Source organism: Phascolarctos cinereus, unplaced genomic scaffold, assembly GCF_003287225.1.
Source record: "Phascolarctos cinereus isolate Bilbo 61053 unplaced genomic scaffold, phaCin_HiC Scaffold_2;HRSCAF=192, whole genome shotgun sequence".
Lineage (NCBI taxonomy): Eukaryota > Metazoa > Chordata > Mammalia > Diprotodontia > Phascolarctidae > Phascolarctos > Phascolarctos cinereus.
Genome location: NW_027555625.1, coordinates 275300144 through 275422039, shown reverse-complemented (window position 1 = coordinate 275422039; position 121896 = coordinate 275300144). Strand labels below are relative to the sequence as shown.

The window sequence follows — 121896 nt, the reverse complement described above, 5'->3', positions numbered from 1 at the left end:
GAAATATTAGCTTGTTCACACTTCTCCCACCCTTGTCCCTTTTTGAACCTGAGATCAAATTTTACATTAATTTTATTGAATTTCACTGTGTTCTATTTAGCACATTATTCTAGCCTGAAGAGATCTTTCAAATCTTTATTCTTCTAACTAAAGGATTAGTTATCTTTCTAAGCGTCACGCTATCTGCAAATTTGAAAATGATGCTCTTTCAACTTCTTGCAAAGTAGCTGATTAAAATATATTGAGCAGAACAGGGCCAAAGACAGATCTTTTGGGGCTACTGTGCTGGGAACCTCTTCCTATATTAATATGAATCCGTTAATTACTACTCTGTGCCCATTTAATCAGTTCTCAATTTCTGTAATGCTACTAGCCCACATCACTCCAAAGGGCAGCTAGATGTCACAGATGATAGAGGGCTATAGACCTGAGCTAGAGAGACCTGAGATCTAATCCTGCCTTAGCCACTGGCTGTGAGACTCTAGCTCTTAACCTCTCTCAACCTTAATGTTTCCGTCTTTAAAAGGGAGATATAACAACATTGACTTCACAGAGCTTTGTGAAGATCAAATAAAATAATAAGTAAAACTCTTTGTTGACTTATAGTACTATATAAATGTTATTATAATTGTGTACAAAGAGAGACTTCATTGAATTCCTTACTGAAATCTTTTCCTCTTACACCAAATGAGATACAGATTGCCTTAAGAATGTTACCTCAACCTATAAGGGAAAAGGTCCCATATCCTTTCTTTACTCTTCTTCCTCTCTACTCAAGACAAACCATACTCCCATTTTCCTCTTGAGTCATTTATACAAAGATGTTGTGATTAAGCTCACTTCTTCTCTCCATTTCCCCTTATCTCCCAATTTCTTTTTTCCCAAGGAGAAGCCTGGTGAAGATAATGTTTAATTTAAAAGGGAGAAATTACCAGTGCTGAAAATGCAAGTATCAATGGGAGAAACATTTCTGAGTGCTGTCTTTACAGGCACTCTCATGCTATAACACAGAGTCAATCACCTTTCCTATCTATTAATAAAGCCAAGCTTTACATGCTGTACTAAAAATACAGAAACTAAGTGGCTGCTACCAAGCCTACCATTTCTGCTCTTAAAGGTGAGGTGTCCTATCCAGAGAATGGAGTTTGAGGGGAGGAAGAGGGAGAAGAGGAGAAAGAGTTAACCTTCTTAAAGAGTCATTTTTGTCAATACTTTGTCATCACCAACTACTGCTGTAGTTCAGTAATGATTAGAAGTGAAAATTCACTTGTCAGATAAATCTTACCTTGCTCTAGTCACTTCAATAGCAGAAATTTCACAATTATTAATTCTGTTTATCTTTCCCATAGAAATGTACAATTTAGAGTTAACTATCACTTAAAAAAAAGATTGCTGTTCAAAATTGAGTTTGCATTCCAGCTTTGCTACTTACTAGTTGTGTGATATTGAGCAGACTGCTCCATTATTTCCCTTCTCTAAGCCTCAGTTTCCTCATCTATAAAACTGGAATAATCTTTACTTTACTATATAATTTCAAAAAGTTTTCTGAGTATCAAAATGGTACAGTGATTGTAAAGGCTTTGTAAACTTTAAAGTAATATGTGAACATCAACTATTACCTTCAGTTAAATTCAACAAATATTTATGAAACAATTAAACAAATAGCAAACATTTATTAAGTGCCTACTGGTTGCTGTACTTTGTTCCTGAAGAGCACCAAAATGGCATCATTATGTTAGAATCAATTTACAATATGTCCAAATGTGGCTGATCAAACTAATAAGAGCTTGGAATGTTCTACCACAGGTCAGGCACAAATAGTCCATATAAACATTTGTGGTGGATTCTCTAAATCCATGCATCTCACTCTTCTTTTGAGCTAATTCAATTCTGCTTTGTTCATAGAGCACAGCACCTTCTCTGATGAGGGAATGCCATACTGGGCTGTCCTGTGCCATTGTCTTCCATGTCATGCAACCAATTCCAAAGTTCTTAAGAGAGACCTTGACAGTGTCTTTGTATCTTTTTTTTTTCTGACCACCACAATAGCGATTGCTCTCTGTGAGTTCTCCCTAACACAGTCTTTTAGGTAAGCTATGTTTGGCATTTGAACAACATGGCCAGCCCATCGGAGTTGTGCTCTATGAAGTAGAGTTTGCATGCTTGGCAGTTTAGTTTGAGAAAGGACCTGAGTGTCTAGTAACTTATCCTGCCAGGTGATATTCAGAATCTAGGGAAATTAAGACCCCCAAAATCCTTCTCTCAAAGTGTTTACATTATTTTTTTTTTAGGGGGAGAAGAAAACATGTATATTAGCAAATACAGAATAAGTATAAAATGAATACAAGGCAGTCAGGGAGGAGAGCATTAGCAGCTGGGAGATTAAGAAGAATACCAGGTAGAGAAGTGGTTTGTGAGCCATGTTGAGGGAAGTGAGAGATTCTCTTAGCTGGAGTTCAGAAAAGTGGGTATTCCAGACATGGGTGACATATGTAGTACATAGACACAGTAATGGGAAATGGAAAGCCATGTATAAGGAACAGAGATAAGATCAGTTTGGCTGCACCATAGAGTATAGGAAGGGGAGTAACATATAATGAGGTTGAAAAATCAAGGTTGGATTCAAGTTGTAAAGTTGTAATGGTCTTTAAAATCCAACAAGTTGTCTACATTTTGTCCTGGCAGTCATGGAGAGCCACTGGAATTTACTGAGTAGGGGAATGACATGCTTAGATCTGCACTTAAAGAATTGTTGGGAGGCTATTGCAATAGTCTAGTTAAGAGGTGATTAGAGCCTGAACTAAAGTGATAGCTATAGAGAGAAAGGGCCAGATGCAAGTAACTTTGTAGAGGTAGAAATGGCAAGATTTGGCAACTGATTTGGATATGTGAGGTGAGGTGAGGGATGATGTTCAACAAGTCCTTAGAAGAAAATGAGTATATTTTGAGAACCATGTGTTTTTCTATTTCACCTTTGTTACATCTCTCAAATATATCCCCTTCTTTCCTCTGACACTGCCACCACTCTGATACAGGCTCTCATCACCTCAGGCCTGGAGTATTTCGTTTGTTTGTTTTTTGGTTGGGCAATGGGGGTTAAATGACTTGCCCAGGGTCACACAGCTAGTAAGTGTTATGTGTCTGAGGCCAAATTTGAACTCAGGTCCTCCTGACTCCAGGGCCAGTGCTCTATTCACTGTACCACCTAGCTGCCCCAAGCATGGGGTATTTCAATAGTCTATTGGTGGGTCTGCCTATCTCAAATCTATTCCCACTCCAATACATCATCCATTCAGGCACTAAGGTGATTTTCCTAAAGTTCATATCAGACCACTTCATTCCTCCTGATACACTCCTCCTCCCCCCATAAACTCCAGTAACTCTTTTTTTTGTTCTAGGATCAAGTATTAAATGCTCTGTTTGACATTCAAAGCCCTTCATAACTTAGTCCCCTCCTACCTTTCCAGTCTTCTTACACCTGCCTTGACAAACACCCACAGTGACCCTTGACCTCCTGGCTCTTCCCCAAACAAGGCATTCCATCTTTTGGCACTGGGCATTTTCACTGGCTGGCTCTCATAGCTGGAATGATCTCCCTTCTCAGATCCACCTACTGACCTACCTGGCTTCCTTTAAGTTTCAGATAAAATCCTGTCTTTTACTGGAAGCTTTCCTCTAATTCTAATGCCTTCTGTCATATTCTATTTATCCTGTGCCTGGTTTGCTTTACATACATTTATTTATACATCATCTCTTTCATTAGATTGTAAGCTTCTTGAGGTCAGGGACTGGTCTTTTTTTTTTTTTTGCCTGTTTTTGTATTTCTGTCACAGAAGCAATGGCAGGACCAGGCTAGGAAACCAGATTCCCTGACTCCAAATCTAGTAAGCTGAGAGAAGTGAATGACCAGAGCAGCTCAGACCCTTAGAACTACAGTCTCCGAGGGAAGATAAAGGAGGCCAGGTACTCTTTGCATTAACAGGGACAGCCTTATCTTCCTACTGCCTCTGTCACCAAGTCCCACTATAACTGAAAGTGACATAGCCCTCCCTATCTCATTAGCTCTAGATAGTTCTTCAGATTTGAGTCCCCTCCATCCTTCAGTCCTGAGGGAATTGGGATGAAGAAGCTCTAGAGAAGCCAGATGGCTCCAAATGCCCTGGGGGCAGATACAGACCTGGGGACCTGGATCAAAGTCCAGCTGGAAATGACCACCCCTTCATTCCCAAGTAGCTGTCAATTCTGCCCTCAGGAAATCACTACATATATAAAATCTTAGGCTGAAATTATGGCAGTTCAGGGATTCCCTGCTAAGCTTCTGAAGGCTTAGCATGTATAGCAAAAAGATCATTTAACCAAGAACCAAGATGTAACCCTCAAAGCACCATTAACTAGCCATGCAACCTTGATCAATGGGCTTTATATCTGAATCAATCTTCTCATCTGTAAATTTGGATAATAACAGGAGCTTTATCTACCTCACAGGGTTGTTGGAGAGGGTGCTGAGATAACATCCCAGGATAAATCCAAAGGTTTATAGAAAGATAACACTTGAAATTTGGTGTATTTTGGGCCTCCACAATGAGCAGAGTTCCAGTCCCCAGTAAGAACCTGAGTAGAGAGATGGAAGAGATCCAAAGGATTCTGGTGTGTAGATTCATAAGGATCAAACATCTGAGTCCTCTGGCAAAATTGTATTCTAGGCTTGTTCTGTCTCCCCCCTTTCCCAAAATTTTTGGATCACTTTTTCTTTCTCATTTGCCCTTCCCCATAATAGTTAATGGACAATGTTATTCTCTGTGGTCTGACTGAAGAAACAATAATAGCATGCTGTAACAAAATTTTAATCTTTGTTGTGTCATGGATGTCTTTGGCAGCCTGTGCTTATGGACCCTTCCTCAGAGGGAAAAAAAGATTTAAATAATTGAAATGTAAATTTCCAGTTAGAGGTTAGTGAAAATAAGGTTGTAATTTGTCCCCAGTCTAAGTTCACGTACCTACAAATCAGCAGTGGGCCCCTGCTCTAGAGGTTTAGCAAAGCTCTTTCCTCTAACATCTTTAGTGAGGCAGGTGGCAGAAGAACTATCACTCCCATCTGACAGATGAAGAAACTGAGATTATGAAAGGTTAAGTGATTTTTCCATAGTCACGTGCAATAGTAAGTACTTTAAGAAAGGGTTGAAGAAAGATATGTTTGGGTCTCTTACAAATCCAGCACTCTACACACTAAATCACAGTCTCTCTTTCCTTTGTCCCTTGCCTGTAGCCTCCTGCCCTGCTGTACCCCCACATCATTTCCATCTAAGACCGCTTTCCTTTGCACTTCAGTGCCTGTTTCCCAAGGAGGGGTTTCCCCTATCTTGTCTCTAATGTATGAGATTAGTGTCTGGTTGTCTTGGGCCTCAAGTTCCAGCGACCCCAGCCAAGTATCCAATCTCCGCTCCCCCCACCCCAGCTCATTGTGCATTTCACTTTTCCAGATGTCAAGGCGAGGGCCAGTGTCCTGTAGCCACTGGGGCGAGACACTGGCACCCTGAAATGCGGAGGCACCAGTGGCTACCACTTTTCTTGGCGTGTGATCTGAGATGTGGGACTCCCTGGGTCCGGTGAAGTCCATTCCGTGTCCCCATCTCTCCGCAGCGCTGTCAGTCCCCATTAGCTCTAACAGGCTCCAGACCGAGCCAGGACTGGGAACTTTCTAATGCAATCGATGCGTTACCTGAGGGCGCAGGCTACATTACCAGCCCGCCCTCCGCCCTTCGCGGCCAGAGCTAACCAGGCAGAGCCCGCGACTCCACCTGACTCTTGCTGACCTCGAGGGGAGCTGGATACGGGGGGCTGGGAACACAGGAGAAGGGAGCACAAGCCGGACAAGTCATCGTTCCAGGAGTAAGCAGCTTTGAATTTCAGATTCTCGGACACTAGACCAGATACTGAACACCAGACACTGGAGACTTAGGGCAGTGAAGGTGGTTCAGACTTGCACTGTTTGCACGATGTGTGTGAGCAGGCTAGGCATGTGAGAGACAGATTGTGACAAACACAGAGATAAAGAGACAGAGACAGTGAGACATAGACGCAAAGTGAGACAGACAGAGAGACAATGAGTTTGGGCGGATTCAGGGGGCATATGATGGTGAGAATGTAAGGAGGAAGGTTGACAGAGAATCAGGGTCTTGGGGGCCTTGAAATTGAGGGGTAGAGTAGGTGCATGTGACGCAGCTTGTAGCGGAGGGTGCGAGAGGCTGTGCGTGCCCAGGCAGTGGCGGCGCGGATAAGAGGGAGCTGTGTGGTCCTCTGGCTTGGTCGGGTCGCGGGGACAGGGCTGGAGCAGGAGGGAGTCTGTGGGTGTCTTGGTGAATGGGCTGAAGACTGGGTATCTCTGAATGTTCCATTTACGAACCTCACTTAGTCATGGCTGGGTCCCGAGGTGTGTCTCTGTCCCTGTAACCCTCAACACAGGCTTCCCAGAGACTACCAGGAACACCCTACAAGCCCTCCTACCGAAGAGGTTTAGCAAGTCTTCTCCCTGAGTCTCTTCCCCTGCTGGAGAGGGACAGGGAAGTTGTTCGGACACGGACCTTAGGTTACTCTCTCCAGCTTTTTACCTGTAGGGTTCAGTTTAACCCGGAGTTGGCAGAGATATTTGTTTCCAAACTTCCTCAATAGAAGTGGTCCCCTATCCCTTTTCCTGGTTTCCCTCACCTCTCGCCTTCAGTACCCCGTCTCCGGGACCCGGTTCTGTCCTAGGGACGGTCCCCGTACAAGGCGGAACGGCTCCGGTGACCGCCCGTCTCTCCTCCCTCCCTTCCTTCCCTTTTGTCTAAGCAGAGCCACCGCCCGCCCCGGCTCCGGCTGGAACTCGAACCCTGCTCGTCCAGTTTGATCCCGCTCGCGTCCATGCTCCCTGCCCGGATGAATCCGCAGGTGCAGCCAGAGTGCGGTGGAGCTGGCCAGGGCCCTGGGCAGCCTCCGCCACCTCTGCAACCCACTCGGAAAGCTGTGGAGCTGGTGTTGGTGAAGGAGCAGAACGGGGTTCAGTGCGTCCTTGCGCCCCGAGGCGGGGACTCTCAGCCCCGGGAGACTTGGGGCAAGAAGATCGACTTCCTCCTATCTGTCATCGGTTTTGCTGTAGATCTGGCCAACGTTTGGCGCTTTCCCTACCTCTGCTACAAGAATGGTGGCGGTGAGAGGCCCGGCTCATGTTGGGGGCTTTTGCTGTGGGAGCACGAACGGGTGGAAGTTGAGGGGATATGGGACACTAGATGCATGGGTAATTGCTGCCACATGGGCGCACTGGGAGTCGGTGAGAGCCCTGGGGAACGGAACTCAGCATGGTGCTATGGATAGATAGACTGGGACAGGCGCGCACGGAAAGAAAGATTGGAACCAGGGTTATGGAAAGTCCGAGTAGGACGCAAGGGCATTGAAAACAGAGTCCATAAAGGAAAAGAAACAAAGCAAAACAAACAAACAAACAAACAAACAAACAAACAAAAAAGCAAGGAGCTCAGCCAGGCAGGACAAAGAACCCTACCTGGCACCTGTCAGAGCTAGTGGAAACCAGGGAAGTGCGGAGTGCTGAGTGAGAACTCATTAGGCTACCTCAAAGTGCATCTCTAGGAACCTGAGCGCTTTTTTTTTTCCCGTACCTGGGTTCTGATCCGTAGCATTAAAGGTTATGCTACCACCCTCCCCGTGGTTCGGAACTATGAATTCTAGGTTTGTGAGCGGGCCGTAACCTGCAGCCAGCAAACTGTGAAGGGAGGGAAGCGAGGATAGCGAAGTCTCTGGGAGGAGGAGGTTAGAGAAAATTGCACTTCCACTAGAGATCTATCTTGGGAGAAGGATGTGCAATAAACTTGCTCCTAAACTCAGCCAATCCCGAGGTCCTGGCAGTAAAAACGGTGAGGTCTGAGGTACAGTACAGGTTACGGCTGTGGCCTTGAGAGTCGAACGTCCTGGAGTACAGGGAAACTTTCTTCACTCAAGTTCCTTCTCTCCACACTAAGAAAAGCTGTGAAGGGCAAAGGGAAAAGTCACATAAAGGCAAGTGTCGGAAACAGAGCACTTAGGGACAGGGGGTGGCAGCCGGCGGTGGAATTCAGATCTAGCTTCTTTTGGGATAAGATGGAAGGGAAATCTAACTCTTGATTCCAAGAGTCTTATTGGTGAACTGCAGTCTGAGGCTAGGAATGTCTGGCTGTGATGTCTACTGAACCACAGTTGAGGTGAATTCAGACTTCTGCTTAGGAGTATGGGACTTTGGGAAACAAACAAAATTCTTTGGAGAGTAGAGGGGTAGACCGACAGGGGCAGGAGGGGTGCAGAAAGAATCTTGGTTTTGATCTGTTTCTGAGAGACCCCACTCTCCCATTACCCTTTGAACAGTGTAGGAGGGTGTAGTGGAAAACACACTGGATTTCGGGTCAGAAGATCTGGGTTCTGCTCCAAACTCTACCCCTTCTTATCCATATGGACTTCTGGGACTCAGTTTCCTCATTTGCAAAATGAATCATGTGATGATAAAATCTGAAAATGAAAGTCAACAAACTGCAAATTACATCAATTCTTCCTATACCAGCAAAGAGATATGTGAAGTCAGTATTTGGTGCAAATATGAATGGAATGGTACTGTCCTCAGATCCAGACTTTTTTCCCACTATCTTTCCTGTCCCCATGACTTCACTCAACAACCACAGCTGAGAGGTCACATGGATACTTAAGGTTCCTTTCAGCTCAAAATGCCATGACTTGGGAATGCTGTCATCATGGCTGTAAGGGCTAATGTCATTTTTGGGGACTGGTTCAGGACAGCTGTGGACATAGAGTGGGAAGGAAGATTTGGGTATAATGGTTATTGTCAAGGGTTTTGTTTTGCCTCCTTACACTCAATGTCCACGCAGTATAGTGTTGGCTCCTGTAATGGACTTCTGCTTTTACTAGAAGGCAACAAATAGATGTTATTATTTAAGGGATCTGGTCTCAATGGCTCACTGAGTGGGAATTCTGGGGAACTCAACTGCTGAGTTAGGGAGATGCAAGCAAAGTTAGACAGATAATAGTTTCATAGGGTAGTGTAGTGGAAAGAATACTATCTCTGAAGTCAGAAGACTTGGGTTCCTAGCCAGCTCTTTTTTTTATTCCCCAAGTGGAGTCTGGAGAAGTCACTTCTGTCCAGGTCTTGGTTTCCTTCTCAGGAAAATGAGGGATGGGGTGGACTTAATGCTCTCAAAGGCTCCCTATATCCCTGACTCCTCTACTCTCATGTAGATATGAGATGATCTCTGTCTACTTTGCCTCACAGAAATGTTAGACTCCAGGTTTCTTATAGGTATTCTTTTGAAATGGTGGCACTGAGTGGGCAGAGCAGTGATCTTCAGTGACAACCAACCTAGCCCCCTGGTGCTTTTCTTGGGCTTCCAAGCCTCAAGTGCCTCCTGAAGCATTTCTGTGGGCCAGAAAGCTCAGGAGACTGAGACAGAGGTGAGCAGCTGCACAGGATGCTGGTGGCTGAAATTACTATTTACGGTAAGCTGCAGCATCTGATCCAGGTAGATACATGAACGGAGAGAGAAAATATTCTCTTTAGCTGACATGATTTCTCATAACATAGGGCCCAATGATACCATCATGAGGGAGTCAGTTCATTCAGATCTCCAGGATAAGGACTTTCTATTCTGTGTATACAATTATTTTAATGGCTACACAGAGGTACTGCAATGTGATTATTTCAAACTCTCAAGTGCTACCTATCAAAGAACAAGTATTTATTATCTCCTTTGTGGCAGGTACTGTGCTCGGCTCTGGGGATAAAAAGACAAAAAAACAAATTCCTGATCTTAAAGATACACACACACACACACACACACACACACACACACACACACACACACACTTTTTTTTATCTATGTGATTTGGTGTTCATGTCCTAATGACAAAGGACTTTCTTCTAGAATATAAGCTCCTGTAGGGCAAGCCCTGTCTCATTTTTGTATTTTTATCCTCAGTGCCTATAACATGAATGCACTGGTAGGCTTTTTTTTTTTTTTAGCTGGGCTTGTGATTACATTAGTGGAGGGAGCTCCTTGTGAAGACCTGCTCCTGCCAATAGAGATGGACACCTTCTGTACTGTTAATGCCTGGGAGTTTTCTGGGAGCACTGAAGCTAAGTTCATTGCCAAGGGTAACACAGCTAGGTTGTGTCAGAGGTGAGACTTAAACTCTATCTCTGAAACCAACAAGGTTGTCTCATCTCTGGCACATACTAGATAATTAAAAGCTTGTTGATTTGATTCATCTTTAAACAATAAGCAATGGATTCTTAAAGACTGAAGAGGAATGAAGATTCTTGAAGGGGAGTCCAAGACTATTACAGAAAGTCAGAGCTGGAAGGGAACCCAAGAGATCATTTAGCCAATAGCTATCATTACAGAGGACAATGAATTGCCCAAAGTCATACAGCTCAGTATGTGTTAGAACTGGGACTCAAACCCAGGTATTCAGAATTCTTTCCACTTCATCACTAGTTAAACTAGTCTTCTACAGTATACATCTTAAGTCTGTAAGGACTCATCTCTCCATTTCCATACAAAATAGCTGGTTCACATGATGAATACCCTTGGCAGATCCCACAATCTATACTTTCTTGATTTCATAGGATCCTAGATCTAGAACAGTAAGGGAACTTAGAAGTCATTTAATGTGATTCCCTCATTTTATAGCTGAGGAAACTGAGGCCCAGAGAATGGAAGAGACTTGCCCAATTACAACTTTTATGAAGCACAGAGATGGAAATTGAACCCAGATCTTTTCACTATAAAACCAATGCTCTATCCAGTGCACTATAATTTCAGATACATTAAGCAAGATTTTCTAATGTTCTTACTCATATCAACACCTTTGGTCATTACAGATCACATCTTGACAAACACTTTATTAATTTGGCAGGTGTGAGACCCTTATCTTCTATTAGTTAAAAGGTCTTCATTGCTCTGTTTTTGAAAAATATTTAATTTTTCTTTTTCTTTTTCCTTTTTTTTTTTTTGGTCTTGGCAGTGGGGTTAAGTGACTTGCCCAGGGTCACACAGCTAGTAAGTGTTATGTGTCTGAGGCCGGATTTGAACTCAGATCCTCCTGAATCCAGGGCCAGTGCTCTATGCACCGTGCCACTTAGCTGCCCCAATTTTTCATTTTTGATACCTGTGACACTGCTGGCATTTGGTCACCTATATTTACTCCTTGACACTGTGGCCTATGAGCTTTTCAATAGGATTTGAGTGAGACTTCAACTTCAACTTGAACTTCATCAGCTCAGTCCTCAGCAGACATTTATTATTGCCTGCTATGTACAGGGCACATGGCTTAGTGCAGAGAATAATCAAGGAGACAGAGAGGAATAGAGAACTCTGGTGTGGTATGCTGGAAAGCTCTGGCTTTGGAGTCAAAGAGATTGGGTACAAATCCTGACTTTTCCACTTAACCTTTTTTGGGGGTGGGGGAGTGGAGAGACAGCACTTGACCTCTCTGGACTTTAGTTTCTTCATCTCTAAAATGTGGGGATTGGACTTAATATCTTTGAAGGTCACTTTCAGGTCTGAACCTAGGATCTTACGAGACAAAGTGCAAAGTACATTATGCACCAAAGGCATACTGTACTTGAGGGACAGTGAAGTAGACAAATTTGGCTGGAAGGGAAGATTTGGAGAGGAGAAATAGTAGCTGAAAGGCATAGAGAGATAGATGGAACTAGGAATATTTCTGTAGTTATGAAGGGGCTGGTGCACAGAGGACCCTCTAGGTAGAAGGACAGGTAACCTATCCCTTCCTTCTTCTCCCCTGACCTTTCTCAATTCATGATCCCATTCCCTTGCCCTCTCCCAGACCAGTTCTTCCCCTGCCTCTCCATGACTCCTTTGAGGCATGCATAGTATAGGGACAACAATCTCTAGACCACTGTGAGAATATGCTTGGGGTTAAGGCTTTGCCCTCTGCCTTAGTTATGACTCAGGTTGTCTTGAATAACATGCTAATGATTCAAAAGTTTATTCAAACGAATTCCATATCAGACCTTTCTAAAAGGTCTGGAGACAAGATAGTACAATGAGAAAAAACCCAAAAAACTCTGGACTGAAAGTCTGAGGATGTGGGTTCTAGTCCCACTCTCTCACTGTATTTGGTTAATCTTGGGTAAGGTCCTTCCTCTCAAACTGAGGGAAGGGGGGGGGTGTCTGTTTGCTTATCTGTAAAATGAAGAGAGTTGTGCTAGAACATCTGCAAGATCCTTTGAGACTCTAACAGTGTGAGTCTAGACACTTTTCTGGGCAGCATTGGAAGGCACTGTTACCTCATATGTAAACCTGCCTCAGCCCATGCCGACAGGCTCTCTCTTCAATGTTCCACACCAATAGTAACATGGTAACCTCTCCAAGACCAGTTGTTCTTTCTAGCATTGACTGCAGGATATTTTGAAATGACAGGGTGCTAATAGCTGGAGCTCCCAGCTAAATATTTTCTGAATGAATTATTGAGCACCTACTGCCTAAACATCTTCCCAAAGGGCATAGTGTTCATACAGGTTTAAAGGGGACTTTTATTGGGTTTGTAGTTTTTCTGTGGAACTGTGTTCCAAGCTCTTCCAAAGAAAACTCACTCAGACAAGGTTGAAAGGTAACAAAAGTGTGTTTGCTTCTAATGGGACAGCCTCCCTCCTCATTAGTTAAATTTTGTCAACACCAGGCCCTTTTGCTGCCTGGGAGGCACCGGTCTGCCAGGGAGAGGGAAACATGACTGGGTCACTGTGTCCTTCTGCCAGGATGGGACCACTCTTCCTAGGCTAGGAGGATTTTTATGAACCTACTTTCCTGTCTAGAAGACATCTTGAAAAGAGACCTCTACATTTGATGTTGCAGAGGGTGTAGTAAGTTGGTCTTGTGAACAGGTTTAGTTCTGGGGACATAGTGTTAGCTTGCCTAGTGCAGCACCTAGTACATAGTAGGTAAAATGAATTGAATGAATAAGCAAGATAACTACCATCTCAGTAGGAAGCAGAATAAAGACCAACAATCACTTGAAGTGGGGGCAACATGGCAGAGTGGAGAGACTACTGGATTGAGAGTTAAAGGATCTGAATTCAAATCTGGATCCACCTATTTACTACTACTGTGTGACTTTGGACAAGCCTTTGGGCATGGGCATCATTTTCTTCATCTTTAAAATGAAAGGGCTGTACTAGATGATCTATTTGGTCTCTTTCCACTTGAAGTCTATGATACTACATAAGGAATAAAATACATGGAGGAAGGAAAAAAGGGATCAGACAGTGGCTGAGGAGATGAAGCCCTGGACTAAGAATGAAGAGCCCCAACTCTTACCACATTGCGATCTTGGGCAAGCACTATGGACCCCAGCTTTTGGATTTGTAGGAATCTATCCTTGACTATATCACAGTCCATGATATGGAAGGGCTCTGGCAAATTCAGGGCATCCTAGCTCCTACTACAGGGGTGGGGAACCTGCAGCCTCAAGGCCATATGTGGCCCTCTAGGTCCTCAAGTGAGGTCCTTTGACCAAATCCAAACTTCAAGGAATAAACCTTAATAAAGGATTTGTTCTGTAAAACTTGAACTCAGTCAAAAGGTTTTTCCCAAGGATCTAGAAGGTCACATGTGGCCTTGAGGCCACAGGGTCCCCACCTCTGTCCTAGTGGGAGACTTTTTAGTTCCCCCAGGCTAGTTGAAAGGATGTAAAGCTGCAGACCCTGAACTTTTCAATTAGAGGGTCATAGCTTTGGAAGTAGAATGTGAGCTAGAAAGGACTCCTAAGTTATCTAGCCCATCTCTGTCATTTTCCAATGAGAAATTGAGACCCAGAGAATATAAGTGAATTGTCCAAAGCCACATTGGTAATAAATGACAGAGGCAGAGTTTAAACCCAGATTCTTTGACTCTCTAGGGCTCTTCCCTCTGAGGCCAGATGTGAGTGGCTGGCTGTTAACAATTATCAGGGTGTAGTGATTGAGCTCATTCCAACTCTGTGTTCCAGACCTGAATGAAAAAATGCAAAAATAGGAAATTTTCAAGATGAAGTGTGCCAGGTCTTTTAATCTCAAGAAACAGGAGTTTCTACTCCAGATCAGGGCTGATAGCAGCCATCTTGTCATATGTTATCCAGCCAGGTGGCTCACTGTTTCAGTGGGCAGGTTCACACACCACTTAGGAGGAATGTGTCAAATAAACACGGTCATGGTCCAGTTCCCCTGAGATTCCCTCCCAGCACAAAGAAAGGCTTTTATTTTTCCTTGGGAGAAGGACATTTGAGAGAATGAAATGTGACATATAGAATGGCCAGATAGGCAAATCTGTCCTGGAAAGAGGGAGCCCAAGGCAGCTGTCCTGTGGCCTGAGATTTTGTAGCCTGTTGGGGATGATTCTTGGGGGTGACTACTTACTTGCTGTGGGTATGTGTGTGTCTCTCTTACAAACTATTATCTCTCTTTGCTAAGGGTCTAGAATAGCAAAGCTGGAAGAAACCTTAGAGATCACTGAATATGCTAATCCTCATTTTAAAGAGGAGGAAATGAATTGAGGGCCAAAGAGAAAGTATAACTTAGCCAAGTACAGATTGGGACTTAGAGTCAGACTGTGGATTTGACCCCACATCTCCTGAGGTTTTCCCATCACACCTCTAGTGCTGGGATATTTCATTTGCAATGAGGACATGTCTCTGGAGTACCTGAATAAGGTTAGGTTCTTTGGCTAATGTTTTGTTTCTCTGTACTTTCACTAAGTGCTTTGAGAGGCACTTCATGGGTCCCTCATTGTCTTAAACTCCCAAGGACTTTAGAAGCATGTTACCTGGTGATTGGTTTTACCTTAAGAAGGGTCTGCATTGCCAGCAGTGCTATTGGGAATCCAGGGAGGATCTTCCTTCTTTTTACTCCCAGATTGTTATTACCTCCTCCCTTCATTATTCCTATCCTTTTTCCATTATTTAAAATTCCTTTCCCCACTGTCCTCACCTCTTAGACTTCCTAGAGGAAAGCGACTGATAAATTAATTCATACTAATCATCATAGAACCTTAGAGATGATCTTGTCCAATCCCCTCATTTTATAGCTGAGGAAGCTGAAGTCCAGGAAGATGAAATTAGTTTCAAGGAGTATTTGTCATTTTAAGAGGGGCCTTAGAAACCAGTGGTCTGCTAAACCAGAGAATAAATCTTCAGTGTGTTATCAGACAATAGTTAAATAGTGGGGCAGATATTTTATGGAAGTGAGACCCTAGACAACATATTTCAAAGCAGACTAGGTGTTATTGTTCTTCCAAGTCTTTTTAGGTGTGCTTAGGTATCATGATACAGTGGAAAGAGCATTGAATTTATTGCCAAAGACCTTGGCTCAAATCTTGGTTTTGCCACTATTAACGTTATAACTTTGGGAAAGGAAATGAAACTTTTTGTTTTAAATGTCCACCTCTATAAAATGAGGTGTACCCTTTGACTAGATGGCCTTTGAAAACCCTTCTAACTTGAAATTTATGGTGCATATGATTGCATATGTGCTTATGTCTGCATGAATAGGTCTGTTTGTGAATGTCTTCGTGTCCAGTATGTGCATACAAGTATGTAGTACTTGAGCTCATCAATCCCTGTATCAGATAATAAGTCAGATGTTGTCTCAATTTCCTTCTGTAGCTTCTTGGCTTTGATGGGTTGGACCTCTTCCTAGTCTTTTTTATACTTGTTCCACATTCCAGAACAGTCTTGGTGTTTCTAGTCTTCTTATGGAAGTCTCTTCCCTCTGAGCTGACTTGCTTTTCTGGCACATTGCTGTTGGATGGTGAGGATTGAGGAAGAAGAATGTAGTGATGGAGCTAGTGCCTTCTGCATCACCTGGTAAATGAAGCTAGGGACTGTTGCAAGCACCCTATGGTGGCTGGAAGGACAGAGTAGTTAATCAAAATACCTGGATATGGTGGAGACTTAGGACCACTGAACTTGAAGATCTAGAGCTGAAAGGCACTCTAGAAGTCAGCCTTCTAATTTTACAGATGAGGAAACTGAAGCTCAGAGAGGTGAATTGTGTGGCTCAAGCTCTAGGAAGATCAGATTTCTGAGCAGCTGAAGTAGGAAGCCCAAGAAAAGAACAGTCCAACAAGGTGTGACTTTATGGTACCTTTGTACTTGGCTTCTCAAGTCTATTATCCCCTTTCTTCAGTCCTGCCTGGATTCCTGCCATTTTATTGCTTCTCTAGAATCTTTCTGTGAAATAACTTCTGTTAATGGATTTTCTTCTTTTCAGTCCAATCCTACTCCACCCTGATTCCCCACCACCCCGTTCCTATGGACAATCTCAGACTTTGGGATTTTGTCAAAATATCTCATCACTTTAAACCTGTTACTTGAGTTTTCCTTGATCCTTATTACAGCAAAGGATAGTGTTGAAATATTTTAAGGTTGATAACTCCTTTTTCTTTTTTAAAATTTATTTATTTTTAGTTTTCAACATTCACTTCCACAAGATTTTGAGTTTCAAATTTTAACCCTATCTGATAACTCCTTTTTCAAGGCAAGGCTCTCAGACCACCTGTCAAGTGTGTCACAGCAAACATTCTTGGTTGAGAGTAGATTCTATGGTTTGGTGGTTGCGCCCAGGCATGAGGAATTCATTCTTTTATGAGGCTATGCCTTCCATTTTTGAGCAACTCTAATCATTAAATAAATAAAAACAACCCTTTCTGCTTGTGTAGAACATTGCAGTTTTCAAGGTAATAATATATTATTTATCTCATTTGAGCTTCCAACTTGTTAATGCAGCACTTTGTGGGATGAGGTGGCATTGTAAGATTTTGTGGAGGCATAAGATTGAAACCATAGGCTAAACCAAGGTTTAGGACTTACCTGTGGGTTTTTTTTTTAATCTCTGCACTCTTTTCCTCTTCTATCTTTGCATTATTGACAGAATACTGAGAGCTTCATTACTGTGTCCCTAACACCTTCATTCTCATTCCTCTAAGGTGCCCGGCTCTGGGGTGCCTCTTTCAGCTTGTGTGGTTCTCTCAGGAGAAGCTGAAGCAGGCTGTCTGCCAGGCTGGAAAAAGATACAGACGTGGTGTGGGAAGACCAGCCATTTACTAGTTGTGTGAATTTAGGCAAATCCCTTCCTTCCTATGGGTTCCAATTACTCCACAAGCATTTATTTGTGCAAAGGATTTTTTGTTTATTTGTTTGTTTTAGCACCAGACCTGTGATTTCATGGGCATAAGGACCTCCTACTGAGGAAACATCTTCTACCAATGCAAATGAGTCCCTTCTCTGGCACTCAGAGTCAGAGAGCTGACCGGAGCACTGAGCGGTTAAGTCACTCACCCAGGGTCACACAGCCAGTATGTGGCACAGGTCTTCCTGACTCTGACACCTGCTCTCAATCAAACCTGAGAGCCAGGATATAAAGATAAAAGTAAAGCAGTTCTGCCCTCTTCTTATATCTATATAGATGCCTACATAGGTATATGCCAAAGAGACATAAGTTGATTTTTCAGGGGAGGATTTAAAATATCAACCAAGTGAGGGAGATCAAGAAAGACTTTATGTGGAAGGTAGTGCTAGAGCTGAATCTTGAAGGCAATGAAGAAAGCCAAAAGGCAGAGGGGAGGAAGGGGCTGCATCTCAGGCATGTGTGAGGAACAGCAAGAAGACCAGTGTCACTGGATCAGAAAATGTTGAAGGGGCATGATTTGAAATGAGGCTGGAAAGGTAGGAAAGAGGTGAAGTTGTGAAGAGTATATTTAAATAAGTTTAAATGGATATTTTCTGTTTCTTATAGCACTATGGTTAACCCCAGGATACTTTCTTCTTGCCCTCCCAGAGAACCATCCCATATGACAAATAGTATATTATTTTAGAAAGGGGAAAAAATAGCACAACTGATCAATATATTGAAAAATTCTGAAAAAAACAAAACACATGCACAATGTGTAGACCTTCCGGCTCCATGAAGGGGTGGGTGGAGGTTTCTTCTTACATCCCTTCATTTGAGTCATTCTTGATCTCTATAGTTTTGTGACATTCACTTTTGAATTTTTGGTGTGTGGTTGTTCTTTCCATTTCTATTGTTGTAGTTACTGTGGATATTGTTTTCTTGGCTCTGTTTACTTCACGCTGCATCAGTTCATGTAGATTGTTCCATGATTTTCTGTATTCATCACACACATAATTTCCTACAGCACAGAAATATTCCATTACATTCATATGGCTGTGAAGAATTTTAAATGCCAAACAGAGGAGTTTATGTTTGCTTCCAGAGGGAATCACTGGAATTTCTTGAGTAGAGGGATGACAAAGTCAGATCTCTGTTTCAGGAAAATCATCTTCGCAGCTCAGTGGCAAACAGACTAGAGTAGGGGAAAATGTAAGCAGGGAGACAAATCAGGAGGTCATTTCAATAATCCATGTAAAATGTGATCAGTTTCCTACTCTGTCAAATAAAGAGCTTAGTCTATCTAGATGGTCCCTTCTAATTCTAACATGTCAATTCTTTAAAAGAAGGTGGAGTAGTTGATTGAGTCAGGCAGAGCATGGAAGAGGAGCTCAAATCCTGCCTCGGCCACTTACTGGCTGTATTTCCCTGGGCAAATCAATTATCATCTGTTCTTCTGTTTCCTTCTCCCTAAAATGAAAAGTTTGGATTTACATTCTCTACCAGCTCTAAATCTATGATCCTATGAGTGGTAAAGAAACATTCCAGTTCTAGGCTAACTCCCTCAGTGCTGGGTGTCAGAGTCTTATAATGGGAACAAAAAATAACTGGCATTTTTATAGTACAAAGAACTTTCCTTATAATACCTCTTTGAAGTAGGTCATGAAACTGTCATTATATCATTTTTCAGATGAAGAAACCAGAGTTCAGAAAGATAAAGTGACTTGCTTCCAGGTCAATCAATCAATAAATATTTATTAAAAGCCAACTCTGTACTAGGCACTAAGTGCTAAGTGCTAACTAATGTGATACAAAAAGAGGGAAAAGACAGCCCCTGTCCTCAAGGAGCTTATAATCTAATGGGGGAGACAACATGCTAACAAATATATAGAAAGTAAATTACACACAGGATAAATAGGAAATAATCAACATAGGGAAGGCATTGGAATTAAGAGGGGTTGGAGAAGGCTTCCTGTAGAAGGTAGGGTTTTAGGTTAGATGTAAAGGATGCCAGGGAGATCAGTAGTTTGAACAGAGGACAGAGAATGCTCAAGGCATGAGGGACAGCCAGAGAAAATTCACAGAGCCAATATATGGAGAACCTTCTTTATGGAACAGCCAGGAGGCAAGTGTTACTCAATCAAAGTGTGTGTAGGGGAGCAAGGAATAAGAAGATTGGAAAGGTAGGAGTGGCCTAGGTTACAAATGTCTTCTACAGCTAAACAGAGCATTTTGCATTTGATCCTGGAGGTGACTGGGAGCCACTATAATTTATTGAATGGGGGTGGGGATGGCATGGTTGGATCTGTATTTTAAGAAAATTATTTTAGTGGCTGAATGGAGGATGGATCGTAGTGGGGAGAGACTTGAGGCAGGCAGGCTCCCCAGCAGGCTATTACAGAAGTCCAGTAGTGAGGTGATGAGGGCTTGCATTAGAATAGTGGCCATGTCAGAGGAGAGAAAGGGGCATATAAGAAAGATACAACACAGGTCAAATTGAGAAGCCGTGGCAACAGATTAGATATGGGGATGAGAGATAGTGAAGAGTCCAGGATGACTCCCAGGCTGTGAGCCTGAGGGACTAAGAAGATGGTACTGATCTCTACAGTAACAGGTCACACTACTAATATGTGGTAGACTCAAGTTTTGAACCTGAGTTGCCTGCCTCTAAGCTTTTTGCACTATACCAGACTAATTTTGCTCCTGAAGCTAAGAAAGGTGAACAGGTTTGGGGTTAGGGCAGAGGGATCCCTGTCCCCCGTTTATCACTAAATGGAAGAAGAGGGGATCTCTCAGAGCTGGAGCACATCAGGATAAGGAGGGGTTTTACTCTAGGTCATACAACCTGAAGAAGAAGTGAAACGTTTTTGATATGGTGGAAAGAATCCTGGATCTGGAGGCAGCAGCCCTAAGCTGAAATCCTGTGTGATCTTGGGAAAGTCATTTAATCTCTCTCTAATTCTCAGGTGCCTGTTCTGTAAAATGAGGAGGTTGGACTTAATGACCTTTAAGGTCCTTTCTTAGATTTAAATCTATGATGGATTTTAGTCCTTTGTTTGGTAAATATTGTCTGGCTCTGTGTTTTCTCCATGGGTGTGGTGCTGAAAATCTTTAGTTCTGGAAGTAAAATACATCCAAAAATGGAAAAAAAAATAATAAAAAAACACTGGAATGAAAGTCAGGTGATCTGGGATTTAGTCTGTCTTTTGCATTAGATTAGTCTGTGACCTTGGGCAAGGCAATTACACTTTCTAGGAGTCAGTTTCCTTATTTGTAAAATGAGGAGCTGGAAGGAGGGATAGTTAAGGCTCTTTTTAACAGCAACACTCAGTAAGTCTGTGTTTCTATTTCTCAGCCAAATCTTGATTCTGTCCAGGTCTACCTTGAGCTTTGGAACTAGATATGAATACCAAACTTGTGGCTGCCTAACTGGGGGGAAAGGGAGTGAAGCTCTTTGTTTTGGTCATCTGCTAGTGACCTGGGAAAGACTAGCATTTATGATAGCTGTTCATCAACTTACATCAAATCAATGTCATATTTGATATTACATGCTGCTTATTGTTTGCTGCGACTAAAGTCTCTCTCTGTCTCCAGATGAATTCTCCTGAGAATTGGATCTGGAGTCAGGAAGACCTGAGTTCAAATCCAGCCTCAACCACTTAGCTATGTGACTCTGGGCAAGCCACTTGACTTCTGCTTACCTTAGTTTCTTCAACTGTAAAGTGGGGATAATAACAGCATCTACCTTGCAGGGTTGTTCTGAGTATCAAATGTGATATTTGTAATGTACTTGGCACTGTATGTGACACATGGTAGGCTCTATATAAATGCTTATCCCCTCCATTCCTCCCTGAGGACTACCAGGGAGTCACCTGGAGTCAGAGTGATGATTTTGTAAATCTCTGGTCTTCCCTTTGCGTCTGTCAAAAGCTTCAACCGAGGGAATCCGAAATCCTTTTTTCCTTTTAGTGGCTTGTGACAGGCTAGCCCATAAGTAATACCCCTGTGCCATTGAAATCAAACCTAAGGCTTGGCCTCATGGGTTAATCAATTTTACTCTCTTCTGAGGCTGTGAACTGACTCTATGCCCTGGTCAGTGGTGGGTCTCACAAAAGCTGGAACTAGAGAGATGTGTATGGATGACCCAGGGTAGCCTAATCTAGGATTAAAAGAAAATTCCATTCCAAATTCATGTTTGACTGAAAGTGAGTTGGTAGCTTCATCTTTTCATCAGCAAGATTTTTATTACTATTTGGCTTCTGATTAGGTGTGCAGCAAATCAAAAAATTTTTTTTCTCATTTCACCCTCTGCTACTTTTCCTCTCTACTCTCGATTCCCAAGACGGACAGAATCCTTCATATGATAGTATAAGCTTAAATTCTGATTTTCAAGGAAAATTGTACAGAGGATCCCACCTCTAGGAGGGTCCCTACTCCTGGGAATCCTAAACCCTTTTAGGTCCTAGGTGGGAGATGATGCATTAATTCTAATATGTTGCAGCCTTATTCAGAGCCATAGCAGGCCTGATGGAAATACCTACTCTTCATTTTGTGAGAGGGCATTGGTGAGTGGGGCACAAATTATGTTTTCATTTGGGCCAAAGAAGAACATTCCCTTCTCCCTTGAATGAACCAGGTGAGAGTTAGTAGGAGGGCAGGATAGCCTTTCTAGAGTAAGACAGGCTGGTCTTTAGGGTGCCAGAATAATGAGCATCCATGGTGTTCAGGGGTTCAGGCAAAAGTCACTCTCCCCTTTCTTAGGTCTTTCTCCTGATTCCATTACCTTCTGGGAGCATGTGACACTGTGGATGAAAAGGTCTCGAGAAATACAAGAAGCAGGTTATATTTGCCGCAGTGGGCTCACTATCCTTACCACCCCCCTACAAATTGGCACACATGGCCATCCTTAGGGATGATATTCTATGTACTCAGATGGTCTAATGGATCATATATTTAGAGCTTGAGTACCTTTAGGGCTCTAGTCCAATTCCCTCATCTTCTAGATGAGGAATTGAGACTCAGAAGTGACTTGTCCATGGTCACACAGATAGTGAATGGCAGAGCTAGAATTTGAACCCAGGTCCTCTGATTCCAAATTCAGAGTTCTTTCTCCTTGGCAGAGGTCTTGTCTTAACTATAATCAAATTTTGAATTATTTTAATGTGACTAGGAAAAAAGCCCTGGTAATCAGATGGGAAAGATGATAAATGTTCAGGGTACAAATGAGTTGAAATCTCATGTAGTAAATTCTCTCCCTTTGTATGTCCTACAGGCGCTTTCCTGATCCCATATACCCTGTTTCTCATCATTGCTGGGATGCCTTTGTTCTACATGGAATTGGCTTTGGGCCAGTACAACCGAGAAGGGGCTGCTACTGTATGGAAAATCTGTCCGTTTTTCAAAGGTAAGAGGAGAGGGGTGTTGGTCTTTGAGAAAGAAAGGAAAAGGGCAGTCAAAGGCGCTTTCTCAGGGAGCAATGAAAACAAGGGAATGGGGAAGACAAGGGAAAGCAAGGCAATGGGGAGAAAAGGCATCTTGGACAAAAAGGAACCTGAGCTTAGGGTGTGGCTGTTGGTGATATCTGCCTCCAGGGATCATAAAACACAACTATAGAGTTTGACTTAGGTGTATCAGCGTATCAATAGGGAACTGATGAGGGTCAAGCATAGCAGACATTCAAAGCTACTTGAAGCTAGTGACTTGACTTGATGTAATGAAATCTGGAAGAAATACTTGGCTTCTTTCTATCATTAATAGCACTTGGTGCATCTCCAGAGGCAAAAGCATCAGTATCTGCTTTTTCTTGTCTGTATTAACAATCCTAGAAAGGCAGTACCTGGGTTATAAAACTGGGTTTTTCTCATCATTGCTACAAAGTGGAGAGACAAATTCAACAAATTCAAATTCAAGAACCTTGTAAGGGTCTACAATGTTCAAAATGTTATATTAAGGCCTAACGAATATAAAGTTTCAATAGGACCCTATCCCTGCCCTTAGGGTGGTTAGGTGGTACAATGGATAGAGTGATGGGCCTGGAGTCAGGTAGACCTGAATTGAAATCCTGCCTGAGACACTTACTAGCCAAATGACCCTGGGCAAGTTGTTTAACCCTGTTTGCTCAGTTTCCTCACCTGTAAAATGAGCTGGAGAAAGAAATGGCAAACCATTCCAGTATCTTTCCCAAGAAAACTCCAAATGGGATCACAAAGAATGGGACATAACTGAAAATGACTGAATAACAACAATAACATTCCTGCCCTCATGGATATTATGTTCTAGTTGTAGATATGGAATATGAAAAGAAAACTAGAATATGTAATAATTATAATAGAAAAAATATATTCAACATGTGGAAAACAAAATGTTATATGAGGCCTGAGGGGAAAAAGGTCATTAATGATTAGAAAAAATCAGGGGAGACTGCACAGAAGAGATCGCATTTATATAATCACAACATGTTAGAAATCCTTAGAAATCATCTAGTTGTTAAACTGAGACCTATAGAAAGGAAAGGATCCTACCAAAGTCACACAGTGAGTAAGCAGCAGCCCAGAGTCAAACCCATGCCTTCTATGGCAAGCCCACATGCTCTTTTCCTTATGCCCCAGCTTTTCCCCTAGTGTGGGTAGCATCTCAATAGGCAAAGACATTCTAGAAGGGAATAAAGGATATACAAAGTCAGAGAGAAAGAAAGTGACAAGGAAGTTTGGGGGACAGCAATGGGTTTAACTTTGTTTGGAATTGTAGAGTATATGATAGGGAACCATAAGAGTTGGAGCTAGAACAATCTTGGTGTCAAATTTCCAGGAAAAGAAGTTTGAACTTTACCCAGTAGACAATAAAGATCTTTGGATGTTTTGAGCAGAGGAATGAAAGGATTATATCTATGCATAAAAAAGATTAATTTAGGAGTGACATGAAGGATGATTAAGGGCAACATGGTGTAGTGGAGAGATAATTGCCCTTGAAGCAAGGAAGAGCTGAGTTTAAGACCTGCCTCTGACACAAAATGGCTACATGACTCTGGAGAAGTCACTTAACCTCTTGATGCCCTTGACATCTCTAAGATCACATCTTGCAGAAGAAGTATTGACTCATTGGTAGAGGGAGTTGCCTTGCTTGGGAATTCTCTACACCAGTGATGTCAAACTCAGAAACATGGGATTCCTGCAGGCATATTGACTTAGAAAATCACAAATTAATATTATGTATGTTGTGTTGTATTCTTCTTTATTTTTCAAACATTTTCCAGTTACATTTTAATTTAGTTAGAACTATATGGAGGGCTAGCAATCTCATACCTCTGTCCTATATATACAAAGTAATAGGCCCAGTTCTTATCCCAGTGCCTACATGAAGAATGAATTAAGGAGGGGATTGAGAGTGAGAATGGAAAAACTTTAAAGGAGGCTATTGAAATTTTATTCCAATAAATAAAACAGAAGCTTTGTACTAAGGTGGTGGCAATGGGGAGAATATTGAGGGAAGAGATACTGTGGAAGTAGAATTGACAGGTCTTGACAATTAATTGACTATGAGAGGACAAGGAAGGAAGGAAGAAAAGAAGATAGGAAACAAATATTTATTAAGTGCTTACTATGTGCCAAGCACTCTGTTAAGAGCTTTATAAATATTAATTTATCTTTGCAAGATCCTTGAGAAATGGGTGTTATTATTATCCCCACTTTACAGTTGAAGAAAGTGAGGCAGAAGATGTAAAGTGACTTGCCCAGGGTCACATAACTAATACGTGTCTGAGGCTGGATTTGAACTCAGGTCTTCTAGACTCAAGGCTCAGTGCTCCACTCCATGTTATCAATGATAACATAGCTTTTTAAACAAGGGAGATTCAACATTACAGCTGGCATGATGGTGCTCTCCTTTGCCTCCACTCTCTCCCCCGCTAGTTCTTTTTCATTAATCAACAAGTATTTTTGAGTAGGTGTTAGAGTGGGAAGAGTACTAGATTTTGAGTCAGACGACCTGTGTTTGAATCCAAACTCTACCATTTACTACCTTTGTGATGTGTGATAACTTCAATTCTCTAGATCTTAGTTTATTCACTGGTAAAATAAGGGAGCTGGAATAAATGACTAAGGGTTCTTTTGGCCCTAATGTTTCATGAATCTGCAAATGGGGATTAGTTCCAGCCGGATGGGAATGTGCAATGTGAATTCAAAAATGTGACCATTTCATGGGATTTAGTGTTTACATTGACTGAGACCTAGATATAGATGACTATACAACATTTATTCGTTGTTGTCTAGTCATTAATTCACGTCTGACTCTTCGTGATCCTCTATGAGGTTTTCTTGGCAAAAATACTGGAGTGAGTTGCCATTTCCTTCTCAAGTAGATTAAGGCAAATAGGCTCACACAGCTGGTGAGTGTTTGAGGCCAGATTTGAACTCAAGTCTTCCTGACTTAAGGTCTAGTGCTCTATACACTGAGCCATCTAGTTGAAAAAGGTATATGTATGTATGTGTGTGTGTGTGTGTATGTGTGTGTGTGTATATACATATACATATTTTTATATGTGTATATATATCTTTATGTGTATATATTCATATATACATACATATACATATATACACATGTGTGTGTATATATGTATATGTATATGTGTGTTTATACACACACACATACACACACACACACATATATATATATAATAGATTGAATGTAACTATAAGAGAGAAATGCACTAGCCCTGGAAGGACTGAGGTTTGGAAAGGGTTATAGAGAATTCAGTTTCGGTGAAATTTGACAAGTATTTATTAAAAGCTTACTGTGTACAAGACACTGTGAAGTATAAATTCATGAAGTCTGTAGCCTAGTTGAGACAACATGGTTCAGTGACACAATTGTGAGGAAACTAAACAACAAGATGAAAACATTTACAGGGCTTCCTAAGTGTCTTAGTATAATTTTAAGTTATTAAAGCCCCAAACTGCACTAGGACTTTAGGCAGAACGTACATACAACTAAGTACTATGTAAAGACTGTAAGGAGCTCAGAGAAGGGAGCTGTTCAGAGTGGATAGGGCAGTCAGAGAAGATTCTGCAAAGGAAATGGCTGTCAACCTTAGCTTTGGAGTCCCTTCTCTGATCATTCCACAACCTCTTTCCAGGTGTTGGCTATGCTGTTATCCTCATCGCGCTATATGTGGGCTTCTATTACAACGTCATCATTGCGTGGTCTCTCTACTACCTGTTCTCTTCATTCACCCTTAATCTCCCCTGGACCAACTGTGGCCACCCCTGGAACAGCCCAAACTGCACAGATTCCAAGCTCCTCAATGGGTCTGTTTTAGGCAATGGAACCAAATACTCCAAGTACAAGCATACGCCGGCAGCTGAATTCTATGAGTAAGTCTTGCTCCATTCTCTGTTTTCCCTTTGTGTTCTCCAGGCCCGGAGGTTTAGTGTTGACAGGTCAACAAAGTCCTTTTGTTCCTGCTATAGGCCAACATAAGGATGGCTGAATTGAAATGAAGCCAAGTCAAAACTAGGTTTGCTTTAATGTTGTGTAATGTTGGATCTCCTCCACATCTGTGGGAAGATGAGAAAATTAAAAACAAACAAATGAAAGTGTCCAAGAAAAAAATAAAGGATATTCTACCCAGCATCATAATTTTATGTATCTGTCCTATTAGAACACAGATGGGTCAGTATTACATTAGGGTGCAGTGGAAAGAGCATTGGTTTTTTAGCAAAAAAAAAAACAAACCTGAATTTATATCCTGGCTCTGCTACTTGCCACCTGTGTGACCTCAGGCGAGCCCACTCTCTGGACCTCTCTTTCCTTGTCTGTAAATGAGGAAGTTAGACTGATTGATCTTTAAGGTAGCATTACATGGAGAAAAGAAGACTAGACTCTAATTCAATATCTTAATTTGAATACTGACTCAACCAATGAGCTCCTATGTGACTACGGACAAGTCTCTTAGCCTCTATAATCCTCAATTTCCCCATCTGTAATAAGACTTACCTCACAAGGTGATTGAGAGCATCGATTATTTGCATGAGATAGTTTATATAAGACATTTTGCAATTGGAACAGCTAGACGATGCAGTGGATAGACTGCCAGGCCTGGAGTCAGGAAGACCTGAGTTCAAATCCAACCTCAGACACTTAATAGCTATGTGATCCTGAGCAGGTCACTAATCCTATTTGCCTCAGTTTCCTCATCTGTAAAATGAGCTGGAAAAGGAAATGGAAAACCACTCCAATATCTTTGCCAAGAAAACCCCAAATGGAATTACGAAGAATTGGACATGACTGAACAATGAACAATATTTTGCAAAACTCAAAGCACTATATAACTGTTAGTTAATGTTATAATCATCACCATCATCATCATTTAAGGTCCCTTCTAGTGTTAAAGCCAATGATTAGTAATTGATCTAATTAGCAAGTAGCAGTTTCTTTGACTTAAAAACAAATCTTTAGAATATTTTCATATAGCATAATTTTTCACTGGGCTTTCAATATAATTTTGTTATATGCTAAATTCTAAATATCTTAAATGGACACTAGTAAGTAAAGTTATTTAAAAGTACCAGTCACAATAGTTCCGCATTACATAGCAACATATTATGAACTTGAAGGTCAGAAAGTACTAGTCCCACAAGTTGAAAGTACACTGAAGAAATCAGTAATTTCTTGAATCCAAGTTGTTGTTTTAACTTGTCAGTTTTAGATCTTGGTGTGATGGGATAGAGCTCAGTTTGGAATCTAAGAACCTGGATTTTAATCTCATCTCTATCCTTCCTACCTTTATGACTCTGAGCACAGGACTTCCCCTCTCTAGGCCTCAGTTTCTCAATCTGTGAAAAGTAGTTTGGCTAGATGACCTTAAAGCTTCTTTCCCATTCTAAGTCTGTGATTTAATCTCTTTCCATCCTACCGTATCAAAATCATATAGTAGAAAAACAGCAGAACTGAGATTTGAACCTAAGTCTTTTGATTTAAGATGTATTTCATTTTTGTTATACCACCTGCTCACCAGATACTTATTGACGCACTACAAACAGTTTAAGGTGGGTCTGGGAAGGCTGGGTCTATTCACACTTATTTCAATGCCCAGTCTCCTATAAAATTTTGGTCGATTTTCTTCATGTGTATGAGCCTCATCTCCTTGCTAGACTACGAGCTCCCACACAGTGCTATCCTAATTCTCTTTCTTGAGCTCCCTAGCATCCTCCGATGCTCTTATATTCTAAGATGCTTTCATCTATTACAATTAAGACCCTGAGAACCCCCCAAGGAAGAACTTTTCTGGAATTTTTTACTCAACAAGAATGATTCGTGCCATTTCTGAATGGATCCAAATGGCTTTAGAGGTTATGTTGTTATTCATGACGTTCATGTTTGCCTTATTCCTAAGTGTCCTAGGATCTGGAATTACTGACAAATCTATCCGTTAGATCCAGACTGCCATATAACCCTTTGCAGGAGAGTCACTGCCTGGGTTATGACAAGCTCCCCTGGCCTCCAAGACAGGAGGCCTTCTCTTACTGTAGAAATAGCACTAGATTTGAAATCAGAGGACGTGGCTCAAATCTTATCTCTGCTATGTATGATCCTTGACAAGTCACTTAACCCCTCTGTTCTACAGAGGAGTTTCCTCCTATGTAAAATAAAGGTGTTGGGCTTAAGGATCCCCAAGGCCCTTCTAGCTCTAATTCTGTGATCCTGCGATCCTGGTCTCCTCTTCCTTTCTGTTCCCTGTGTACCTTACTGCTGCTGAGCCATGCACTCCTCAATCCCTTGCTGGAAAAATCCTGCCTTTGATTTGTCATTGGTCCCCTCCATTCCTGACCTCTGCAACTAACACCCATAGCTCACACCAACATGGGCCTTTTTCCTAGATAATCCAGAAGTAAGAGAAAAGGAAGTCTCATCTGTCTCCCTCTCCTAAGTCATTCTTTCCCTGCCAATAAACAGTATTCCAACTTTGGGGGCATTTGGAACCACGCTTTCCCTAGAGCTTCAGGTGGTTCTTTTCCTCCTCTTACGGTTGCTTGCTTCTCAATTCTTACACAGTCTCTCCATTATATCCCATTTGATTACTTCATTGGACCATCTATGTAGGTTTGAATGAGCATGAGCGCTAGCCCTCCTGTACTTATCTAGCCCCTTTAGATCACCTCTAGAATTCTTCAGACTCTACTAGCCCCTAGTGCTCCCAGAGCCCTTCTTTGACACACTTTACACCTGAGCCCCCGCCTTGACATGGAGGGGAGGGACAGCTAGGTGGTGCAGAAGTTAAGAGTACCTGAATTCAAATCTGGCCTCAGACACGTAACACTCACTAGTTGTGTTACTCTGGGCAAATCACTTAACCCCAATTGCCTCACTAAAAAACCAAAACAAAACAAAACAAAAAACAGAATGAAGGACATGGAGGGGAGTCTGGGCTCTTGAAGGTTGTTATTAGAACCCAAGCTTTTGTGGGCCCTGCCAAGTTAGAAAGGCTTCAATACGGCCCCTGTGATAGACTCCGTATCTGTCATTCATGCATTAGGAAGGCTGTGGGAAAGGGTACTGCCTTTGGTGTCTGTTCACATCCTACCTTTCTCTCTTACTATCTATCTGACCTTAGACAACTTACTCAACCTTTCTAGGCTCTAGTTTCTTCATATGTAAAAGAAAGGAAGGGCAGCTAGGAGGTGCAATGGATAGAATGCTAGACCTGGAGTCAGGAAAACTCATGTCCCTGAGTTCATATCCAACCTTAATACTTACTTAGCTGTATGACCCTAAGCAAGTCACTTAATTCTATTTGCCTTAGCTTCCTCATCTGTAAAATGAGCTGGAGAAGGAAATGTCAAACCACTCCAATATCCTTTGTAAGAAAACCCCAAATGGGGCCGTGAACAGTCAGAAAGAACTAAATAATAACAAAAAATGAAGGAATTGGACTAGATGATTTTTAAGTTCCCTTCTACATCTGAATCTGATCTTCTGATCAGAGTACTTGACTTCAGAGGCACCAAATATTGTTGATGAGATGATGAATTATTTTTTGGCCATGTCAATTCATAAAATAGTTTCCTAAAGCATATAGAGAGGGGCTTTAATTGGCAACAGTGGAAGGGATTGCCATTTTAACCAGAGATCCTTGAAGTATCAAGGAAGAAATTAAAGATTCATTCTATATGAGAACTCTAATTCATATTTTGTTCTGTTGGCCAATGGGATGAGGCCTTTCTCTGCCCCATTAATTGTTCTTCTGTGGGCTGTTATCCTGAAACAGGAGTTCTTAGAGGTTTTATAGGGAAGCGGTTCCATCTGTTATTTGAATTAAATGAGCAATCATACACATTTAGACTTTTGGAGTTAGAAGAAAGAGTTTGATTAACTAGACAAACCTCTGAACATCACAGATTCCTACCTGCCACCCGTGTTCCCCACATTCTCCCCTCCATACACTCACACTGTCTCACATCCTCTTTTTTGAATCCTTAGCTTCCTTTAAGATTCAACTTAAATGCTATTTCCTACATTAATCAATCCACCAAGAAGCATATGCTAAGTAAGTAATATGTGCCGGCACTAAGCTTAGTACTAAGAATAAAAAGCCAATGAATTAAATAATTCCTGCTTGATTTTTAGAAAATAAATCTCCTTAGTTATCATTGGTGCTTTCTTTGTCTTCAAATTACCTTATTTACTTATCTTTTTTACATATTATAATCTCCAGGCTCAGGAAGGTGAAGTGCCCCAGGACGTACCCAAACCCAGGACTAGGATCCAGGGATCCTCTTTTCTAGTCCTGTGCTCTTTCCATAACATCATTTATGAAAGCATGACTGTAGCCAAGTCACTTAACATGGCTCAGCCTTATTTTCCTCATATATAAAATGAGGAAGTCTGGCTAGAGGATTGCCACTGTCTCTTCTTGCTTAAAATCTACGAAATTAGCTTGCTTCTCTAATGTGTTCTACCTGGTGTCCTTAGCCTGATTGGTCAAGGCTAGCATTAGGAAGTTATGACAATGGGAACAAAGTGGAAAGGTGGTCAGGGAGGAGAAGAGATAATAGGATGACATGGGACAAGGAGTATGGGGCAATAGAACGTGTGCTGGACTTGGAATTAAAGGACCTGAGTTTAAATGCTAGCTATTTTTCCTGTGTGATCTCGGACAAGTTACTCAATCTTTCTGAGCCTCATTTTCTTCATCTGTGATACAAAGGGTGGGACTATAGATGGCCTCTAAAGCTCCTTACAGTTCTATACCTATAATCCTATGATCCATTTGTAAACACCTATTCCACTGTGCTGGAAACCAGATACACAAAGGCAGAAACTTTGTAGCTTCTTTCTGCATCACAAGGGAGATAGAGACCTTGACAATAAGGTGAATTTCAAGGGGTAGAAAGTAGGACAGTCAAGTGCCTAGCTCTAGGAAATTGTTTGGGCATCAGTGAGTTCCTCCAACACAGAGATGAGACATGAAACTCCTTTTCATATTAAGAAGACAGGCTTAGATTCTCTGGAGGGCAGCCTCAGGCAGGAATCTCTAAGATCCTTCATTGCATCTATTATTCCCAAGCCATTTTAAAGAACAATGGAGAAGAAAGCTCTGAGGATGGCCTCAGACCCCAAGGTGACACAAAAGGGTAGCTCAGAAAGGCAAGTGGGATTCTTTTTAGTATCTGGCTTTTCCAGTTAGCAAAAGAGCATAGTTTTCTATAATTCTGCATTTCTACTGGGGACAAGGTTCATTGAAATGCAAACTCAGAGAATACGGATTTAGGCTTTCAAAAGCTGCTTTCTCCAGGGCAGCAGCTATGGGATGAACTTTGATAGAAGGGCAAGAGCCTTGGATTTGGAATCTGAAGTTCTCCTTTTCAAACCTACCTCTGCTACTTACTACCTAAGTGATCTTGGAGAGATACTGGGCTGGAGAGGTCCTTCCTGGATTCAGTAATTCCAGGCTGAATCAATGGTCTTAAAAAGAGAAACCATGGATTTCTAACTCACTCCACCCAATTCCACCCTGCCTGCCAAGGCCTTTGTGCTCACATCTCTTTAGAAGAATCCACTGTATACTCTTGGGTAGAGGGAGGATGCAGCATTATCTATGACAGACAATAACTCACATCACTACAGCAATTTACAAAACATTCTAGGATAAGCTATAAACACATCAGCCTGATACTTACTCCCTTTCTCATATTCCATGATCTAGCCAAACTAGACAGTCTGTCTAGTTCTACCTGGTGTTCTTAGCCTGGTTGGTTAAGGCTAGAATTAGGAAGTTATAATGACATGTAACATAATATGGTTATAACATTATAACATTAGTCATTATAACATTCAGGCAGTCCATCTTCTACCTCACACATTAGAACTAACTGGTCTTCAACCCCCATTCTTGAAATGGAGTCTGTCACCTCTTTGAAGAGCCCTTAGTCTCCTTCAAGACTCAGTTGAGAAGCCAGCTCCTCCAAAGGCCTTTCTTTGATCTTCTTAATGATGAATTCTCTGTCTCTCTCTGTGTGTCTCTTTCTCTGTCTCTGTTTCTTTCTCCTCAAATTACCGTGAATTGTACCTACTTATCTGTATATTTTGTGCTGTTCCCCTCTCAAAAGTAAAGGAAAAAAGTAAAGCCAGGAAAGTTTTTTCCCCTTTTTTTTATCTTCTTATTCCTAATACACCATGCCTTGTAATAAGACAATTAATTTGTCAATTAGCTAATTGACTAATTAATTTGTTGGGTCAGATTCAAGTGACTGCATCTCCAAGAGGAGAGGTGATTTAATTGTGGCACACAGCAAGTATGTGCCATCTGGAACTGCCACATCTTCTGACTCCAAGGCTAGTACTCTGCCCACTGCACCATGCTAACAAATGAGGAAAGTGAGGTACAAGATTAAAGAAATAATTTATTTATGGTCACTACATCAAGATAGTAGCTAAATTAGAACTAGAACAATGGTTTGTGCGTGTTGAGTATAACTATTATTATCCCCATTTTACAAATAATGAACCTGGGGCTCAAAAGATTTGTATAAGGCAGCTGGTGGCATAGTGGATAGAGTACTGGGCCTGGAGCCAGGAAGAACTGAATTCAAATCTAGCCTCAGATTGTGTACTAGCTGTGTGACCCTGAGCAAGTCACTCAATCTCTGTTTGTCTCACTTTCCTTAACTGTAAAATAGAGATAATCATAGCACTTACCTCCCAAGGTTGCTGTGAGGATCAAATGATACAGTATAAAAACACCTAGCATAGTGCCATTAAAGCTTATTTTCTTGCTTTTCCTTCTTTTGTAAGATCACTCGACTAACAAATCGCAGATTTGTATCTGAAAGGGACTTCTTAAGATACTCTGTCAAAATCCCTCCTTTTAGACATGAGGAAACTGAATCACAAAGAGGTTAAGTGACTTGCCCAGAGTAACATAGGTAATAAAGTAGCTGAAGCAGGAATTGACCCATGTCTTCTGACCTAACTCCATCACCCTATCCTGTACATCACAGCACTCTTTGGTCATACTCCCCCCCCCCATTCTTATCCCTTTATGGTCACCCAGTCTCTAACAATTCAAAGCCAAGAGGTGGGCTTTTCTGGGTGTGTGGTCAGGGTAGATAAAGGGGAACCATTCTTCTTCCATTTAGCCTCTCCCACCAGTCCTCCTGATATGTCTACAATTTAGCCTAAAAAAGCCACACATTTACTCTGTTTTTGAAGCTGGAAAGTGTGTGCTGCTCAGAAATTCTCTGGCATTAAAATAATTATATGATATCCAATCTGGGGATTCAACATTCAGACATGCTAACTCACGCTGGCAAGATTAGATCTTTCTTCTTCTTGCCTCCTGGCTAGGTTTTTTGCCATCTTGTACTCATTTAAGCCAAGAAATTGAAAGTATTGAGAACAAAAACCACTAGTCTTTTCCCAGGCACTGGGTCTGAGGCCAAACCAGACCTGCTGCTGAAAAGAGATCTTGGCCCTTTCAGTAAGTGCATCTCTAAATGGGCACTTTGGCTCCTTATTTTTCTGGTGATAATTTTTACTCTTCACCAGCCTCTGGTAAAGATTGAGAATTGCGTTTTTCCTAGCTAATCCTTTTTACCAAATGCTGAGCAGAAACTGATGTTGTTTTGGCTTGTAAGTCTAGGAAACTTTAGACATGATGAAGTATGATTATTTTCCAAGGCATTTATTGGAGGATTCAAATAAGCCTGGGTTACTTGTGTTAAAGCTCTGTGCCCTGGACTTTGTATACATAGAAGAACACATTCAGATTTCTAGTTATTGCAATCAGTTAAAAAACCTTGGCTCTTTGTAGTGGTGGTGGAGTTTCTGGCCATCTGGTCAACCTGGGCAGACACACACACACACACACACACACACACACACACACACACACACACACACACATGCTGCCCTACAAATGCATGTCAGTCTAATATATTGTGCCTAAAGACAGTTATTTCCATAATCTTAATGATTAAATTACACCAACCTTTGCTGACTTAATTCAGTGCTCACAAATGAAAAAAAAAAAAAGGTCAGCAATCAATTCTCACAAAACCCATTCACCCTCACACCCATTCACTCCCACTCAGTCAGGCTCCTATTCACACAAAATAACATTCAGTCATACATACTCGTGACTCTACATACCATAAGGCATAGAACAACGAAACAAAAAAACCCCCTTTTATTCAGCCTCTATTTCATAAGACTACATACAGTAGAGAGAAATGGCTCCTGGAATGTGCTGAACACTGTGCAAAGATCTGAGGGAGATATATAACCAGGAGTGTGTCAAAGCCAGCTTGGACCACCTCTTGATAGCTGATAGTTAAATTTTCAGTGGGATCATTTACACATAGGAAACTGGCAAGACAAGCTTTGACCCCTGCTCTAGACTGAAGAAAGTGATGGAGAAAATAATTAATAATGCAGATTAACTTAAAAGTATGACATCAATGTTCAGAGAGCCTGTTATTAAGCATTTGCCAGCAGACCCCTGGAAACAACATAGTGTCTGTCCTAAAAGAGATCTTATCCATAACTTAGTTCAATCTTGGAGGAAAAGACACCAATAGAGATAGTTATAAAATGCTATATACATGATAAGTGTATCAAAGAAATGTAAAACAAAGAGCCACATGAGGCCCAATGGGAAAGTTCATCGCCAGATGGGTTTCAGTGAAAGTTTTACAGAGAAGGTATTTATTCCACTTAAAACACAAACAGGATTCCTTCTTAGGATCATAGACCTAGAGTGGGAGGGGACTTCAGTAATCATTTTACAGATGAGGAAACTGGGGCCCGGAGATGTTATTTGTTTAAAGTCACACAGATAGTAAGTGACAAAGGTAAGATTTGAACCTAGGTCCTCTGTTTCCAAAGCTAGTGTTGGGTCTTAAAGAGCGGGTAGCAATTTGATAGGCAAAAGCAGGGGTGGTTTGGGGGGTGATGTTCTCAACACAAGGAATAGAATGAACCAATTTCCTATTCTCTAGTGCTTTTGGATTTATAAAAATGTTTGTTTCACAATCAACTTGTGAGATAGGAATTATATGAATTATTCTCCCCATTTTGCAGATGAGGAAATTGAGGCTTAAAAGATGGCACAACTTTTCCAAGACCATGCAACTAATAAAAATAGAGCCAGCACTTCAGTGTAGGTCTTCTGACTCTTATTCTACCACTTTTTCCACTAGACCACATTTGTCTCTACTCTTTTCCCTGCAATTCCCAATCCTCATTCCCATCCTTGGTCCCACAGTGGTCACCCAGCCCTCTAGCTGATCAAAGCCCTAAATTAGGGGGTTATCATGTATCCTGGCTATAAGGTCAGGAAAGAACAGGGTGTGTTCAGAGGATAGAGAAGAGGCATTTGACTGGAACTTCAAGTACATGGAGAGAAGTAATCTGAGACAAGTCTGGGGAGGGCACTGGACACCCTCACAATCTTTTTGGATGGACTAGCTATGGGCAGCACAGAGTCCACAGCTGCCATTAAGCCCCAGAAACAGCAGCAACAGCAGTAACAAAACCATTCCATTTGGCCAAGCAGCAAGCTCTGACTCTTAAGTGACTAACTTAGTAAAACAAGTCTCCAAACTTGGAGTGCTTTTTTCCCCATAAGTATAACATAAATTCCAAATCTTGCCATGTTGTTTCTATCAAGCAATTCATCTGGCTTTGGTTTTGTGGTCTTGTAGGACAGATCAGACATCCAAGAATTTTTTAATAGGCCTGATTTTCTTTTTTAATGGATCTCTTTTAGATTTTTCCCTCAGAAGCAGGAAGTTAACTCTCCTTTGGCAGGAAAGTGAAGACAAATACTGAAACAGTGGAATTCCCTATAAAACATACAGCTTACTGAAGGGCAAAGGGATGTGTGTGATATCATCTAAGCTATAACTCAGAGAGAGGACCCGGGGTTGTAAAGAAGGTGGCTCGGGATGGACTATGGGGTTCTGGCTCTTCTTCTCACAGGATAGGGAGACCTGAGTTTAAATACTGTCTGGTTCTGCTACTTACTACATGTGACTACATACATGACCTCAGGTACTTAATCACTCACCCTTCTTGGTCCATAGTTTCTTCATTTATAACATGAAGGAGCTAGAGTAGATGATTTCTAAGCTCCCGTCCAACTATAAATCTAATGATCTAAACCAGAGGTGTTAAACATCTGTCCCATGGGCCTCATGTGGCCCATAACACTCCTAAGAGCAGCTAAAACATATTAGAATGTAATTGGGAAATATTTGAAATAATAGATAAAATATAATAAAAATAGGCAACAGTATATTGGTACCACCTCACACCTATCAGGTTGGCTAATATGACAGAAAAGGAAAAATGATAAATGGTGGAGGAGATGTGGGAAAATCAGGATGCTAATGCATGGTTGGAGTTGTGAAATGATCCAACCATTTTGGAGAACAGTTTGGAACTATTCTCAAAGGGATGTAAAACTGTGCATACCCTTTGATACTGCAATACCACTACTAGGTCTGTATCTGAAAGATATCAAAAAAAAAAGGGAAAGGATGCATATATACAAAAATATTTATAATGGCTCTTTTTGTGGATACCATCAATTGGAGAATGGCTAAACAAGCTGTGGTATATGATTGTAATGGAGCACTACTGTGTGATAAGAAATGATGACCAGGCTGATTTCAGAAAAATTGGAAAGACTTATATGAACTGATGAAAAGTGAAATGAAAAGAACCAGGAAAATATTGTACACAGTAACAGTAATATTGTATGATGATCAACTGTGAATGACTTAGCTATTCTCAGCAATGCAGTGATCCAAGACAATTCCAAAGGACTCATGATAAAAAATGCTATCCATCTCCAGAGAAAGAACTGATGCAGATCAAAGAATACTTTTTTTAAGTTTTCATCATTTTTCTTATTTTTTTTTCTGTCTGTGCCTTCTTTCACAACACGACTAATTTGTAAATATGTTTTGCATGACTGCACATGTATAACCTATATCAAATTGCTTGCCTTCTCAAGAAGAGAGAAGGTAGGGAGAGAGGGAGAGAATTTGGAACTCAAAATTTTAAAAAATCAAAAAATGGGTTTTTTACATGTAATTGGGAAAAATAAAATATTTAATAAAAAAAAAACGAAGTCATTGTGCAACCTTGCAGGTATGCTTATGTATGGAATAGTAGCCTCTATTTCTATTTAAGTTTGACACCACTTATCTAGAGCGTTGCCTCTTAACTGAGTTAATAATACAACAAGATAATAAATCCAAATTCTTTACTGAGATAGAGCTCCATCTCACTTAGTTCAAAGTACAGACAGAAGAGAACAGAAGAGATTGATGGGTCCTAGACTGTGAAAAGGGAGATGGGCAAAAACACATTGTCAATTTAAAAACATTTATAGGTATTAGAGTAAAACCAAGTTTCATGTCTGCAAACATTTGCCATGAACTGGAAATAAGACCATAAATATTTAGCTGGAAAGGTTATCTAGTCTCACCTCCAAGCCTCCATTTTAAAGATGAAAAAAGTGAAGCCCAGGAAAGTGAAGATTTGAACCCAGGTCTTATGACTCCAGAGTCAGCACCACCTTCACAGTACCATTCTGCCTTTCCCTGGCCATGCCATGCTCTGTGAACTAATGATTGTGAAAAAAATGATAAAAAAGACTCTCCTCCTTTCCCAAGTGCAGATGCAGAGCACTAAGGTGTTGCTCACTTTAGTAGAGAGAGGGGAAATCCTTTGAAATCATTGCTTCAATCACTCACCCTAAGTCTTATAATGCAAAACACTGATTGTATCCTCTACTATTCTTCTCTCTTCCCCAACCAGGCGTGGTGTGCTCCACCTTCATGAAAGCAATGGAATCCATGACATTGGCATGCCCCAGTGGCAGCTCTCTCTGTGCCTGATGGTGGTAGTCATCATCCTCTTTTTCAGCTTGTGGAAAGGAGTGAAGACATCGGGAAAGGTAATCTCTTCTGCTTAGCACCAGGAAAAACTAGAGTTGGAAACAGCTTTTGAGATTATCTAGTCCTGTATGCTGTGTTTCTCCCTCAGTCAATAGTGGCTTATCTTATTCCAAAGAATATTTTAGAATGGAATGAATCCATGCCCCACTCACAATTCTCAGCCTCTGGAATAAGCCTTGGGAGTGGCAACATGGTAAGGCAGCAACTGTTGCCAGTTACCCTAAGAAGGGCATTGGTCTCTCTCCTCTCTGAGGATTCTCATGGAGAGTGCCTGCATCTCTGTGATGGCATTTAGGCCCTACTGTTATATTATGGTAATTGAAATGTATGCTTTGGAAGGAGAGAGAGCAAGGAAACCAGGAACCGGCTGAAACCCTTTGTAGCAAATCAATGTAGCTCTAGTGCAAGGTTGGGGAAGCTGCAGCCTTGAGGCCACATGTGGCCCTCTAGGTTCTCAAGTGTGGCCCTTTGACTGAATCCAAACTTCACAGAACAAATCCTCTTAATAAAAGGATTTGTTCTGTAAAACTTGGACTCAGTCAAAAAGCTGCACCCAAGGACCTTCTAGGCCACATGTGGCCTTGGAGCTGCAGGTTCCCCACCCCTACTCTAGGGTGTTGCCTGGGTGGAAGGGTATTTGTTTTCTTCTGTTTTGTGTCTCCTAGGGGAAAATGTTTTCCATTGGACTATGCCACAAGTTGCTTGCACCTTAAATACAGTATATACCAATGGGATGTGGCACAGAGTCACACATTATAGGCAGCTATATCCTGGATATCACCTTCTCAGTCTTTCCTTACTTATATAATAATAATAATAATAATAATAATAATAATAATAATAACAATAATAATAACAATAATAATGAATAATAATGCTAGCATTTTACAGATGATGGTATTGGGGATAATGGAGGCTAAACTACGTGATCAGAATGACACAGCCAATAAGTATATGAAGCAGGACTTGGGCTCAAATCCTTTGACTCCAGGTCCTTAGACATGTTTGTGTCAGAGGTTGCAGAACCCCAACAGTCAGTAGAAGTGGAATTCTGATGTAAAACACAAGCATATGGCATGGGACCATGTCTCCAAGTTCTCATGTGTAAGGGCACTTTAACTTTATTAGGAAAGGATAGACCAGGAGCTTGTGCAGGAGAAACTCTAAGGTGTCTGGTTCTAGTCTTGGAAGATTGCTGCATGTCCTTCTTGAGATTTTGTTGTTGTTGTTGTTGTTTTGTTTGTTTTGTTTCTTTGTTTTTGGCACAAATAAACTTACCCTACTATTAAGAAAGTAATTCTGGGGTCAGGGCAGGGAAAAGAATTATAAAAAAAAATTCTTCTTCAAATAGCATTTCCCACTAAAGAATCTTTTAATCCTGCTGATTTTTTTTCCCCTTCAGGTGGACATTGGACAAAGGCTCTTTGGAAAATGGTCTCTTAGCTAAGTTTCCTTATGAAAGAAATGGAACTCTATTAATGATTATGCCATCACCAACAGAATTCCTGGGAAGTGTGAGCACAATTCTCTCTTTAAAATGGCCTCAGGTCTCAAAAGAGAGTCCCCAAAAAGAGTGCTCTCTGACACCATTAAACATAGGAGCTGTAATAGATTCAAGAAGATGACTTGTGCCAGCACTAGCTACTTAGCACTTGTGCTAACTCATGAGGAGCACAGTGTTTAGGAGCTGGGCCTTTTGCCCTGTCTGCACCAACTATGCTATTCAGATGAGGAATACTGTTGACATCACATGGCTAATCTCCACCAGCTGACAGGGCAGGGGTCCCAGCCTGGCCCAAAGGTAATGAGAGAGGGGTTTTGTACAACTGGAGCCACCACAACTTTCCTCTATCTCAGTCTCTAATTATCATTGCAGGCTATTGCAGACAAAGTGGGTATTTTGTTCATTTATTATGGAGAGGCATCCTGGGTGGAATACAGTGCTTTCATTAACAGATTGCCCTGGCCTCAATGCCAAGGCTATGAAATGGATTGCAAGTGGTTACACTTCTAGCTTTGGCAAGGACCCAAGATTTGGGAATATTCTTTAAGCCCATAGTTGTTTAGAGAGTAGTATGTCTTCACTCATCTAGGACCCTGATTGTGACTTGAACAAGCAAGAACAAAAGCAAAGAGAGAAATCCGGTAAACATTTATTTATTTGCACTTAATAGTACTTTTTTTTTATCAATTATGTGTAAAGATAGTTTTCAACATTCATTTTTGTAAGATTTTGAGTTCTAATTTTTTCTCCTTCCCTCCATTACTTTCTCACTCCCCAAGACAGTATGCAATCTGATATAAGTTATACATGTAGAATCATGTTGAACACATTTCCACTTTAGTCATAGTGTGAAAGAAGAATAAGAACAAAGGGGAAAAACCATGAGAAAGAAAAAAAAAACAAAACAAAAACCCCAAAAAAGTAAAAATAGTATGCTTCAATCTACAGTTAGACTTCATAGTTCTCTCTCTTGATGTGGATAGCATTTTCCATCACAAGTCTTTTGGTATTGCCTTGGATCATTGTATTGCTGAGAAGAGCTAAATCTATCAAAGTTGATCATCACACAATGTTGCTGTTACTGTGTACAATGTTATCCTGGTTCTGCTCACTTCACTCAGCATCAGTTCATATAAGTCTTTCTGAAATCTGCTTACTCATCATCTCTTATAGAACAATAGTATTCCATTATATTCATATATCACAACTTGTTTATCCATCCTCCAACTCATGGGCATCCCCCAAATTTCCAATTCTTTGCCATCACAAAAAGAGCTGCTATAAATATTTTTGTACATGTGAGTCCTTTTCCCTTTTTTGTGATGTCTTTGGGATACAAACATAGTAGTGGTATTGCTGGATCAAAGGCATGGGCAGTTTTATACCCCTTTGGGCATAGTTTCAATTGCTCTCAAGAATGGTTGCGTCAGTCCAAAACTCCACCAACAGTGCATTAGTGTTCCAATTTTCCAACATCTTCTCCAACATTTGTCATTTTCCTTTTCTACCAATTTAGCCAGTCTGATGTGAGGTGGTACCTCAGGGTTGTTTAATTTGAATTTTTCTAATCAATAGTAATTTAGAGCATTTTTTCATATGATGATGGATAGCTTTGATTTCTTGATCTGAAAACTGCTTGTTAGTATTCTTTGACCATTTATCAGTTGGAGAAAGACTTGTATTCTTATAATTTTGACTCACTTTCCTATATATTTTAGAAATGAGGCCTTTATCAGAAACACTGGCTGTAAAAATTGTTTCCCAGCTTTCTTCTTTCTTTCTAATCTTGGTTGCATTGGTTTTGTTTGTGCAAAACCTTTTTAATTTAATGTAATCAAAATTATTCATTTTGCATTTCATAATGTTCTCTATCTCTTGTTTGGTCATAAATTCTTCCCTTCTCCATATATCTGAAAGGTAAACTATTCCTTGCCCTCCTAATGTGCTTATGGTATCATCCCTTATGTCAAAACCATGTATCTGAAATGTTGGTTTATGCCTAGTTTCTGCCATATTATTTTCCAGTTTTCCCAGCAGCTTTTTCAAATACTGAGTTCTTATCCCAGAAACTTGAGTCTTTGGTTTTAGCAGACAGTAGATACTATAGTCATCTACTATTGTGTTTTATGTACCTAATCTATTCTACTAATCCACCACTCTATTTCTTAGCCAGTATCACATAGTTTTGATGATTGTTGCTTTATTATATAGTTTTAAATCTCGTACAGCTAGGCCACCTTCCCTTGAATTTCATTTCATTAATTTCCTTGATATTCTGGACTTTTTATTCTTCCAGATGAATTTTGTTATTGTTTTTCCTAGCTCTATAAAATAATTTTGGGTAGCTTAATTGGAATGACATTGAATAATTAAATTAATTTAGGTAGAATTGTCATTTGATTATATTAGCTCTGCCTATCCATGAGCAATTGATACTTTTCCAATGTTAAGATCAGACTTTATTTGTATGAAAAGTGTTTTGTAATTGTGTTCACATAGGTCCTGGCTTTGTGTTGGCAAATAGACTCCAAAATATTTTATATTGTCTAAGTTATTTTAAATGGAATTTCTTTTTCTATCTCTTGTTGCTAGACTTTGTTGGTAATATATAGAAATCCTGATGATTTATGTGGGTTTGTTTTATATCCTGCAACTTTGCTAAGGTTGTTTATTATTTCAAGTAGTTTTTTTTTTAGTTGATTCTCTAGGATTCTCTAGGTAGACTATCTGATACGATAGTAAAGAGTGATAGTTTTGCAAAGAGTGATAGTTTTGTTTCTCATAACCTATTCTAATTGCTTCAATTTTTTTCTTCTCTTGTTGCTAAAGCTGACATTTCTAGTACAAAATTGAATAATAGTGGTGATAATGGGCAACCTTGATTCACCCTGATCTAACTGGGAATGATTCTAGCTTGTGCCCATTACATATAATGTTTACTGGAGGTTTTGGATAGATACCACTTATCATTTTTAGGAAATTTTCATTCATTCATAAACTATGTAGTGTTTTTAATAGCAATGGGTGCTGTATTTTGTCAAAAGCTTTTTCTGAATCTATCAAGATACTTATATGTTTTGTGTTATTTTTGTTATTGATATGGTCAATTATGCTGATAGTTTCCGTAATATTGAACTAGCCCTGCATATCTGGTATAAATCCCACCTAGTCATAGTGTATTTTCCTCACAATAAACTGCTGCAATCTCTTTGATAATATTTTATTTAAAACTTTTGCATCAATATTCATTAAGGAAATTGGTGTATAATTTACTTATCTCTTTGGCTCATTGGTTCATTGATGACTTATTCAATTTCTTTTTCTAAAATGGGGTTATGTAAGCACTTTATTTCATTTTCTGTTAATGTGAGCAATTTATATTTTTGTAAATATTCATCTATTTCCCTTAGATGGTGAGATTTATTGGCATATGGTTGGTCAAAATATTTCCTAATTATTGCTTTTATTTCCTCTTCATTGGTAGTGGATTTGCCCTTTTCATTTTTGATACTGGCAATTTGTTTTTCTTCTTTTAAATCAAATTAACCAAAGTTATCTATTTTACTGTTTGTTTTTTCCCATAAAAGTATCTCTTAGTTTTATTTAGTAGTTCAATAGTTTTCTTACTTTCAATTTTATTTATCTCACCTTTGATTTTCAGAATTTCCACTTTGGTATTTAATTGGGGATTATTAGTTTTCTTTTTCTACTTTTTTTTTAGTTGCACACCAATTCATTGGTCTCCCTTCTCTCTATGTTATTCATATAAGCACTAAGAGATATAAAATTTCACCTAAGAACTACTTTGGCTGCAATCCATAAATTTCATTATGTGGTGTCATTATTGTCATTCTTTTTGAAGAAATTATTGATTGTTTCTATGATTTGTTGTTTGACCCACTCATTCTTTAGGATTAGATTTTTTATCTTCCAATTAATTTTAGGCTATCTTTCCATGGCTCTTTGTTACACATATTTTTATTGCATAATGATATGAAAAGGATGCATTTAATATTCCTGCCTTCTGCATTGGATTGTGAGTTTTTTATTCCCAAATACATGGTCAATTTTTGTGTAGGAATCATGAGCCACTGAGAAACAGGTATATTCTTTTCCGTTCCAATTCAATTTGCTTCAGAGGTCTATCATATCTAACTTTTCTGAAATTCTATTCACCTTCTTAATTTCTTTGTTGTTTGTTTTGTAGTTAGATTTATCCAGTTCTGAGAGGGGAAAGTTGAGGTCTCCCACTGGTATAGTTTTGTTGTATATTTCTTCCTGTAACTCCCTTAACTTCTCCTCTAAGAATTTGCATGCTATATCACTTGGTGCATATATGTTTAGTATTGATATTACTTCATTGTCTATGGTACATTTTAGCAAGCTGTAGTTTCCTTCCTTATTCTTTTAGTAAGACCTATTCTTACTTTTGCTTTGTCTGACATCAGGATTTCTATCTCTGCTTTTTTTTTTAACTTTAGCTAGAGCATAATATGTTCTGCTCCAGCCTTTTATCTTTACTCTGTGTGTATCTTTCTGTTTCAAATGTGTTTCTTGTAAACAACGTATTATAGGATTCTGGTTTTTAATCCATTCTACTCTCAGCTTCCATTTTATGGGAGAGTTCACACCATTCACATTCATAGTTATGATTACTAAATGTGTATTTCCCTTCATTCTATTCCTCTCCCTTTTATACTTTTCTCTCTCTTTCACCATTTTCATCCTGACCAGTGTTTTGCTTCTGATCACCACCTCTCTTAATCTGCCCTCCCCTCTATGAACCCCTCCTTTCCTTTTCATTCCGCTTTCCCCTCCTACTTCCCTATAGGGCAAGATAAATTTCTATTGCCCAACTGAGTGTGTATGTTATGTGATAAGAGTAAATTTCCCTTCTTTCCCTCTACTGTAATAGGTCTTTGCAACTCTTCATGTGATGTGATTTACCCTATTCTGCCTTCCCCTTTCCTCTTCTCCCAGTACAATTCTTTATTTCCCCCTTAATTTTTTCATATCATTACATCAAAGTCAACTTATACTCATACCCTTTGTCTATATATACTCCTTCTAACTGCTCTAATCAGAGATACAATTCTCAAGAGTTACAATTATCATCTTCCTGTGTAGGGATGTAAGCAATTTAATCTTATTGTAACATGTTTTTTTTTTCTTTCCCATTTACCTTTTTTATGTTTCTCTTGAGTCTTGTATGTATTTTGTATTTAGCTCTGGTCTTTTTGTCAGGAAACTTTGAAAGTCCCCTATTTCATTGGCTGTTCATCTTTTCCCCTGAAAGACTATGCTCAGTTTTTCTGTGTAGTTAATTCTTGCTTGTAATCCAAGCTCCTTGGCCTTCTAAAATGTCATATTCCAAGCCCTCTGATCCTTTAATGTAGAAGCTCCTAAATCCTGTGTAATCCTGACTGTGGCTCCTTGATATCTGAGTTGTTTCTTTCTGGCTGCTTGCGTTATTTTCTCTTTGATCTGATAATTCTGGAATTTGGCTACAATATTCCTTGGAGTTTTCATTTTGGGATCTCTTTTAGGAGATGATTTGTGGATTCTTTCAATGACTATTTTACCCTCTAGTTCTAGGATGTTAGTGCGATTTTCATTAATAATTTCTTGAAAGATGCTGTCCAGGATATTTTTTTATTCATAGCTTTCAGTAGCCCAATATCTCTCCTGGATCTGTTTTCCAGATCTTTTCTTTTCTTTTCTTTTCTTTTCTTTTCTTTTCTTTTCTTTTCTTCTTTCTTTCTTTTCTTTTTTTTCTTTCTTTTCTTTCTTTTCTTTTCTTCTTTCTTTCTTTCTTTCTTTTCTTTCCTTCTTTCTTTCTTTCTTTTCTTTTCTTTCCTTCTTTCTTTCTTTCTTTCTTTCTTTCTTTCTTTCTTTCTTTCTTTCTTTCTTTCTTTCTTTCTTTCTTTCTTTCTTTCTTTCTTTCTTTCTTGGCAATAGGGTTAAGTGACTTGCCCAGGGTCACACAGCTAGTAAGTGTTACGTGTCTGAGGCCAGATTTCAACTCAGGTCCTCCTGAATCCAGGGCCAGTGCTCTATCCACTGCGCCACCTAGCTGCCCCCAACAGTTGTTTTTCAAATGAAGTGTTTTACATTTTCTTCTATTTTTCATTCTTTTCATTTTGTTGGACTGATTCTTGATGTCTTTTTTTTTCCGGCTAGGCAATGGGGTTAAGTGACTTGCCCAGGGTCACACAGCTAGTAAGTGTTATGTGTCTGAGGCCAGATTCAAACTCAGGTCCTCCTGAATCCAGAGCCAGTGCTCTATGCACTGTGCCACCTAGCTGCCCCTCTTGATGTCTTATAGAGTCATTAACTTCCACTTGCCTAATTCTAATTTTTAATAAATAATTTTCTTCAGTTACCTTTTGTACCTCCTTTTCTATTCAACCAATTCTACTTTTAAAGGAGTTGTTCTCTTCAGTCGATTTTTGTGCTTCCTTTTCCAGGCTGTGGACTCTTTTCCCCCCCATAATGCTCTCTCATTTCTTTTCCCAATTTTTCTTCTACCTCTTTTATTTGATTTTTAAAATCCTTATTGAATTCTTCCAAGAGGACTTTTTGGGCTTAAGACCAATTCATATTCCCCTTTGAGACTTCACATGTAGGCGTTTTGATATTGTTGTCCTCTTCTCTGCCATCATATTAGCTTTCTATGGTCAAGACTCTTTTTGTTTTTTGCTCATTTAAAAAATTGAACTCTGCTCCTGGAGCAAGAAGACACTGCCTCAAGTTTCTTGTGTGGGGGCCAGGGGCCTGGTCTTTGGCTTTCTGTCTGGGTCCTCAGGTGTTTGTGGCTTGCCCATGGTACTGAGGAGGCCCAGCCTAGTCACACATGTTGTACCAGGGTACTGGGGCTGGCAGTTTTCCTTCTGAGCTGGGACTGGAGGCCTCACAGCTGGCCTGTTGTGCCATTAGCCTACTGAACCAGGGCCTCGGTTACTGATCTGTTCTGTGGCTAAGAGCTGGCTTACCTGGACACCATCTGCACTGCGCTGAACTCCCCTTTTACCGAAGTGAGACAGACCTTTCCTGAAGTCCTTCTAAGTTATCTTAAGCTGGAAATTGTTTCACTCCATTTTTTGGTGGCTTCTTTCACTGCAGAATCCATTTAGAGTCTTGGTTTAATGTTTCCAAGGGAAACTGGGGAGATCTCAGGCAACTTCCTAGCTTCTCTCCATCATTTTGGCTCTACCCCCAAACACTGCAGATGCTGTGCTCAAAGGAATATAAATTTTGATCACTGAAACCTCATAAGATATCTGGGGGTTTACAGGCTCAGTAAACATTTAGAGGCAAAAAGAACCCTTTCAGAATGCAGGAAGGACTTGAGATGGAAACCGTTTGTCCCACCCTCAATCTCTTTTGCCATTTGTTAGAACCCATTCCATCAGGACCAGGGATGTATTGGAAATTTTTCATTGGACTGGATCTCAGGGCAAAGGCTAGCCTGAAAAGAGGACCTGTAAAGAAGCAGGCAAATATTGAGAGAACAAATAGAAGCTGCTTTAGAAACCTTTCAAGTCTTTTTCATCAGTGGGCAGCCAGGCCAAACACCTCTGGTATAGTCAGAGTCAATGGGGTGCTAATGGCCCTTGGAAATCAAGATTTGCTGATATAGAGTGGCTATCATTTCCTAGGGTAGGTTAATGTCCAGTTGTCCCTATCCAACAAACTCAGTTATTGCTAAGGGAAGAGAAGACAATCAGACCTCACATACTCAGTCAAATTGTTTGGCACTTAAAACATCCCATAATCTGGTTGAAATTCAGCCTGTCTTTCCTCTCACACTAGACTGCTTGATATTCCCCTTACAGGAGATACCATCTCTTGCCTTTGTTTATTTGCACAGGCTGTCCTATTATTCTTGGAATGCTTTCCCACCTCTCTGTCTCTTGGGCCTCCTAATACCCTTAAGACCCAGCCTTCAAGAGGTCTTTCCTAATTCTCTCAGTTGTTAGCTTCACGCAGTCACTTTCTACAAAATCTCCCACTGCATCCTGGGACATTGCCAGTTGTTTTGACTTATGTCTTGCCATCAGACTCTGATGACTCTGGAAGAGTGAGGCTGATGACTTTGCACAGCCCTCCTTTACTTAAATCCAATTCACTCTCAAGTCAAGACATTAACCCCATGATGTCATTGATCCTCTTCAAGAGCAAACAACAAACAACAATAACAACAACAACAATTTCTATTGATTCCATTTCTATCTTGTCTATATTGTGAACAAATTGTATCCCACTGTGACCTGCTTCAAGAGAAAATTAACTTTAGGACAAAGACTCTCAATTTTGTGTTTCCAGAGTCTTGCACAGCTCCTGGAAGATGAGACGTACTAAATAAATGCTTACAGAAAGTTTGAATAATAAAACCATCAAAAATGACACTTGAGATACAATAGTAATTCTAGCCAACTTCTAACATAAATTATTAATCTAAGGAGTACTTACTTGTTTTTAAGAAATTTCTAGTACTACCAAATGGAAGTTCTGGAAGACTTACTAATAATACCTAGCATTTATATGGTGCTTCAAGGTTTGCAAAGCATTTTATAAAGGTTATTCCCCTTGATTTTTGCAGCAACCTTATGAGGCAGGTGCTATGTTACTCTCATTTTACAGATGAGGAAACTGGGGCCAAGAAAATTAAGTGAGTTGCTCAAGTTAATACAGTTAACAAGTGTCTGAGACAGAATTAAATCCGATCTTCCCTAATTTTAAGATCACCTCTCTATAATATGGCACCTAGTTGCCTTGATTAAAAAAAAAAAGTAGACTTGTACTTAGGAGCATTGATTTGGAGACCATAAATTTGTTGAAGTCTTCTGTTCTAAGTGAAATGAACACCCCTTCCCTTCTATACCCTGCTAAGAATTCAAAACAGGCTACATTAAATGACTATAAATTACAAATGTATGGAGTCTGAATTAATGACTTTGTAATATTGATGGAATATAGAAACTTCACTCTTTCTGAAGGCCAGGAGGGGTAGCTCAAGGGAAAAGAATCTTATGATAACAGATTTGGAATCTTAAAGGAACCTTGAAACCATTAGCCCAATGACTTAATTTTGTAGATGAATAAATTATGGATGAAAGAGTGACTTGCCCAAGGGCAGTCAGTGGTATACTTGATATTTGGACTCAGGTCTCATGAATCCAAGTTCAGAGCTCTTTCCACTGAACCACAAGGCAATCAGAGGGCCTAGGTTTGAATCTTGGTTCCCTCCTTACTACCTCTGTGACGTTGGGCAAACTCATGTACCTTCTTGGGTTCTCGGGTTCCTCATCTATGCAATTTTTTAAAAGGATTGAACTAGGTGATGTCTAAGGTCCCTTTCAGCTCTTAATATATGACTCATGTCACACTTCCTTGTCAATACCTTTCTGACCTATGAGTCTTTTTGTTTCCTTCGAGACCATTGCACTAGATGGAAACTTTAGGAAGACTAAATATGAAGAGCTTCTGCTCTCTTCCAGCTCGGAGGCTCTGTGATTCTCCCATCTAAGTGGCCCTTTGTGATCCTCTACACTGAGGGATCTAATTTGTCACAACTCCTAGGAACAGAACCTGAACTCCTAGTTCTAGGGCTAATCCATCTGCTGTGCCTATGAGAGAGGCATTGGCAGGCAGAGCTAAAGATCTGAAAGCCATGTGCTCTTTGTTTACAGGAAGTCTAAACAGAGAACACATGCACATAAGCTGCTTGACAATGGGCTAATACAATCTATGGCAAAGAATTAACATGTCATCACAGGATCATAGATGACTAAACCATATCTTGTTCAACCAAGGGCAGCTTCCAAGAAACTTTTTTTTTAACTGTCTGAGCTGCACATCATCAAATGATTTTTTTTGAATGTGGGTATGTATGTCTATATGTGAAGGAAAAAAATTACACCTTTTCAGAAACGGACTGGAATCTTCATGGCTCTTTTCCTTGCTACCTCCCTTTGTATAGCTGTAGACCTTTATCATGTCCCCTGGCCCACATTATACATAGACAAGTCTCCCCATGCCTGTTTCCTGGTGGAGATTTAGGGATTTGATTTTGATAATCTGAGCAACATGGCATGATCAACTTATTTTTTCTTTCAAGCAGCATCCTCTGTCTGTCAGCTGCCAACTCAGTCATTCATATTTATTTGTTCAACAAATATTTGAAACAAATTTGCTGCAATGTATTTTGTTTTTACATATCTTTATTTACACACACGTATGTGTGTATACATATATGTATACACACATACATACATGAATACACATATACACATACATACATACATACATACATACATATACATACATACATACGTATGTATTCCCTACCCATCCAGATTGCTACCAGAGAAAGTTAGCAGTTCACTAAAAACTAGCCAACACACCAACCAAGTCTGACAATATGTATATGCAATGTTCTACACCTATCAGCTTCCATTTTTGTAAAACATAAGGGAAAGTGTATCTTCTCATCTCTTCTTTGAGACCAAGCTTGTTTACTAGCATTATGCATATACACATAATTAAGTAAATACATATATTTGTTTTGGGTTTTAGTCTTCCCACTTACATTGGTTTAGCCCTGTATATCATTTTACTGGTTTTGTTTATTTCATTTTGTGCAAGTTACCATATAAGCCCATTTCCTTGTGTTCCTTATATTCTTTGTTTCTTTTTGGCATATATTCCATTTTATTCATGTGCACAATATTTTAGCCACTCCCCAATAGACGGGCATCTTCTTTCTTTCCAGCTTCCTTTGATCCTACAGAAAATGCTTCTAAAACTGTTTTCATGGATACAGAGCCATTATTTCCTGTTTTTAAGTTACTTGTGAGATTTGTACCTAGCAGTGGGGTCTCTAGGCTAAAGAGCAGGACATTTTGGAGTTAATTTCTTGGCATAATTCCAAATTCCTTTCCAGAATGGGTGGATAATAGCTCTACCAATAGTGAATCAATACGTCTGTCTTGCCAAAGTCCTGAACTGTTTTGAGGTCTGAGGACCTGGTTCAACAGATATGTATCAAATCTTCTGTATAGAACACTAGGTCCAGGAAGCTACAAAATGCAAACTTAAAGTCAAAGAGGGAGATAAATTACAAATGCAGATAAAAATAATTTGCAACAATATATGTATGAATGTATTAAGGATATGTAAAACCAAGTGCTATGCAAAATTCAAGCACAAATGAGGGTAATAAGGCTGTTAAGTGATATTATAAAAGTTCTTTGTTGTGTCAGGCAACAAGATTGAGGTCAAGTTATAACTATTCCATTTGGATAAATACCAGATTTTATGAGGCCATCCCACTCACTAAATACTCCTGTGCTTCAATAGATCTTTGATTTCCCTTCACTGGTAATGTATATACTTTGTCATTCTTGTGCAGTTCTTGTCCATGTTCTTCCATAAATTCTAAAGAGAGAATTATTCAATAGAGGAGACATTATTTTAGGTTTTTAATGGTCAGTCAACTAGCATTTATTAAGCACCTACTATGTACCTGGCACTGTGCTAAGCACTGGGGATGCTCATGAACACCAACACAAATATTGGGTTTTCAGGGTCTCTAGTCTGTCTGTCACATTTATTTTCTTATATTTTCAGCATATACAGTAGATGAAAGAGTAAAATCTATTTTTCTGTCAAAGTTTTCTGGTACCAAATGATCCATTAGATGAGACAGAGGCCACAGGGGGGCAAATATGTCCTTTTGTGCACATTCATACTCTTAGTGATATTTCTGTTGTGATTTTGGTGTATGCCATTGTTGGTGATCTACTGTAACTTACTCACACCCATCATGCATCTTTCCATTGCTTTTGGGACACTCATAACTCAGAATTAAGAAATGCTACATGTCCAAAAATTCAAAACCATGGGGACCTATATACCAAATATTTTATTTACATTTCATGAACCTATTTCTCTCCTCCTGCAAGATACTCCAAAAACTACTAGATGAATGAAGAAACAATTAAATAATAAAGTGTGAAGGATGCAAGATAAAGGCATGACCTGGTCCTTCAGGAGGGTGAGAGTTTCTAGCTTGTCCTGATGTTGGGTCATTTAACACTGGCCCCTGTTTTCTCCCTTAGGTTGTTTGGATCACAGCCACTTTGCCCTATTTTGTACTCTTTGTGTTGCTGATTCATGGAATCACTCTGCCTGGAGCCTACAATGGAATCACTGCCTACTTGCACATTGATTTCCGAAGACTGAAGGAGGCCACGGTCAGTGTTTGTCTTTCTTTCTTGCACTAGTTTGGTGTCAGAGTATCTGGGTTCAAATCCCAGCCCTGCTACTTTCTACGTGTGTGACCATGAGCAAGCCTGATTCAGTGATCTTATGCCTTCAGGTTTTTTTTTTATTGTACTGTAAATTTTTTTAATCTAAGTGTGAATTGTTGCCACATTGTTGTGAAAAGAATGCTGGATTTTTAGTTTAAAGGCCTGGGTTTGAATCTTGACTATGTTCCTTAATTACATGGGCGACCTTGACTAAATTATATCACCTCATCTGTAAAATTAGGTAATTGGATTAGATGATCTCTTCTAGCCCTAAGTTTTATGATGATAAAAAGATGAGAGCAAATCCTCAGACCTTATTCTCCTTACTTATAGGAGGGCCCCAGCCACGTGCCCACTTCCACTCTGTGTAATGTCCTATGCCCACCTCCTTCTCCTTACCCCAATCCCACATTCTTACCAGCTATGCCTTTGCCCTTGCTTCCTTCCCCAAGTGTCATGCTCTACATTCCGTCAGTCCCTGATTCCTCAAACCAAACTTCTTTACTCTCTGTACCCCTGACCCAAACCACTACCCTCTCCCCTTTTGGTCCTCATTTTGCCTATGATAGGGCATGACAATGGTCAATGCAGGGGAGGCTGAGGACATCCATGGAAACTTTAGATACTCTTTCTTTTTTATTCCTTCCCATCCGAGGTTCATAGGGAGACATCCTGAATGGGCCACATGATCTCTCCCCATGAAGTAGCAGAGAACAGGACAGATTCCCATGTATCTGAAGCAGTTAGGGGACTTTAAGAGGAAACAAAGTGATGAACTAGTATTGAGGCAATTCCTAAGATTTCCTTCTCTTCTAGTATTCTCATCTCATAACAACATGTCCTTCAGCTAATACCTTGATAATAATACCTTTGTGTTTCTAGAATAGAGGCAATGTTGCATAATGGATAGAATTCAAGATTTGGGTAGAAGAAGTTCTGGTTCAAATCCCACCTCTGACACTTACAAGATGTGTGACCTTAGGCAAGTCATTTAACTGCTATATGCCCTAGGCCACTACTTTGGACTTTTGGGAGAAAGAATTAGCTATGTGCATCATTTCTATAAAGCTGTATTTTTTTACAGAGTACTTTATATATATTGCTATTATGGTACACCAGAAAAAAAATATTAATTCTAAAGTCAGAAAATTTGGGCTCAAATATCACCTTTGATTCTAGCTATGTTACCTTAGGCAAGTCACTCAACCACTCTGTAGGATTTAAGCAACTGTTTGTAAATTATGGTAGAGGTCTCTGTGAGCACAATTTCTGGAGTATTACATTTTTTTCCAGAGTATTTTCATTCATGTTGTTATTTTAGTACTGTAGAAAGAATATTGATACTCTAGTCAGAAGACTTGTGTTCAAATCTTGTCTCTGGTACCTGTGTGACTTTGGGCAAGTCACTTAATGTCCCTTGGCTTTAGTTTCTTCGTCTGAAAAACTGCAGGGGTCAGACTAGATATACTCTGAGGTCTCTCTTCTCTCTGGATTTGTACTCTTCTTTTGCTTCTCTTGAGAGGAATTTGAAATAGATAATAAAGGGATCATTGTCCTTTTCTTGAAGCCAGGGAACTGAGATAGTAAGAGATTAAGTCACTTCTTCAGGATCTTGTAGTGTATTCATGACAGAGCTAAGGACTGGAAATAAAATGTAGGTCTCTGTGCAAACTGGTCCAGTCAGTGAATGACAATGTTGTCAGCTCCTAGATTGGCGCCATGATAATAGCACCACTATACATTTCTTTAGTTCTGTAATGTTTACAAAGGGCTGTAATGTTTACAAAGTGCCTTCCTAATAATTCTGTGAGGTAGGCAGTACAAGTATAATTATCCTCTTTTACAGATGAGAAAACTAAGACTCCAAATTGGTAAACAGCTTACTCCTAGTTACAGCATTAATAAATGTCAAAGTCCAGCATTTAAAACCAGGTCTTCCAACTCCAAAACCAAAATTCTTTGCACACTGGAAATATGTTGCTAACAAATACCTTTGTCTTGGTAGGAAAAGAAATCATTTATACAAAGAGAGAGAAGCTTATTTAGGGCTGCTGGTCAGCAAAAAAGAAAAAAAAAAGAAAGACTTTAATTTTCTTGAAAGACAGAGAATGTAATCATGGTACCAGTGCAACAGCTGCTCACATCTGCTTAGAAATATCATTGCAGTCTCTCTTCCCTTTTACATCAGCTAAGTGGTCTGTTCCTATATGGTCAAGGAAGAGGAAGACAGATTCATTGGTGCCCTTATTTTGTCTACACAGGTGTGGATTGATGCAGCCACCCAGATATTCTACTCATTAGGAGCTGGATTTGGAGTTTTAATTGCATTTGCCAGTTACAACAAGTTTGACAACAACTGTTACAGGTGAAAAACTGCTTTGTGGTTGGGTGAATTTTCTTTTCTCTGCTTAGTCGATGGGTGATGTGGGTGTTGCTCAGTTGAATTCATCCTTAATTCAGAACCTTCCCAGAATAGATACAAGGTGGAGAGGCAAGAAAAGGAATATTCAAAGATTCCAGCTTCCTAGATGTCCTTCTGTGTCATGTGGATAGAGACAGAGCAGAGATCATCAGGTAGATGCCAGAAAAAGGGAGATCCAGATTATATAACAATGAGTAGTTATTATTCATAAGGTAGGTAGTACAAGTATTATCACCATTTACAGATGAGGAAACATATTCAGAAGTTAAATTACTCACACAGCTAGTAAGAATCACAGCTGGGACTTGAACCAGGTCTTTGCTGACTCTATGTTTAAACTGCTTTCTGTTATGTCATGAGTCTGACTTTTTACACTGGTCAAGTGTTCAAAAGCTGTGTGGAAGTCAAGGAATATGAAGACTGAAAAAAAGGCCAATGGATTTTATAATCAGGATGTCACTGATGGAATGACTGAAGGAGAGAGTAGTCTTAAGTAGAATGTCAAAGGCAAAGGCAAGATTGCAAGGGGTTGAAGAGACAGTGCAAGCCTCTTTTTTCCCCTAGAAATTTGAAAGCAAAGGGCTGATGGAAGAAAGATAGAGGGTGTTGACAATAGAATGCCAGTTAGAAGGTATTTTTGTTGTGGTCTAGGGAGATCTAATTATCTATATGCAGGTGAAGGAGGAGATACTGATGATAAGTGAGAGAAGGGTTGACTAAGGGAGCAAGGCCTTAGAAAAAAGCAATGGGGTCAAGGGCACAGGGGGAAGAATTGGCCTTCATGAGAAGTAGAACTATATCCTCTTTTTCTGACCCAAAAGAATGGGTAATGAAGCTGCGAAGTTTTGAAGAATGAAGGAGGAGGGAATCCATGTCAGATGTCCTCAGTCTTCTTAGAGATGTAGGAGTCGAGATAATTTGATGTACATGAATGTGTTTGGTGGGGGAAAGGAGAAGTGTTGTAGTGAGTGAGTAAAAGAAAGAAGAAAAGGTTTTCTGATAAGATGGGAAGTGAGGTAGGGAGTTGCGTTATACATATCTTAGAATATGATAAGTGCAAAACCAAGTCCCAAAGCATGAGGAAAAAAACTTGCAAATGGACAGAACAAATGAAGTAGGATTCATTTTGAGGGCTGGACCTATGATTTCCTCAAGGTAAGGAGCTCAGGGTAAGGAACTGCCTCTACCAATGCAGATGGGAACCTTCTCAACAGCCTATTTGTCACTCACATAGTTAGTATGTGTCAGAGGCAGGACTTGAACCCAGGGATTTATGGATTCATGGTTAGCTAGGTTTCAAGCCATACTGACTCTCAAGATGAAATGTACTAGGGACAAATATAAAATTCTTCCCCTGGGTCCAAAAACTCAACTTTGCAAGTACAGAATGGAGGAAGCATGACTAGTCAACAATCATACAAAAAGGTCTGAATGTTTCAGTGATGTGTGAGCATTCAATATATGTCAAAAGTATGACAAGGATGGCAAAAAAGTTCATGGTATGAGGAGAGGCTGCATTAAGAGAGATATCAGGATCGCAGTGTTTGGTCTGCACTTTACCACATTTTGAAAAAGACATAGAAAAGTTTGAGCAGGTCCAGAAGAAGACAACCAGCATGGTGAAAGACCAGACCCAATGCCATGCAAAGATCACTTGTGAAGAATCAGGGGTTTGTAGCCTTGAGAAGACTTAGGATGGAACAAGATAGCAGCTTTAAAATATTTGAACAACTATGATTTTGAAGAGTAAAGAGTCTGTTTTCTTCTACTTGGCCCTAAAAGAAAAGACAAGAAACAATCAGTAGAAGTTGCAAGGAGACTAATTTATGCTGTAGGTAATGACAAGCTTCATAATATTTAGAGTTATCATGAGTGAAATGAAATGTCTTAGAAAATAATGTTCTCTTCATTATTAGAGATCTTCAAGTGAAGGCTCTTGGGCATATGGTAGAAGGGATTCTCAGATATGAGCTGGACTAGATGGCCTACAAGCTCAACTACTTCTGTGATTCTGGGATCAGTCAAGGGGTCCAAGGAAGGCTTCTTGGAGGAGGTTGTGTCTGAATTGGGACTTGGAGGAAGCAATTCATTAGATGTACTTATCAAAGGTGTCTAGAACTCAGGCCAGCCAGATGAAAAAGCCAATAGAATGTACCAACAATCAAAATGCGATGACCCCAACAGCAAAGCAAGGTTCTAGATTTTCTTGGGCCTTTATACATACTTTCTTCCAGGTTAGACGCTTATGCTAGGTTATGAGTATCTTTGAGCCTATAGATAAGGACAGGTAAATGAATGTGTTTTGTGTGTTGGGCAGGCAGCTCTGAAAATGGGAGATTCCTGACCTGCCAGCCAGATCACCTTGGTCTATGGTGATTTTTCCCAGCACAGTAAACTTCTTGAGTTCACCAACAGGTCAGGGTAGATAATATTAGAAGAATCACCAGAGGTAGAATTCAGTTAACAAATAGCACCCTTCCTTCCATTCATTGCAAGCTTTAACAGTCTTCTTCTTTTACCCCAGAGATGCTCTGCTAACTAGCACTATCAACTGTGTCACAAGTTTCATCTCTGGATTTGCCATCTTCTCCATATTGGGCTACATGGCTCATGAACACAAGGTTAAGATCGAAGATGTGGCAACAGAAGGTAGGGAGGCTCAGTCTCAACTATCTAAAACTAAAGCTTTATAATCTAGATCTATTCCTAATAAAGACTGGGGGAGAGGCATAGAGAATATAAAGTCTGTATTTGTGATTTAATTGATAATGAGAAATTCCTGTGTGGAAACTCCCTCCAGATTCAAAATTAACAACTTACTGTAACTTAGAAGAGGGGTGGGGACCTACAGCCTCGAGGCCACATGTGGCCCTCTAGGTCCTCAAGTGCGGCCCTTTGACTGAATCCAAACTTCACAGAACAACTCCCTAAGGGATTATATTTGTTAAAAATTGTTAATACAAATATTATTATTATTTGTTCTGTGAAATTTGGAATATTAGAGGGCTGTCTGGGGTACTGAGAAGTTCAGTGATTTTCCCATGGTCACTTCACTATCATGTGTCAGAATTAGGACTTAAACCTAGGGCTTCCTGACTTTCTGTATGATGGCATGTATATAACCTATATCAAATTGCTTGCTGTCTTAGAAAGAGAGGAGAGAATTTAGAACTCCAAATTTGAAAACAAATATCAAAAATGGTTTTTACATGCAATTGGAAAAACAAAATTAAATCACAAAAAGATCATCTATGTACTTTGATATACTGTGTCTCATTTTATTTTGTCAACAGATTTGTTCTGTGAAATTTGGATTCATCAAAGGGTTGCACTTGAGGGACCTAGAAGGCCCACATGTGGTCTCGAGGCTGCAGGTTTCCCACCCCTGGCTTAGTAGATTTGTCCAAGGGAGATGTCTGAGACATACAAATGTTAATAACTAAAGTCACACATCCAGTTAAGTATTAGAAGCATGATTTGAACCATCCCTGACTCCAAATCCAGCCCTATCTAGGACTTCATGTTGCCTCTTGGCTCTGAAATACCTCCATGAATTTAATAAATAGCTATTCTCATAGTATGTAAACGTTTAGAAAGCACCTTCTTCACAATACTTCTGTGAGATAGTTAATATAAATATTATTATTATTATTCCTATTTTATAGATAAAAAACTAAATTTTGTAGGGGTTATAGTGACTTTCATTTAACAAGCATTTATTTAGCATTTACTATATACTAGGCAAAGGAGATAAAGACATAAAAATAAAACAATCCCCACAACAGTCCTGTAAGCAGGAACTTGCATTCTGTTATGAAAAACAACGTGTACACATGCAAGTAAATGCAAAAATATAAAGAAAATTGTTTCAGGAGGCACTAACACCAATAGGAAAGGCCTCATGGAGAAATGGAGCACTTGAGGGGCAGCTAGATGGCACAGTGGATAGAGCACTGGCCCTAGATTCGGGAGGACCTAAGTTCAAATCTGGCCTCAGACACATAACACTTAGTAGCTGTGTGACTCTGAACAAGTCACTTAACCCCATTGCCTAGCCAACAAATAAAAAAGAAAGAAAGAAAGAAAGAAAGAAAGAAAGAAAGAAAGAAAGAAAGAAAGAAAGAAAGAAAGAAAGAAAGAAAGAAATGGAGCATTTGAGCTGTGCTTTGAAGGAAGTTATGAATTCAAAGGGGTGGGAGTTGCAAAGCCCTTAGGCCTCAAATCCAGATCAGCATCAACTATTCTACATCTCTAAGAAGTCATTTTTCAAACTGTAACCAGGTCACTGAGAAATAGCAATTTGTTAACTATTTTCAACCCTCAAATTTGAAATTTCTTCTTAAACCAGGAGTATAGGGGCAAGGACATGCTTGTTAACTGACTGTTGACTGAGATGTTCTCACAGGAAACAACCAAAGAAAAATGCAGGAATGTCTGTGACCAAGTTTTAGTCTATGTGATTCAAATATTTTTTTGCAAGGGAGCTCAGGGGAGAGAGGTATTGCATGGGAAAAGTCAGAGAAGTCTTTAGAGAGGAGATGAACTATGAGCTGGGCCAAGAAGGATGAGTATTGCTTGACTGGAAGAGAGAAAGGAGGATGAGCTGGAGAAAATAGCATGGACAATTCGAGTGGAGAACCCCCGTATTCTGCCTCTGATTCAATGGTGTTAACTATTCCAAGCCACAGGCTGGAGTCTTCAGCTGAGGCCAGAGCTGTCTAAGCTCCAAGAATGTTGTTAGTATCAAAGAAGATCATTTGGAGAGGACTTCTCCCCTAGGATAGCATCTCAGAACCTAAGTCTTCAGTGTGCAGTGGTACCAGCCATGAGAGTTGACAGGATGTGTTACTTTTCTTTCTTTCAGGTGCTGGTTTGGTTTTCATCCTTTATCCAGAAGCCATCTCTACCTTGTCAGGATCCACCTTCTGGGCCATAGTATTCTTCGTCATGCTGTTGGCGTTGGGTATTGATAGCTCGGTGTGTGTTCCCCAGTTTACTCTCTTCCTCCAGGTCTCCCCAGGGCAAGAGTGCTCCCTTAGTTCCAGAGTGTAAGGACTTCCAAACCTGAGTCGCACCAGCATGCATAGCCCAGGATCCTTGGGAGTAAGCAGGGAATGTGGGCTAATATCAGAAAATCAAGACCAACAAATGCATTTGCATAAGAATAATGGAATGTTAGAGCTGGAGGGGCCTTAGATCAAGAATCTCAAATATGGAAGAGAACTTGGAGCACAGAATGTCAGCATTGGAAGAGACCCTGGAAAACAGAATCTCAGAGTTGGAATGGCTCTTTGTATATGAAATGCTAGAGCTGGAAGGCTCTCTAGAATCCAACTAGTGTAACCCCCTCATTTTACATAGAAGGAAATTGGGGCCTAGGAAAGTTGAATAAATCACCCTTAATTTTCTCATTTGTCAAATGGGGATAATAATATATGGTCTAGCCACTCCACACTGGGGGTAATCAGCTTTGAAGAGCTTTTAAAATATAATATAATAAATGTGGAATCACTTTATAAAACATAACCCCTTTACATGTGCACAGAACTTTAGAGTCATCAATGTACTTTTATTGGTTGATCTCATTCAATCTTTACAATAATCCTGGCAGCTTGGAGTTCAGCTAGGAAGACATTTAGGAGGGCAGGGGTTATCCTTACTATTCAATAGAGGACGAAACTGAATCTCACAGAGATTGAATGACTTGACCCCAATCACATGGGAAATTATCAACAGAGAAAGGGCTAGAACTAAATCCCCTGGCTCCTTCCTTTTCTAATGTGCTTTCAATTATACCAGGCTGCCTCTAACAATGAATTCAAAATATGGCTTATCCATAGCTGACAAAGGTGTTTGTGTGAGGGGACTCCTTAAGAATTTTGCAGTATATGGGCTATGGTGTTTGGTTGGCGTCAGTCTTATGTCTGGATCTCAAACAAATAGGGGTAGTTTACATCTTACATCCATTTAGCCTGCCTTCAGATACCAGGTTCCTGCCCTCTACATGATATATTTTGAAAGGCAGCCAAAGTTGTCCCTTTCCTGACCAAAAATGTTCTCCCTACTGGCTTTCTATGGTTCCTAGAATGATGATTATTGAAGTTACTGCTTTAGGTTAAAGTACGGCCTCCTGAAGACCTCTTTGAAAATGTAAAAATGTAGCATGTTATAGAAGTACAAGGTATAACATGTTAAGTAATTAGTACGCGTTATAAGATTATCAGTCCTCTGGTAGAGGGCAGAGTCCTGAGGGAGTGGGACTCAGGGAACACTTAATTACACAAGTTCACGCATATACACATCTACACACAGCGGCTGATTTAGTAATTTAGCTGGGAACAGAAGAGAAGATGAGGAGTGGAGGGAGAGACTTGTGAGTAATTATTAGAGGCCTGCTCATGAGTGAAGACATGTCTCATATACCCATTTAGTGGAGTTTCGCCATTTTTCTAAGAGGGATACATGCAGGTCCTTGGATACTATGTTTCTTAGTACTGGCTGTCTTCTGAGAGAGCTGCCCTGCCCCAGCTTGCCCCTTCCTCCCATCTGCCTCCATTGTTGTGTCCTTCCTCATGCTGTTGGCTCTGGTCATCTGCGGCTCCTTTGTTCATAGCAGAGGAGGATTCTGAGCCTGCTGTGGTTCTCTCTAGATGGGAGGAATGGAGGCTGTCATCACTGGCCTTGCAGATGACTTCCAGATCCTGAAGCGGCACAGAAAGCTTTTCACATTTGCTGTCACCTTTGGCACCTTCCTGCTGGCTCTGTTTTGTATCACTAAGGTGAGTAAGTCATTGACTATGGCAGGTATTAGTGAGAGGAGACATGTTTTTGTCAACTGCTGCTTGTAGTTGAGTCTGTTTCTGGGGCCGTGGAAGAGCCCTGATCTTGGAGCCTTCAGTTTTGAGCTCAAGTCTCAACTCCATCATTCTAGTTGCATGACCTTGGGCAAGTGATTTCTCTGGTCTGGACCTCAGTTTCTTCATTTGCCAAATAAAGATCATAATTCTTGCCTTGAAGCATTGTTGTGAAGATTGGATGATAGAATGGATTTAGAAACAGTTTGTAAAACATACAGCATTCATAGATTAAGAACAAGGGATGTTAGGGTCCATCTAGTTCAACCACTTCATTTTACAGATGAGGAACTGAGACCCAGAGAAAGTAAGTGACTCACCCAAGGCCACACAGATAGTGACAGAAAATATATACACATGCGTATTATAATTCTATGATATCAGTATTGCTATGACCTCTTTGGATAATCACTTTGTCAGAAACATGTTCTAGGGGACAGGGAAAATGCAAGTACCTAAGAACTATTCATGGAAATGAGACCATCACTGTCTGCCCTTTCCCTGTGACCTGATCTGGTGAACTAAAGCCAACTTTGAGAAAGATTTACCACTCAGGTCCTCTCCACTTAGATTCCAAGCTTTATTTCTTTCCTTACAATTATCTGTGACTCTTTCCTTTCTCTGTATCTGGTTGGTTGCCAAGTCCCATTAACTCTGCAAACACTCCTAGCACTATTCTGTTCTGTGTACATAGAAGCTACCTTCTTCTTTTATTAAGCTCTCATCACTTTTCACTCGGACTATTACAATAGACCCCTTAACTATTCTCCCAGCCTCTCTTTTTACTAATTCATTCTCCATATAGCTGCCAAAATCATCTTCCTGAGGCACAGGTTGCATTACTCCCTTGCTCAATAATGTTCAGTGACTTCCTATTGCCTTGAAGATAAAATACAAAGTCCTTAACCTGCCATTTAAAGATCTTCATAATCTGGTTCTCACCTACCTTTCTAGACCTATTTAATTTTACTCCTCTTCATATACCCCATATTCTAGTTCAGCTAGACCACTGGCATCATCCAAACTTGATATGCCATCTTCTATTTCCATTCATTGTTACAGGTTGTCTCCCATGCCTTGCATGTTCTTCCATGTTTTCTCTGCCTTTCAGACTCTTTTTCATCCTTAAATATTCTGCTCAGGAATGATCTCCATGATGTCTTTTTTATCTCCCGAGATAAAGATGGTCTCTCCCTCCTCAAGTTTTTTTTTCTAAAGTACACTGCATAGATCTTCTCTTTGTCCCCACCATGTACAATGTTGTCCTATACTTAATCTATTTCCATATCATATCCTTCCTTGTTAGATGATAAGTAATTTAAAGGAAGATAATATTTCATATTTGGGTACTTGTTGTAGTACTTACCTCACTCCAACCCCATAGAACATAAGCTCCTTAAAAGCCAGGACTATGCCATTTTTTTAAACCATGTGACTCCAGCAATGTCTTCTGCACACAGTTGGAACTTAGGAAATGTTTGTTGAATTTACATTCAACATGGAAGTGAATGTAAATTTGGTGTTTTTTTTTTAAAATTCTGTGCTCCAGGGGGGAATATATGTGTTGACACTGCTGGATACATTTGCTGCAGGGACCTCAATCTTGTTTGCTGTTTTAATGGAAGCCATTGGTGTTTCATGGTTCTATGGTAAGTGTATTTTTTTTCTTTTCCCTAGGGGTCTTAGAGAAGTGACTTATCTCTACACCAGCCTGACATATAGGATTTATGCAGCACTTAATATCCAAAGTGGTGAATTTTAATTGTGTGATCCTCCTAATTTACAGGAATAGCTTTAGATTATCCATTTAATGGATCAACCATGAATGTTTTAACTTGGGCTTGCTTCACACTCCTGGGCAGTTTGTTTCTGACACAAGGTGGTGTGTGTTTGTGTGTGTAAGAGCATCTCATAGGAGCACAGATCTAGAACTGGAAGAGACCTGTAGTACATGTAGTCCAACTTCTTCATTTTATAGACTCGGAAACAGAAGCCCAGAGAGGTTTAGTTACTGGCCCAAAGTTACAACATAAGTAACAGAGCTGGGATTTGAACATTTGACTTCAAATCCTCTTTCCTCTGTAAAAAAGCATCAGTCTTAAGATTAACTTTATTAGGAAAAGGAAATTGATGCCCAAAGGATCATATAATTCAAATGATCACAAAATGCCTCATTTATTGCATTATTCATTCTTCTGATTTATCTAGAATTTATACTTCTCTATTCCTGTCAACAGTCAGGAGTTGATTCTGCAGGTATATAGAAAAATAATAACCAGATGTCCTTTAAGAAACAAAATTGCTCTCTAGCCCTTTTACCTCAAGGTTGGTCAGCATTGGATTTGACTTTATGAATTTTCTTCACCAAGGGTGGCAGTAATTAGTTTAATTCCATTAATGTTTGGGGAACCACTTGGTGCTGAAACTAGGGTAGGTTAAGAGTAGCCCTTCTGTTCTCAATGGTATTTGGGCATCTTTTCCAGTTTGCGTGATTTGTCTTGCATAAAGGCCTTCTACTTGACTAATGTATTGTGTGTATGTGTGTGTGTGTTCCTTAGGTGTGGACAGATTCAGCAATGATATTCAACAGATGATGGGGTTCAAACCAGGACTCTACTGGAGGCTCTGCTGGAAATTTGTGAGCCCAGCCTTCCTATTGGTAAGAAGTTTGGATTTTCCAAAGAAGGAGGGGGAATTATGTCCCCAGGGATGTGAGGGCTGTGGAAAACTTTGAAAATGATAATAATGTAGTTTATTTAGAGCCATCTCTTTCTTGTCAACTATCATTTCTATACAGAAGGTTTCTAGATTGATACATTCAGTCCTAGTCTCTTTCCTGAGGTTCTGTCTCACCAACTGCCAACTCAACCCGGATTGGATGTTCCATAACTATCTCAAACTCAGTATATCCAAAGAACTTATTTTCTCTCCCCACTAACTATCTGGCCAACCCACCCTTCTTCCAGACTTCCCTATTACTGATAAAGACATCACTTCCCTGTCATCCAATTTCTCAACCACGAAGTCATGCTTGACTTCTTACACTCATCCCACATATGCAGTATGGTGTCAAATACTGTCATGTCTTCATTCACAACATCTACTGTGTAACAACTATCCCAGCTACCATTTTATTCAGGTCCTTGTTACCCCTCAGCTAGACTATTGCAACAGCCTTCTAATTGGTCTCCCTGTGTAAACTCTTCTCCTAATAAAATACATTCTTCACTTAACCAACAAGGTGATTTTTCTAAAACTGACCATATCACCCCTGTAGTCAATAAACATCAGTGGCTCCCTATAAACTTCAAGATAAAATATAATGTCCTGTATTTAAAGCTCTTTATAAAATGGCCCCTTCCTACCTTTCCAGTCTTCTTACCCCTTACTCCCCTTCACATACTCTACAATCCGGCTAAACTGGCCTATTTGCTGTTGCTAATACATGATTCTCCATCTCTTGACAAAATGCCTTTGCACTGTCTGTTCATTAGACCTGAGAATGCTCTTTTCTCACCTCTACTTCTTTGCTTCACTGGCTTCCTTTCAAGACTCAGTTCAAGTCTAACCTTCTGTAGGAGATTTTTTTCCCCAGATACTTCTCTGAGATCACCATCCATCTACTACTACTACATATATTTACATTTATGTGTTTACACACATATATGTAAATATATTGTGTATATTGTTCTTTACTTCTTGTTTTCCTCATTAAAATGTGCAGTATTTGAGAGGAGGAATCACTTTCACCCTTTTCTCTGTATCACCAGTGCTTAGCACAATGTCTGTCATATATAGAGCTTCATAGATACTTGTTGACTGACTGACCTTTCCCAGCCAGGCCTGATTTGTAATGCCTCACTCTCCTGCTCTGAATTTTCACCTCTTTATTATTAGCTTCATTCTCATTTTCTTCATCTTCTTTGCTTCTCTTCACTTTCTTCCCTTTCCTTTATAGTCACAGAATCTCAAATTTGGTAGGGACCTCAGAGATCATCTAGTTAAAACTTCATACGACCAAGAATCTCTTCTACAAGATCCCAAGCAAGTGGCCATCTGGGCTTTGCTTGAAAGACTCTAGTGAGAGAGAACATATGACCTCCCAAAACAACTGGCTGCACTTTGCACAGCTGTGATTATGAATAATGTTGTCTTTATATTGAACCTAAACTTATGTCTCCATAATTTCCATCTATTGATCCTGGTTCTGTCTTCCAGAGCCAAACAGAGCAAGTCTAGTATTTCTTCCATATCATTGTATTCTCGATACTTGAAGACGATTACCATGTTCCTCCTTTGTTTTGTCTTCTCTAGGCTAAGCATTCTACTTCCTTCAACTGATCTTTGTGTTGAAGGTTCTCTATTCCCCTCCTCATTCTCCTCTGGATGCTCTTTGAGTTATTAATGTATCGCTAAAACACAGCACTGAGAATTAAATGCAATATTCTAGATGCATCCTGATCAAGCCGGAATACATTGGGGTTCTTACTTCTCTGATTCTTGACCCTAGGCAGACTGATCACAATAGCTTTGGGTGAGTGGGTGGGCTATCATGTTGTACAATTTACATATATTAAGCTACAGTCCACTAAGGCCCCCAGTTTTTTTTTAAATGGACACACTTCCCCATCCAGTGTTTGTGAAGATTCATCTAGTCATATTCTTTTTCCCAATTCTCTTCTCCTCTCACTTTCTACCCACTTTATCCTCTCTGTTTTCTCTCTGCCCTCTTTTCCCTTCATTGCTATCCTTTCCTCTTTTATTTTTCCTTACTTTGTTCCTTATTTCCATTATTTGCTTTTCTCCTTTTCCTCTTCTTCTTCCTTTTTCTTTCTTTACTTCACTCAAAAACATTTATCAAGAATATGCTATGTACATGTTATGTAGTGTTCTTAATTCTCTGTGTGATTTCCACTCTCCATCTTTTTCTTGAGGGCAGGGACTGTGTACTCCATGTATCTGTACCCCAAGTATCCAGTATAGGATTTTGTACAGAATAAGTGCTTGATATTTGTTAAGCTGACTTGAGTTATCTCCTTCCCTCCTTAGTTTGTGGTGGTTGTCAGCATCATCAACTTCAAGCCCCTCAACTATGATGACTATGTCTTCCCTTTGTGGGCCAACTGTGTGGGCTGGGGCATTGCCCTTTCCTCCATGGTACTAGTGCCTGCCTACATTATCTACAAATTCCTGAGCTTGAAGGGCTCCTTAAGAGAGGCAAGTACTCTAGACTGGGCAGAATCAAGGGCTGATTACAGACACAGAGTTGGCAAGTATGGGCAACCTTTTCTGCCATTCAGCACCCATAAAAAAGAATTAGTAGTTTGGGCTTAGTGTTTCAGAATACCAGGTATGGAAGGGAATTTATAGATCACCTAATCCATCCTTCTGATTTTATAGATAAAGAAACTGAGCTTCAGAAAGGAGACATAGCTTTATCAAGGTCTCATAGGAAACTAATGTCAGATGAAGGACTACTCTTATATTCCGTCAAAGCTGTAAGAAACCTTAGAAATCAGAGTTGTATCTTCTTTCATTATTTGGTTTCACAAATGAGGCCCAGAGAGGTTAACTGATTTGACCAGGATTATACAATTATTGACTGGCAAAGCTGGGACTCAAACCCAGATCTTCCCAAGTTTGGTTTTTTTTTTTTGAGTCCCTGTTAATTTTTTCCTATGTTGTCCATTGGAAAGCAAGTTTGGATGGTAAAAGCTATTATGGGCAAAAATATAAATTCCTCGAGGGCAGAGACTGCTTGTCATTGGGGATATGTAGCATCCCCAGCTCCTAGCTAGTACTTTCTGTGAGTCAACACTCAACAAGTGTTTTTTGTTATTGCTGTGATACACTTCTACACAGAGCACCAAAAAACATGGTACTTAGTACTGCACGGTCTTTTCTAACTGCCCCCTGGCCCTCTCCTTCTCAAAAACTACCTTGAATTAATTTTGTATCTCTCCTATATATACTTATATATTCACATGTACTACCCCATCCTTGGTATAATGCAATCACCTTGAGATTGAGGACCGTTTCCCTTTTGTCTTTGTATTTTCAGTGTTTAACACAGTTCTTGTCACATAGTGCTTAATAAATACTTGTTGATTGACTGCTTGGAGGTTGTGTTATCCAACCACATCATTTTTACAGAGAAGGAAACTGAGGCCCAGAGAGACAGATGACACACTGATAACTTGTAGAGTTACCAGAACTTGAATCCAGGTCCTCTGACTCTAATGTTCTGTCTACTATATTATATCATGAGCCTCTGAAGGAACTTAAAATCTAGTAGATCTCTTTGAGTACAGAGGCCACAGAGCCTTATTTTTTTCCCCCATGAATCCCCTATAGTACCTACACATGGTAGGAGTTCATGAAATACTAATCTATTTTCTTGATGACAAATCCAGATTTTCATATGCTAGGCTCACTTAAAGGGGGGTTAACTTGTATTCTCACTGGATAAATAGGTTTCTATAAAGTGGTTTGCTATGTATTTTATACACAGTGCACATAGAGGGTTGAGGAAATATTAGAGAGATACTTATTCATTCCTTCCTTCCTTCCTTCCTTCATTCACTTATTTATTATTTTTTTTTATTTGAGCCAAACTCTTCATTTACTTACTAGATCAGGCCCATTATATTTGAGTGGCAGCAGGCATTTTCGGGAAGCACTGACCTCTCTTCTCTTTCTGCTTTATTCTTAGAGACTGGCTTACTGCATAACTCCAGAAAATGAGCACCACCTTGTGGCACAAAGGAACATCAGGCAGTTTAAGGTTTGTGCCTGTCCCTGAGCTTCTTCCTCCCCAAGAAGCTAGTGGCAGGAACAGGTTTTGGGGCTGGGAGTCAAGTCATCATGTTTATGTGGCAGATAGTGAACCACCCAGGAAAAATATGGAGTAAAATTCAACAGTTTGTGGAGTTTCACAAGTTTCCTAGAATTATAATCTATTTTGCAGCAGGATTTTGAGAAAAGTATGAAGTTACAGCACCTGGGATTTGGTGACCAAAATTATGTTCCCCACAGTCTATAGAATGTCAAAGCTGTAGGGGAGCTTTAGAAATCACCTAGACCAAATCTCCCAGTTTATGGGTAAGGATAATAAGACCCCAAAAGGCAAAATGACTCGCCCAAAGTCACACAGCTGGAATTTAGTACATTGCAGAGTACCTTCAGCCAGAACTCTAATCCAGGATTTCTACCTCAATGTTCTTTCTGCTATGCAGTGTTCCCTACTTCCTCAGTGGTCCTTGGTTTTTTCTCCTTTCTCTTATTCTCCCATTCTTCCATGCAGTTTGAAAGATGGGTTGTTGGGAATCATGTGGGGAGCTGAAATAATATGCAAAGTGTGGAAATAGCAAAAAGGCAAATGTGAGGAATTAGTGAAGGGAGAATAAAGAAGGATAATGAATACAAAGGAGTATAAACTGGGCATAATGAGTGGAGAAAGGATAAAACTTGGTTGGGGTGGCATATATGGGAAAGATGGCTTCTTATGAAAAGTAGAACAAGACTTAATTCTGCTTTTCTTAATGTTGTTTCTTTTCTCCCATCTTGGTCACAGTATGGAGTAGAGCAGGGGATTGTTCAAAACACTGGATGGTTTGAGCAACAGAGAGAAGGTAGTGAGATTCTAAGGTTTCTAAAGAGGTCAATTCTTAGAGAAGCCACATCATGCATTGAATAGAGCACTGGAGTCAGGAAGGCCTGAGTTTCAACCCTGTCTCTAACATTTACCATCTGTGTGACCTTGGGAAAATCTTAACTTCTCTTAGTCTCAATTTCCTCATCTGTAAAATAAGAGTGTAAGATGTGATGACCTCTAAGATTCCCTTTCTACCTCTAAATTTAAAATCCCTTCTCTTTCTAACCATTTGGCACATACAGCTTTGAAAATCCCCACCCTGACTCTGCTCCAGGGCAGTGTTCTGTTTCAGAGTTACTACGAACAGAATTGTGGGAGGACATCATAGCCCTCCATCTCATTGATCATTATCCTTAAAGAATATGGGCATGTTCCAGACATATCTGACTTTTGTGGTAGCCCATTGATGTCAGATTTTGTTTATTCAAGGATCTAGTGATTTCATCAGTGGAGTAGTCCATCCATTGATGAAGATCACTACTCCTCCCTGCCTAGCAGTTACTTTGCAAGTAACTCTGAGTAGGAAAAAGAACAAAAAAAATCATTCCCTCAAGGCCCACTTTTTAGTAATGAGTGTCTCTACACTGAGCTAGGCTGATACTCATATAACAGACATAAAGTCACTGTGTAGGCCCAAATTCAGACACTGGTAGACACTCAAGTGTACTGAAGGAAACTGTAATTCCCACTGTCTCAAAGATGCCATGAAATTGACTCTTTGGGGGATTCTGTTACCTTTAGCTTCTTTCTTAGTTTTCCTGATTGCACAATAGCCAGTACCTAAAGAATTAAAGTCCTTCAAATTCATGTAGGCCTCAATTCTTCAAGAATCTTTTCTTTTTCAGCTCCAGCACTGGCTAGCGATCTGACTGCACTCACCTGAGGAGGAACCCTGTCTTTTGTGATGCGTTCAAAGGAGATTAGTGACAATGTCAAGGTTGAAGCCCTCTGGATTGTACTTCACCCATCACTCTTGAGTTGACCCATGGATTGTCTTAAGGGAAGAGAATTTATCTAAAAATTTCTTTTCCTTCACTCAGTTACAAATGAATTCAATGAATCTGGTCTTTGTTTTCCTTTGAACCATTAGTTTTATGGACTAGTTCCTGAAGTAGATTTGCTAAGGCTTAGGGGAGATATGGGATGTGAAGGGAACTGGAGAGACTTGTGTACCTTCACTCAAAGCCTCTGTTACCTAGGAAATAGTCAAGATAAGATAATTGTCTATGGCTACTGCTGGTAAACTCTTATTTAGTCATTTGGTTGCCATATTCTCTTTGAGATCAGGCTGCAGGGACAAGTCACTGGAGAAAGATGTTTAGAAGCTTGCTGCTATTCCTAATGTCTTACTGGACTAATTCTGTATCCTTCTGAATTATATGGTATGAACTGATACTTTGTTATTATTCTCAGTGCTGCCCTTGGCTAATACTTTTGTTTTCCAGAGAAGGAGAATGGGAGAGCTGGGTCATTTCTGTTCCATTTAAGTTGTAATGAGATGGATGGGTTTGGAATTATAATTTAGGGAGCCACAGATGATGCTATAAGTTATTCTCTGATGTATTTTTTTTAGTAGTGGAAGGTGCTTATCTGAAACTAATTATTAGGAGAGTTTTATTTATCATGTGAGATAGGTTCACTTGCCTTGTTCAGTTGGCATCAATACTTCAGTGGATCCATGATTCATTGCTGTGGGTGCTCCCTCCTCTGGTGCAGATTGTAACCCCTCCACACATTTTCCTATCTTGGGGAATTCTTGTGCATATATTTCCATCAATTCTGCATAGGGGATGCTGGAGGTATTCCTCCGGGTTGTTATTTAATGAATACTGGTGCAGCACTCGGAGACTTCCAGCAGCTTAAACGTTTCAGAGGCATATCTTCTTCACCGTGTTTTCTGGTATTTCTTCCAAAAAGAAAAAAAAATCTTAGTCCATAGCTATATATGTATGAAACCTGTAATTCTTTAAGATGGTGGTTTTATTCTGATCCAAAGAAACCAGATCCCCAGCTTTGCTGTGGAATGCAATGAGGCCTCCCTTTCTGCCCTTTCTCATCAAATAACTATAGTCAGCTCTTGAATTCTGTGTTCATTGAAAGGAACAGTGGCCTGGATAATCCAAAAATGATTCCATTTGTCCTTGGGATAACCAGTAAGCTTGTTGTTTGTTTTGTTTTGTTTTGTTTTTCATTAACAACTCTACCTTCACAATTTGTTGGCATTCAGGCTTCTTTTTAATGGAATTTTTGGTTACTTGAGTCCACCCCTATGAGTGGTGGGAGGGTGAAGTAGGAGCCTTCTAAGGGGCAAGGATTAGCTACTCTGGATTAAAGATACAGCATGGGGAGCTCACAAGTAGAGCTACCACAAGTAAGTGGGTAACTGAGAAATGGCTGCATCTAGTTAACAATCATAGAGATGTATGGTGCTGTTCTTATTCTGTTCAGCTGAGATGTAGGAAAACTCATTCATAGTCTTTGGGATTGACCTAGTTGACTTTGACTTTTAGGGGAATGAGAAAGAGAGCTTAGGACTTAGCTTCTTTGCCTAGTGCCAAAATACAGCTTTACCATTTGATTATATTTATTTGTTTTTAAGTCTATAAAGGATTCAGATGTAATCCACTCTGTGTTATAATATGGGTTTCCATCTTTGGGATTCCCATCTCAAAGGTCTCCCCTTAACATTGTATTAGTGAAGATAGATGTGCTGGCCATTTCCCAGAAGTTAAGAGGGAAAGCGTGCATGTAGTGGGAAATTACATTAAATAAAAAGATTTTTCATTTCTGTAGGACTCTGAAAATCAGAAATCTCTTTCCTCATAACAATTCTATTAGGTCAGCAGTGTCAGTATCTTTATCCCAATTTTGCAGATGAGGAAAGTAAGGCTCAGACAGTAAAGCATAATGATTTGCCTGTGATCATATAGCTACTAAGAGTCAGAATTGGAATTCAAATTCACATCTGCCAGCTCCCAAGTCAGCATGCTTTACATCTTAAAACACTGCCTCTCAAAAAAAATGAGTCGGTAGGGAATTAGCCAACTGACCTAAAAGATGTATCAATTTAGGTCAGGTTCAGGCTGCAGAGTACTTTAATTGGATATTCCAGTTCAATAGTTTTAGGTAATGTCAGTTTGAACTGGTTCACATTTACTCTTAAAAAATTAGGGAAACAATATTACGACTTGAATTTGGTTTGCAGTTTGGCCAAATTAATGCTGGCTGTTTGTTTCTGGTTCACAGTTCAGCTCAGTTGCATACTTACTGAGAATAAGGACTCAGGTTCTCATCATCATGCAATGTTGCTGTTATGCAGCCTTGGAAAGTCACTCCTTTCCCCACATCTGTAGGCTATCTATCCTTTGAAAACTTCAGGCAGAAGTCATGACCTAAGTGGTTTACATTCCTGGATCTTCTTTCCTTGATGTCCTACCCCAAGTCTAGGTCTCTTTTCTCACAAATCTCCCCCAAATTTTAGATTGATAGCTGTACATATATTTGCAGTCTCCTCACTCCACACACATACACTAAGGATTATGCAGTATCTAATGGGGAAACAAGAGAAAAAATGGGGAAATAGCCTTTTGGAAAATCCAAAGGCCTGAAATGTGGCCTTCAGTTTTCTGCCACCAGAAGTCCTACAGATTAGTAACATCATATTCCTGCTCTATTGGGGACTTCCCACTACAAAACAAAAGGAAAAAAAAAAAAGAATCACAACAGAACCTTGAAATGTTTTCCTGAACATTTGAATTACTATAAGTGGGAGCCCAGGCAACTCTGTTCCCAAATGATAATGATGACAATAGATATGGTAGTCAGCACAGGAAGTGAATAACTTTCTGGATTATGAATTTTTTTTTCATTTTTGTTTTTATGCTAAAATATATTAAAGGAAACAAAATATATAGCTTTTGTTTGAACATTCAGAAATTTAATTCCCCAGCCTGGGTCACGGTCATACTGATCTGGTGGAGAGGTGTTCCATATTCCCTTGGTTGCTTCCAGTCAGCTTAAAAGGTGGAGAATTGGTTCATTCACTAAAGACATAGGCACGCATCATGAATGCCATGGTTAGCTGGCAGGGACAACCTACACCTATGAACATAAGAATTGCTTTCCTAGGTAAACACTGAGGCCAATCAATCCTAGGATTCTTTCTTGACAGGGGCATCAACAAAGGGTTTTAGGGGAAATCAGATACCATTCTCTAGAGATTCAAAGTATGTCTCCCAAGGAATTCATTATGGACCTATCATTTGTAGTGCCTCAATTAATACCACTAAATCACAGTGCCTCCTCATGAAAGTAACTTGAGTTTCAGGGGTAGAGTTTTTCAGTTACAAAATAAAGTTCATAGGATATTCCTAGAAGACAGGAGTTGAAGCAGAGAAGGATTATTTATTTCTTCAGTTCCTTAAGGTAGATGTCAAGAATGGCTCAAAGACTGAACCCTTAGAGTTTAGCCATGGTTTGGAAATCTATATCCATAGTTAAAGGTAAGGGCAAGCAGTGTCAACGGGAGTATGTGACACCATTATGGTAGCTGAGTAGTAAGACTTTGTAATTAAGATTTATGCTGAAAGTGGTATGAAAAGTCAAAATCACAGTAACTCTTAGAATACCACTTACTCTTCCTTCCCTCAGCTGGTTATTAGTATGGGAAGCTAGAGATCTTCAGTGTTATGATTCAAGAGCTGTTGCATTCAAATGGCCAAGATGTCTTACCTGTGAGAAAAAAAAAAGGCAAAACAAAGTAGTGAAACGGAAGAGGAGTGAGGGCATCATTTATTTTTGTCTAGTTGCTTGCCAAAGGGGATTTATTCAGCTGCTTTGCTTTGATTACAGTAATCACTCTTCGGAGAGTGGGACATGAAAAGGAAAGGACATTTGGAGGAATGGATGAGAACAAAACCTCAATGGATGTATAATATCTGATAGAAGAAGGGGGGGCAGATTAGTTAAAAGAAAGCCTTTTATTTTTCTGTAGCCATCTGTAATTCTTCAGTCTCTAGATGGTTTAAACAAAGAAAAGAAGTAGTCCTAGCTTAGAAGTTCTATCATGCCAAGTCATCTCTAGAAAATGAACTCTCCAAGGCTAGATCACTTACCTGGGAGGTGACTTGTATCTCCAGTATAGATAGATGAGTAATCTCTCTTTGACCAGTGGAAATCATTCCACACTGGTGGATTTGTGGTCACTGATGAGGGTATACAGTAACTGGGTTTGCAGTAATCTTTCAGGGTTTGCCTTACACTCAGAAGCTTTGTAGAGAGGAGTTTCTTTGTTTACATAAGTAATATTCTACTTAGTTTTTACTGCCTTTTTATAATAAAGGTTCCCTGTAATATGGGTACCTCTGCCTATTGTATATTGCACTTTTGATATTTTTGCAGGCCCTTCTCCATTGCCTCCATTTTTTTTTGTTGTTGTTGTAAAGGGACAAATGCTTTTAAAATCAGAAAATTAGCTATTAGACAATCATTTGGTCTCACAGAGGCCATCTCTACACCATGAACCTATTGTAAAATCTGTAAGCCTTCCAATTAAAAAACATGTGATCAAGAAGAATGGAGTATTGCCAACTAAAGCCAGATACACCATATTCTATAGTCCCATTGATGCCTTAACCTCTCAAAGAGACCTCCTGGGCTCGCTCTGTGTTTTCTCTTCTCAAGAAATCAGTGTACGTATCTAGCTTGAGTAATCAGGAACTGAAGAAATCTACCAAAGAGGTTATTTCATAGGAAAGAAGTCACTCCCAGGTCAATTCTCTTAGATAACTTTTAGAAGGAGTGGCATACTTCATGCTAAATTCAAGATAAAGGTGCCCCATTTGTCACTCCAATTGTCTCCAAAGTGATTATAAATATATTGAGCAAAGAGATTTGATTTCTCCAAGCTGTACCCAAGACTTAAATCCACCATTCTAGCATTTTCCTTTTGCAGTTGTTTAATGAGAGAGAGACAGAGAGAGAGAGAGAGAGAGAGAGAGAGAGAGAGAGAGAGAGAAGAGAGGGAGAGAAAGAAAGAAAGAGAAAGAAGAAAAAGAATTCAATTAACCCCATGTTCCAATTTTTTTTTTTGTTAAGGAATCTGAGAGTAAAATATCTACATATGAATGCAAATAATGGGCTTGACTGACCCTGTTCTTACAAAACTTTGGTGTGTGTGGTGTATGCTGTTGTTGTATATGCTTAAGATGTTGAAAGCTCTGGTGAATGCAGCCTCTTCTGAGATGTCTGCCTCCTTTCCTCAATCTATGTGCTTTAATGTAAATAAAGACTGTTTCAAGTGATTTCTTCTCTATGTCATGGGTTGTTCTAATATGATATGAATTACCATGTCTGCCCAAGATTTACTTTAAAACCTGGTTTCCATGAAGGAAATGAAGATAGAACAATAAAGGATATCTTCTATGCCATCTATATTTTTTTCTTCTTTTATGATTGTACTTCAGTGTTTCTTAATTCTTTCAGCTTAACAAATCATTTCATTAATATATTTGATTTTTATGTCACCTATGCTTCCTAATGTATTCTTGCCTCCTCTTTTAGAGCTATTCCTTATAATAAAGAATAAAAAGGAGAAAAAATCAGCTCATCAAAACTAGCCAACAAATTGAAAGAATTTGACGTTATAGGCAGTACAGTGCTTCACCTCTGACAAGAATAGGGGGTACCTTCTCAAATCTTCTTTGTGATTGAACTTGGCCATTATAATTTGCAGCATTAAATTTCAATTGTTTTTCTGTCATTGTTCTTTTTTCCCCATTGATTTAGTCATTGTGTATATGTTTTCCTGGTTGTTCTTACTTTACTTTGCACCAGTTCATATATCTTCCCTTACTGCAGTAATCACATTCATAATTTATTTCATCACATAATGCCTTTCTATTACATTTATGCATCAATACATGTGTAATCATGTCCCAAACAATAGGCATCCACTTTGTTTACAATTCTGTTCTGCTATTAAAAAAATAGTGTTTTAAGTGTCTCTATCTCCAGTGTCAAGTATTTTTCAGTATTTGATCATAGTAATTTGCTTATGAATATTGGAATGCCAGGATCTCAGAAAAATAAAAAAAAATGGGTATCCTAAGTAGGCTGCAGCATATTACCAATGATGGATGACTTATATAAGAGATTGCATTGGGGCAGCTAGGTGGCGCAGTGGATAGAGCACCAGCCCTGGATTCAGGAGGACCTGAGTTCAAATCTGGCCTCAGATACATAATACTTACCAGCTGTGTGACCCTGGGCAAGTCACTTAACCCCGGGCAAGTCACTTAACCCCATTGCCTAGCCAAAAAAAAAAGTAAAAAAAAAATGAAAGATTGTATTACCAAAGAAATCATTGAGGACATATATGACCAGAAAAATGCTGGTCATGTAGCTGGTCACACAGTATTACATCAGAACAAGATCTAGAGAAAGGCCTTCTCCATTGAGTATATTCTCTGTGTTAGATTTATAGAAGAACATGAAAAAGAATTACATGGGTTTCAGCTGTATGAACAGATTGTGATCTCTGTTCATAGAAGGAAGGCCCATACAAATTTGATCATAGATCTACTGGAACATCAAAGTATTTTTTGTTTTTCTTTTTCAAGCTGAAAGTAAAAGATCATCTGAGTCCTTACTCCATCATTTTTCAAATCAGAAAACTAACACTGACGGAGGGGAATAGATTTACTTGGGTCACAAGATTAACTGAGCTGATTTTTAGTCTATTCCCTTCTCCTCTACACAGCACTACTCCTATTAAATTATGTTTAAAACAACTTCATTTTTCCTACCATCATCAACCTTATTTTTTAAATCATATTATGGTTTTCATACTGTCTTCATTTAAATTGGCTCATTTGTCTGGAAACACGTCAGCAAAATAGATAGGGAAGTCAGTATCATGTCCATTTGATGGATGAGGAAACTTAGCTCAAAGAAACTGAATGTCTTACGCAAAGTTATAGAGATACTATGGATTAGAATTCAAGTCCTTCTTATCTTTCCAGTCTTCTTATACTTTCCTATATTCTACATACTCTGATCCAGCTATATTGGCCTCTTTCCCATTCCTCACACATGACATTCAGTTTTCCAACTCTGTGCTTTTGCATTGGCTGTTTCCTATGGCTTTGGAAGATCATGGAGAATAAGAGGGGTTTTGTAACTTTGGAGAAGGGGAGATGCTGCCCCAATTTTCAAAAAAGAGGAAGAGAATGGAGTCTACAAACTACATGCTAATGAATTTGATTTAAGTTTCTTCAAAAATTCTATACTATGCTATAAAAGAGGTGGCTAATTAACAAGTGAAAAGGAAAGTAGTAATTATAAAGAGCCGGAATGGCTTCATTAAGTAAAAAGTGATACTGAACTGATCTATATCTTTTTGACAGAGTTGAAATGCTGAAATATCATGGGAATATTGTAAATATATTTTTGCTTTGATTTTAGTGAAGCATTTGATAAGGACTCTAGTGATTTTTTGTGTATAAGAAATATAGGTCAGATAATAATACAGTTGTGTAGATTCAGAACTATTTGAATGGACCTAAAAAGTAGTCATTAATGGGTGACTATCAACTGGAGGGATGTCTCTAGTTTAAGAGGAGTCCTTGGCACTGAACTATGGTACATTAATAAACTTGGATAAGGGCATAAAATTTACAGGGACACAAAGCTGGGAGATCCAGCTAACTCATCAAATGCCAAAGATAGGATCTAGGCAGAAGATGTTTGAGAATGACAGAATTTAAGAGAGCCATGTAAAGTCTTGCACTTGTATTTTTTTTAACAACTTTGTAAGTAGGAAGAAAGGATATTTTTATGGGCAGCAGTTTACCTAAAAAACACCTGTTTTGTTTTGTTTTGTTTTGTTTTTTGTGAATAACTGGTGGCCAAAACAGCTGCTGTAATCTTATGCTATATGGAGAGACATAATGTTTACAACACAAGAGGTAAATATTCTATTTTATTATGCCCTGGTCAGGTCACATCAGGCATACTGTTTTCAGTTCTGCATACCATGTTTTAGAATGGTCATTGACAAGCTGGACAATATCCACAGGAAGACAATCAGAATGCTGAAGGTCTTCAAGATCATGTCATACAAGAACTAGTTAGAAGAGTAAGGAATATTTAGGCCAGAGAAAAGAAGCCATGATATATGTCTTTACATATTTGAAGGGATCACACGTGTAAGATGGATTCAGCACTCTACTTGGTTCTAGAGTGTAGAACTAGGAGCAATGGGTGGAGGTTGCAGAAAGTTATATTTGTATTCTCTATAAGAAAAATTTCCTAAATGTCAGAGCCATCTAAAATTGCAATTGGATGCTCCAGCTCATAGTAGATTTCCTTTCCCTGGAGGTCTTCAAGTAAAGACTGAATAAACTGTTTATTAGTAATGGTGTAGACAGGATTACTATAAAGGTAAAAGTTAAATTAGTTGGCCTCTGGTTGTCCCTTCTGCTTCTTAGGTTTTAACAGTCTCTATCAGAATTCACCACTTGAAAGAGGCAGAGCCAAGATGGTGTAGTAAAGGCAGGGACTTGCCTGAGCTCTCCTCTAATCCTTCCAAATCCCTTTAAAAATGAACCTAAACAAATTCTAGAGTGGCAGAATCCACAAAAAGATAGAGTGGAACAAATTTCCAGCCAAATACAATTTGGAAGGTTGGCAGGAAAGGTCTGTTGAACCAGGATAAGAGAGGAGCACCATTCCCCATAGGCCATGCTAGTCCAGACCTGACTCAGCAAATCAAGAGCAAGACTCAGGGCAACTGAATCACTGGTGGCAGTGGTGGTTTCCGTACCTCTCAGACAATAGATCTCAAAGACAACTTAGAAGGTCAGCAGGAAAGCTCTGTCAGACATGAATGAGAATAGAGCACAGTTTAGTGCAGGGTGTTGAAGCAAAGCCCCATACATGGCAAACTAGGAGCAAGCCTTGGGAGACACTGAATCAGCACTAGCAGTGGCTGCTTCCAGAGCTGTAATCCCATAGATGTAATGGGTATCCAACAACTGGTGAGAAAAAGATTAGTTTTGTTTTGTTTTGCTTTTTTGCACTAGTACTGAAGCAGAACTCTTGCTTTGCTGATGCCCAGATCCAAGTTGCAGGCCTAGGTGGGAGTCCCAGGGCAAGGAGGAGTACCAGCATGGGAGAGCTTATGGCCACAGTGCAGGGGAGACTTTCATCACAGTTTCAGGGCAGAAAAGAGATTGTGGTCACTCACAGGCCAGGAGAGTAGTAAACACACCTCTCCTTAGATCATACCACCTTGGAAGAACTGAAAACTTACAGGTTCCTAGAAGTATTCTGAAAACAACTGCAAGAGACACCTGAAGTTTGGGATAGTGTGCCCTCCACCCTGGAAGCAGAGCCCTACCTTAACAAAGAGTTAAAAGTCAAAAAATAGGCTGAGGAAATGATCAAACAACAGAAAAGAAACCTCTGATTATAGAAAGTTATTATGAGGGGGGCAGAGCCAAGAAGGCAGAGTAAAAGCAGTGATTTGCTTGAGCTCTCTCCTTTCCACATACCTATAAAAATGGCTCTTAAATTCTAGAACAATAGAATCCACAGAAAGACAGAGCGAAACAAATTTTCTGCCTAAGACAACCTGGATGGTTGATTGGAAAGGCCTGTGGCACTGGACTGTGAGAGGAACACAGTTCACTGTGGGCATGCAGGCAAAGACTAAGCCTTAGAGAACCTGGAATAGGCCTCAGGGGACTGAATTATACACAGCTGTGGTAGTTTTCAGACTTCTCAAACAAATGCCAAAGACAACTTAGAAGATCAGTAGGAAAGGTCTGTGACCATGGTGAGAGAGAAGCTTGGTCCCAGCTCCAGTCCCAGTGCAGCCCTGGGGTGGTGGTTCTTCTGGAGCTCTTGGCCTACAGACTAAGGGGAAATCGAGAGGTTGATCAGAGGGGGACTGCAGGGATCTCTTTGCTGGTGCTGAGGCAGGATTCTCTTGCTTTGCCCAAGCTTGGATCTGGGTCACATGTCTGAGTGGTAGTCCTAGGGCAAGAAGGAGAGCTGGTGTGGTAGAGCTTGTGGTGGCAGTGCAGAGAGAATCATCCTCACAGTTCCAAGGCAGAAAAGAATGCTTGTGGTCACTCATAGACCACAGCATCGGCCAGGAAAGGAGCAAACACCTTGCCTTTGATCATACTACCTTGGAAGAACTGAAAATTGATAGATCTCTAGAAGTATCTCTGAAAATAGCTGCACAAGGCCCCTGAAATTTGGGACAGCACGTTCTCCATATTGGAAGCAGATCTCTACTTTAACAAAGAGTTTAAAATTCAAGTAATTGGCTGGGATCATGAACAAAGAGCACAAAAAAATGCCTCAGACCATAGAATCTTACTTTAGTGACAAAGAAGGTGAAAACATACAACCAGAAGAAGACAACAAAGTCAAAGCTCTTATAACCAAAGCCTCCAAGAAAAATATGAATTGGTCCCAGGCCATGGAAGAGCTCATAAAGGATATAGAGAAGCAAATAAGAGAAATAGAGGAAAACCTGGGAAGAGAAATGAGAGTGATGCAAGAAAATCATGAAAAATAAGTCAACAGCTTGCTAAAGGAGACCCAAAAAAATACTGAAGAAAATAACACCTTAAAAAACAGATTAACCCAAATGGCAAGAGGTCCAAAAAGCCACTGAGTAGAAGAATGCCCTAAGAAGTAGAATTGGCCAACTGGAAAAGGAAGTCCAAAAGCTCACTGAAGAAAATACTTCCTTAAGAATTAGAATGGAGCAAATTGAAGCTAATGACTTTATGAGAAATCAAGGCACTGTAAAACAAAACCAAAAGAATGAAAAAATAGAAGCCAATGTGAAATATCTCATTGAAAAAAAAACAACAGACCTGGAAAATAGATCCAAGAGAGATAATTTAAAAGTTATTGGACTACCTGAAAGCCATGATAAAAAAAAAAAGAGCCTAGTCCTCATCGTTCAAGAAATTATCAAGGAAAACTGCCCTGATATTCTAGAACCAGAGGGTAAAATAGAAATGGAAAGGATCCACCTATTATCTAAAAAAGATCCTCAAAGGAAAACTCATAGGAATATTATGGCCAAATTCCAGAATTCCCAGGTGAAGGACAAAATGTTGCAAAGAGTCAGAAAGAAACAATTCAAGCATGGTGGAGTCAGGATAACACAAGATTTAGAGGCTTCTATATTAAAGGATTAGAGATCTTGGAATATGATATTCCAGATGCCAAAGGAGATAGGATTACAACCAAGATAAGATTACAATCACTTACCCAGCAAAATTGAGTATAATCCTTCAGGGGAAAAAATGGATATTCAGTGAAATAGAGGACTTTCAAGCATTCTTGATGAAAAGACCAGAACTGAATAGAAAATTCAGCTTTCAAATACAAGACTCAAGAGAAGCATGAAAAGGTAAACAGGAAAGAGAAATCAGAAGGGACTTATTAAAGTTGAATTCTTTACGTTCCTACATGTAAAGATGATATTTGTAACTCATGAGACCTTTGTCAGTATTAGGGTAATTGCAGGGAAAAATAATATATATATATATATATGTGTGTGTGTGTGTGTGTGTGTGTGTGTGTGTGTGTGTATGTGTGTGTGTGTATGTATACACACACATACACAGATAGATAGGTATAGATATGTATATATATGTATGTGTGTATATATATTTTATATATACATATGTATATATATGTATATATATATATATATATATATATATATATATATATATATATATATATATATATATATATAGAGAGAGAGAGAGAGAGAGAGAGAGAGAGAGAGAGAGAGAGAGAGAGAGAGAGAGAGACAGAGGGCGGGCACAGGGTGAGTTGAAGATGAAGTGGTGATATCTAAATAATAAAATTAAGGGGTTAGAGAAGATTATACTAGGAGAAGGAGAAAGGGAGAGATAGAATAGGATAAATTATCTCACTCCAAACAGGCACAAAACAGCTTTTACAGTGGACAGGAAGTGGGAGAAGGTGAGAGGGAATGAGTGAATCTTATTCTCATTGGATTTGGCTTAAGGAGGGAATAACATACACACTCAATTGGGTAAGTAAATCTGTCTTACACTACAGGAAAATATGAGGAAAGGGGCAAAGAGAGATGGGAATGATAGAAAGGAGGGCAGATTCAGGGAGAGAGTAATCAGAACAAACACTTCTGAAGAGTGAGAAGGACAAAATAGAATCAAATAAAAGGGGGGCAGGAAAGGACGAAGAGAAATATAGTTTTTCATGACATGACTACTACAGAAGTGTTTTGTATGACTACACACGTATAACCTGTATTGAGTTGCTTGCCTTCTCAATGAGGGTGGGTAAGGAGTGAGGAAGGGAAAGAATTTGGAACCTAAAATTTTAAAAACAATGATAAAAATTGCTTTTACATGCAACTGGGTAATAAGATATACAGGTAATGAGGTATAGAAATATATCCTGCACTACAGGAAAATAGATGGGGAAGGGGATAATATAAGGGGGATATTAGAAGGGATGGCAGATTAGGGGAAGGGGTATTCAGAATGTACATAGTTGGAGGAGGGTTAAGATGGGGAGAAAATTTGGAACTCAAAATCTTGTAGAAGTGAATGTTGAAAACTAAAAATAAATTAATAATAAAAAAGGGGAAAAAAAGAAAATTGCTATGGTTACAAGGAAGACTAAAACACACACTCAGGAGCAGATAACAAAGTCACAACTACATCCAAAGTCTCCAAGAAAAATATGAATTGCCCTCAGGCCATGGAAGAGACCAAATCAAATGGAAGAGATGAAAATAGAATAAGAGAAGTAGAGGAAAAATTGGAATTGAAATGAGAGTGATGCAAGAAAATAATGAAAAATACATCTACAACTTGGTAAAAGAGACATAAAAATTACTGAAGAAAATAACATCTTAAAATACAGACTAGGCCAAATGGTAAAAGAAGTCCAAAAAGCCAATGAGAAGAATGCCTTAAAAAGCAGAATTTTCCAAATGGAAAACAACAAATAGTTCCCTAAAAATAAGAACTGAGTTAATGGAAGGTAATAACTATATGAGAAATCAAGAAACAATAAAACAAAACCAAAAGAATGAAAAAATAGAAAACAGTGTGAAATATCTGATTGGAAAAACAACTCTCCTGAAAAATAGATCCATGAGAGATAATTTAAAAGTTATTGGACTTCTTGAAAATCCTCATCAAAAGAAAAAAAAAGAAGCCTAGACATCATCTTTCAAGAAATTATCAAAGACAACTGCACTGATATGCTAGAACTAGGAGGTAAAATATAGATTGAAAGAATCCACCCATTACTTCCTGAAAGAAGTCCTAAAATAAAAAACTTCTGGGAATATTATAGCCAAATTCCAGAGTTCCAAGTGAAGGAGAAAATATTGCAAGCAGCCAAAAAGAAACAATTCAAGCATGGTGGAGCCACAGTCAGGATAACACAAGATTTAGAAGCTTCTACCTTAAAAGACTGGAGGGCTATGAATATGACATTCTTGAGGCCAAAACCAAGAATCCCTAACCCAGAAAAACTGAGTATAATCTTTTAGGGGAAAAAAGGGATATTCCATAGGATAGAGGACTTTTAAGCATTCTTGATAAAAAGACCAGAGCTGAACAGAAAATTTGACTTTCAAATACAAGACACAAGAGAAGGATAAAAAGGCAAACAGGAAAGGGAAATCATAAGGGACTTTAAAAGGTTGAACTGTTTACACCCCCACATGTAAAGACAGTTTTGTAGCTCATAAGACCTTTCTTATTATTAGGGTAGTTAGAAGGAATATATGTAGAATATATATAGTTGGGAGTTGAATATAAAGGGATGATATGTAAAAAATAAAGTTAAGTGATGAGAGAGGAATGTACTGGGAACAAAAGAAAAGGAGAGGTAGAATGTGGTAAATTATTTCACATGAAAGAGGCAAGAAAAAGCTTTTACAGTGGAAGAAAAGAGGGAGGACATTAGGGGAAGTGACTGAACCTTACTCTGATCACAGTTGGCTCAAAGAGTGAATAAGACACACATTCAATTGGGTAAAGAAATGTATCTTACCCTATAGGAAAGTAAGAGGGGAAGGAGATAAGAGAAGGTGGATGGGTGATAGAAATGAGTACAGATTGGGGGGTGGAGTAGTCAGAAACAAAACACCTTTGAGGAACAACAAGATGAAAGGAGAGAGTGAATAGAACAAATGTGGGTCATAGGATGGAGGGAAATACAGTTAGCAATAGTAATTGTGAAAAAAATTAAAGTAAGTTTTTCTGATAAATAAGTCATTTCTCTAACATAGAAAACTGAGTCAAATTCACATAATAGTCATTTCCCAATTGATAAATGATCAAAAGATATGAACAGTTTCCAGATGAAGTAATCAAAGCTATCTATAGACATATGAAAAAATACTCTCACTGTTGATTGGAGAAATGCAAATTAAAACAATTCTGAGGTACTATTTTATATTTTTAGATTGGCTAATAGAACAGAAAAGGTAACTGACAAATGTTGGAGGGATGTGGGGAAAATGAGACATTAATGCACTGTTGTTGGAGTTATTAACTGATTCGACCACTCTTTAGAACAATTTGGAACTATACCCAAAGGGCTATTAAAGCCATGCATGCCCTTTAACCCACAATACCACTACTAGGTCTGCATCCCAAAAGAGATTGAAAAAAATTAAAAGTACTTATATGTACAAACATATTTATAGCAATTCTTTTCTGGTGGCAAAGAATTAGAACTTGAGGGGTTGCTCATCAACTGGGTAATGCCTGAACAAATTGTGGTGTATGATTGTGATGGAATACTATTGTCCTGTAAAAAATGATAAGCCAGATGCTCTTAGAAAAACCTGGAAAGACTTAAATGAGTTGATGCAAACTGAAATATACTGTGTACAAAGTAACAGCAATGTTGTAAGATGATCACCTGTGAATGATTTAGCTATTCCCAGCGATATAATGAACCGAGACAACTTTGAAGGACTTATGATGGAAAATCTTATCCCTTCCCAGAGAAAGAACTGATGGTGTTTGAATACAGATTGAAGCATACTTTTTTAAACTTTTTTTTTGATTTTTTTTATCTCTGCTTTGTTTCATAACATGACAATTATGGAAATTTTTTTTGCATGACTGCACATGTATAACCTATATTGCACTGCTTGCCTTCTCAATGACGTGTGGTGTGGAGGAAGGAAAGGAGAGAATTTGGAAGTCAAAATTTTAAAAACAAATGTTAAAAATTGTTTTTACATGTACATAGGGGAAAAGAAAACACTAAGTAAAATAATTTATTACTTAAAGAAATATTTTTTTAATACAAAGAATAAGCCTTTAATTTGTTGGTTCTATAACATGTGGTATCAAAGAAGACATTTTCTTAAAGTGAGAACATACCTATACACCAAGAAAGAAGAGCCCAACTCAGTGAGAACAGTGAGTAGTTTCCTAGCAGATGTATGTTAGGCTCAGTTAAAATGAATATAGTTCTATAGGAAGGGAATCAGTCTGATCTCCTTTCACTACCCCTGTCCCCATCCTCCAGCCAAATCAAATGGAAGCTAGCAGCGGCTGTGTGTGCATTTGACCAAAAGAATATCTCTTTTTTATGTTGTTACCATGCTCTGCTTCCTTAGAAATAGGTAACACGGATTTGATCCCTGCCAATCCTACAGGCACCTGAAAGGAGGTAATTAGACCTGAAGAAAAATTCAAGCCAGAGAAAATACCACCACTTAAGTTCACATCACAGAAGCAATCCAGCCTTCCTATAGTCACCCCAGGCCAGCCCAAGAGAGTTCTTATCTGTCACTTTCCATTAGGACAACTATGAGAAAGACGGTATCTTAGATTAGACATCCACAGCAGTACCGATCACTAGGAATAGGCTATATTCCTTACCTGTAAACAGAAGGCACAACCACTGGAAAGACAAGGAGATATCTCCTTTAATTGACTGAATGTTACAGTCATATGGCCTATTGAATCTTGAGTTCTACCAAAAGTTAACTGGGTGACCTTGGGCAAGAGGCCTCTCCTATATGAGTCTCAATTTCTTCATCTGTAAAATGAAGGTTATTGAGCTAAATGATCTCTAAAACTTATCCCAGTTCTTAAATTCTCTGATTCTATGATTCAGTCTCCTCCCTAAGTTTTCTCTTTTCCCAGAAAAGCATATAGTGAATTCTTTCCCATGCCATGTAGACATATTATTGCACTCTGGAAAAGTCTTACCTTGAAAATGTCAGCTCATGGCTGAGCTGCGTTTCTCTCTCTTTGTTTCTTCTAACTACTAAATCCCACTGGAAGCCAAAATTTACATGCAATTGCTCTGGCTTCAGCAGTTGCTGGCTGGCCTGTAGGTCACCTTTTTTCCCTTTTCCCACCCAAAACACTGAAGACAGTAATGTAACAGGGTTTTTCACATTGAGTGGATTGATATCTATCAGGGGTTATTCCAATCACAGCCAAGCAAAAAACTGATACTTCAAGAGGACAGATATTTGGGGGTAGGGTCAGGTCAGAACCATGGACAGAGCCAGGTCTCTGTGGATTTCTCTTGTTCTGATTCTCAAATCATTGCTGTTCTCCTCCTAGTTTTCATTTCTTATACTAATATTCTTAGTAGTAAAGGAGTTTAGAGCTAGAAAATGATTCACAAGGTTCCCTGACTTCAAGCAGGGTAAGCATAGTCATCCCTGAAAAGTATGAATGAAAGTTTTCCCTATCAGTTATCTCTATAAGCAACTAAAGCCAAAGAAATTATAACTTGTATTACCTGAATTATCTGCACACACATGTACACTGACAGCCTCATATGCGTATACATCAAAGCTTCTTGGATTTTTGATGCCAGATAAAAATGAATTTGGACTCAATTGTGGAGTGATAGTGACATTTTGGTATTTCTTGTTTTTTTTTTTTCTGGATCTGTGATTTCATTTGTATATGGATGATTTTGAAACTTTCTATTATCGCTATCAGAAATTCATATATGAAAATTATATAGTTGTAGCTAGTTGTCCAGGGCAGAAAGAGTTTAAGTGATTTGCCCAGGTTTACATAGTCAATATGTGTCAAGGGCAGCATTCAAACTCAGCCTTGCTTACTCAAAGGATATACCATGCTATTTCTTAACAGCAAGATTACATGTTAAGTAATTCCTATCTTCTTAGGGCTTTCTCCATCTCAGTGTATATTTTTGGTCTGCTTATCCGCAAGGACCAATACAGGTACAGAGTGTATTTCTATATAGTGTTATAGAAAAAGCACTGGAGTAATAAACTAATTAGAATTCAATAGCTGGAAGTGTCCTTATAAGTGGTTTTCTGACTCCAAGTACTTGATCCACTATGACAACTAAATTTGGAATCAGAGGACTTGAGTTCAAATTCAACCTTTGTACTAACTTCTTAACTCTTGGAACTTGGTCGGCTTTCTTCACCTTTTTGGGCTTTATTTATAAAATAAAGAAGTTGGACTAGACCACCTCCTAGGACTTTCCTAGGTTAAAATCCTAAGATCTTATAATAAAGCTCTTAAAATAAATTAAAATATTAAATCAACCTTGAGATATCATTTTATACCTACCAGATTGTCTAAAGAAGAAATTGACAAATATTGGGGAGTGGGGATGTTGACAAATTGGGACATTGATTCATTGTTGTGAATTGTGGAATTATGGACTGATCCAACCATTTGGAAAAGTAATCTGAAATTACACCCAAAGAGTTATTACATTTCCAATATTCTGTGATTCAGCAATATGACTACTAGTTCTATTTCCAAAGATGACTGGGGAAAAAGGAAAAGAACTTCTATGTTTGTTTGGGGTTTTTTGCATTTGGGGTTAAGTGACTTACCCAGGGTCACACAGCTAGTAAGTATCAAATGTTTGGTCTGATGCTGGGATTTGAACTCACGTCCTCCTGCTTCAGGGCCAGTATTCTATCTACTGCACCACCTAGCTGCTCCCAAGAACTTATATGTTCTAAAATGTTTATTGCAGCTTTCTTTGTGATGGCAAAGAACTGGAAATTGCAGGGATGTCTATCAACTAGGGAATGACTGATGAAGTTGTGGTATATGATTGTGATGGTATACTGCCATGTTGTAAGAAATGATGAGCTCAAGACATCTGGCAATGGAGCCAAGATGGCAGAGAAAGGGCAGTGACTCACCTGAGTTCTCCCCCAAACTCCTCTAAACACCTTTAAATGATGTCATGAAATAGTTCCTGGAGCAGCAGACCCCACAAAAGGACAGGGTAAAATAATTTTCTAGCCAAAGACAACTTAGAAGGTCAGCAGAAAAAGGTGTGTCACATGTGAATGCAAGTGGAATACAGCCCAGAGCTCTCAGCCCACAGATGATAAGGGGGTTGAATAATTAGTCAGAAGGAGATCGCAGGGGTTTCTTTTCTAGCACTGAGGCAGGACTCTGTTGCTTTGTCCATACTCAGTTCCAGGTCCCAGTCCTGGATGGCAGTCCCAGGGCAAGAAAGAGCACTAACACACAAGAGCTTGTGGCTGTAGTGGAGTGGGAACTCTCACCACAGTTCCAGGGCAGAAAAGAGTGCTTGTGGTCACTCACAGATCAAAGTACAAGCCAATACAGTAGTAAACACGCCTCTCCTTAGATCATACCACCCTGGAAAAATTGAAAATTTACAGATCCCTGGAAGTCTCTGAAAACATCTGGACAAAACTCCTGAAGCTTGTGGCAATACATCCTTCACCCCCAGAAGCAAAGCCCTACCTTAACAAAGAGTTAAGAGTCAAAAAAACTGCCTGGGAAAATGAGCAAACAACTGAAAAAAATTCTGACTATAGAAAGTTATCATGGTATTAAGGAACATCAAAATACACACTCAGATGACAAAGTCCAAGCTCTTACATCCAAAGCCTCCAGGAAAAGTCTGTATTGGTCTCAGGCCATGGAAGAGCTGAAAAGGATTTTGAAAATCAAGTAAGAGAGACAGAGGAAAAATTGGGAAGAAAAATGAGAGTGATGCAAGAAAATTGTGAAAAATGAGTCAACACCTTGGAAAAGAAGGCACAAAATTGCTGAAGAAACTAACACCTTAATAAAACAGAGTAGGACAAACAATAAAAGAAGTTTTTAAAAGGTCAATGAAGAGAAGAATGCCTTAAAAAGCAGAATTAGCCAAATGGAAAAAGAGGCATAAAAATTCACTGAATAAAAAGAAAACTCCATAAAAAGACTAACTGACAAAATGAAAAAGGAAGTAAAAAGCTCACTGAAGAAAATAATTCCCTAAAAATTAGGACTGAGCAAATGAAAAGTAATGATTTCATGAGAAATCAAGAAGCAATAAAACCAAAATAATGAACAAAATAAGACAATGTGAAATGTCTCATTGGAAAAAAACAGCTCACCAGGAAAATATGTCCAGGAGAGATAATTTAAAAATTACTGGATTACTTGAAAGCCATGACCAAAAAGATAGCCTATACATCATCTTTCAAAAAATAATCAAGGGAAACTGCCCCAATATTCTAGAACCAGAGGATAAAATAGAAATAGAAAGAATCTACCAGTCACCTCCTGAAAGAGATTCTAAGAAACAATTTGAGTATCATGGAGCCACAGTCAAGATAACACAAGATTTAGCAGCTTGTGCATTAAAGGATTGGAGGACTAGGAATATTCTGGAGGACAAAGGAAGTAGGATTACAACCAAGAATTACCTACCAAGTAAAACTGACTATAATACTTCAGGGGAAAATGGACATTCTATGAGATAAAGGAGTTCAATTATTCTTGATGAACAGACCTGAACTGAATAGAAAATTTGACTTTCAAATACTAGACTCAAGAGAAGCAAAAAAGGTAAAGAGGAAAGGGAAATCATAAGGGACTTAATAAGGTTAAATTGTTTACATTTCTACATGGGAAGATGATATTTGTAACTCATAAGAACGTTCTCATTGTTAGGGAAGTTTGAAGGAATATATATAGACAAAGGGCATAGATATGAATTGAATATGAAGAGATGATATCTAAAAATAAAGTTAAGTGGTGATAAAGGAATATGCTGGGAAAAAGAGAAGAGAGAGTTAGAATGAGGTAAATTATCTTACATAAAAGAGGCAAGAAAAAGCTTTATACAATGGAGGAGAAGAGGGAGGAGGCAAGGGGGAGTAAGTGAACCTTACGCTCATCGGAATTGGCTTAAAGAGGATATAACATACTCAGTCAATTGGGTATAGAAATGTATCTTATTCTATAGGAAAGTACGATGAGAAAGGGATAAGGGAAAGGGGGGAGATAAAAGGGAGGGCAGATTGGGAGAGGGGGTAGTCAGAGGCAAAACAGTTTTGAAGTGGGACAGAGTGAAAAGTTAGAGAATAGAATAAATAGAAGGGTGAAATAGGATGGAGGGAAATACAGTTAGCAGTAGTAAGTGCAAAGAAAAATTGAGGCAAGTTTCTGTGATAAAGGCTGCATTTCTCAAAAATACAGAGAACTATCAAATTTATAAAAGTAATAGTCATTCCTCAATTGATAAATGATCAAAAGATATAAACAGTTTTCAGATGAAGTAATCAAAGCTATCTATAGACATATAAATGAAAATTTAAACAATTCTGAGGTATTAATTCTTACCTATTAGATTAAATAATAGGACAGAAAAAGTAAATGAGAAATGTTGGAGGGAATGTGGGAAAAATGAGACATTAATGCATTGTTGTTGGAGTTTTGAACTGATTCCACCATTCTTTAGAGCAATTTGGAACTATGCCCAAAGGGCTATAAAACCATGCATACCCTTTAACCTACAACACCATTAGTAGGTTTGTATCCTAAAAGAGATAAAAAACAAAAAAAGGAAAAGGACCTATATGTACAAAAATAGTTATAGCAGCTCTTTTCTAGTGTTAAAAATTGCAAATTGAGGGATGCTCATCAATTGGGGAATGGCTGAAGAAACTGTTGCATGAGATTATCGTGGAATATTATTATTCTATAAGAAATGATGAGCTAGATGCTCTCAGAAAAACCTGGAAAGACTTATATGAGCTGATGAAAAGTGAAACATACAGAAATATTGTAAGATGATCATCTGTGAATTACTTAGCTATTCTCAGCAATACAATGATCCAAGAGAATTCTGAAAGACTTATGATGAAAAAAATACTATCCACTCCCAGACAAAGAACTGATGGTGTCTGGATACATATTGAAGCATACTTTTTTTTTTTAAATGTTTCTTGAGGGCTTTTTTGTCTCTGTTTTCTTTCAAAGCTTGACTAATATGGAAATGTTTTGCATGGCTACACATGTATAAGCTGTATTAAACTGCTTGCCTTCTCAATGAGGAGCACTGGCAAGGGAGGAAGGGAAAGGGTTTGGAACTCAAAGTTTTATAAACAATGTTAAAATTGTTTATAAATAAATACTAAATAAATTCAACAAAAAGGAAAAAAAAGACATCTCATTTTGCTACTAGTGCTTGATAAGATCATATTAAAAATGAACTGTACCAGATAAATGTGTTTAAAAAAAGAAATGATAAGATCAATGATCTTAGAAAAATATGGAAAGACTTGCATGAAAAAATGAAGAGTGAAATCAGGAGAACCAAATGAATCTTGTATATAGTAACAACAATATTGTTTTAAGAATGACATTAAGTGAATAAGTCATTTTGACTGTTATAAATACCTAAATTAACTACAAAGGATATATGAGGAAAGATGCAGAGAAAGAAATGATAAATAGAAGTTTATTTGTATAGAATAATTTATTTATATATATATGTTTATATATTATATGTGTATGTGTGTATATACACGTATACATACATACACACATATACACACACACACACACACACACACATACACACACACACACTGAATTGTTTCTAATGGTAGCCATCCCTCTGGGTAGGCAGAGGAGGGAAGGGAAAAAAAAGAAAAAAAGAAATTTACATGACAACTTCATTAGCAAGCTGTGCATAACGGATTTGCAGTTTCATGTGCAATTATATTTTTTATTATACTATATTTTGGAAATGCTTGTTTTATTCCATAAATTTAAAAAATGTGAAAAAAAAGAAAGCATATATATACATATATATGTGTGTATCTATCTATCTATCTATATATATGTGTGTGTGTGTGTGTGTGTGTGTGTGTGTGTCTATTAATAGAAGAATCTTCCAAGGGAAAAATCCACAAAGCAGGTTTCTTGTATATTCTCAAGTGCATGTAATGAAATAACCAAAGAATTATAAGCAATGAAACCACTAGATGGCACCAGAATCACATTATCCACCATTGGCATTTCTACCAGAGGCTTGAGAGGAGGAAGATGTTTTTTTAAACATTAAAGGAAAATAGTTATTATTTCGTGATGATAGACTCTAAGGTGAAAGATGATCCAAAATGCAAGGTGGGGTTCTGGGTCTCAGAAATGAACATTAATCCCAGGAAGACTTGAGATGACTAAGAAACGAGGATTACAGAGAAATGTTAAAGATACAACAAGGCCTTTGAGCTTTATTCAGAGCAAAAAGAAGGAAAGGCAAGGACAGCTGCTTGGGACAAATCAGGCAATGTTACCAAAAGACATAGAAAAGGAAGAATTACTCAATTCCTGCTCTAAGTCCATCTTCTTAATAATGAAGAATGATCCTCAGATTGGGAAGTATAGATAAAAAAATGGACAACATTGAGATTTGAAAACCAAGGCGAGTAGGAATCAGTCAACAAGAATTTCTATTGTATGTACTATATGCCAGTCTCTGTGCTGTGTGCTTTAGATACAAAGACCAAAAATTAGCAAAGTCTCACTTTTTAGTTTACATTCAATAGGGTCAGACAACATGTATATTGATGTTTTATGCATGTACAGGATATATACAAAATAAATAATATGTAGTTACACAGAAGATAGTTTAAGAAGGTGAGCACTAGTAGTTGGGTGGAATTAGGAAAGACTTAATGAAAGGAGATATTATCTGTTCTGTGTGTTGAAAGAAGAGAGGGATTCTGGGAGGTGAAAGGAAGATGGATAGTGCAGAAAGACAATACTGCCTCTGAGAAACAGAAGGCATGTTTGACTGGATCACAGAGTTGAAAGTGGAGTAATGATACTGGAAAGACAGAATAGGATTAGGCTCGAAAGGGTTTTAAAAACGAAACAGAGAAGATTATATAATTACCCTTCAACAACTGAGAGCTACTGAAGCTTTCTGAGGAAGGTAATGACATAGTCAGGTTTACACTTAAAGAAAATTACTTTGCAGCTATGTGGAGGGTTTATGGGAATGAGGAATGATTTATGGCAGGGAAACTAATTAGGGAATTACAATAGTCTTAAAGTGTTATTAATCTTTTATGTGTCATAGATCACTTTGTAGACTGGTAAACCTATGGACCCTTCTCAGCATATTTTTATGTATTTTCATTTTTGGAGGAGAGCAATTGAGGTTAAATGACTTGCCCAGGGTCACATAGTTAGTAAGTGTCTGAGGCTGGATTTGAACTCAGGTTCTCTTGACTCCAGGGCTGATGCTCTATCCACTGTGCCAACTAGCTGCCTTGCAGCATATATTTAAATAATTGAAGGAAATGCTAAATTTCATTTAGAGATTAGTAAAAATAAAGATTCAGGTTTTTTTTCTATCCAAGTTCATGGACCCCCTAAAATCCATAAATCTCTTGGTTGTCCAAGGACCCTAGCTTAAGAACCCCTGGTAGAAGTGAAAGGTGGTAAGAGTCTGAAATAAGGGCAGTGGCTCTGTGTATATATACTACACGCACACACACACACACACACACACATATACTGTGTGTGTATGTATATATACACACACACATATATACACTGTGTGAATATATATATATATATATATATATACACTGTATATATACTGTGTGTGTGTGTATACATATATAGATAGATAGATAGATAGATAGATAGATAGATAGATAGATAGATAGATGTATACACACACATATGGTGAGTAAGGGTAACAAGTCAATGATAACTCAGAATGGTAGTACTTTCAATAGAAATAGAGAAATTTCAAAAAAAGGATATGTTTTGGGGAAAGATATTGAATTCCATTTTGGACTTGCTGATTTTCACATGCTTCCAAATAATTCAATTCAATAGGCAGTTGGGGGAACTGATGCTTAGGGGAGAGACTAGGGCTATATACAAGTGACATCATAGAAGATAGTATAGGGGCACCTAACTTCCAAATTAGTTTAAATCTCTTGGACTTGAACTAATTATGTCCCAGAATGCTGAAATAATGTGTAGATGAGACTGCAGAATCAATAACTTTTGAGAAAATTTAGAGAACAGTAGTGGTGCTATGAGGTTAAAGGAGGGAATATATTTTCTCTATTTCCAAAAATTCCACAAATTTTGACTGGTTAGTTAGTTGGATATAAATTTCTGATTGACATCAGAGAAAAGTTCAAGAATTGATTATTAAAGATGTCAGGCTACTCTCATAGTGACACAGATATCATATATGTTTATTCTGAGTCTACTCATAATTATCCCTCCCTCTTCTCTACCAAAGTACAGAAACAGCAAAAGGCAAACTTGACGTTCATATATAGAATTTGAGTGAGCTCTCTTATCCCAGCCCAATAACAAAGCTATTATCAGGCAAGAAGAAAGGAGGAAAATGGACTGAAAGGATGCAGTACCAACTACCTTCCCAAATGTATCCCTTTGTTACACATAATTTTGCTTACATTAAGTCACAATATACTTTCTGGGAATGGGTCCTAGCCTTAACTCACATTTAATCTCCTCCTCTAATTTACTGAACACATAATCTCAGCGTCCTTTTTCCCCAATTTAGATTCATCCTTTCTACTCCAAAAACCCCAATAAACTTTCAAAATGTCCAAGCTATCAATGCTTCACACACGCCAAACTGCTTCCGTCATGCTACTATTCTTTACACAAAATTAATCACTCTAATCAATCTATCTAATCAAACTAATCAATCTATCTAAACACTATGTTAGCTCTCAGTACTTACTTCTCCCTTTAGCAAACACCTCTCATGAATCTAGAGTGTAGCCTCATCTTTCCTAAATAAGCCAAGTAGATAACTCCTGTCTCGGTGGTGTATTGGGTAGAATACTGGATTTGAAGACAGGAAAATGGTTAACTCAGACACTTACTAGCCATATGATTCTAGACAAGTCACTTAATTATTATCTGCCTCAGGTTCCTCATCTGTAAAATTGGGATAATAGTAACATCTACCTCCCAGGGTAATTGTGAGAATAAAATGAAAGATTTGTAAAGCACTTCACAAACAGAAAACCACTATGTAAATGTTGTCTATTATTGCTGCTCTTTGAGCCTTGATCTATAGGTACATAGATATTTCTCCTTCACTAATGTTCTCAGAATCTATTAAATGGGATATTTTGCAAGCACTCGGAAATAAAGAGGCAATTACTAGGAACCAGCATGGGTTACACTTGTGGTTACTTCTCATCATCCCTGGTGATGTTCTTTGCTGACACCTGTAGGGTTGAAGCTGCTACATAGCTTCTGGACTATAGGGAGGGTCTACCAGCTCATGGGGTTATAACCCTAGGGCTAGCCTTAGGTCTTTTGTGATTCAGACCCAAACCAGTAGCACCTAGGTATCTTGCTAGAGAAATCCTCAGGCATTTTAAAGCTCGAGACTTCCCATATCCAAGAAGGTGCAGTAAATAGTAAATTGTTGTAACTCTCCCATATATACCTCTAAACAACCATAAATTAGTGCCCAAAAACAAATCCTGGAACAGCAGAATAAGCAAAAAGATGGGGTGAAACAACCTTTTGGTCCAAGAAAAAGGAAGATTGGCAAGAAATGTTTGTCTAACCCAGGTAAAAGGGAACACAATCTAGGATAGGAAGCACCCTGGCAAGCCAGCAGCCACCAGCAGCAAGCTACACTTCAGCAAACCAGAGGGAGATCCTGAGCCCCAGTGTGGTAGAGCAGACAAACACCAACACCAAGACACCCACACTGTGCCTCAGCATAGCCAGGGGAACTGGCAGACTCCAGCTCTGAGAACCATCTCATGCTGCAGCATAGCCCCAGGCAAAGAGACAAATGCCAGCAGCCAGACTCCATGTGCTTCAGTGTAGCCCAGGAAATGCAGAAACATCCCACTAACATCAACACATGCCAGACACCAGCACTAGGACTCCAGCTCAACAACAGGTAAGCTGTCAGACCCCTACAGCCTCCAACAGTACCAGTCATACCACCATCACATTCCCCTAGCACAGCACCAGACATGTGTGTCCCCCATGGACCTTAGGACAGCATTAGTGCTGCATGAGTTAAATAGCAAGTGCCTGTAGCCCCTAACACAAGAAGCCTGAGAAAATGCCCCTTCCACCCCAGGAGTAGAGATCAAATTTCAAAGAAAGTAAAAAAGCCAAAAAAGAGCAAAAAAAATAACAAAAAATAATCTGATCAGACAAAGTTATTATGGTGACAGGGAAGATCAAGGCACAAACTCATAAGAGAACAATAATGCCAAAACATTTATAAGCAAAACCCCAAAGAAAAACAAGAAGTGGTCTCAAGCCAAGAAAGTATTCATGGAAGAGCTCAAAAAGGATGTTAAAATCATATAAGAGAGGCAGAAGAAAAACTGGGAAAAAAGAATGAGCTTGATGCAAGATAATTGGGGGGGGGGAAGAGTCACCATGTTGGAAAAAGAAAACAACTCCTTAAAAAGTACAATTGGCCAATGGTAAAGAAAGTACAAAAGTTAATTTAGGAAAGCAATTCCTTAAAAATTAGATTCGGGCAAGTGGAAGCTAATGACTCTATGAGACATCAAGAATCAATCAAACAAATTCAAAAGAATGGGAAAAAATGAAAGAAAATGTAAAATAACTTGTGGGAAAAAGAACTGACCTGGAAATTAGATCCAGGAGAGACAATATCAGAATCACTGTACTACCTCGAAGTCATAATCAAAAGGAGGACCTGGACAGCATCTTTCAAGAAATTATGAAGAAAAATTCCCCTGATATTCTGGAACCAAAGGGCAAAATAAGTATTGAAAGAATCCACATATCACCTCAGGAAAGACATCCCAAAATAAAAACTGCACGGAACACTGTAGCCAAGTTGCAGAACTATCATGCTGAGGAAAAAATACTACAAATGACCAGAAAGAAACAATTCAAATATCAGGGAGTTACAATCAGGATTACACAGGACTTGGCAGCTGTAACTTAAAAGATCAGAGGTCATGGAACATTATATTTCAGAAGGCAAAGGATCTAGGACTATAACCAAGAATCAGTTGTCTATAAAAATTAAGCATAATACATCAAGGGAAAAATGGCCATTCAAGGAAATAAAAAAGATTTCAAACTTTCATAAGGAGAAGACCAAAATCAATCCAAAAAATTTATCTCCAATATAAAGATCCAAGAGAAACATAATCAGGTAAAAAAGGGAAAAGAAAACATAAGGACTCAATAGAGCTAAACTGTTTACACCCCTGCCTGGGAAGGTGATACTTATTATTCTTAAAAATTGTGTCACTAATAGTACAAATAGAAGGAATATACATAGAATGTACAGCTATAAAGAGAATTCGAGGGAATGAAAAAAATAATTAAGGAATGAGAAAGAGGAGTACAAGGGGAGCACATGGAAGGGAGAGGTAGAATGAAGTACATTATTTCACACAAAGAGGCACAAAAGACCTATTACAGTGGAGGGGAATATGGGAGGAAAGCAAAACACTGGTGAGGAGGGAAAAGAGGAAAAGAGAGAAAGGCCAAACAGGAGGAAGAATGGCATTTGTTGTTGTTTGTCCCTCATTCTCAAAGAGCACCATAACATCTGGAAAGTGATCCCATGACTTACAAGTGAATTGGACTTAAGTGAGGGAGGGCTGTGCAAAATTGCCAGCCTCATGTTCACTACCAGAGCCTTCTGGGTCCAGTGACCAGATAAAAATCAGGATAACTGGAGATGGCTCCCAAGAGGAAGAATAAGATGGAGGGAAATACATACTTAGTAGTCATAACTGAATACGAATCGATGAACTCTCCCATAAAATAGAAACGGACAGTGCTTAGAGTGGATGAAAAACAAGAATCCTACAATATGTGGTTTATAAGAAACACTTGAAGCAGAGAAACACACACAGAGTAAAGGTAAGGGTCTGAAGCAGAACATATTATGCTTCAGGTGAAGTAAAAAAAAAAAACAAGGATAGCAATCCTAATCTCTGACAAAGTAAAAGCAAAAATAAACCTAATTAAAAGAGATAAAGATGGAAACGCACATCTTGCTAAGAGGTATCATAGACAATGAAGCAATAACAGTACTAAAGATAAATGTACCAAGTGGTATAGCTTCTAAATTCTTAAAGGAGAAATTAAGTGAGTTACAGGACAAAATAGACAGCAAAACTATACTAGTATGAGACCTCAACTGTCCCCTCTCAGAGCTTGATAAATCCAATCCAATAAAAAGAAACTAAGGAAATAAATAGAATATTAGAAAAGTTAGATATGACAGAACTCTGGAGAAAACTGAATGGGAACAGAAAGGAATATACATTTTTTCTCAGCAGTACATGGCACCTACACAAAAACTGACCACATAATAGGCCATAAACCCCTCAAGATTAGTTGTAGAAAGGTAGAAATATTAAATGTATTTTTGGATCATAATGCAATAAAAATGACATTCAACAAAGGGCAGCGGAAAAATAAATCAAAAATGAATTGGAAAGTAAATAACCTAATCCTAAAGAATAAGTGGGTCATAGCAAGATGAGGTCAAAATGAGTCATGATTTAGATATAAAGGGTGAAAAAATAACCAAATCAGGAGAGTAAGGAATAGTTTACCTGTTGGATCTATGGAGAAGGGAAAAATTCATGATGAAACAAGAAATAGAGAACACGATGAAATGCAAAATGGATAATTTTGATTACATTAAATTAAAAAGGTTTTGCACATACAAAGCTAATGCAACCAAGATTAGAAGAGAAGCAGAAAGCTGTAAAACAATTTTTACAGACACTGTCTTTGATAAAGGCCTCATTTGTAAAATATATAGAGAACTGAGTCAAATTTATAAGAATACAAGTCATGCCTCAATTGACAAATGGTCAGAGGACATGAACAGGCAATTTTCAGATGAAGAAATTAAAACTATCTACTACCATACGAAAAAATGCTCCAAATCACTATTGAATAGAGAAATGCAAATTAAAACAACTCTGAGGTACCATGTCATACCTATCAGATTAGCTAATATGACAAAACAGTAAAATGATAAATATTGGAGATGTGGGAAAATTGGAACACTAATGCATTGTTGGTGGAGTTGTGAACTGATCCAACCATTTTGGAGAACAATTTGGAACTATGCTCAAAGAGACAGAACTGTGCATGCCCTTTGATCCAGAAATACCACTACTAGGTCTGTATCTCAAAGAGATCATAAAAAAGGGAAAAGGACCCACATGTACAAACATATCTATAGCAGCTCTTTTTGTGGTGGTCATGAATTGGAAATTGAGGGGATGCCTATCAATCAGGGAATGGCTGAACAAGTTGTTGCATGTGAATGTGATGGAATACTATTGTTCCATAAGAAACGGTGAGCAGGGGGGCATCTAAGTGGCACAGTGGAAAGAGCACCAGCCCTGGATTCAGGAGGACCTGAGTTCAAATCTGGACTCAGACACATAACACTTACTAGCTGTGTGACCCTGAGCAAGTCACTTAACCCCATTGCCTAGCAAAAAAAAAAAAAAAAGAAGCATACAAGAGACTTTAAAAAAGGGGGGGGCAGCTAGGTGGCCCAGTGGATAGAGCACGGCCTTGAGCTCAGGAGGACCTGAGTTCAAATCCCGCCTCAGACACATAATACTTACTAGCTATGTGACCCCAGGCAAGTCACTTAATCCCATTGCCTAACCAAAAAAAAAAAAAAAGAAATGGTGAGCAGATGAACTTCAGAAAAACCTGGAAAGATTTGCATGAGCTGATGCTGAGTGAAGTAAGCAGAACTAGGAGAACACTGTACAGAGTAACAACAAAACTCTGTGATGACCAACTTCGTTAGATCTACTTCTTCTGAGTAATGCAATGATCTAACACAATTCCAGAACTCAAGATGAAAAATGCTATCCACATCCACAGAAAGAACTATGGAGTCTGAATGCAGATTGAAGCATACTATTTTCTCTTTCTTTTGTTGATTTAAAAAAAATTTTTTTCTGTCACAGTTTTCCCTTTTATTCTGAGTCTTCTTTCACAACATGATTAATGTGGAAATATGTTTAATATGATCATACATGCATAGCCTATGTCAGATTGCATCTCATCTTGGGGAGAAGGGAGTGGAGGGAGAGGGGAATATTTAGAAGTCAAAAACTTATAAAAGCAAATGTTGAAAACTAAAAATTAATTAATTAAAAACTTAAAAAAAGCAAGCAAATAAACAAATAAAAACTCCAACTTTAGATATAACTGGATGTCAGCAAGTAAAAAAAACCTAACTGTTGTTCAATTGTAAAGATCAAACTTGATGCCCAGGAGAAAAAAGATTAAAAATTGTAACGACTTTTCTTCATTAGTAAAGGTGTGTGACTATGGATTTGGTATGTTGCATATGTTGTCAAATGCAGTTAGTACCCTTTCTCTTTTGAACTGTTTTTTGTTTGCTTTTGTTTTTTAATCTTTGTTGCAAGGGAAGTTCTCTTGAGTGGTGGTGGAAATATATTTGGCTTCAGAACTCTATATTGAACATATTGTAACTGAAGAACTAGTTAAGTATTCTAAGTCTCCATGTCTTCAAGTGGGAAGACAAGAAATGAAGTGCAACCTTTCCGTAAGTAACTAAACAAGACTTACACTCAATTAATCTGTAAATTTATTGTTCAGCTATGCATACAAACTTCTAACAGGTGTGTTGGAAAGTTGTGACATATTTTGGAAACATTTGAAATCCTTTCCACAGCATTCATTCTATTTTAAGTAAGTCAGATCTTGATGTTTTAAAGTCAGCAGCAGATGATTTTGGTTCATTTTTAAAGCTTTAATTTTTTTTACAATTCTCCTATGATTTCTTCTCCCTTTCCCCAACTCTTTGATGCTTTACTTACTGTGTGTATTATTACAATATGAGTACATTATTAAAAAAAGAACACTTAAGTCAAACAACAAATCATATGAACAGTCAATGATCTCATTAAATATAATGAAAACAATGAGGCAGCATATCAAATTTTGTGGGATGCAACCAAACCAATACTTAGGGGAAAATTTGTTTCTCTAAATTCTTACATCAATAAAATTGAAAAGGAACAGATCAATGAATTTGGCATGCAACTAAAAAAACTAGAAAAAAAACAAATTAAAAATCCCCAATTGAGCACAAAAATTGGAAATCATGGAAATCAAAGGTGAGATTATTAAGATTGAAAGTTTAAAAAAATTGTTGAGCTAATAAATAAATCTAGGAACTGGTTTTATGAAAAAGCTAATATGATAGATAAGCCATTGGTTATTTGATTTAGAAAAGAAGACATCAAATATCAGGTATTAAAAATGAAAGGGATGAAATCACCACCAATGAAGAAGAAATTAAAGCAATCATTAGGAAATATTTTGCCCAGTCATATGCCAATAAATATAACAATTTGAGCAAAATGGATGAATATTTATAAAAATATAAATTACCTAGATTAACACAGCAGAAAATATAATACCTAAAGGACCCCATCTTAGAAAAATGAAATTGAACAAGCCATTAATTAACTCCCTCGGAAAAAATTCCCAGGGCCATATGGATTCATTAGTGAATTCTACCAAACATTTCAAGAACAATTCATTCCAATACTATATAAACTCTTTGGAAAAACAGGCCAAGGGGGAGTCCTACCAAACTCCTTTTATGACACAAATATGGTACTGATACCTAAACCAGGAACAGCTAAAAGAGAGAAAGAAAATATTAATAAAGCAATTATAACAATATGTCATAAGGATTATGCATGATGACAAAGTGAGATTTATACCAAGAAGGCAGGGTTGGTTCAATATTAGGAAAACTATCAACATAATTGACCATATTAATAACAAAAGCAGTGAAAATCATATGATTATCTCAATAGATGCTAAAAAAGCTTTTGACAAAATACAGCACCCACTCCTACTTAAAACACTAGGAAGCATAAGAATAAATGGATTCTTCCCTAAAGAAATGGTAAGCAGTATCTATCTAAAACCATCAGCAAGCATTATCTGTAGTAGGAATAAGCTAAAAGCCTTCCACTTTTGGGATTAAGAAAGAAATTTTTCTCTCATTAAAAAAGGACAAATCTAAAGGAACTAGTTGTGCTCAGCCATCATTGGCACTGGATGTCTTTGTATTTCTAATGATCATTATCACATAATTACTTTCCTGAAGGCCTCTAAAAAAGTCCCCCCCCCGCCCAGTTTTAATGGATTTATATGTATAAAACTATTTAATTTGAACAGATTCTTGGAAATGGCAATGCAACTGTACAGGCAGTCTTCAGTACTATCATTGTAGTCAGCCATTGAGGGATGGCATAAGGGACTTTAACAATAGGAACCAAGGAATATCCCTGAAATTGTAAAATTGCCTAACAGCTGAGTTGAATAAACTGGGCTTTGTTTGTTTACTTTTTAATTGGGAATTAAGAAATCAACAACAATTTTAAAAAATATTTTTATTTACTTCATTAAATATTTCTCAATTACATGTAAAACAATTTACATTCATTTTTTTTTTTCAAATTTTGAGTTCCATTCCCAAAAGGCTATAAAACCATGCATACCCTTTTACCCAGCAATACTACTTCTAGGTCTGTATCCCAAAGGGATCACACAAATGGTAAAAGGATCCACACGTGCAGAGATATTTATAGCAGCTCTTTTTGTGGTGGTAAAGAACTGGAAATTGAGAGGATGCTCATCAATTGGGGAATGGCTGAACAAGTTGTGGTACATGAATATAATGGAATACTATTGTGCTATAAGAAATAATGAACAGGCTGACTTCAGAAAAACCTGGAAAGACTTGTATGGTCTGATGCTGAGTGAAATGAGCAGAACCAGGAGAACGTCGTACACAGTAACAGAAATGTTGTATGATAGACTTAACCCTTCTCAGCAATACAAGAATCTAAAACATCTCCAAAGGCCTCACGATGGAAAATTCTATTCACATCCAAAGAAAGAACTATGGAGTTTGAATGAAGATCAAAGCATACTATTTGCTATTTTTTCTCTTCTGTTGTGTTTTGTTTCTTCTTTCTGGTGGTTCCTGCTATTGATTCTAATTCTTCCTTACAACATGACTAATGTGCAAATATGTTTAATAAGAATGTACATGTATGGTCTATATCAGAGTGTGTGCTATCTTGGGGAGGGAGGAGGGGAGGGACGGAGAAAAAAATTTAAAACTCAAAAGCTTATGGAAGTGATTGTTGATAATTCAAAATAAATTAATATTTTGAAAAATGCTAACTGGTGGGAAGAAGTGGAAGAGAAGCTATTTTCCAGGAGTGAATGTTCAGAAAAAGACATGGGTCAATGATAGAATATGAAAAAGGGGTAATAGATGGCCAACCTGAGTGCTACACTGCTGCTCCCAGAATGTAAAAAGACATAGACAAAAGCTTCTGGAACATTGGAAGGATCCTCTGTGGAGAATTTATGGTAGGAGATGGACATTAAAAGCTCAGAATAAAAATATATAGATGGGTTGTGCTTGGTATTTTGGGTGTGGTCTATATTATGGATCCACAGAAGTGTTTAATTCAAAGACCTTTGATAACATTCGATGTTGAAAAAACACTACCCTGGAAGCCAGGATGATAATACAATTAGAAAGATTCTCAGATGGGGAATAATTGTATACTGTGTCAATTACTGGGCCATATTATTGTCAACTAGAGATAGTACCAAGTAGGACTGGCTTCTTTTTTCCTGCCCCAGAAATTACCACCAAAATTCCTGTCAATCAGTCCTTTCCCTTTTCCCTTCCTGGCTGGACACTGACTTCCAGAGAGAATCCACAATCCCCTCACCCTATTTCTTTCCCCACCATCATCATCAATTGCTACTCATGGGGCAGGAAAGACCCCCTGAGAGAGAGCCTTGAGATAGCACACAGCAAGCAAGTCAAACCAAACCACCTTCCCTCAGACCCTAGTGAAGACAACCCAGTACTTAGAGCTCCAAAGCCCCAGGAATTGCAATGCATCCAGTCCCTGGTCCTGCTTCCAACCTAGCCCCCACAGCTCTTGTTAAAGGGAGACATCCTGCTGGAAAATGGACCTGTCCACCTCACAGTCACTGACCAGCTGCGACCGACAGAAAAGTAAGACTCAACGCCCTGGGAATAGCAAATGCCTCCCTACAATCATCATTCAGGATCAGTTCTTGTGAGATTGGACCTGTCACCAGTCTCTGTGTATTCTGCAGACCCTTCCTCCTAAGCTGCTGCAGCTACTGAAAACCAGGAAAAGAAAGTTATTTCCACTAAAGACCTTGGCATTGTCAAATGGTTCAGTGTCATAGATAGATGTGTTTTATACCAATGGAAATGAAATGAAAGAAGATGCATAACCTTTTGCTTTGCTGTTGCATTTGAAGGACCACTGGGCCTTTCCATTTCACTTGAAGTTGAAACCTACAATAAGTGTTATGTCATGTGAGCTCCTTGAAATCAGGGCTTGTCTTGCTTTTCTACTTGTGTTTCCTGAACTTAGTAAAGTGCTTTACATGTAGTAAGCACTCAATAAATTATATATATTTATATTTATAGCAGCTCTTTTTGTGGTGGCAAAGAATTGGAAATTTAGCAGATGCCTATCAGTTGGGGAATGGCTGAATATGTTGTGGTATATGAATGTAATGCAATAGTACTGTACTATAAGAAATGATAAGCAGGCAGACTTCAGAAAAACCTGGAAAGACTTGTATGATCTGATGCTAAGTGAAGTGAGCAGAACCAGGAGAATATTCCACACAGTAACAGCCATGTTGTGCAACGATTAACTTTGGTAGACTTCCCTTCGTAGCAATGCAAGGATCTAAGATAACTCTAAAAGAGTCATGATGGAAAATGCTGTCCATATCCAGAAAAAGAACTATGGAGGCTGAATGAAGATCAAAGCATATTTTTACTCTCTCTCTCTCTCTCTCTCTCTCTCTCTCTCTCTCTCTCTCTCTCTCTCTTTGTGTTTCTTCTTTCTTGTGGTTTCTTCCATTGTTTCTAATTCTTCTTTACAGCATAACTAATGTGAAAATAGGTTTAATATGAATCTATATATAGAGCCTATATAAAATTACACACCATCTCGAGTTGGGGGGAGGGGAGAACTGGGGAGAAAATTTGGAACTTAAAATCTTATGGAAGTATGATTCAATATGCATTCACAGTTCTTCAGTTCTCTGTCTTAGGGTGGATAGAATTTTTCATCATAAGTCCTTTGGAATTGTCTTGGATCATTGTCTTCAACAGAGTAGCTAAGTCTTTCAAAGTTCATCATCCTTAAAATACTGCTGTAATTGTGTACAATATTCTCTTGGTTCTGCTCACTTCACTTGACAACAATTCATATGTCTTCCCAGGTTTTTCTGAAACCATCCTGCTCATCATTTCTTCTAGCACAGTAGTATTCCATCACAATCATAAACTACAACTTGTTTAATCATTTCCCAATTGATGGACATTACCCTGATTTCCAATTCTCTGCCATCACACACACACACACACACACACACACTCACAGACAAAGCTACTCTAAATATTTTTGTACAAATAGATCCTTTCCCCTTTTCTTTCATCTCTTTGGGATACAGATATAGTAGTGTTATGGCTGGGTCCAAGGGTATGCATAGTTTTATAGCCCTTTGGGTATAGTTCCAGATCGTTCTCCAGAATGGTCAGAGCAGTTCACAACTCCACCAGTGCATTAGTGTCTTCCTATTTTTCCAACTTCCTCTCCAAAAATTGTCATTTTCCTTTTCCATCATGTTAGCCAATCTGATAGGTGTGCAGTGCTATCTGGAGTTGTTTTAATTTTCATTTCTCTAATCAAGTGTTTTACAACATTTTTTCATGTGACTATTGATAGTTTTGATTTCTCCTTCTGAGAACTTCCTATTCATATCCTTTGTTCATTTATAGAATGGGGAATGGACCTTATTTTTATAAATTTGGCTCAGTTCCTTATATGTTGTATTTGAAAAATGAGGCCTTTATTAGAGAAACTTGCTATAAAAACTATTTCCCCAGTTTCCTGTTTTCCTTTTAATTTTGGCTGCATTAGTTTTGTTTGTGCAGCTTTTTTATTTCATGCCATCTAAATTATCCATTTTACTTTCTCTGATCCTCTCTGTCTCTTGTTTGGTAATAAACTCTTTGCTTATCCAAAGATCTGACAGGTTTATTTTCCCATGCTCCTCTAATTTACTTATAATATCACCCTTTATGTCTAAGTAATTTAACCATGTTGACCTTATGTTGGTATACAGTGTGAAATGTTGATTTATGATTAGTTTCTGCTAAATTACTTTCTCATTTTCTTAGATTTTTTTTAGTCAGATGGTTAGTTCTTGCCCCACCCCCCAGCTTGAATCTTTGGGTTTATCAAACACAAGATTACTTCGGTCATTTACTATTACATATTTTGTACCTAATCTATTTCTCTGGATTGATCACTCTATTGCTTAGCCAGTACCAGATTGTTTTGATGATTGCCACTTTGTAATACAGTTTGAAATCTGGTACTGCTAATCACATCTTTCCATCAATTCCCTTGATATTCTTGACCTTCTGTTTTTTTTTTTTCCAGATGAATTTTGCTATTGTTTTTTCCAGCTCAATTAAACAATTCTTTGGTAGTTCAATTGATATGGCACTGAGTAAATAAATTAATTTAGGTAGAATTGTCATTTTTATTACACTGGCTTTGCCTACCCATAAGCAGTTGTTTGTATTTGTTTTTATTTGTGTGAAAGGTGTTTTGTAATCCTGTTCATACAGTCCCTGGGTTTGTCTTGGCAGGTAGACTTCCAAGTATTTTATATTGTCTGGAGGTATTTTAAATGAAATTTTTTCTTTCTGTCTCTTGTTGTTGGGTTTTGTTAGCAGCATATGGAAATGCTGATGATTTATGTGGGTTTATTTTATATCCTACAATTTTTCTAAAGCTGTTCATTGTTTCAACTAGTTTTTAGTTAATTCACTAAGGTTCTCTAAGTATACCATCATATGATCTGCAAAAAAAGTGATAGTTTTGTTTTCTCATTGCCTACTTTTATTCCTTCAACTTGTTTAACCATTCCCCAATTGATGGCTATTCACCATCAATTTTTATCCTTTTTTAAAATCTTATTCCTACATCTAGCATTTCTAGTACAATGTTGAATAATAGTGGTGATAATGGACATTCTTGCTTCACCTGTGATCTTATTGGGAAGGCTACAAGTTTATTCCCATCACAGATAATGCTTGCTCTTGGTTTTAGACAGATACTGCTTCTCATTTTAAGAAAGGCACCATTTATTCCTATGCTTTCCAATGTTTTCAATAGGAATGGGTGCTGTATTTTGTCAAAGGCTTTTTCTGCATATATTTATATAACCATATGACTTTTATTGCTTTTGTTATTGATATGGTCCTTGACTATTCATATTTCTTTACCCTCCATTAGTTTTCCCAATATTGAACCAGCTCTGCACCCCTGGTATAAATCCCACCTGCCCATAGTGTATGCATAATCTTTGTGATATATTGCAGGAACCTCCTTACTATGTTTTAATTAAAATTTTTGCATCAATACTCATTAAGTAAATTTGTCTATAATTTTCATCCTCTGTTTTGGCTCTTCCTGGTTTAGGTATCAAAACCATATTTGTGTCATAATAGAGAATTTGGTAGGACTCCTTTATTTATTTTTTCAAATAGTTTATTATAGTATTGGGATTAATTGTTCCTTAAATGTTTGGTAGAATTCACTTGTAAATCCATTGGGTCCTGGTATTTTTTCTTAGGGAGCTCATTGATGGTTTATTCAATGTCTTTTTCTAAGATAGGGTTTCATTAGTTGAGAGCAAACAAGGTTGCTTCACCAGTTTAAAAAACTTCCACTCTCACACTGAAAGAGTAAATTGAAATTTTCTCTCAAGGGAGCTTGGGAGGGGGTGTTGACATAGGCAGGGTGGGAGCACAGAAACTCAGCACAGAACTCAGGTTCTAGAGTATTTGCATAATAACCCCAGCAGAAAAGGCCATTGCTTTCACATGAGAAATGGAATGCTCATATTGTCCAAGAAGAGTTGGGCCTACATCAACTACTCAGCCAACTAGCATTTATTAAGTGCCTTCTTTGTACCAGGCACTGAAATAGCATCCACAGTATTCCTACTGAGCATAAGAGGCAGGCCCCCAGGAGCTTTGCATGGGTTAGGGTAGGCTGGAAACAGGCCCTGGTAGTGTCAGCACATTAGTACTCAGGCCTATAGTTAACACTGCTCCAGCATAGAGTAGAGGAGCTCAGGTGCTAGAAGTAGCCATTGTCCTGCATGGGTACAAGAGGTAGCAGTTGACCCTTGCCTGGCAGCAGCAGACTCCTTCCCTGGGCCAGCAGATAGCAGCAGGCAGTGGGCAAAGAAGCAGATTCAGAGGCAGGAGATAGCATCTGGCAAAGACATAGGCCTCAGCAGTGGTGAATGGCAAATGGTCTTCCAACCACAATGACACACCAGTGGTAGGAGAGTAGGCACTGGAATATTCACTGGCAAAAGGCCTTCTGACTATAGCCTATTGCTTACTGCTATGCAAAACTAATTGGCCTCTCCACCTTGGGGGTAGTACAACCTCCTGTGATCTTTGTAGAATTTTCCACAGTGGGCTTTGGCAGACTAAGGGATGGCACTGGAAGAGAGCTTTCTTTGTGGAAATAAAGTGTCTAAGGAGCTCCAACAGAAAGAAGAAGGGCAATACCTCAGAAGCCTCTCATAAGGCAAAGATTTTTCATTGAAACCTTCTTTCCCCAGCTCCTTTCCCCATGAAGCTCCCAGGGAAGGGAAAAGCCTGGCTGGTAGGCCAGAGAACACCAAGTGAGTGGTGGTACAGGGATATTCTCCCTAACCTGTAATGAAGACTGGGGACTAGGCAGGAAGTGTCATCATATTTGCTGTAGCCCTGATGCTCTTGTAGCTGCTCCTGCTTTTACAGCAAAAGACCCACTCTAAACTGCAAAGATTCAGCATCACCCACATGAACCTGAACTCTTAGACCCAGGTTTCCTGGGACTCTTTCAAATTCAGTAGCTTTTCAGAGAACTGTTACATTCCTTGTTTTGGTAATGTTTCAGTTTTTCTCTTTCTCATTGAATGCTGCTTGTATCAAACTTCTTGATTACTAGAGGTCAGGATTATCCAGTAAAAGGCCTATAGTCCTTTGAATATTGTAAGGTCCTCTAGAAGACCTTGAAGAAATTTGTCACTGCAGGGTTGAGTGTGTTGGAATAATATTCTACCTCGGTAGACTGGCCAATGACTTCCCTAGGGCCATATCTGTCCTATTTTTGTGTGCTATGTGAGGACTAGATGTGACTCTCAAGTTGTAATTTTCTGACCCCTGTCCTAACCTTTTCCCCTTTCCACCTCTCACCATTCAGGTTAGGTTAATTTTTTTCTTAAAATATACTGAGATTCTTTGAGATCTTGTTGATTCAAGCAGACTATTGATGTCACTTTCTCATCTCCTGCAAACAGGCATGAGCAGATTAAGTCCCAGATATTTTGGCTGGTGAATCACAGTGGGAATTTTGCTCAGCTGAATCAATTCAAGGGGTTCTCAGTGCCTCTTGGTTTTAATGTCCTCTCCTGATAAGACAGGAGTTAATCTCTTTTTGTTATCTGTTGAATGACCTGTGACTGTATCATTTTGCTCCCATATTGAACCTAAACTACCAGGACATTGACCTAAGTCAGGACTGGCCCAGAAAAGTAGATCTTCCTGGCTTTGAGGTCAGTTCTCTATTCACTGCGTCAAGCTGCTTATTTGAGGCCACTTTGTATATTTAAGTCATTTATACATTTAGAGCTTGTCTTGGCTAGTGAACATTTCCAGTTGGGTATCTCATAGGCATCTGACACTCACTGTGTACAAAACAGAACTAATTGCTCCCTTTCCCCCCAAAAAAGATCCTTCATTTTTGAGTCATTTTCAGTCATGTCTGACTCTCATTGACCCCATTTGGGGTTTTCTTGGTAAAAATACCAGAATAGTTTGCCATTTCCTTCTCCATTTCATTTTGCAGATGAAGAACTGAGGCAAACAAGGTTAAATGACTTGCCCAGAGTCACACAGGTAGTAAGTGTCTGAGGCCAGATTGGAACTCAAATACTCTTGACTCCAGGGCTGGCACTCTATCTACTATACCACTTAACTGTACCTTTCTCTCCCCCTACCCCCCGACAAAACTTCTTACTTTCCCTATTTGTGTCAAGGTCACCACCATCCCTCCAGCCAGCTAGGTTTATAACTTCATAGACATCTTTGACTCTTCTCTCTTCTTCATTCCCTATAAAAAACAGTTGCTAAGACTTGTCAACTTATTCTCCAAAATACCTCTCTTACTTGTTCCCTTCTCTTGATTCACATAGACACCATTCCTTATTTAGGACATCATCACCTCTTGCTTAGACTATGGAAATAGCCTAATTGGTCTCCCTGCCTCAAAGCTTTCCTCTATCCACACCATTCTCCACATGGTTACCAAAATAATATTCCTAGAACGTATGTTTGGCCATGTCAATCCCATGCTCAATAAACTCTAGTGGCTCCTAGCATCACATACTCAGGATTAATAAGTGCTTTTGGGATGAATGAATGAGTGAATGAATGTGGAACAGAAAACCAAGGCCTGAAGATGTAGTAATTTGTCTGAAGTCACCTAGATAGTAGGTATCAGAGCTGGCTTTCAAACATAGGCCCTCTGACCTCCAGATCCTGTGCTCTGTCCTCAACATTGCCAGAACTAGAATGCATACATTATTAGGGAAAATAGAATAGATTGTCATATAACCATAAGTATTTCTTAGACTAAAATTTAGGTCATAAAAGGGGCCTAGGTCTTGGTTCAGGATTGGCCTTCAGCAAAACAATGCAAAGGATGAAATTTATGTTCCATGTACTTTCAGTCAATTTTCCTGCTTCCCATTCACTTCCTTGGGGCCAGAATTTCCAACTTCCTCTTTCCATAGCCAGAGTCTTCCAGCGTAATGCCCCAAAGACCGAAGTAGTGCTTCATATACGACCCCCTCTTATTGCCAACAAAATTTAACAACCCATATCTCCTGCATTTAGTGCCCACATGCTGCCTACACTGCTTTATCAGTTGGTATCTGAATCTAATCCAATTCAGAACAACCTCACTAAATTTCTTCAGGGATTTGCTGTCCATCTTCCCTCTACCAACACTCCCACACTTTAAAATCAGTTGGCATCCAGAAAAAAAATATTGAGTTTGGATGAAAATGGAAGCATACTATTTGCTCTCCTTTTCTTTTGTTGTTTTGTTTTATTGTTTCATTCTGGTGGTTCCTCCCATTAGTTCTAATTGTTCTTTATATCATGACTAATGGGAAAATATGCTTAACGTGAATGTATACACAGAGTCTAAATTGAATTGTATGCCATCTGGATGGGGGGAAGAAATGGGAGGGGGAGAAAATTTCAAACACAAAATCTTATAGAAGTGAATGTTGAAAACTAAAAATAAATTAAGACAAAAAAAAAGAACTCAGTTGACTTTTTCTCCAGAGGCCAAGTCATGAGGTTTTATTTCTTGGGAGCAGGGTTTTGATGATTACAATGACTCACATTTCTAAAGCACCCTAAGGTTTATACAACTTCCTCATAACAGTCTTATAAATTAGGTATTGTAGTGGATTTCAAAGGACTTATGGTGGAACATATCTTCCCTTTCTTGGCACAGAGGTGGTGGATTACAAGTGAGGAATGAGGTCAATGTATTGACTCATTTTTTTTTCTTTTTTTGGCTGGGATACTTTGTTAGCATTCGAAGGTTTTTTGGGGGATAGGAGGAGACTGAATGGTCAATGGAGATTATTTAAGAAAGAAAAAAGTATCAATAATATGTTTAATTATTATATCTATTTTACTGACGAGGAAACTGAGGCTTAGAGATATTAAGGAATATGTTCATGGTCAGACAGGATTCCATTCCAGGTTGTCTTACTCTTGAGTTTAGTGTTCTAACAGCTTTCATAGTTATCTAATGCTTTCATAGTTATAAGGAATGTATTTATATCTCCTTTGTTAACAGGAGCTAGAGTGTGGCAACTATAATAACATAGAAAAAACATTTTATTTGCTAACCAAACACTTAGTGGTTTGGAATTCTCAGCTGTGTTTCCCACCCTCACATTCCAGATTCATTTGAAGTCCTTTCAGTTGGAAGGCTCCTGTCAAGGGCATTTTTTTTTGCCTTCTCTGGAAATAAAGAAAGAAGGACCATGCATTTTCCCTCTCTTGGCACAAGTAACTAATTCCATTTTAGTACTAGTCTTTATTTCAGCTTAGATGGAGTAAGTCTACCCTCATCTCAGTTTTGTTTTGTTTTGTTTTTATCAAAGTTCAGCATGGAGAAAGATTGTCCTAGATAATCATGGGTGAAACAAGTTGCTTCTCTACCCCCTACCCCCAACCCAGCCCTATCTTATAAACTTTAGCGAAAATAACTTGTGTTGTCCTGCCTATAGGCAGTTTTAAGAATAGATTGTCTTGGAGTTCCGCTTCCGGGAGCCAAGATGGTGGAGTGAAAAGGTAGTCACTCTCACTCTCCCCTATCAACCTCTGAAAACCCAGAAAATATCACCCCAGAAAAAAAAAAAACCTGGAACACCTGAACTAGAAGAAAGACAAGGAGCAGCAGTGCAGTAGCCCAGCAAACGGGCCTCAACAAAAACAAAGGGCCCCAGGCGGACAAGCACCCTGCGGCATTCATCTGAAAGGAGGTGAAGAAAACAACCAAAAGGCTTCCTAAAGCCCCAACCTTCCTGATTCCAACCCAACACCAGGTGAGCTGTAGGAGCCCTGAAGCCTCCAACTGTGAAGAAATCCTGAAGCCCAGGTGGTACAGCAGGCAAACACCAACACCTGGACCTCCGAGTGCCTCAGTGAGGGTGGGACCGGTGGAAACCAGCTCAGAAAACCACCAGAGTCTCACATCCACCACAAAGGAATCTCCAGTGCATTAGCAGAAAGAGGGAGACAACACTGCAGGGGGCCCCAGGCAGATAAACATCCTGCAGCACCCATCTAAAAGGAGCAGAAGAAAGCTAAAGGAAAGGAAAAGCAGGCAACCTAGAATTGCCTGAAAGTTCCAGCCTTGCTGATTCCAGCCCAACACCAGGTAAGCTGCCAGAAACCTATAGCCTCCAATTGCCAGCATAAGAGGTCCCAGCACACAAAGCCAGTGACCAAGACCTAGGCTCCCAACACAAGAAGCTTGGGTCAGTACCCTGTGTTCCCCAGCAGGAGAGCTCAATCTCTTTCAAGGCCAGGGAATAAAGAAACACCATGAGTAAAAAGTAACGTACCATAGCTTCATATTAAGAAGAGTGAAGATCAAGACAGAAATTCTGAAGAGGACAACATTGTCAACAAACCCACATCTGCAACAACAAAAGGGAATATGAACTGGTCTGAAGCCCAAAAAGCCTTCTTAGAAGAGCTCAAGAAGGATTTTAATAGTCAAATGAGAGAGGTATAAGAGTCCTTCAAAAATACAATTGGCCAATTGGAAAAAAAATACACTGAAGAAAACAAGTCCCTAAAAAACACAATTGGCCAGTTGAAGAAGGAAGTACAAAAACTAACAGAAGAAAACAATCTGTTAAAAACTAGAATTGGACAAATGGAAACTAATGTCTCTATGAGAGAGCAAGAATCAGTCAAACAGAAAAAAATGAAAAAAATGATGAAAATGTAAAATACCTCATCAGTAAAACAACCAACCTGGAAAATCGACTCAGGAGAGACAATTTAAAAATTATTGGACTACCTGAAAATCATGATGAAAAAAAGAGCCTGGACAGTATCTTTCAGGAAATCATAAAGGAAAACTGCCCAGAAGTCCTAGAACCAGAAGGGAAAATAACCATAGAAAGAATCCACCACTCACCACCTGAAAGAGATCCCAAATTGACAACGCCAAAAATAATAGCAAAATTCCAAAATTACCAGATGAAAGAGAAGGTGCTGCAAGCAGCCAGAAAGAAACAATTTAAATATCATGGAACCACAGTCAGGATTACACAGGACCTTGCAGCTTCTACATTAAAAGACCGCAGGGCATGGAACATGATATTCCATAAGGCAAAGGAGCTTGGAATGCAGCCAAGGATCAATTACCCAGCAAAAATGAGCATCATTTTTCAAGGGAGGAGATGGATATTCAACGAAATAGGAGACTTCCAAACTTTCCTGATAAAAAGACCAGAGCTCAACAAAAAATTTGATCTTCAAGTACAGGACTCAAGAAGGACTTAAAAAGGTAAATGGGACAGAAGATACAATGTTGTTAATGGGGGGGCTGTTTAAACCCCTACAAGGGAATATGACACTTGCAACCCTTGAGAACTGTATTGTTATTACACCTTGTTAAAGGAGTATACATAAAGAGGGTGGATATTAGTTGACTTTGATGTAATGATAAAAAAAAATCTAATCAAGTGGGTTAAATGGATCCAAATAAGTGGATCAATCTGATCTTAGAAAATGTACTGAGAAAGGAGGAGGCAGACAAGGGTAAATTACATTACAGGAAAAGACACAAAATCCTATTACAGCAGAGGGAAAGGGGGGGAGCATTGTTTGAACCTTACTCTCACCAGATTTGGCTCAAGAACGGTATCATACAATCACTTACAAATACAAATCTAACTTGCCCTATACGCAGTAGGAGGGAAAAGGGGAAAGAAAAGGTATGGGGGAACGAAAAGGAAGGGGAAAGAAGGAAAGCAGCAGTAAGATAAAGGGAAAAAAGGGAAAGGGATAATAAAAGGGGAAGGGACTGAAGGAGGCAGTGGTCAAAAGCAAAACACTAGTGAAGGGGAGAAAGGAAAAAGGAGAAAGAAAAGCATAAATGGGGGAAAAGGATGGAGAAAAAGACAGATAGTAATCATAACTGTGAATGTGAATGGGATGAACTCTCCCATAAAACGGAAATGGATTGCAGAATGGATTAAAAACCATAATCCTACAATATGTTGTTTACAGGAAACACATTTGAAAAAGAGTGACACATACAGGGTAAAGGTAAAAGGCTGGAGCAGAATATATTATGCGTCAGCTGAAGTAAAAAAAGCAGGGGTAGCAATCCTGATCTCCGACAAAGCAAAAGCAAAAATAGATCTAATCAAAAGAGATAAGGAAGGAAACTACATCCTGCTAAAAGGCACCATAGACAATGAAGTAATATCATTACTAAACATGTATGCCCCAAATGGTATAGCATCCAAATTCTTACAGGAGAAGTTCAGGGAGTTACAGGAAGAAATAGACAGCAAAACTATACTAGTGGGGGACCCGAACCTCCCCCTCTCAGCACTAGATAAGTCTAACCACAAAATAAACAAGAAAGAAGTTAAGGAGGTGAATAGAACATTAGAAAAGTTAGGTATGATAGACCTCTGGAGAAAACTGAATGGGGATAGAAAGGAATATACTTTTTTCTCAGCAGTACATACACATACACAAAAATTGACCATGTACTAGGGCATAAAAACCTCACAATCCAATGCAGAAAGGCAGAAATATTAAATGCATCCTTTTCAGATCATGATGCAATAAAAATTATATGTAATAAAGGGCCATGGAAAGATAGACTAAAAAATAATTGGAAACTAAATAATCTAATCCTAAAAAATGATTGGGTCAAACAACAAATCATAGAAACAATCAATAATTTCATTCAAGAGAATGACAATAATGAGACAACATACCAAAACCTATGGGATGCAGCGAAAGCAGTTCTTAGGGGAAGTTTTATATCTCTAAATGCTTACATAAATAAAATAGAAAAAGAGGAGATTAATGAATTGGGCATACAACTAAAAAAACTAGAAAAAGAACAACTTAAAAATCCTCAATTAAATACTAAATTAGAAATATTGAAAACCAAAGGAAAAATTAAAAAATTGAAATTAAGAAAACTATTGAACTAAAAAAAAGAGCTTTATGAAAAAACAATAAAATAGATAACCTTTGGTTAATTTAATTAAAAAAAAGAAAAAGAAAACCAAATTACTAGTATCAAGAATGAAAAGGGTGAAGCTACCACCAAAAGAGGAAATTAAAACAATAATTAGGAATTATTTTGCCCAACTATATGCCAACAAATTTGACAATCTTAGTGAAATGGATACATATTTACAAAAATATAAATTGCCCAGATTAAAGAAGAGGAAGTAAAATACTTAAATAACCCCATCTCAGAAAAAGAAATTGAACAAGCCATTGATGAACTCCCTAGGAAAAAATCTCCAGGGCCAGATGGATTTACATGCGAATTCTATCAAACATTTAAAGAACAATTAATTCCAATACTATATAGACTATTTGGGAAAATAGGTGAAGAAGGAGTCTTACCAAATTCTTTTTATGATACAAATATGGTGTTGATACCTAAACCAGGAAGAGTCAAAATAGAGAAAGAAAATTATAGACCAATTTCTCTAATGAATATAGATGCAAAAATTTTAAACAAAATACTAGCAAGTAGATTACAGCAACTTATCACAAGAATAATACACTATGACCAGGTAGGATTTATACCAGGAATGCAGGGTTGGTTCAATATTAGGAAAACTATCAGCATCATTGAGCATATCAACAACAAAACCAACAGAAACCACATGATCATCTCAATAGATGCAGAAAAAGCTTTTGATAAAATACAACACCCATTCCTATTAAAAACACTAGAAAGCATAGGTATAAATGGAGTCTTCCTTAAAATAATAAATAGCATATCTAAAACCCTCAGCAAGCATTATATGTAATGGAGACAGGCTAGAAGCATTTCCAATAAGATCGGTGAACAAGGATGTCCATTATCACCACTGTTATTCAATATTGTACTGGAAACCTTAGCTTTAGCAATAAGAGAAGAAAAAGAAATTGAAGGCATTAGAATAGGCAAAGAAGAAACAAAGCTATCACTCTTTGCAGATGACATGATGATATACTTAGAGAATCCTAGAGAATCAAGTAAAAAACTACTTGAAATAATAAACAACTTTAGCAAAGTTGCAGGCTATAAAATAAACCCACATAAATCATCAGCATTTCTATATATTACCAACAAAGCCCAACAAAGCCCAACAAAGCCCAAAGAGATAGAAAGAGAAATCCCATTTAAACTTACTGTAGACATTATAAAATATTTAGGAGTCTACCTCCCGAAACAAACCCAGGAACTCTATGAACACAATTACAAAACACTTTTCACACAAATAAAATCAGATCTAAATAATTGGAAAAACATCAGTTGCTCATGGGTAGGCCGAGCTAATATAATAAAAATGACAATCCTACCTAAGCTAATTTACTTATTCAGTGCCATACCAATCAAACTACCAAAAAATTATTTTATAGAGTTAGAAAAAATAATAACAAGATTCATTTGGAAAAACAAAAGGTCCAGAATATCAAAGGAACTAATGAAAAGAAATGCAGGGGAAGGTGGCCTAGCAATTCCAGATCTAAATTGTATTATAAAGCAGCAATCATCAAAACTGCTTGGTACTGGCTAAGAAATAGGGAGGTGGATCAGTGGAATAGGTTAAATATGCAAGACACAGTAGTCAATGACTATAGTAATCTATTATTTGATAAACCCAAAGACCCCAGCTTCTGGGATAAGAACCCACTCTTTGAAAAAAACTGCTGGGAAAACTGGAAAAGAGTATGGCAGAAACTAGGCATAGACCCAAATCTCACACCATATACCAAAATAAAGTCAAAATGGGTTCATGACTTAGATATAAAGGCTGATACCATAAGTAAACTGGGAGAACAAGGAATAGTTTACCTATCAGATCTATGGAGAACAGAAGAATTCATGACCAAACAGGAGATAGAGAACATTATGAAAAGCAAAATGGATAATTTTGATTACATTAAATTGAAAAGTTTTTGCACAAACAAAGCCAATGCAACTAAGATTAGAAGGAAGGTAGAAAATTGGGAAAGAATTTTTACAACCAGTCTCTCTGATAAAGGCCTCATTTCTAAAATATATAGAGAATTAAGACAAATTTATAAGAACACAAGCCATTCCCCAATTGATAAATGGTCAAAGGATATGAACAGACAGTTCTCAGATGAAGAAATTAAAGCCATCTATAGTCATATGAAAAAATGCTCTAAATCGTTATTGATTAGAGAAATGCAAATCAAAACAACTCTGAGGTACCACATCACACCTATCAGATTGGCCAACATGACAAAACAGGAAAATGATAAATGTTGGAGAAGATGTGGGAAAATTGGAACACTAATACATTGTTGGTGGAGTTGTGAAATGATCCAACCATTTTGGAGAACAATTTGGAACTATGCCCAAAGGGCTACAAAAATGTGCATACCCTTTGATCCAGCAATAGCACTTCTAGGGCTATATCCCAAAGAGATCAAACAAATGGGAAAAGGACCCACATGTACAAAAATATTCATAGCAGCTCTTTTTGTGGTGGCAAAGAATTGGAAATTGAGAGGATGCCCATCAATTGGGGAATGGCTGAGCAAGTTGTGGTATATGAATGTACTGGAATACTATTGTACTGTAAGAAATGATGAACAGGCTGACTTCAGAAAAACCTGGAAAGACTTATATGGTCTGATGCTGAGTGGAGTGAGCAGAACCAAGAGGACTTTGTACGCAATAACAGCCACGTTATGCAATGACTAAGATTGTTAAACTGAACCTTTCTCAGCATTATGAGGGTCTAAGGCATTTCCAGAGGCCTTGGGAAGGATAAGGCTGTTCACATTCAAAGAAAGAACTATGGAGTTTGAATTGCTGTCACTTATTTTTACCTACTGTTGAGTTTTGTTTCCTCTTTCTGATGGTTCTTCGTATTGGTTTTAATTTTCACTTACAACTTCACTAATGTGAAAATATGTTCAATGAGTATGTAAATATAAAGCCTATATCAGATTGTGTGCCGTCTTGGGGAGGGTGGGGGGGAGGAAAAGGGAGAAAAATTTTCAACTCAAAAGCATATGGAAAAAATAAAAAAATTTAAGTTAAAAACACACACAGACACACATGCACACAGACACACATTATATTTAATGGAAACTAAATAAAGGTTCTATGGTATTTGTGAAAAAAAAAAGAATAGATTGTCTTTCCTGGTGTATAAAAGGTCTGCTTTCTGCAATCTTTAGGGAGGGACCCCTATGTACTCTCTTCCCCATAGCCATGCATCTCTAGGAGTTGAGGTGAGGAGAGAGACTTTCCTTTAGAGTCTTTCCCATAGTTTTGTGTGTGTGTCTCTCTCTCCAAATAAATTTCTTTCTGGCGATTATTTCCATGATTGTTTTGTTAGGTTGCACATTTTTACCGCTCCTCCCCCCACCCAAGTCTCCAAGGCAATGCTCTACTCCAGCAATTCCATTGTGAGGATACCTTCCCCTCAAGATATGATGATTTTTTTCATCCTCTTCTTCCACCCCTTTTGTTTCTTCTCCTCTTGGCTTCTTGCTGCATCCTCTCAGAGATTATGGAGCAGCAAATAGGTTCCAGGGACATCTTCAACTCTTAGAAATTCTTGCAGAAAAGAGTAAAACAAACTTGGGATTCTTCAGTGTAGAAGGTCAGAGGCTGAGACAGTAATGACTGAATGCTACACAATCATGAGGAGGAAGAAGTAGAGAGAAGGAGATATGGCCTTGCTTAGAAGATCCTAAAATACTCTAACAAAGGCACCCCTTGTTGAAGTGGAGAATCTATAAGATTTAGAGATCAACTTGATTGTATAGACAAGAAAACTGAGATCCACAGAGGCTGAATGACTTTCCAGCTAGTAAATGGTAGAAGTGGGATTCAAATCCAAATCTTCTAACTCCAAACCCAGTGTTCTTTCCTTTACTTCATAACACCCTACTTCATAAACTTACAGAACTCAATACCCTAAGATAGTTTCCTGAACTTTTCAAGTTCATGGTACCATGAGTGTTTTAGTAAATTTTTTATAGTGCTCCTAGAATAAAACAAGTACTGAATATTTCTATTTATCAAATAGTTAGGTCTGAGAAACTCAATAATAGCTAATAGCTAACATTTATATAGAGCTTTGAGAATTGCATAACACATTTGTAAATAGTATAGCATTTTATCTTCATGGCAACTCTGAGTGGTAGGTACTATTATCACCTTTATTTTACAAAAGAGGGAGATGAGGCAAGCAGAGGTTAAATTACTTTCCCAGGAAGTGTCTGAAGTCAAATTTGAACTCAGTGTTTCTGGTTCCAGACCCCAGTGCTCTGTCTACTGCACCTAAACACTTAGGAGCCAGATGAAAAAAATTATGTGGAAACTGGAAGAAAAATAGTACTTTATTTCATTCTTAAATAGCCACAATTATTTACTAAGAGGACAATTTCTCAAACCTTGGAATCCGATTAGACATGACTAACTCTCACCTTTCCACCTTTATTTCCATGTAGTAGTTGCTTCCTATCTCTGAAAATCCAGCCTTGTCTCAAGAAATGATGTTGTCAGTGCCAAAGTTTGGAGAAACTACTAATTTGTCAAAAGTACAAGTAAACAAAGAACTTTTTCAAACATTTGAAACAGGGAAAGGAATGTGGCACAATCTGATGTTGAAACTGTGATTTAGAAGCGTGGAACCAAAAGGATGGTGGGAATTGAGCGGCTCTGCTGAGCTCTCTCTACCCAAGTCGCTAAATAACTTGTAAAAAATGCTTCTGCACAACAATGAACACAACAACAGCAACAACAATAATAATAAAGTGGCAGCAGCAACAACAACAGTTACAGTATTTTTTTTTCAAGCTCAGCACAGCTTAGGAGAAACAAACGTCTACAAGCACAGGCAGGAGTAATTTTGTGTTCACACGTCAATGGGCTGACAGACTCACAAATTTAGGGTTGGGAAGGAACGTGAAGGGAACAAGCATTTATTAGGTATCTACTCATTCCAAGGACTGTTCTAAGTGCTTTACAACTATTATCTCATTTAATCTTCACAACAACCCTATGAGGTAAAATGCAGTTATTGTCCCCATTTTACAGTTGAGGAACCTGAAGCAAACAGGGTTAAGTGACTTGCCCAAGG

General features: G+C 38.8%; 1 protein-coding gene across 1 annotated transcript; it reads left to right on the top strand.

The window, feature by feature from the left end:
* The first annotated feature begins 6563 nt into the window (after positions 1 to 6563).
* On the top strand, positions 6564 to 76413 carry SLC6A2 (solute carrier family 6 member 2). Its single transcript, XM_020985198.2, has 14 exons — positions 6564 to 7186; positions 22470 to 22601; positions 26328 to 26565; positions 38519 to 38657; positions 52285 to 52419; positions 54738 to 54841; positions 57423 to 57547; positions 59763 to 59875; positions 61549 to 61677; positions 63302 to 63401; positions 64311 to 64411; positions 66802 to 66969; positions 68465 to 68536; positions 70252 to 76413. Exons 1-14 carry the CDS (start codon positions 6901 to 6903, stop codon positions 70273 to 70275), a joined length of 1866 nt encoding a protein of 621 aa, XP_020840857.1. The 5' UTR covers positions 6564 to 6900; the 3' UTR covers positions 70276 to 76413.
* Positions 76414 to 121896: the final 45483 nt, after the last annotated feature.

Bases quoted from the DNA above. Each gene is read 5' to 3' on its own strand.
- SLC6A2 (XM_020985198.2), top strand. From the start codon at position 6,901: ATGCTCCCTGCCCGGATGAATCCGCAGGTGCAGCCAGAGTGCGGTGGA. The intron at 57,548-59,762 runs GTAGGGAGGCTC...TCTTTCTTTCAG, and splicing joins CGAAGATGTGGCAACAGAAG to GTGCTGGTTTGGTTTTCATC. The intron at 63,402-64,310 runs GTAAGTGTATTT...TGTGTTCCTTAG, and splicing joins TGGTGTTTCATGGTTCTATG to GTGTGGACAGATTCAGCAAT.